This window comes from Prionailurus viverrinus, chromosome A2 (assembly GCF_022837055.1).
Source record: "Prionailurus viverrinus isolate Anna chromosome A2, UM_Priviv_1.0, whole genome shotgun sequence".
NCBI classification, from domain to species: domain Eukaryota; kingdom Metazoa; phylum Chordata; class Mammalia; order Carnivora; family Felidae; genus Prionailurus; species Prionailurus viverrinus.
In genome coordinates, this window is record NC_062562.1 from 110,014,467 (window position 1) to 110,158,645 (window position 144,179).

The following is a 144,179-nucleotide window of genomic DNA, read 5'->3' on the forward strand; positions in this document are numbered from 1 at the left end:
TTGTACTTCAGGCTGTAAGTTTTTTTCCCCTCCTCCACTCTTCATCAGAGTAATCATCAGAAAGGGATCCTCGAGGAACATGAGGACACTCCAGGAGACCCCCTTACCCTTTTCCAATCACTGTTTCCACACATACCTCCCCAAACGCATGACTATCCTGACGTTTATGGTTACCCACTCCTTGCTTTTATTTATAGTTTGCCTCTTGAGCGTTCATCTCTGAATACTGCATTAGAATTGATGTTTTTGAGTTTTATATAAATGGAAGGATGCATTATATATTCTTGTGTTTCTGGTTTCTTTTAACCCAGTGTCTGTAAGACACATCCATATTATGGAGGTAGCTGTATTTTGTTCAGTTTCAGTTTGGGATACGTTTCCATTATGTGAGTGTACCATGATTTCATTATCTATTTCCAGTACTGATGGATATCTGAGTTGTTTCCAGCTTGAATGATTTCCATTGTGCCAGGACCTGCATTATACTATATCAATCTTATTTTAGAACTCACAAACTGTTTATAGGTAAGAGTCAGAAAGATACTTTAAAAAAAATTAAGTACATTTGGTCACCCTTATAAATGTCAGATTTCCTTTCATTTTCTCAAACATAATGACAGCTTATTTTAATAAATTCAGTTGACCCCTATAATTGTACCTTTTCCTATTCATTTTTTACCTATTTTTCTCTGATATATGTGTCTTAATGAAGGCAGTATTATTATTAGCTTTCAGATATAAAAAGTATGTATTTACTGAAGTAGCCATTGGACTAAATAAATGCAATACATACTGATCTACAGTACTCAAAATGGAAAGCCTTAGATTTCCAGAAATTTCTTTCATGTGATGGAACCTTAAAAATATCATCAATTTACTTCCAATTGTACTCTCATTGGTACATCATTAATATAGCACATGAAAAAAAAATGGAAGGGAAGATGTGGAGAAAACAGAGGCAAAGGGTAAGCAGATTATCTCATGCTTCAAGCTGATTGTCCCCCCTCATTACAGGCAGCTGATCAGTGGTCTGGTTGGTTTGTCTGGCTGTCAAGCTGGATTTGCCTGTTAGGCCCTGGAATTCTCTGCAATGCTGTAAAAGCTGAATTTGCTACTACAAATGGTCACAGAAATTTAGAATTGAGATTTTAGTGCCATAGTATATGACAAGATAGTCACATATATGCATATATTTTAGTCCCATTGACATTACATAGAAGGAAATAAGAAGTCGGTAAAAGCAAGAAAAACTTCAAGTTTAATTTGTGGTTGGAAGAAAAACTTTCTCTGAAAATGAATTATCATTTGAAGTCCTTTGGCATTAATGTTGAAACATTCTGCATAGCAAAAGGGAGACAATATTATTGTAGGATGGAGGAATATGTCACATACAATTGCTAAAACCTGGCAAAACATCAAAAAGGATAACAGGGAAAATAGCGGAAGAGAGAGATTTGGAAGGAGAGAAGTAACAATTGATCAGCTGCTTTGTCTTATTCTTGGCCAAGAAATTCCCTTCTTATGCTTCACTGGATCCAAAAGATTACAAATTATCTCAAATGGAAGATTCTACAGTCCTTTCTTTTATTTGTCCAGGAGACAGAAGAATATCAGAGAATAATGGACCAAAAAAAAATGTGGAATAAAAAATGTATTTGTAATTAGAAATCATTTAGCTGGATCAATTTTAGTTAAAACCATTGACAGACATTTTAGGAATTGGCATTTAATTTATTTAATAGTATTTTATTGGTTAAAGTAATATACTGGGGTTTAGCTATAACAAGGTGTACTGTAGTTGAAGTGTTTTAAAATTGCTATACTATTTATGTGGCCATAAAATGTGCATGAACAATTTCATATTCATATTTCTGAGAAGTCTAAAAAGTTTTCTGGTAGAGTAGTTAACAATGTTGTACAAAAGCTTAGGAGTTGTTTTGTTTAAGATTTATTGAAAACAATGAAATCCTTGTATTGAATTATTAAGAGGAAAATGTGGAGGTGCGCTTGGGTGGCTCAGTCTGTTGGGTGTATGGCTTCAGCTCAGGTCATGATCTCACAGTTTGTGAGTGCAAGCCCCACCTCAGGCTCTTGTGCTGACAGCTCAGAGCCTGAAGCCTGCTTTCGATTCTGTGTCTCCCTCTCTCTCTGCCCCTTCCCTGCTCACACTCTGTCTCTCTCTGTCTCAAAAATAAATAAATACTTAAAAAAAAATAAAGAAAAATTAAAAAAAATATATATATTGGCCTTAAACTCGAATGGCAAAAAATAATAAAAAATTAAGGGGCACCTGGGTGGCTCAGTCAATTGAGTGGCTGACTTGATTTCGGCTCAGGTAATGATTTTGGAATCATGGGATGGAGCCCCATGTCAGCCTCTGTGCTGAGCATGGAACTTGCTTAAGATTCTCTGTTGATCTCTTCCTCTGCCCCTCTGCCCTGCTTGTGTGCACACATTCTCTCTTTTTCTCTCTTAAAAAAAAAAAAAAGATTAAAATAAAAAAGTTAAGATAATATCAAGCTAAATCTAAACCATGAAGAATTTAAATTTATTTTTTAATATTAAAATTTTTTTTTAAAACAAATTATTCTCGTTAATTTTTTTTAAATCTGTCTTTTAAATGTTTGTTTTTTTGAGAGAGAGAGAGACAGAGCATGAGCAGGGAAGGGGCAGAGAGAGAGGGAGACACACGATCAGAAGCAGGCTCCGGGCTCCAAGCTATCAGCACAGAGCCTAATGATGAGATCGTGATCTGAGCCAAAGTCTGACACTGAATCCACTGAGCCACCCAGGCACGCCCCTGTTTAAAATTTTTTAAACAGACTCTTTTTTATTTTTAAGTGAACTCTACACTCAACATGGGGCTCAAATTCACAACCCCAAGATCAAGAGTCACATGGTTTCCCAACTGAGGCAGCCAGGCACCCCCATGAAGAGTTTTTAAATGTTCGTTACAGCCTGAAGTGGATTACCCAGATGAAGTTAGAGAATTTCCTTCCCTGATAAAATGATGAGGACTGAAAAATTCAAAGACGGTTTGAAATGTGACTAGGGAAATATTTTTAGGGGAAAATGTAGTTAGACTTATTTTTCAAGAAAATGGACCTCTCAGATCTATTGTGGAGAGCATAATTGAAGCCAGTCCCAATGTCCATCACTGCATTTGTGCTGATGTTTCTAGCCAGTGACTGAGTGTGGCAAGGATACTGAGGCAGCTGCATTGCAGGAGAGTGTGCTAGATTCTTTGCACATCTGACTCAAAGACTCTTTGCTGGCCTTACCAAATCTTCTTAAAACTGCCCTGAAGTCTAACACCTTCCTCTCTCCCTCCTTCTCTCCCTTCTTTCCTTCCCTCTTTACTTTCACAGAAGTCAGACCTCTGTTGCATTCTTTTAGTGCTCACAGCCTTCTGTAGTACCTGGGAAACCTCACAGATGTGTCTTCCAATAAATCTCTTGCATATCTAGTACAGTCTTGGTGTCTGTTTCTCAGAGGATCCGGACTAACGCACAAGAATGCTGTTTCCCTGGCTAAAAAAAAAAAAAAAAAAAAAGAGAGAAAGCAAGCAAGCAAGCAAGAAAAAAAAAAATTAAAACAAAGGAGAGAGGAGTATAGCAATCTCCTAAATTGTTAAAAATTCATTTCACATTCAAGGACCAAGAAATTATATGTAAAACTAATTAATTTAGTTTATCTTTGTTATTTCCATCTAAAACTATTAAAAACAATATGCTTAGGAGACCCAATTTTAATTAATTAATTAACTAATTAATTATTTTAAATACTTATTCATTTTTGAGAGAGAGACAGAGTGAAAGTGGAGGAGGGGCAGAGAGAGAGGGAGACAGAATTCAGAGCAGGCTCCAGGCTCTGAGCTGTCAACACAGAGCCTGACATGGGGCTCAAACTCAGACCACGAGATCATGAGCTGAACCGAAGTCGGATGTTTAACCAACTGAGCCACCTAGGTGCCCCAGAAGACCCAACTTTTAAAGAAAGTAAGTTTCAATTATCCATTTTATTGATTTTATGGCCAAAGACAATTTTATTGTACAAATACAAAACTTCCTCTTCCACTTAATAAAATAGTCTCTTAGCTTAGTCTCCATTGAAACTCTCTGAGAACTATAGTCCAATGTTCTATTCTTTTTCTCACATTAAAAAAAAAAAGGCAGTTTTTTAACAAAGGGGCAATATGGAGGCATTATATGGAAAAAGGACATTACCTATGGCAGATTTTATTTTCCAAAGACACACTGCAGCATTTCCCATATATGTGCTCCTCTGCAATGTGACCTTGCAACCCTCCCATAATAGGTCTGTGTTCCCTCACCTTAATATGGGCAGGCTCATACTTCTGGGGGCATACCAGTAGGTAGAAGTGACCATTCTTGGATCTGTGAGTTGATATCTCTTACTAACTTTGGAAAATTCCTGACCGTTATTCTCTTTATATATGTCTTTTGTCCCATTTTTTTTGTTTTCTCCTTCTGGAACTGCACACACACTATTCGATTTTGTCCTAAAGGTATCAGAGGCTCTGAACCATTTTTTTCATTTTTTTTAATCATTGTGTTTTAGTCTGAGTAATTTCTATTTATCTCTCTTTCAACTGAATTTTCTCTTCTGTTTTATCCAGTTTTCTTAAATCACATTAAAATTTTTTTTCTGATTGTATTTCTCATTTCATGTACATTTTTTCCAATAATCTTGATCTTTCTGCTGAAATTCTCCATATGTTCCTGCATGTTTTCCACTGAATCTTTAACACATTTATCATGTTTAGTTTTCAGGACTTGTCTGAAAATTTGAACATCAGGATCATCTCTGGGCCTGATTCTATGGATCAGGTTTTCTTTTGACCATAAGCCAAATTTTTTTGATTATCCACACCTTTCATAATTTTTGATTGTGTGTCACAGAGTATATATAAAAGAACTGTTGAGAATGTATTAAATGATACAGGCCTTATTCTATCAGGCTGCTATGCTGGGTGCCTACCTCGATAGAAGAAAAAATACAGGTTTAATTAGATTCAGTCAGCATTGGCTTCAAATCTTTTGATCAAGACCTTTTTTCTACAGGAAGGAGGTCTGAATGGAGAACGCTTTGTACTTTGTGCTCAGTCACCAGCTTTCTGAGCCTTGGAAGTTCTCTGTTTTTATAACCTGGCTGCTGCCATTTTGTCTGCTGTGGAGTCATCTTTGTTCTCCAGTCATGTTCTCTGCTTTCAGTCATGTCTTTGTAAGATCTCTCCTTATCCTGCTGTTCTATTTCAGGCATGGAGGATTCTTACAATATATCATAGGGGGATTTTTCTCTTCTACCTCCTTAGCCTTGAGTAGCCAATGCCTTGGATTAGGTCAAGAGTCAGATTGCTCCATAGGGGTCTTTCTCGTCTTGCCCATCCTGATCCAGCTGTTAACCACTTTCTTGTATTTGGGGAAGATCTGTGAACCTTGAGATAGTTGGGGAAGGAGTACTCTTCTCTGACCACAGACTTTGAAACTTGTAACCCCTGTACTAAGTGAAGGTTCATGGGTTAAATCTGGCAAGCAATCATAGACTCACTCTGTAGCTGGAGCCCCCTGGATTATACACTGTCACACCAGTTCACACATGGGCAATAAAACGTGGTTAAAAGATCACCTCATTTCTCTTTGTCCCTCTCTATGCAGTCTTCTTTCTACAGCCAACCCACACAAGATAATGGCAACTGTGAACTTTTCTTCCTAAGACTGTCTTATTACCTCCCAGATTTTCGTTCTTTTAGATGTCTTTAGGTCTTCAATTCTCTGACAGTTTTTGTTGTTGTTGTTGTTGTTTTGTTTTGTTTTAAACTGTGAATTTGTAACATATCTGGCTCATTCTTATTGGGATGGAAATAAGTGGTCTTTTATAAATCCTAAGGAGAAATTCATCATGTTCACTACCTCCCACCCTCCTCCCAATTCGCAGTAGTTCCTCGGTTTTCCCCATCAAAGCCCATAAATCCTATGAGGCAATGCTTCTACCACTACAGCTCTTGCCCGGCTTCTGTAATTGTTCCCTAAATTCCCCTTTAGACTTCAGGAAAATCATAACTACCCATTCTTGCTAGAGCTGAGCTGCTCCATTATTTTTTCTTGGCTTCCTTTAACTTTGTCCACGCTTTAAAAAATAATCTCTTTATTAAACTCTTTTCAATTATGCTATTTGAATGAACTATATCCTTCCTGCTGGACCCCTAACCAATAGGTGGCATTTCGTTGAGATAAAGAAAGAGATTCAGCCCACAGGGCGATAGTAGAAGATATTATGAAGGAGACAAAAAAAGAGTTGCCATGACTGGGGGGAGCAATGAAGTGGTACAATATTGGTGGCCTCCAGGAATGAGAAGTGGATGAACCGATCTCCTCGCTCGGACTTCTTTAGTAAGTTTTTGGCTTTTACAGTGGAAGGCTGAGCAGCATTGTATTGTTTGGGTTGGATGGTCATTTTCTAGAGTGATTTTTTGGAATACTTCGGGGTGTGCAGAAAAGATTAATGTGGAATACAAAAGCAAAAGAATCAATGGAGCCTTCTTGGTGTGGTGGGATTTGGGGAAGTAAGGAGAGCTTAGAAGACAGAGCAGGAAATTCCAAGAACACTAACTATTTCAACTAATTGCAGTGTTCTACTTAACATATGTTTTAGGGCCACCTGGGTGGTTCAGTGGGTTAAGTGTGGGACTCTTGATTTTGGCTCAGGTCATGATCCCAGCATTCCATTTGTGAGTGCTGACAGCATGGGGCCTGCTTTGGATCCTCTCCCTCTCCCTCTGTTCCCCTCTAATAAATAAATAAACTTTAAAAAATCCATATATTTAGCATTTGCTATCACATAATTTACTCACTATGAACCTTTAGGTTCCATATAAATATCTGAACATTTCTTTATAAGAACCTGTTTTGGTAGATGGTACTATGAAACAAACAAGCCTTTACTGGCTTAGCTTAGGTGCCTGGAACACAGTAGGCATTAGAAAACTATTAGTCTTGGGGTGGCTGGGTGGCTCAGTCAATTAAGTATCTGCCTTCAGATCAGGTCGTCTGTGGGTTCCAGCCCTGCCTCAGGCTCTGTGCTGACAGCTCAGAGCCTGGAGCCTGTTTCAGATTCTGTGTCTCCCTCTCTCTGCACCTCCCCTGCTTGTGCTCTCTCTCTCTTTTTTTTTTTTTTTTTTTTAATTTTTTTATTTTTTTTAACGTTTTTGAGACAGAGAGACAGAGCATGAACAGGGGAGGGGCAGAGAGAGAGGGAGACACAGAATCTGAAACAGGCTCCAGGCTCTGAGCTGTCAGCACAGAGCCCGACGCGGGGCTCAAACTCACGGACCATGAGATCATGACCTGAGCCGAAGTCCGACGCTTAACCGACCGAGCCACCCAGGCGCCCCTCTCTCTTTCAAAAATAAATAAACATTAAAAGAAAAAAGCCTATTAGATCTACTAATACTGGCCTACACTTATTGAGCACTTACTTTGTGCCAGGCACTGTGCAAAAAAGTGCTTAACATAATATCTCAATTTATAGGTGAGAAATCTGAGGATACAAGATGCATTTCCGCAGTAGACAGTCAATAAAGTGATAATGGACTGACTTGAGGTGAAGACTGTATCATTTAAATATTTTTCACAATTCTTATTTGGGAAAAAAAGAAAAATTTATTGATATTTAGTATTGAAAGACAAAAGTAATCTCTCCTGATTTTCTCTGGCATGCACGTATTCATAGTTTATCAATATTTGCAAATTCCTGTAGGATAAATTTGACGTGACAGGAGTCACATTTATGGGCCATGTACTGTACCTACTTTCCTAGAGAAGCCGAGAATTCGCTCTCTCCTTTTATTCCTTCCCTTGTTTCCTTCCTTTTATTTTCCCCCACTTCATTCTCTCTTTTAAATCATTCACATTCGTTTATTTATTTCTCCATTTATTCCTGCCTTCCTTCAAACAAGGCCAGGTGCTTAATTTAAAAATCTCGTTCAAAATGGTGCCACGTCATCCACCAGGGCCAAGAACCGAGAGGTGCTGTCATATTTCTCCCTGCCAGCGTGGATCTCCGTCGAGCCCCGCCCTCTTCTCCTCACCTGCTCCCCAGGAAACGACAGGGAGGCCGCTGTCACACGGTCTGGCCTCGAGCTAGGTCCCCTACGGCCTCCACCCCCTCCCCCTCGGCCCCGGGCCGTCTAGCCTCTCCCGGCTGCCGGCAGGCGGAGCGCATTTATTTGCATATTTCTACCTTTGTTCCCTGCCGGCGGCCAATCAGCGCGCGGGGCGAGGCGGGGGTGCTGGGCGGGGCTCGGGCTCAGGCTCCAGCTGCTGCGGCCGCAGGTTCCAGAGCGGGTTCGAGCCGCGGCGGGCGCGCAGCGCACTGCAGCCGCAGCCCAGGCCTCCCACCCCGGCCTCGGCCAGGCCTCAAAGGCAAGGACAAAGAGGCTGTGCCGGAGGCTCCGCCCGAGCCTCGTTTACCTGCGGTTTCGGCAACCACAGGCTCCAAGATGGTTTGCGGGGGCTTCGCGTGTTCCAAGAACTGCCTGTGCGCTCTCAACCTGCTGTACACAGTGAGTACCCTGAACCGGTTCCTCCCCGCCTGCGGGCTTTGCACCTGCTCGGTTGCTCCTTGGTTCCCCTGCCTGACCAGTGACTCTGACTTCATTCCGCACCCTTTCCCGTCTTCCCACGCTCTGCGCGCCCCTGACCTCACCATCACTCCCCACCGGAGACCAGGAGCCGGCTCTTGTCGCAGTCTCTTCCTTTCCCTCATTGTGAAGCCGCCGTCTTTCTGGCTCACTGGCCGCGTTTCTGCCACATTGCTCTACCCCGCCCCCTCACCCACCGCCTTGTTTTTCTGTCGTTTGACCAGACCTTTCCACTTTCCCATCCCTATCCCTTCTGATACTCGCTCCTGGCTTCCAACCCCGTCTGGGGCGGGTTTGGAGGCGGGAGAGCAGCCTCAGGTTTGGGGACAGTTTTGCAAAAATAGCGTGATCTGAAACTGACAAGGCGGCATATGGATGGTGTGCATCTTGGTTAGCTCTCCGTGCTCTTGTGATTTAAATTGAGGTCACCGAGTAGGTTCACAGGATATCCGCAGCTTCCGAAGTTTGTTTCGTGCTTACATAAAGGGATGTCTTTTTTTTTTTTTTTTTTTTTGTCAGTTTGTTCATACTGGATGCTTTTTCCATGTGGTCTCCCGATTTATTAATATCCTAACTCCATTTTAAGCAAAATCCTCCAGTAAATAAGCAAGCCTCCACCCAAGTCATTCCTTTCTCTGCTAATAAGCTTGGGCCTTTTAGTTTTAATGGTGCAGTCTACCTCTGTGATTTTTGAGGTGCAATTCTGGGCGAATGGAGAATGGGAGAGCAGTTGCCGTTTATTGATTGCCTATCACAGCCCAGGTCTTCATTCATGATTTCATTCCTCATTCTGACAGCCATCTGAGGCAAGGGGCATTGTGTAAATCTTAAACATAAGATAACAGACCAAAAAGGGTTTTAATAAGTTGGCAAGTCAGGAATAGAACCTACGCTGTGAGATCCAGATCTTTCCAAAGGCTTCTCTCCCAGGTGGAAGAAACTTCCTCTTCTGTCATCATCCCTCCATCATAGTCTATCTCCCTTCTATAAATACACCTGCTGGTTTGCAGCACCCACCCTGAAAACAAACCCAGTTCTCCTGTATTAGCAGCAAGCTAGGCCATCTGTGCAAGCTTAGGTTACATCCTAGGAATGGAGAGGCTGCCTTGTGGTCACCAACAGGAGAGAGAGGCTGGATTGGTTTACCATTAATGTTCCTTTGTACATGAACATGCTTGCAAAGCTTTGAAGGCGAGACAGTGGAATCAAGTTTGCTTTTCTGGTTAGTTAGTAGGAATTTAATCAACATGGTCACAGATAGTAGACTCGGGAGAAAAATTGTAAAACACCTGGTGATTCAGCTCCTTGTAATTGGAGAACCATGTCAAGTTTCAGACCAAAATTCACCTTTGTCTTGCTTGAAGCATGCTTATCTTATTGACTGTATATTAAGTAAGTGCTGACCAATTCTCCAGGTATTTTCTTTTCTTAGCATGAATGGCCTGCTATTCAAATTCATCATTTTGTGCCCTGACTTTCGCACTCTCCCCATGATTTGGTCACCTGTTCCCCAGACACTTAGTCTTATAATATCTGCTTACACACAGTAGAAAGTCTACTTTGCATGCTTACTTGGCTGTGGGGTCTATATAAACTAATGTGCAATCTATGTATGTATATCTATATCTATATATCTATACACACATATATATGTATAATATATATTATATATACATGTTAAGAGACAAGTTATTTTTAAGTCTAGTTGTTTTCAAGATATGTCACTTTTGTTGTATTTAGTGTGTATCAGGAAAGCAAGGAGAAAGGTGATCTAAAGGAACATTTTAAGATTTTTATATCTATTCCAACTTATTGGCCTTCAGAATGCATTCTATTGATTTTTAATAGTTATGTAGTAAACCTTAGTTAGAAGTCACAAGGCTATATAATAGTTAGCACCCTATTAAATCCTAGACTTTTTAGATAGAACGGGTATTTCTTAAGATGAATTAGCGTCTACTCTTTATGCATTGTGAACAAGCTTAAGTAAGTTCAGCACTTTAAATTGGAGGTGAATGAGACTTACAAGTTGGACCAGGTCTTAAATAGATGCTGACAATAGCCACTACTATTATTTAGATTCCATATCTTCCTTGGAACATTTTAAGATGAGAAATGTGAAGTAGTTAGGATTGAGGATTGAGGTTGAGGGTGGATTGAGGGTGAAGGATTGAGGGTGAAGACTGAGGAGACATTTCCTTCTAAGGTGGAACTAGGTGGACCTTTCATAGGTTCCAATCCCACCAGGGTAACTACCTCTAAAATAGGCGCAAAGTTGCAGGATGAGTCTGAGATCATTCCTGAAAGTGTTAGTAAGATCAGGATTGCATACGGGAGTGGCAGGTGTAAAGGCCATGGCCTGCTTTTTTGTTGAAGCATTTTCTTGAGGAACTTAGGACTCTACAAGGCCAACTGTCCACATGCTCAAGTGGCCTGCTGGTGAGCCTAAATTGAGAGCAGAATTCATGATCAGACCAGAATGCATGTCACTAAAATAGCTTGGAAGGAACTTCCCCTGAACCTGTCTTGGACTTCTGATCACTAGCCAACGGAACAACAGTTGATTTTTGTTGTTATTTATGGTTGGGTCATTTTAAATCAATAGGATCCCTAGCCTTGAATAAGTTTAAGTTAGTGTAGTGAATATAAACTGTTTATAGATATGGTAGGAAGAGGAGAAGCCAAGTTCTCTTCCCTGCATTTTCATGGTGTTATGAGAAAAAGAAAGGCTTGCTTCAGAACTTCGTATTAAAGTAACTGAACATTTCTTCACTCAGTAAATATTTATTTATTTATTTATTTATAACAGGCACTGTTCTTAGCCTGGGAAGACAGCAGTGAACCAAACTGGGCTTTAAAATTAATGTGCTTTGTGAAACCTCGTTTTTTAAAATGTACTTTTTTTCCGTATGACCTCAGGAGCTTTGTTCAGTGAATAAATTTGCCTCGTGTATATCCCGCTGAGAACATTGAGAGGTAATAAACACATACAAAGGCAAATACCAATTCTGTGAAAACAGGATGTAATTGGGAATCGTGAAGTGGGAAAACTAAATGTGATATAAGGGAGGGACTGACATTAGCTGACGTAAAATTTAGGACTAGGAGACATCTTTGTGGATTAGAAAAGTGGGAAGGGAAGAAGCTGTAACAGAGTCAGGGGAAACATAGAAAGAGTGTGAAACTTTTTCATACTGCTTAGGATATAAATGCAAATGAGAGCTACTTTGGGAAAATGGTCTATTTTATTTTTCATGGTTTATTAGAAAATAATTTTGGTTGGAAATGTTCTGACAAATCATGAAAAACAACTTTTTTTAAATTATAAGGGGCGCCTGGGTGGCTTGGTCAGTTGAGCGTCCAACTCGGCTCAAGTCATGATCTCGGGGTTCTTGACTTTGAGGCCCACTTCCGGCTGGGCTTGCTGCTGACAGTGCAGATCTCGCTTCTGTTCCTCTTTCCCCCTGTCTCTACCCCTCCCCCGCTTATGCACTCAAAAATAAATAGTTTAAAAAAATATATAATTATACTTCTGATTTATGGGGAATTTTCAGAATATGAAATAAATGTTATACTAAAATATGTTAACATTTAGAAGATTTATAATTTATCTCCTTGTGCTTCCTAAACAGAGAAGAAGAGGCTTGAAGGAGTTGTGCTAACTTTCAATATATATATAATATATATAAAATACACATGCACATGTATGAATAGTTTTAATTGAGAATGTAAAGAACATAAATAACTAATCTTAAAATGAGAAATGTCATCTCAGGAGTTTGTTTCTTTTTCCATATTCATTCTTTAAATTCTTTCCAAGTTTGTTTTATTGATTTCTTTTATTTTTTGCAATTTTTTTCCCCTATACCTTTGGTTGCTTTGGGAAAAATCTCCATACAGCATCAAAAATTATACTGATTTACATCCATTCTAAGAGCCTGAATTATAATGATTTACCTCTTTCTCTCTCGGAAATTGGATTGTCTTAAAATAGATAAAACATACCATATTTATAGATAAAAAATATATCTATACAGTCTATAGGGAGAAAAAGAATTGGATTCAGGAAGAGAACGTAAGTCTAAATACCAACTCTACAACTTGCTTGCAATTTATCGTTGGGCAAACAGCTCACTTTATTTGAGCTTCAGTTTTTCCATTTATAAACTGGTGATGATATTTTTCACTCTTCCCAATGAGTTTTTAGGATAAAATGGAAAAATGTGGGCAAACGCTTTGGATGTACTACAGAAAGCCAAAAAAAAAAAAAAAAAAAAAAGTTGTTTCAGCCTCAAGTGGAAAAAGTTTATTTTAAATTTCTGAATTACAAACCTGCGTGTGATGATGAAAATATTTTTAGGCTATTGGGGTTTCTAACACTTAAGGGTAGTTAGTGTTGACTCAAGCAGACTCTATGGAGGCATGAGTTCATGGCCTGAAAATAGTAATGTTAATCTTTCAGTTGTAGGGAAAAAATGATGGAAGCACAGTAGGTGTAAATATGGAATGATTAACCTGTGTATTTTTTTTTTTTTTTTAGTCACTCTGGTCATTAGGGTGCTGGAAAACTATAATTTTGTTCAGTCTTAACTCTAAAATAAATGCCACCAGCACTGCAGCCAAAGAAAAACCTATGTATTGCTGTTACTTTCAAATGATGACACTTGTCATTTTTCAAAATAAGGAGCGTCAGTTTTCAAATTATTCCTGTTTCATATTTTAATGTGTGGTTAGGTGTATGTGATTTTTCCCTGTGTTCCTGTTCACACTGCTGAATGAATTTAAAATGGTTACGTGGTTGCTGAATATTTTCTTGCGTTTTGAATTTAAAAATGATTCACTGTTGACAAAACCTGAGATTTTTCACATGATGCTGTTGTGCTGATATTTATAGTCTGCCTTTGTGCCAAATGCGTTTGTAAAATTTCCCAACTTGCGATTTAAAAATGGTAACCCAAATGTGCTATTTATGCCATTTCTCACTTGAAGTGAGGTTATTGACTTTCGTAAAGTTTAACAACATGAGTCAAGAGGCATTGCAAAAAAAGAAACAATTCATTTTGGGAAAAATTGCATTTCAGCCCAAATTCGAAAAGTGAGATTTGAGTATGTCAGTGGCTTGATTTACACACAGTTTTAAGTGGTTTAAAAATGGGCTATTATCACTTCGAACACATTTGGATTACTGGTGAAGGCAGGTTAGGTTTAGATACTCTTCCTTCACCTGAATTTATCCTCCCAATTATTTTATGGCTGTGAAATGAATGACCCAAACCCATTTGTGATAATAGAGGAAAACTCTTAGTGAAATCAACCCAAATTCTTTAACACGCCATTCGAGATCTTTCCCCACCCACCCCTCCTGTCTGCATCCCTTTACATATTCCAGCCACACAGAATTCCCCACACAAAATGCCCTTTGTTGCCTTTCCATCTTTGCTGATCCTCTGCCCTCAACCTATAGTACCTTGCCCTGTCTTTGTAAAGTTACTCGAATAAAGCCTCATTTCTTTTCAAAGGCGTTGTTTCCTTAAATTTTTCCTTGGGTATCTTAATACTTGAGTGCCACTCCAGACTAATTCAGTCAGATCCAGGAGAGAGGGAAGGCATGTGATTGTTTTTTTAAACCTTTTTAAAACTTCCTGCCTAATTCTAAATTACACTGAAGGCTGAGAGTCAGTAATGTAAGATTTTGTTTTACTCTGTCTTTGCCCTTGACCATACCTACTCTCCATATTGTAGATTGCTTTGTGTTTGCTATTTACCCCAGCTAACTATTAACCGTTTGTTGTTGTTGTTGTTGTTGGCAGAGATCATCGCTTTCCCTTTGTTGGATCCTTCAGTGTGTAGCATTTTCTTTTTTTAAAACACAGAGGCTGGCTATACTCTTCAAATACTTCTTGAATCGAATTGAGAGAATTGGCTGCCCCCTTTTCACCAGGAGTAAAACATACCTAATGAAAACTTCATAAAAATGATAATTTGATCAAAATTAAATCTAGAAGACAGCCAAATATTTTAAAATGTGGAAGTTAGCATTGGGTTACAAAATAATATTAAGTAGGCATTACATTTATATATCCAATGTAGAATCTAATGTGTTTCTTGAAATACTCTTTTTTCCTCTACTGTTGGCCAACCTTTCATATACTACTACTCAGGTTTTCCTGTAACGTTTCCCATGAACAAATCCACTTCCTCTAAAATTGGACTGTAAATCATAGTTGGCTAGGGATTTCACATTACTAGTCTAATATACCGTTAGTCTAATATAAATACAAGATGAAACCAAATAATTTTCTTTCCTTTATTCATTCCAATAATAAATACCAACTGAGGATCAAGAGCAGTGAACAAAACAAACCGAAATGTGCTGCCTTTATTGGTCTTTTATTTATGGGACAAAGTTAGATGATAAATAAGTAAATACATTATATATCTTATGAGAAGGTAGGCAAGTGCTGTGGAGAAAAATGGAGTAAGAGGAATGAAGAGTGGTGAGGCAGTGGATAGGTAGGGGAGGATAAGTACATATTTAATATATGGCCAGGATTAGTCTGCTTGGGAAGACAGCACTGGAGTAAAGATTTGAAAGTGATGAAACACAAATAGGAAATAGGAAGTGATGAAAGTGATGAAAGACAAAGAGGAAAAGTGTTTCAGATGGATAGAACTTTGAAAAAGATCCACTAAGAGGAGTATTCCTGGTTTATGTAAGGGACAGAGACAAGTCCATTGTGACTGGGACAGAATGAGCCAGGTGTGGAGTGGTACAGGATGTGAGTTAGAGAAGGTCTGAGGTGAAGATTGTGAAGGGCCTTGAGAACCCTGGAAGGATGAGAGCTTTTATGCAGAATGAAATGGGCAGCCATTGGTAGCTTTGGGCCTGATTTTCATTTAAAAGATTGTCTGGCTACTGAATTGGGAATAGATGATAGAGGGCAACAATGGAAGCAGTGAGATCATATGTAAGGTTACTGCAGTAATTCAGGCGAGAGGTGTACCAGTATAATATCAATGGAACAACATTATTTTCTGATGGTTTGGAATGAGGTGTGAGAGAAAGAGAGGAGTCATGGATTACTCATGATTTATGGCTTAAGCCACTGTCAAGAGGGATCTTCTATTAATAGGAATGGAAAGACTGTGGGTGGAGAAAGCTTTGGGAGGAAAATAAGGGGTTCAATATTAGATATGATTGGCCAATCAGATACCCAAATGGAGATGTCAGGTAGCAGTTAGACTACCAACAGTGCAGTTCAGGGGAGAAAAGTAGCTGGAAGTTTAAATCCTGGGAGCCATCAACATAGAGAATGGTAGTTAGAGATTATATTGGATGACGTCCACAAGTTAGTGAGGTTAGAGGGAGAATAGCAGTTATCTGTGGATTCATCCAGGGGCACTCCTAATAAGAGTTTCAGGAGCCAGGAAAGAAGCCAGAAAAGGTAAGAGGAAAACCTGGTAGAGGTTGGTGTCCTAGAAACCAAGTGCAAATCTTTTTAAGGAGATAGAATTGAACATCTGTGTCAAATGCTGTTAAGTAAGATGAGGACTAAGACTTGATTCTAGAATTGATCAGTGGAATCATTGGAAAGAGCAATTGCCCTCCTCCTTTTCATATGATCAACTTTGTACCTCTCAGCAGTATGGGCAAGGTCCTAATCACTTTTCCTTTCCTGGGTGCCCAACACAGCCTTGACATATAGTTGACATTTAGTTAATTGAATGAAGGAGTCAGTTCAGGGCTCTTGCTTCCATAACTCTATTTCTTGTCTGTCAGAACTGCTCCAGAGAAGGAAGGGGTAGGATACAGTTGGAACTTGGTTGGCAGCCATGAGCGCCGCCTCAAACTGTGATCCTTGGAACATGCTAAGTCAGGATCCCTTACCTTTGATACCTTCTATATCATTTCTTAGCAGATATTATATAATAAGTATATGTTATTTTGTGCCTGGTAAGTATAAAATCTGCTTGGCACCAGGGAGAACATAAGGAAGAAAAATATGTGACAAATGCACTTCAGGCTTCTTTGTGTCATTTGAAGAATGAAAATGACACAAAGAACTGAGGTCTTGGCTTCAACACTAAATGTCTGGGTATTTATCAATATCTAGATTATTTATAGAATCTTCAGATTTCTATCCAGATGTTTGGCATGGTAGAAACACATGCTTGATCATCCATAGCTGAATTGTTCTTCAGTTTTCCACATTAGGCAGAAGTTCAGAGGGAGAATTGAGCGTTCAAGTGTAATTGCTCATTGTGAATGTTGAAGCATGTACAGGGAAGACAGTCTGGGGCCTTTGCTTTCTTTATATGTCTGGGTGGGGGGTACGTTTTGGTGGTATAGTCCCTCTGAACCTTATTACTGTTTTGAATTTCTTATCCTCTGCTACCATCACAACCTCTCTCCTGTTTCAGTGCTGACAAACCATTTTTAAATAATTTAACTGCAGAATCGAATCCAGTTCTTTTCAAATGTTCTATCTTCCTTTTTCATCCTTAAAGCAGTTCACTTACATAGAATTCAGATGCTAAAAAAATGCAGAAGTAACTAGAAATATTTTGGAAACAATTCACATTTTTTCTTTGCATCTCATTTTGAAATGTGGATATTTGATGAAACAATGAAAATCTTTTTTATAGCTTATATAGAGAAAGGATAATCTGGAACATCATTAAGCTAAATTTCTTTTCTCCCAAATACTGTATTGGTTAGGGACTAAGCATTTGCCTGTCCTTAAAACATAATGAGTGCTATCATGAGCTCTTTCTCATTCAGCAGTGTATTTTAAGTACCTCTTCTGTACCAGGCACTTAGCCAGGTGCTAGGAATATCAGAAAAACATGTGCCTTGCTTGTGTGGCACTTAAAGTTATAGAAGGCTCATTGGAAGAATTGGAAGTATGGCTGGAGGTGGGGAATAGTGGCCAATGAATTACCTCCAGTGGTAATTCAGGCTCTGCACATCCTTGGATTTGTTAGCCTGGGATTTGGACTTTATTCTAAGATTAGAGGCAAAAGATAGCTGGCCTGAGAATGGCCTGATATTGCTGGCTTTAAAAAAGGACCAAAGACCACTGTATTAGCAATAGGTAATAGAAACCCAGCTACTGCTGCTTAAAATAGTAAGCTTTGTTATTTTCATGTAGTAAGATGTCCAGAAGCAGGTAGTCCAGAGCAGGGGCACAATTCAAGGATCTTATCAGGCATCAGTCTTCATTGTTTTCCTGCCCTACCAGCCTTGGCATGTAACTTTCTTCCTTTTCACCAAGTTACATCAGCAACTCCAGGCATTATGATTTGTTCCATTCCAGAACAAGAATGATACTGTAAAATGCTTTTCCTTGGAAAGGTGTGTCTTTTTTTGAGACAATTTTATTGAGGTATTATTTGCATATCATGAGCTGCCCATATGTACAGTATAGAGTTGATAAGTTTTGAAATATACCTGTGAACCCATTGCTACATTCAAGACCTTGAACATATCTATTACCCCTCACAGTTTGCTTATCCTCCTTTGTAATCCCTCTCTCCTGCTGCACAACCCCTGCTCCCCATGTGCAAGCAACCACTCACCTGCTCAGTAGTAAAATTTAGGCCGGAGTTAAATTTGGTAATTCTCAAGAGCGTGTTTGCACAAAGAAGATGCTGTGGACATTTTTCTGGATCATTGATTTACCTTCTTGTTTTGTCCTTAGAGTAAAGAGTTTTTGGGAGGGAGGTGTTTTCAGCTAAAAAGGAAGGGCTCATTTTTTTTAAAAGCCTACATTCAAGGTGAATGATTTAGTCTAGGTAGGGAAAGTGGTCTCAATTGTGAAGGCAAAGTCTCTACAAGTATAGAGGTATGAAAAAACTTATGATAAACATTTGCAAGATGAAGCTTGTATTAACCAGAATTCTTGATGGGTTATAGATGAGCTTTAAAGACTACATTGATGAGAGAGCACAAATTCTTGAAATAATACATAGAATTGGGACATCCAGTAGTTGGATTGTCAAGTATGGCTTGACCAAGGGGATCAGAAAAGGTCAGAACTCTCTTGCTCCTTTTATCTACTTCTCAGCTCAGCTTGCTTACATTCTTTTTGAAGATCTTACCATGTGCCAAGATGGCCACTGGCAGAATCAATTTTAATTGTGCTTGTAACTTACTGTGCCAGAGAAACTCTTTTTTTTTTTTTCTTTCAATATCCCTATTGGTTTATGGACCCATCCCATGGACCAGTAACTGTGGACAGGAGGATGAACAACCATGGTTGATGGGCCTATGTTGTGTGTCTCTGCCACCGGTACTGGTCAGATGGAGCCAGTGAAATACTATGATTAAGAGGTTTACAAGGGGTGGGGCACCTGAGTGTCTCAGTCAGTTAAGTGGCCAACTTCGGCTCAGGTCATGATCTCACTGGTTCATGAGTTAAAGCTCCATGTTGGGCTCTGTGCTGCCAGCTTGGAGCCTGGAGCCTCTTTCAGATTCTTTGTCTCCCTCTCTCTGCTCCTCCCCCACTCATACTCTGTCTCTCTCAAAAATGAACAAACATTAAAAAACATTAAAAAAAAAAAAAGGTTTACAAGGGATGAATGTGCTGCCTTATAAAGGAAACATGTGTCCATTACAGAGGTCATTCTTCTTCTGAGCAGTAATTTGGTTCTTCTATTCCTAATTCTAGAATATTCTAGCAGCTCCCTCATTCGAAAAGCTTAGTGTTTTGTTTTAGTACTTCAACACAAACCTAAGCTAGATTATAAAGAACATTATACACAATGTATTTTTTTCCTTGTTCTGTAATGGCATTGCATGTATCCAGAAGTGTACAAGTACATGTTTATTAGTGTTAAACAATTTTACCTGCTGCAGTGATGTTGAAGATAGACTTTTTACTCTTCCCCTCTACTCTGGGCGATGCACTGTGTGCTTTTGTGTGAAAGTAGGCCTATGTGACAACATTTCTAGGTTGGGTAAAAGGAAAATAGAAAGCACAAAATGAACAAGCTACCATTTGGTGGTTAACTAATAGAAAAATCCTGTGAGTAGAAGACTTCTCTGTTCTTTTATACATGGCTGTGCAGTCAGGTCTCATAAGGAGTAAGCTAAAGAGATACTGTACAAACCCGTAACGATCTGGCTACAAGGCAAGAAGTACATCTTATGCAGTATAATACTGTCTTCAGTATTATATTTGAGTGTTAATAATTACCTAAATATAATGTTAGGCACTGTGATATGGAGAAAAAAATGCACCAAGCAGAAAGCTCTGCTTTGTGTCGTTGGGCGTGTGACTTAGCCGTTCTGATTTATCACCTCTAAGGAAGGGGATATGTCACTGGCCAGGTAGCTTTGTGCCTCACTGTTCTGTGAGTTTGTGCTGTCTTGTGAGCCCTCGTTGAGAATTGCTTTCCCTTCTGCTAGCACCCTCCTGTTGCTTCCTTCCTCACAATCCATCCCTGTGTGAACTACTGGTTCTCCCACCACCTCCTCCTTTTAGGACTTGGTTGGGGAAGTAATGCCAGTTGTAGATACTTTTATAATCTTGCTTTGGTGTGGCTTTTCCATTATAGCTCGTCTAATCTGTCTTCTAGAAGCTCTTTTTATGTGATGTACTTTTCTTTGTTTTAAAGAGAAAACAGGAAGGGTTGGTGCTTCCTGCTCATAAAAACATTGCTATTGCGGAGTTAACGGATCCATAATCTGTTTTTATCAGTACTCTGTCTCCCATGCGAAGGAAACTATTTGTTATAGATCTAAATTTACTTTCTATTACAATTGGTCTCATAAGGAAACTTGTTATTATTGAACAAAGGATTCTTGCAGTTTCTTTGTCTACCAAGTTCTGGTGACAAACTTAGGCTTTTTAATTATACAGTTAGAATTAATTTTATTGGAATCAATAATTTTTAGATCACTAGTTTGGAAGACTTCATCCAGTCCTATTCTCTTCAAAATTACAAACCAACCATAACATATAATTACCACTACTCAGAAATAAATTGTTGCATTACTATCTTTAAAGGGCTTCTTTTCAGTAAGTCAAAGAAATGCTTATAAGCAAGTCTAATTAAAGCCATATCATAAACCTTTGGGTGCTATTTCTAAGTAAAAAAATTGTGTATATTGAGGGCTTTGTGTTACAATGTGTTAGAAACACCAGCCACACAGAACAAAACATTTATATTGTTTTCAATTATTTTATTAAAAAAAAAAAAACAACGGGCGCCTGGGTGGCTCAGTCCGTTGAGTGTCCGACTTTGGCTCAGGTCATGATCTCATGGTCTGTGAGTTGGAGGCCTGCGTCGGGCTCTGTGCTGTCAGCTCGGAGCCTGCTTCGGATTCTGTGTTTCCTTCTCTCTCTGCCCCTCCCCTGCTTGTGCTCTGTCTCTCAAAAATAAATAAATGTAAAAAAATAAATAAATAAAACAAACAAACATATTTTGGGGGTTATCAGAAAATTGACTAGCCCAATTAAGTTTATGTTTGGACAAAGTATAGTCATAACTGCAAAGTTTGTTTTGGATTGGACAGTTAAATCTATGGTCTCTTCCATCTTACAGATGAGGATGTATGTGTGTGTGTCAACATGCCTGTGCTTGAGAGCTGGATACAGGAAGGGGAGATAGTGTGGTGTCATTTTCACACATGAGATCATCCAAGTGTGATAGATCTAGAGTGTTGCTTTCTGTTATAAACAAGGGAAGATTCAACAAATTATTGGCTACTGCTTTCAAGTATATACCACCATTGTTTTCAAGCCTTCCTTTTTCCTAAACGGAAGCAAATTACAGGATAGAATGTGGACAGTACTTGCAGGTGCACAGATGAAAATTAATGTGGAATATTTGAGAAATGAATGAGAATATCTTGATTTATGTGGCTGTGTTTGAGGAATAGTGGGAACAAAGGTTTGATGAGGCAAGTTAGAACAATTTACAAAGGAAGGCACAGCAGGAGAATTGAGAATTGGTGCCCTGGTAAGAAAGGGGATGTTAGATTTTCAAGGCTCATTTAAATTAGGAAATATTTCATGTGCACAGAAAATATGGTAGACTCTTGGGAACCCAACAAGCTAATTACACAGATGCCAGTGTTTTGCCACATCTCCCTCTTTTTTAGAAGTTAAGTGTACAGGGGTGCCTGGATGGCTCAGTTGGTTAAGCGTCTGACTTTGGCTCAAGTCATGATCTCTCGGTTTGTGGGTTCGTGCCCTCCTTTGGGCTCTGTGCTGACAGCTCAGAGCCTGGAGACTGCTTAGGATTGTGTGTCTCCTTTCTCTGCCCCTCCCCCACTCTCACTCTGTGTCTCTCTAAAAAAATAAACATCAAAAAAATAAAAAATAAATAAAGAAATTCGGTGTTACAATACAGGTAAAGGATCACTCCATTCCCTTTCCCATTTTTCCCCTCTTGAAAGTAGTCACTATTTTAAAATCAACATCTGTCATTTCCATCCATGTTTATATACTTACGACAATTTTAACTATTAACCACAAAGAACATACGGTGGCTTTTTAGGTGTTTGAAAATTGATGAAGTGGTATGTCTTATCAGTATTTATGTAATGTGTTTCATTTCTTTTCTGTTTGAAACTTATTGATTTAATAGAAATAGATTAAAATCATTTGTATTCTACTGTGTGATCACATTAGAGTTTATGAATGTCATATTCATGGTCTCTGAGGTTGTTTTCAATTTTTTACTGTGACAAACAAGACTGCAGGAAAATCCTGATGTACGATGTCTAGTTGGGGACATGGGTATTTCTCTTGGGTATTAATCTAGAAGCAGAATTGCTGGTTTAGTAAGGGGTACATTTCTTTAATTGTCCTAGGTGCTGCCAGATTGTTGTGTAAAGTGACTACAAAAATTTACACTTTGACTTAAATGAGTGCTAGACTCTCCACATCATTAGTGTCATCAGGCCTAATTTTTGCATGTGAGATGGTATCCTGTTGTTCTAATTTTTGTTTTCCTGATATATAATGTGATTTAACGTCTTCCGCGTGTTAATTGCCTTTTGGATTCTTCTTCGGTGGATTGCCTATCATTGCCTTTGGCTACTTTACAGTGTGCTTTTTGTCCTTTTAAATTGTTTTGCAGGTATTCTTTAATATTTATGTGCTGGAAATATCCTCTAGTCCTAGGCTTATTCCACAGTTGTCTGGTGTTTTTTTTTTTATCATGTAGAAGTTTTAAATTTTCACATCAGGTGTAGTGTGATAGGTAAGAACACAGAATCCACAGCCATACAGCCTCCGGCTTCAGATCCCCTCTTATCCCCAGTTCTGTCCCCTCTTTGCTGTGTAACCTTGGGCAAGTTACTTCACATCTCTGTGCATGACTTTCCTCATCTGGAAAATGGAGGCAACAGTATTACCTACCTCTTAGAGTACTAAGTGCTTTATGTAAAGCACTTAGAATACTTCCTTGCACATAGTAAACATTACATTAGTATAATATTTAATTTTTGGGGCGTTGTGTTTAAGAAGTTTTTCTTTAACCACAAAGTCAAAACAATTTTCTCTATTTTTTCCTAAAACATTAAGTTTTGCCTTTTATATTTAGGGTTTAAATCTATGGTATGAGGTAGGGACTACTGCTATTTTTTGTTTGTTTGTTTTAATGGGCAGGGAATTGTCATAGGGCTATTAATTAAAGACTACTCTTTCCCTACTTATTTGGAATTCTATCTCCTTCCAAGCCCAGACTATTGGCTTATTTAGTTTTGTGTCAACGACTTGATTTTAATTACCAAACTGTTACAGTAAGTTGTGATACTTGTTTGGATTTGTAACTTACTTGTTTTTTTTTAGTTTTATTTATATGTTTAATTTTACTAATTAAAAAAAATAATAAAACATGCCCAAAAGATGTAGAGTCAGGCTCAGGTTTTGCAGAGTGTGGTGAAAGCAACAAAAAAGAGTCTGGGACAGTTCCTTGTAAGCACTGACAAAGTCATTTCCATTTGCCACTAAGAGCATTTCTTATGCATAGTGCTGGTGACAGTGCAGCCGGGCTGAGAAAGAGTACAACAGCTATAGCCTTTCTACTTAAGCTTAAAAATGTTCCTAGCCCTTTGGTGACATTTATTCTTCCACATAAATTAATGGATCATTGTATAAAGTTCTATCCAAAACAAACCTCTTCGAGCTTTGACTAGAAATACATTGAATGTAGGCTAAATTGGAGGTGAATTGATACTTTATTATAGTCAGCGTTCCCACCCGTGAACATGTTATATTTCATTTTAGTTTTTTATGTTCTTCAATTAATTTTATAATTTTCTCCATGAAGGTCTTTAATACTTTTGGTAGATTTATTTCGGTGTACCTGATATTTGCAGGGCTATTACAGATCACCTCCGAAAAAATACATTAAAAATTTGGGGGAATGCATGAGTACACTGTTGATGTTTGTATATTGGTCCTATTTATAGCAACTTTTCTCATCTTACCAATTTTAATGTTTGCAGTCTCTTGGATTTCCCATGTGGATACTCCTATTAATATGGATAACGAGAGCTGTGTTTCCTTCTCATCTGTGTTCAGTGCTCAGGCTTACTCAGTTGTCTAAGATCTCCATTACAATGCTGAATAGAAGGGGTGATAGCACCTTGGTTTTATTCTTGAATTTTGAAGGAAAGTTTCTCAGGTTTTATCATGGAGTATGATTTTTGCCTTGGGTTTTTGATGGCTATTCTTTATCAGTTAAGGAAATTTGGGAGAATTTACTCTTGTTCTCTTTCTTAGAAAATAATTTTGCTGAATGCCTGTTACCTTTTTTTTTTCTTTTTTAATAAAGCTTTATTTATCCTTCTTATAATATGCTTCTCTTCTTCCTACTTTCTTTGACTTTGCTCTGTTTGGCTCTTTTTCCAGTCTCTCTTTTTAAATATGGTTTTGTTTTGTTCATATTGTTTTCATTTCTTCTTTTATCTTTTTAGTCAGTTTAAACATAATAATTTTAGGGGCACCTGGGTGGCTCAGTCAGTTAAGCCCCAACTTTGGCTCAGGTCATGATCTCACAGTCCGTGAGTTCGAGCCCCGCGTCGGGCTCTGTGCTGACAGCTCAGCCTGGAGCCTGCTTCCAATTGTGTGTCTCCCTCTCTCTCTGTCCCTCTCCTGTTCACTCTCTGTCTCTTTCTCTCAAAAATAAATAAACGTTAAAATATTTTAAAAAATAGTAATAATTTTAGTCTCATTTGGTTCGTTCTAGTACCTCAACGTCTTGGGGACTCTAATTCTTCTTTTGCTGTGTCTGTTGTATCTCTCTAGTGGTAGATTTTTTTTTTTTTTCTTATGTGTTTTGTGATTTTTGACAACAAAGTTTTTACTTTTTTCCCTGGGAATGGTGTGAGGGCTAGGACTTGCAGATGTTCCCTGTGAATCATTTTGAATTTGCTTCTGTGAGTTTTCCTTCCCTAAATACCATCACTGCCTGTGATGAGCTTTTATCTGGATTGCTTGGCATGAAGCTTCCTGCACGTCTGGGTAGTGACATTGAGACTCCATACATTTAGACTACAGACTCTAAGCTTGGAGTTTCTCTTTTTTACAAAAAGCTTTTTAAAAGGACTCAAAATTGTTTGCTGTCTTCCTGGATGTGGTAGTACAGTTTCTATAACTGCTTACCCTGAAAATATAACTTATATAGCTTTCTGGAAGACCTCATTATGTTAGCGTCTTTAGTTTCACTTCCCAGTCCTGCCTGGTTTGAAACCCAACTTCCTCCTCTTTAGGGACTCTTCTGATCTAGGAACTCGTTTCTATCCTTCCCATCCAGGAACATCTGCCCACCCCCTACCAGGTGTATGCTTACAGTCTGAGTTTGCATTTTCCCTTCCTTTCTGGCCTGTAGGACTTTCCCATAGTTTTTTAGTGCTCAGCTACATATTTAAACAAAATATTACAATCTTTTTCAATATTTTTTATTGAATTTCAGTCTTTTTAAAGTATTTGTAGTAGGAGAGATTCTATGGTAGCTCGGTTGCCCATTATCCCAGAACCCTCTAAGGTAGGCTGAATATTATCCCTCTGCCCCCAAAGGTGTACATCCTAATCTTTGGATATGGGTTGCTATGTTACCTTACATAGCAAAGGGAACTTTGAAATGTGATTACATTAAACATGTTGAGATGGGGAGATTATTCTGGATTATCTGGGAAAGCCCTGTGTAATCACGAAGGCCCTTATAAGAGGGATGCAGGAGGCCTATCCTCCAAGAAAGAGATACGCTGAAAAAAATAGGTTGTAGTCTGAGAGGTTTGAATATGCTGCACTGCTGGCTTTGAAGGTGGTAGAAGGAGTTACAGGCAATGGAATGCATGTGTCTTCTAGAAGGTGGAAGGGGCAAAGAAGTGAATTTGCCCCAAGAGCTTCCAGAAGGACTGCAGCCCTACTGACAGTGTAATTTAGCTTAGTAAGAGCCATATTGCACTTCTGAGCTCCAGTATTGCAGCAGAATAAATTTGTGTTGTTTTAAGCGACGAAACTGGTACTAATTTGTTAAAGTGACAATAGGGAACTGATATACTTTCTTCAATGTTCTTAAAGGAGGAGTGCTTTGTATTGTTACAGGGATAGACTGACAACTATGTTAGAGACACAGAGAGTAGACTTGGTGAGGAATACTCTTGACAGAGAGCTATATAGAAGGGAGTAGGCTGTTTCTTCCCCTACTTCAAAAAAAAAAAAAACAAAAAAAAAAATCAGAGTAGAGACACCCACTAGAATGTTCTAGATAATGTTTCCAATAATAGCATAATGCCTAGCCTGAGACCTGGAATATTTTATAGATGTGATAAAGTATCCTTCTCTTTTAGTTGTAGACATTACTTTTCAAAAGGCAAAAGATTCTTATTAATGAGCTTGTAAGTTGGTAGCTGAGAGAGCAGAAGACAGTTTTCTCATTTTGCTGAGATGTTGCTGCTGTACATAAAGGATTTGGTGTGCTAGGAGGGTGCTGACAAGGATCCCTGAACACTTTACTCCAGCTGCATGGTAGGATTTCATTAGTGGTAAAATATTAGGCTGGTTTCTGTAATTGTTAAGCGAGTCGTTCCTGCCTTGTCCAGTGCTAGGCGTGTGAATTGTTCCATATTAGTTTCCTAGGGCTTCTTTGATGAATTACCTACCACAGACATGGTGGCTTAAAAACATTAGACATTTATTCCCACAGTTCAGGAGACAGATGCCCAAAGTCAAGGCATCATCAGGGTTGCACTCTCTCTGAGAGCCCTGGGGGAGCATCTCTTCCTTGCCTCTTTCACCTTCAGGTGGCTTGCAGCATTCCTTGACTTGGAGCCACACCACTCTCTGCCTCTGTCACTACGTGGCCAACTCCTCTCTGTGTCTCCCTCAGCGTCTGTCTTCTAAGGATATTTGTGATGACATTTAGGGTCAACCTGATCATCCTGAATAAGCTCCTCCTTTTAACATTTTAAATTTAGTCACATCTTTTGCCACATAAAATAATATTCATTCTTTTGTTCTACAAAATAATATTCACAGTATGGTCATTTTTTGGGCTTACTACCTACTCCTTTACTATTTCTTTGCAGTGTTTGCCCTCCTCTATTTATCTGGATTTTTTCGATTATTGTTATGCCCTCTGACCCATCCTATAAAAATGTCTGATAAAGAGATTGTCCCATTGTAATTTTTTTATTCTCTCCTACACTGACTTCTAGAGCAAGGGCCCGCAAACCACGGCTCATGGGCCACATCCATTCCACTGCATGTTATTGTAGACTGTCAGCTAAGAATGGGTTTATGTTTTCAAATGATTGAAAAAAATTAAAGGAAGAGTAATATTTTAGTGCATACAAAAATTATATGAATTTAAATGTCAGTACCTGTAAATGAAGTGTTACTGGAACACAGACCTGCTCATTCATTTGCTGATGCTTTTGTGTTAACAGTAGCAGAGGTGAATAGTTGTGGCAGAGACTGTGTGATCCACAAGGCCAGATGGTCGCTATCTGGCCCTTTACAGAGAAAATTGGCCCACCTTTGTTCTAGTAGGGCTTGTCCCTGGCCTTTAGCGTATAGTGAGCACTAGTCATTTGTTACTGAGTATTTGACTTGTAAGAATTTCATCAACATAGTAAGGATTTGATATGATTCCCAAAAGGATTTTTTAAAACTAGGGGGTTAGTGGGGCTCAGTCAGTTAAGCGTCCGACTTCGGCTCAGGTCGTGATCTCACAGTCCGTGAGTTCGAGCCCCGCGTCGGGCTCTGTGCTGACAGCTCAGAGCCTGGAGCCTGCTTCGGATTCTGTGTCTCCCTCTCTCTCTGACCCTTCCCTGTTCATGCTCTGTCTCTCTCTGTCTCAAAAATAAATACACATTAAAAAAAAAAATTAAAAAAAACAAACAAACTAGGGCGTTAGAAGAAGTGTATTTATTCTATTATTCATGCTTCTGATCTTTTTGGCTCTAAGATTCAAAGAATTAGAGAGTGATAACCCTTCTTCCAAATTTAATTGAATTAGGAAATAGGCATCATACCTAGGAACTGAAGTTGGGAAGTGTGATGGTTATTTTATGTGTCATGTCCAGGCTATGGTGCCCAAATATTTGACTGAATGCTAGTGTATTGATTTGAAGGCACTTTTTAGATTTAATATTTACACTGAATTGACTTTAAGTAAAGCAGATTACCCCCATTGTGGTGTGCCTCATCCAATCAGTTGGAAACCTTAAGAACAAAACCCGAGATTTCTTTCTTTTCTTTTTCTTCTTCTTCTTCTTCTTCTTTTTTTTTTTTTAATGTTTATTTATTTGAGAGAGACAGAGATGGCATGAGTGGGGTATAGGGCAGAGAGACAGGGAGAGAGAGAGAGAATCCCAAACAAGCTTCATACTGCCAGCACAAGTCTGACGTGGGCTCGAACTTACAAACCCCGCGAGATTATAACTTGAGCCAAAACCAAGACTCAGACACTTAACTGACTGGGCCACCCAGGCGCCCCAAGACTGAGGTTTCTTAAAGAAGACAGATTTCTGCCTCAAGACTGTATCATAGAAAGCCTGCCTGAATTATCAACCTGCTGTCCTTGTCCTACAAATTATGGACATGCTGTCCCCACAACTGCATGAGCCAATTCCTTAAAATACATCTCTATTTCTAAATATATATCCTATTGGTTCTCTTGCTCTGGCTAACCCTGACTGATACAGCAGGTTACTGTGATGTGTTGCAAATGTGGAGCATCTGAAGTGTTGGGTCCCACGATGCAGTGAGGATGCTGAGTGTAGGCAAGGCAAAGGGCTGTCCTTTCATCAACTCCCCTCGTTCCATACCTTGTGCAAGGAAACGTGTTATATTTGGATACCATAGAGTCAGAAATAAGCTCACTGGTGATGGAGTAGAAGATTTTTTCTCAGTCCAAGATAGCCTGAGGTCCTGAGAAGATGGTAAGTGAGGTGATAAAAACAAGACAGAAGCAAACGGGCTTGCTGATAGGAGAACTGGAGAAAATGAGGGAGGGACCAAGCAACTTCCGGATGGCAAAGTTTTTGAGAATTTCTTCCTTCTTCTTCAACCTCTGAAGACAAAAGCTTTTTGTGCATAATAACTGCAGTGGAGAACAACAAGTCCGTGTATCTCCCTAACTTGGTTCTGTCACACTGCACACCGTTTCTTTCCTTCTCAAGTTCTGCTTTATGATAAATGGATAAAAATACAAATAGGTGTCCTATTTGTCAATGTTTGGCAGCTTTGCTTGTGTCTCGACACGTGTAAGAATTTTTAGATACCAGGATATTTAAAATTTGTGTTAATAAACTGTAATTACATATGGAAAATAAAATATTTGAATAAAAATCCATTTGAGTGACTGTTGATTTATATTTCAAAACAAATTTTATTGGGTCTTGAAATGGTGCCAGAAGTATATTTTATGATTTTATGTATTTTGATTCCTCTCAATTGTATTACACTGTCACCTGCTCCAAGAAATGGTTGGCTCTCAATTGAATTGAAGATACTGTCTCCTTCCTGCCCCACAACACCGACCCCATCCCTCCCACATACCTGTTTGAGCTTTATCTTCTATCAGTTCATCATAATCTTTCTAAGGCATGCTCTCTATTTGCTCTTTTAAAGAAGTAATTGTAACTTTGAGTTTTACAGGTAAGTTTCACTTACCTCTTCACTTGATTTTATTTTATGAGTAAATGATTAGAATGTAAAATAATTTCTTCTTGCTCAGAATGCCATTTTACTCAAAATAGTGCAAGTTTCTTACACTGTTTTTGTCCTAAGAGTTTTAATGATCTTTCACTGTCTGAATTCAAATAGAATACATAATGACATCTAAAGAAGTTATTTTCAACAGTTCCTTGAGAAATTTTGGACTGTTCATAAGGTCTGGGTTCTGAGATAGGTTTCAGGGCTATAGACAGGTAAGAAGATGGGGGCCCATTCTCAAGGTCCTCTGAGTCTCCCAGGAAAGACAGGCTTGGCGACAGAATGTGAGTGTGTTGAAGGGAACAGTAGAACCATATTTAAAGAACAGAGTTTATTAGGGATGGGGAAGGTTACAGTGCAACTGGGCTTTGAAGGAAACATAAGTGATTACCATGTGAAGAAATCAACATGTTGGACTGAGATGTATTGGCATTGAGAAGTTCTTCATATGCCATTATTTCAAAAGTGTAGGGAGAAATCATATAGAGCTTAGTAAACCAGATGACCTCTGAGTCTCCGTAATAATTTCATAGATTATTATTAGTTTTTTTAAAGCATGACTGATTTGTTAAAACAACATTATCTACTAAGATTTGGGTGTATTCTAGTATTGAGTAATGAGCAGTCATTTGCAAGATACTGAAAAATGTTCTTGATATTATTATATAAATTGATGTTTTTCTCCCCTGTTTCTCTTTCCTTTTTCCCCTACCCCATCCCTGGCCCTTTTGGTTGTTTTTGCAGTTGGTTAGTCTGTTGCTAATTGGAATCGCCGCATGGGGCATTGGTTTTGGGCTGATTTCCAGCCTCCGGGTGGTCGGCGTCGTCATTGCAGTGGGCATTTTCCTGTTCCTGATTGCCTTGGTGGGGCTGATTGGAGCTGTAAAACACCATCAGGTGTTGCTTTTTTTTGTATCCTTTTTTAAAAGCCGAATTTTTACCCCAATTGAATTTGTTCTTACCTTTATTGATTATTCTTTCGATAACTTACAACAGATTTGGAATTATCATTAGGAAATTAATTGCCAGACAGCAACTCCTAGCATGCCCTATGTGTATTTGTTGTGTAATCACAACAATTTGTTGTGTAATCAACATTAGGAATGTTTCTTAACGGTGAAATTACTGTATGTTCATATGTTTCCATTTTCTCCTTTTCACATCGTGAAGAGTGTATTCTGAGAGTTCAGTATAGTCCTCTTTATGTGTTGCAAATTCAAAGTTACGTTGAACTGATTCAGTGACCTATAGACCCTTTCTAGAAGGTTAATATTTGGTTGAGAATTTCAGTGATTGTTTTTTAGATTTAATAGTAAGAAATCTTATGTATGTTTATCTATACTTATTTCTTGTTTTATGCATGTAAAAATGTTTATTATAATCTAAATGAAGTTCTGGTAGATCAGCTGTTAGTTAAATATTAGTATTTTTTATTACGAACTTATACCTACAGTGTATTAATGAAAATAACAATCGTGTGTCTTCTTTTTGAACTTTCTCTAGGTGCCATTTGTTCTGTTTTCTGATTGAATCCCTTCTAGTACATTCTGATGTTGTCAGTACCTCTATTTTATATTATTTTAAGAGTATCAAGAAATGCCTTAACTTCAATTCTCAGTACATGATTATTCTCTTACTCGTATTTGTTGTTCAGTTTTCTGTATCATGTGCTTGCTTAGCCCTGAACGAGGAGCAACAGGTAAGCAAAGGCATTTATCTCCAGCTTTGTTAGGCCACATAGGGTGTGTAAGAAAAAAGGGGGAGAAATGATTGGAATATAAAGTAACTTCTTGCTCAGAATGGCATTTCACTCCACATACCTAACATCTTTTGTTCCCCATTGCCTGTTCCCGATTGCCTTCGTGGGGCTGATTGGTGCCCTGAGACACCATCAGGTGTTGCTATTTTTTGCATCCTTGAAGTAGAATTTTGCCTTCCCTGGGTAAAAAGTGCTACTACTAAAAGATGTTCACCCAGTCTTTCCCCACCATTATGCAATGAAACACTTGTGATTCCATTCTAACAACTATGCTCTCCAAACTCTAATTGGTAAAAGAATAAGGATCTCTGGGGCAATGGAAAATTTGTCTTGTTTCAGTCTGAGAATTTTTTTAACTAAGTGCTTTTTTAAAAAAATGCATGTAGGGGCGCCTGGGTGGCGCAGTCGGTTAAGCGTCTGACTTCAGCCAGGTCACGATCTCGCGGTCCGTGAGTTCGAGCCCCGCGTCAGGCTCTGGGCTGATGGCTCAGAGCCTGGAGCCTGTTTCCGATTCTGTGTCTCCCTCTCTCTCTGCCCCTCCCCCGCTCATGCTCTGTCTCTCTCTGTCCCAAAAATAAATAAACGTTGAAAAAAAAAATTTTTAAAAATGCATGTGAAAATTGAGACTTTTCTTTCTTGGGATAGACACAGTGCTTTAATTTTTGTTGCAGATTCAGTTCTTGCCCTTTGAAAACTTCTAATGGTCTTCCAAAGAATATTTATTTTAGATACTCTCAGTATTAAAAGTTGCAGTCTCTAGCTTTATACATTTTGTCCAGGGATAACACATTTTAATGCATATACTAATGCATTTTCTAGGGTCAGCTTCTCGAAGTTGGTTGGAACAATACAGCAAGTGCTCGAAATGACATCCAGAGAAATTTAAATTGCTGTGGGTTTCGAACTTATAACCCAAATGACACCTGTCTGGCTGTAAGTACAAAGCATAATGTATTTTTTGGAGATGTATTGCTTACAGATGAATAATGATTACCATGAAAGAAATGGATTTTCTGATGCTCAGTTGTATTTTTAAAATGCTGTACATACACCATGGACATTATTGTATCATTTGTCTGTCCTCAAGTATCTACTGCTGAGAGTGCTAAAGATCCCAGGGCCCTGCCAGACACAGATGTTTCTGGTTCTGCCCCTAATTCATTCCCATTCAACTCTTCCTAAAACAAGTTGTGAAAGAAAAGTAAGAGCCCATCAACCTTCAAGATGCAGAGGAGCCGTACAAATATCTTGGTTTTGAAGCATATCAGGGTAGTGGGAGGAGACCTGTCTATCCTAAATTGTGCTTTTTAACCATTTAAATGTCACGGGGGAAGGATATGTGGATCCTATTTCCTCCCTCCTTCCTTCCCCATTACAACTTCATGCTCCTTCTGTGTGGGAGCTGAGCTAGCAATGCACAAATTAGAGCCATACTGTTGTCCCAGGCCAGACCCCTGTATGAGGTTGGAGTTGGAGCTTAGCTGTCCTAGGAAGTTCACATGTGTTAAAATTTTGGGGAAACTCCTATAACCATCTCTCTGAGCCCTGAACTGGCTTGTCCCTCAATGAAGCCTCTTTCATGGGGTTATTAACTTTCTACTGCTGTGGAACACACGAACAACACCCGTGTATTATCTCAGTTTCCATGGGTCAGAATCGTGAGTGTGGCTTAGTTGGGTCTTCCACTTAGGATCTCCCCTGGGGGAAATCAAGGTGTCGGCCAAGGCTGCAGTCTCATCAGAGGCCTAGGGTCCTCTGGCAAGCTCAGTGGGTTCTTTGGCAGAACTGGGTGTCTGTCTGGTGGTTGTAGGACTTAGGTCCCATTTTCTTGCTCTCACAATATGGCAGCATCAAAGTCAGCTTGATATTTCCATTCTGTTAAGATGATATCTTATGTAACACACACCGCAAACATGGGAGTGACTGTCTATCGTATTCACAAATCCCATCCACAGTCAAGGGGGGTGATTACTCAAGGTGTGTACACTGGGGGTGGGAATCGTACAAGCCATCTAAGAATTTAGGACAGTACTAAATAGCCAAGGCCCAGACTGGGTATAATACTCCAGCCACTCATTTTTATGTGGGTTCAATTTTTATCGGCTTTTTATAACTGTACTTTGAAATAAAAGTCCTCTTTTTTTTTTTTTTTTTTAAATTGATACAGAGCTGTGTCAAAAGCAGCCACCCATGTTCACTGTGTGCTCCAATAATAGGAAAATATGCTGGAGAGGTTTTGAGATTTGTTGGTGGCATTGGCCTCTTCTTCAGCTTCACAGAGGTATGTGCAAATATCTCGCTATCTTTCCACTTTTGTCATAGGGATCCATTTTATATGGAGAGAGAGCATTACATTTTACCTTAGCATGGCCCTTAACTTTTGGAATGTATTGATGAATATTTTCACTGAGACTTAGTATTATAAATGTTTGAACCCTGGCTTGAAATCAGAAGACCTCACAGATCTAGCATGAACTTTAGACAGGGTGAGATGCTTCATCATTAAATCATTTAAAATTTAATGAACTAATAAAATGAATTTGGACTCGTTTATTTCTAGAGTCTCTTCTATTTATAGAGTTGTATGATAAATTATAATTTTAAATTTTGGAATAGGTAAGACATTCGTACTGTTTAAATTTTTTTTTTTTTCAGCGTTTATTTTTATTTTTGGGACAGAGAGAGACAGAGCATGAACGGGGGAGGGGCAGAGAGAGAGGGAGACACAGAATCGGAAACAGGCTCCAGGCTCTGAGCCATCAGCCCAGAGCCTGACGCAGGGCTCGAACTCACGAACCGTGAGATCATGACCTGAGCTGAAGTCGGACGCTCAACCGACTGCGCCACCCAGGCGCCCCTGTACTGTTTAATATATATAGTATATAACACATACACACATATACACATATAAAGATAAGCTTTGAAAAATTGCCTTCCAAACCCATCCTCTGTTGTTCCTAGCCTTCCAAAACCTACAGGTAAACAGTATTATTAATTTCTTATTTATATAACTTGTATTAATATATTTTTCATATTAATACAGTTACAGATAATATATGTGTCTGTAAGCAAAACCACACTCATATTGTTTGATAATTGTAGAGGAATGCTAATTCCTTTTGCATTGTTTTTATTAAATTCTCAATCTCTGTGGACATTTCTTGATAAAGCTGAGTTGGCAATATGTATCAAAATTTTTTTAACTCATACATTATTTTGAGAGAGCGAGCGAGAGAGAGAATTCCCAACAGGCTCAGCACTGTCAATGCAGAGCCTGACATGGGGCTCAGACTCATGAGCCGTGAGATCATGACCTGAGCCAAAATCAAGAATCAGGCACTTAACTGACTGAGCCACCCAGGCACCCCTATAGCACATTATATATGTGCTATATATTATATATTTTATATATAATATATTTACATATATTATATATTTATATGTTATATACATGTATATATGTTATATATTTTATTGTTTTCAGTTTCCTTTTTTTTCTCCTCGTGAGAAGAAAAAATTCACACTTGGCTGTTATTTACAAAGTGGAGATAAAGACCAAGGTTAATATTCATTTTTTAAAAGAAGTCTCCCCTGACATCTCTTCCTATTCTAAGCATTTTTTCTGTTTAACTTTTTCTCAAGAAAGAGCTGTCTAGTGGGTTGGTTGTGACATCGGACAAGAAAATTGATGTATTGTTTGAAAACCTGTGCATTATTTCTTCCTTTCCTTTAATCAGTATGATTTTTTTTTTCCCCATGAAACAACTTAAAAATAGAGATAGAAAAAAATCGGGATGAGCCATCTCCATTACCCCATTATCCAGATTCAACAATTATCAGGATTTTGCTACTTGGTTTCCTTTTTATTTTGGGATTTATTTTGAGAATTTAATTCTTTATTTATTTTTTATTTTTTTTAAATGTTTATTTAAAAACAAACCATGAGATCATGACCTGAGCTGAAATCAAGAGTTGGATGCTTAACCAACTGAGCCACACGGGTGCCCTGAATTTGATTCTTTTGAGCAGCTCCGTTTTCTTCTCATCAGGTTACACTACCTTCAATTATGCCTATTTTAAAAAAAAAATTTTTTTAACGTTTATTTATTTATTTTTTTTGAGACAGAGAGAGGCAGAGTATGAATGGAGGAGGGTCAGAGAGAGAGGGAGACACAGAATCTGAAACAGGCTCTAGGCTCTGAGCTGTCAGCACAGAGAGCCTGATGCGGGGCTTGAACTCACAGACTGCGAGATCATGACCTGAGCCGAAGTCGGACACTTAACCGACTGAGCCACCCAGGCGCTCCACCTATTTTTTTTTCTAAAAACAGACTTTATTTATTATTTTTTTGGAGCAGGTTTTGGTCCATAGCAAAACTGAGAGAAAGGTACAGAGATTCCCATATATCCCTGCCCTTAGAAAGGCATGCATAGTCTCCTCCATTGTCACCATTACTCACCACAGTGGGACATTGTTACAATTGATGAACCCACAATGACACATCATAATCACTCAAAGTCCATAGTTTATGTTAAGGTTTACTTTTGTACATCATATGGTTTGGACAAATGTATAATGACATGTATTATAATGACATCATTATAATATCATACAGAATATTTTTTGCTGTCCTGCCCTGTAGGTCTTCTCTGTTCTGCCTATTCATCCCTCCTTCTACTGTTTGTTTGTTTGTTTGTTTGTTTATCATTTCTGTTAAGAATATAAACTCTTGAGTCTTAGGTATCTAAGAGCTAAGAAGACATTGTTCTTTCATAGACTCTTGCTTTATATTTTATATACCATGTCCTTTGAAACCTGATTAGAGATTTTAAAAATAATTTATCCCACATGATATTTTCTGGATAGTAAATATTTTATAGGTACTCTCACTTTTCAATTTTTTGTTGTATTCAGTATTTCACCGAATCATAGGGATGAGGCTAACTAACCGAACCAATGATTTCCTCTCATAGGTGAAACAGAATGATTTGACTTGAACTATTTATCATGCCTGAAAATAAACTTTAACCCTAAAAAAAACATTTAGAATCTGAAAAAAAAAGTTAAAAAGTTAGCACACGTTCTTTGTAGAAACTGTAGAAAATACAGAACATTATTAAGATGAAAAATTACATGTATTTACTAACTAAAATTACAAATACTAATCTTTATATTTTGGCATATTACCTTTTGTCTTCCTATATTTAACAAATAAACATAAAGCATAATATATAGGCTTATGACACAATTTCTGTGTTGGTGACATGCATTCTAGATGTAGGTTCTAGGATCAGCCGAGTTCATGATCCCTTCTAGTCAAAGTTACCCTTGAAAATCTTCAAATCATTTTAAGCAGCTTTGTAAGCTTAAAATCCATTATCTAACTTTGATCTTTTTGCACTTTGGGTGTGGCCTCCCTTCCAAACTCCCTGGAAATGAGGGATGAGATAGTGGCTCAACAATAAGGCAAAAGAAGAGACTGTCTCATTTTGTCACTTACAGCTGAATTGGAGGAATTAAGTTTTGGTAAAATGTGGCCTCCGATTATGAGGGTCTAATTTTACCCATTTGCTTTGTTTCCCCTAAGAACTGTAACGTACACTATCAGCATATATCCAGGGCTGATAGTCAGAATATTTAAGGGGCGTCTGAGTGGCGCAGTCAGTTTAGCATCCAACTCTTGATTTCTGCTCAAGTCATGATCTCCTGATTTGCGGGATCCAGCCCTGTGTTGGGCTCTGCAATGACAGCAAGGAGTGTGCTTGGGATTCTCTTTTTCTGCCTTTCCGTCTCTCCCTCTCTCTCTCAGAATAAATAAGTAAACATTAAAAAAAAAAATTAAAACCTCAAAAATTCTCACCAAAAGCTCTTCCCGTGTGCAGCATTTCTGAGGCAGAGTGAAGGAAATGATGCTTGGGCGGGTTGGGGGGTGTCCATGGAGTTGCTCTTTGACAACGGGTGTGTAAATATTTCAGCATTGTAACAACCAGCCTGGTTGAAGTGGTAGGTGGAATGTAAGCCTGAGAATGGCCTTCAGCACATCAGATTTCACATACAACCACAAACACTGAGAGCATCACTCCAGGTTTGAACCACGGTTCTAGCACTCATGACCTGTGTGACTATCACTTGGTTATTTAGCCTCTCTTGGCCTCAGTTCCTTTGCTGGTGGAATAAGGATAATGATAGTTCCCCATCAAGTAGGGTGTTCGGGAAGTTGTTTGAATTTGTAAAGTGTGAAGAACAGAGCATGTCACAAAGTACTCTTGGTGTGTTAAATAAATTCCTTTTCTCCCCCTTTCATATGTATTTCAACCCAAACTTTCCACTTCCTTAAAGTAGACTTATTTTTCCTTGATTCACCTCAGCGATCGTAGTTCCATCAGCTCTTACGTGTTGTAACTAATCAGTGCTGGTCGACAATTTTATAACAACACCGGGGTTATTATTGTGGTAAGGGAGAAAATTGTGGAGTGATCATAATTCTCTAGAAGTAGTTTAGAGGGCTCATGAGTAGTAATGAAGTCAAATATACAAAATTTAGGTGAAAAGTTGTTATAGATCTAAAGTGGAAAATATAATTTGAAATTCATTTTGTTCTGTTAAATTTTTATATCTTTTCAGTCTAGGAATTTTTGATTATTTTAAGTAAATCAACTTTGAGAGGGCAGAAACAGAATGAACACATTTCTTAATTAAAAAAAAAATTATGTTGGTTAACGCTTTGGTAAACCTGGTGTAAGAAACAGCACAATAACAACTTAGTACTTTTCTAAAATTACGGATCTTTGTGCCCTTCGGGAGGTAGGAATTGTAACATTTTTTAATGATCTCCATTAGCAAAATTTGTTACTGTGGGGTTTTTGTTACTGCTGAATTTTCCCTCAACTCAGCTTGTTTCTGAATTATCAGAATATGTGATATTTTAGCTATCCAGACAATTCAGTGTTTGTAATAGGTTCCTAGTGCTGCTCTAACAAATAACCACGATTGGAGTTGCTTCAAGCAACACGGGTTTATGATTTTATGCTGCTAGAGGTCAGAAGTGTCAAATGCAGACTCCTTCTGGAGGCTTTCTGGGAGAGCCTGTTTCCTTGCCTTTGGCAGCCACTAGAGCTTCCTACAGTGTGCAGCTTGTGGCCGTGGCCTCCATCTTCGAAGGCGGCACGTGGACTTAGCCTCCATCATCGAAGGCAGCAGTGCAGCATCCTTTCTCTGACTGTCCCCTCTGCATCTGTCATCACATCACCCTTTCTCTGTGACTCTGATTTTTTTTTGTCCTTCTTCCTTCTTATGATTACATCAGCCAGCCCACCCACATAATCTCCCTGTCTCAAGATCTTTAACCCAATCACATCTGCGTAGTCCCTGTTACCATGTAAGGTAACCTATTCTGTCAGGTTCTGGGGATTATGTTGCAGACATCTGTGGAAGGCCATTTTTTGGCCTACCACAGTAGTCATGGTAATTGTTCTTAGGGCCTCTAATTTGGGCTAGTCACTACACTTTAAAAGGAAAAAAGAAACCTCTTCCTCTTTGAACAAATAATGCAAAGCGCTTCAGAGGTCCAGAATTATGTATTGATGCACTGAAGAAATATATACAACTGTTACTTTCTCTTTCTTTTTCTTTTTCTTTTTTTTTTTTTCTTCTATTCCAGATCCTGGGTGTTTGGCTGACCTACAGATACAGGAACCAGAAAGATCCTCGTGCTAATCCTAGTGCATTCCTTTGATGAGAAAACAAGGAACATCTTTCATATTCTGATCTTGTTCACTTTCTCTAACTTAAAGTTCAGCTAATTTGCCTGTTTAAGGAAGCAGTATCTGAAAAGTTACATTATTGACAGTGGAATTATATATTTTTTATTCTTACGTTTCTCTAAATGTTTTCCTTTTCCATTGCTGAAAAAATTAGATACTCGTGGTCTCCTCTGAACCTCAGTGGTACCTGTAATCTACTGTATTCACAGTGTCTGGCACTGTCCACTGTGGCCTTTCTTAGCATTTTTACCTGCAGAAAAACTTTGTATGGCACGATTGTGTTGATCATATTGTAAATCTAAATATACATCTCACTGGAATAATTAATTGTATGTAGCACTGTGCTGTGTAGATAGTTCCTACTGGAAAGAAGAGTTGACATTTATTACAGCCAGAAAGGGTGAAATTCTGTTAGGTTAAATTCAGTAAGGGAAATCCAAATTCCCCCCATTTTTTTTTTTTTTGTCTTTTTAGGAAAGTTGTGTTGTGAAAATTGTTAACATAAAAGTATACTTTAGTTCCAGTAGTCTTTTATGATTACACTAATGTAGCCTAGAAATAGCTATGTCTTTAGGAACGTGTGGTTTAGTTTTTGATTCTTATAGGTAAGTACAAAGGAGAAATGGTCTCATGAATGTTCTGATGTGTAACATTTGCTTCAGGTTTCGAGATGTAATGAGTTTGGGAAATTGAGAAAGCCTAGCTATGTAGCCTTCTTATTCTTTTATAATAATTTGAAGTCCAAAAGACTGCATTTTTAAACAAGTTACTATTAATGCATTGGCCCATGTAGCAAAAAGATATTTGATTATCTTACAAATTGTTAAATACCTTTTTCATGAGTTTTCTCAGTATTGTGACAGCAACTCGTCAAATCCAAGCATATTTGAATGTGAGCTCCCATAATTTGAATTTGAAATAGTATTGTGGTTCTGTAGATTATGTTAAAAAATTAAAGAATGGAAACCTTTCTTTGTGTGTGAATGTTTCAATTAAATTAATGGAAGAATTGCTAAATGAATTCAGTGAAATGGAATTCTTTTCTTTATTGCTTTATTCGCTCTGACCGACAGTCCAGTCCTGCCATTGTAGTGTATAATCTAGCCATGGAAATGAACTCCCAGCATTGATGTCTACTGGTAGTCCTCCCCACATTCTTTCTTGAAATGTTTCAGTGTTTAATATTTTCTCCACAGTGAGAATTCTCCATAGCGTTTTTTTTAAAAAGAGAAGTCATTCGTATTTATTTGTGGAAAATATGTAAGTTCCTTCATGTTATTGACAGTTCATAAGTTCTTGCATTCTATGTGCTATATAGTCTTTTATTGGTAATTGTCACGGTGATGGGTTTTAGGCCAAGAAAGGGGGCAAATGGTCGATATATAGAATTTTAGAGCATTTGGTGGTGGTGTCACCTCTATGACTCTGGAAGACCGGCTGATCTTACAAGAAAACCAAATTGTGCAGTTCCCATGGTACTGTAAGGAAGGAAAAATAGTTTTCCCTTTGTTCTTCCCAGTTCTTGTCTTAGACCATGTGTAAGAAAAGTCAGATCAACAAGGGAAAAACAGGTTTATTAACATGAATATCTTATGTATACGTAGGAAATACCCCCGAAAACTGAGAAACTCCCCATGATAGCCCAAGACATCATCTTAAATACTGTCTTTAGCTAAAGACTAAAGAAAGGGGTGTGTGTTGGGAGGTGGAAATTGGAGGGAAGGATAGTTATAGGGGTTAACAGGAAAAGCACTGTAAACAAAGGCACGTCTTGTAAAATGGGTTTTGGTCAGTGACTTCTACATTGCTACCTTTCTTGTAATTTAGAGTCATTCTCTTCCTGGTGCAGAGAAGGAGACACCTTTACATATAGGGATTTCCTTTATAAATGTAAATTTTCCTTAAAGAAGGATTAACCTCTACTCTCATTGCAGAACTGCTCCTGTGTCCTCTTTTTTTCAAGAATAATCAGCTCAAGGGGTGCCTGGGTGGCTCAGGTGGTTGAGCGTCTGACTTCAGTTCAGGTCATGATCTCATGGTTAGAGGCCTACATTGGGCTATCTGCTCTCTGCAGAGATCCAAAGATCCTCTCTCTCTCTCTCTCTCTCTCTCTCTCTCTCTCTCTGCCCCTCTCCTGCTCATACTCTCTCTCTCAAAAATAAACATTAAAAAAATAATCAGCTCAAAATAATCTTTATGTCAAAGAGTGGCATAGTCTACTCTCCTTCAATGCCACATTGAGCCCTGGGCAACCGTAACATTGTTCCTACTTATCCCATAAGATGAGATTGGAAGTGATGCATGAAGCAAGTGAGATTTTTGAACACTGTCTTTACTTTAAGGCATTTTGTATTTTCCTCGTTTGCTTTGTTAAATTTGGAAGTTCCCTTGAGATTCTGGTATCTCTTGATGTAATACATACTTTTCTTGGTACAAAATGATTATATGTGGAAAGGGCTCTTCATAGCCCTGTTTGTGCTCTAATTGCAGTGACTTTATTTGGGTCAACCCAATTACGAATCAGGGCCTGGGAAGCATGAATCTTTAGGGCTACTAAACTATAGCATTCTAAGAGTGGGTGGTAGCTAATGATTAACCATTCAAGAAATAATACATTCTCAAGTACCAAGAGCAGCCTTGTTAGATTAATCTGGGCCTGCTGTTCCCTTGGGCAGATCTGAAGGTGATGGATTGTCTAGCCTCTTCTGGGAGGTCTCCTGTGGATCTTTGTTTGTGTTCTGCAGGCAGAGATAAAGCTCCCATTGCACACTTTATTATAAACCCACTGGAAAGGCCTCTGAATGGGTCTATCCTGAATCCCAAATGGCCGCTAATGCGGCTACAGAAGTCAGGCTGATCCCAGCATTACAGGAGGGCCACTGCCTACGTGCACAGAGATGTTGCCACAAACACACGGCATCAGAGGAGGGTGAATTTCAGATCAGGGTCAGTCCTTGAGTTATGACAAACGGCTGTCATGCACACTCAAGACTCTAGAGCTCCTCTCTTCTAAACCTAACATTTATTTTAAAAAAAGAAGCTACACTTGTTTTTAAAATTTATGTAAATATGTAAATATGTATGTAAAACATGTATGTAAATATTTATGTAAATATGTAAATAGAAAAAACTATTTACATATTCCATTAAGAGGAATATTTATTTCTTAGAACATTTGCCCTGTCAACCTCGATATGAAGGGTGAAATTTTAGTTAATATTATGCTAATACAAGGGAAAAATGTGAGGCTAAAATTCCTAAAATCAGAGTTCATGTAGCATACATTCATCTCAGATGCTCTGTGATCTAAACAGTGACTTTGGTATGAAAACCAGTTCTGCATGTTCAGCCTAACTAATATGCTACTGAGTACAACCGTGCAAAGAAAAGAAAAGAATCCAGAATAGTGGCTTAAAATCTTAGTTCCCTTACGCCAAAAACCTCCTCCTACCTTTTTTTTTTTTTAATATTTGTTTATCCCTGTTTTAGTTCATGTGTCCTTTTGAAAATGCACTGAGTAAATGTATGAGACGATTTCACCTCATAGCTGGTATTGCACAAATTAGAATCACATTTTTACACCGTATTTTGTGAGAGAAAAACACTTTCAGACATTGTGATTGTACAAATAGGATCATTCACATGTCTATTTTATTATTAGAGTTGACAATAAAGTTAAGTACCGCGTTTTTCAGGTTTCTGGAAGTTCCAGGGGATTTGTGTGGAGTTGCTATGCACTTGTTATGCTTGGGGCTAGCAGTTAATTTTCCACCTGACAATGCCAAATGTAATTAGAGTGCGTGTTATTGGTCAATGCTTTCTGAACAATTTTAAGGGAGCAACCCAGTAATGCCCTTTACCCCACGCCTCCATTCAACCCCAGAGAGAGAGAGAGAGAGAAGAGAACAGAGGTCTTCTTGTTTGTCGTGATCACAACCGGGCAATTGTAGTCACTGAAATACCTCTGGAGATAGTGGGCAAGGGGGAAAATCAGACTCCTGTACCATGTGCCAGGCTACTTCTCATCCGTCTCCTCAGGAAAATCAGCTTTTGGAATTCATTTTCAAATGAGGGCCGGAGGGCGTTGCTTGGAGTTAGAATATATGGCAAACAATGGACTGTGATACTACTCGGAGGGTGAAACCACCTTTGCTTACTTTCAAGTTCTTGCGTTTTACAGTTTAGGAGGTCACAACTTGACGAGTGGCTTTTTCAAAGGTTAGGCTCATTTTACTTGGACTTTGGACTTTGACTCATTGGTGAGTGACTGAAGAAAGTTCTGTTCTTGACACAGAGCATGTTTTAAATTCTCCGCCAGCTCCTGTACTCACCAGTGATTGCTAAATATAAAGACCTTAGAAGCTACTTAGGATTACTGACTGCATGAAACACACAAAAAACCAAAACAGAGCTAAGCAGTCATAGATGATCATTTGAAGCCTGCAGCTCTTAAGCAGGTGAAAATGGTTTAACCAGGCATGTTGAACATCCGTGTAAATGACTCACAGGTGATTTATGTTACCAAATTTTTTCCTAAATTACTTTCTCTTTTTCCACCTAAGCCATGGGGTCGCCAATAAAACTGAGAAAAATTTTTTTTTTTTTAGTGTGGTAAAATACACATAGCATAAAATGTATCATTTTTAACCATTTGTAAGTGTATAATTAAGTGGCAGTAAGTACATTCACATTGTTCTACAACCATCACCATGAGCTCCCCCCCCCATTTTTAAATTTTTTTTTTTTAACGTTTATTTATTTTTGAGACAGAGACAGAGCATGAATGGGGGAGGGTCAGAGAGAGGGAGACACAGAATCCGAAACAAGCTCCAGGCTCTGAGCTGTCAGCACAAGCCCGACGTGGAGCTCGAACTCACGGACCGCAAGATCGTGACCTGAGCCGAAGTCGGCCGCTCAACCGACTGAACCACCCAGGCGCCCCCCCCCCCCCGTTTTTAATCTGGTCCAGTTAGTTAACATACAGTGCAATATTGGTTTCAGGAGTAGCATTTGGTGATTCGTCCCTTACATGCAACACCCAGTGCTCATCACAACAAGTGCCCTCCTTAGTACCCATCACCCATCTAACCCATCCCCCACCTCCCTCCCTCCATCAGCCCTCAGTCTCTTGTGGTTTCCATCTTTTCTCTTTCTCCCCCTCCCATACATTTATCTGTTTTCTGAAATTCCACACCTGAGTGAAATCATATGGTATTTGTCTTTCTCTGATTGACTTATTTTGCTTAACATAATACATTCTAGCTCCATCCACATCATTGCAAATGGCAAGACTTCATTCTTTTTTGATGGCTGAGTAATATTGCATTGTGTATATATATACTTCATCTTCTGTATACATTTATCAGTTGATGGACATTTGGGTTCTCTCTATAGTTTGGCTGTTGCTGATAATTTTGCTATAAACATTGGGGTGCATGTACTCCTTCAAATCTGTTTTTTTTGGTATCCTTTGGGTAAATACCTAATAGTGCAATTGCTGGACTGTAGGGTAGTTCTACTTCTAGTTTTTTGAGGAACCTCCATATTGTTCTCCAGAGTGGCTGCAAACTAGTTTGCATTCTCAACAACAGTGCAAGAGGGTTCTCATTTCTCTGCATCCTCACCAACGCCTGTTGTTTTTCTTCTGTTGTTAATTTTAGCCATTCTGACAGGTGTGAGGTTGAATCTCATCATGGTTTTGATTTGTATTTCCTTGAAGATGAGCCATGCTGAGCATCTTTTCATGTGTCTCTTAGCCATCCGGACGTCTTCTTTGGAAAAGTGTCTATGCACCATGAGCTTTTTCATCTTCCCAAGTTCACAGTGCACACCTGGTAAACAATAACACCTGCCTCATCCATTCCCCTTAGCCTTCAGCCCCTGGTGACTACCATGCTCCTTGCTGTGTTGGTGAATCTGACTATCCAGACACCTCATGTAAGTGGAAACAACGTATTTGTCCTTTTGTGACTGACTTATTTATTCACTTAGCATAGTGTTTTCAAGGTTCATCCATGTTGTAGTATTTGTCACAATTTTTTTTCCTTTTTAAGGCTGCATAGCATTCCATTGTATGTGTTTATCGCATTTTGTTTATCCATCCATCCACCGATGGACATTTGGGTGGCTTCCTCTTCCTGACTATGTGACAAATGCTGCTATGAACATCAGTACACAGATAGCTTTTCCCTGCTTTCAGGAGCTTGGGGGACATACTCAGAAGTGGATTTACTGGATCATATGGTAATTTGGGGTTTAATTTTGTAAGGAACGGCCATATATATATATATATATATATTTTATAGTTGCTGCGCCATTTTATGTTGACACTGTGCTACCAACCTTTTTATTCAGCTGTTTGAAATAATACTCCCTTGACCTACAGCATTCTTCCAATTCTGTGTAGTTAGGTTGTCAACATATGCTTTCGCTTAAATTTATTTGAACACAAAGGAAAGATAGGGAGATGGCAAGAAAGGGTTTGTTAGAACAGGCTTTGCTGATGTTTCCATATGCTTAAAGCAAAAGTTTGTGTGTTTGCATCTTCTCTTTCTAACCTGTGTGTGCACACACTTCCTGCTTTTGCCATTACAGCACATATTCTTAAATTCTTTTTCACTTATCCTTTTGTTTCTTCATAGTGTTTATTTTTATAGACAACATAGTGCCCTGTGAGTTCATAAACTATGTAACCATTATATTTCCAGGTTGCCTTTTTTTAAAAGTATGTTTAAATAATGTTGCCATTGGCATCTTCACAGAACTCTGTTTTTCTTGAATGATTTTGAGAGATCAAATGTATCATAAGGCTAGTTCTTAGCATTTCTTGAGGGTATGTTCAAGGGTGCAGATGTTCTTTGACCTTTTCACTGAATTAGTGCTCTGATGGAGAAAGCTGTCTGCTAGATGCTTTCTCTGAGAGGGTTAAATTGTGCAATATCTAACTAAAATTGAATTCTTAAAGTGTGTATAAGGAGTTCCCCACCAGGGTGGGGAGGGGTTGTCTTCAGTTAGGTGCCCAATCTTCTTGGGATGCCTTTGTACATATTCTTTTACACTAACACATATTCTGTTTTGATACTTCTGTTGACTAAGCTCATGACTATTTTTAGGCACCCAGTGACAAACTACATAATGAGGTGAGGTGATAACTTTGACTGTCTTTGGTCTTCATTGCTCCAGTGAAGTTTGTCTTGTCTTCTCTTTGAACATTTTGTGTGTCCAGAAGTCCTATTTGGTGAATGAATTAAATAGCTTTTCTCTGAAGGACTAAGTTGGGGGAAGAAATAACATTGAACACCCCCAAAAGGATTTATTTTTTTTTAAAAAAAATCATGGCTGACTATGGTAGTATGCAAGATTGTTTTCATACATGTATACTTCAAATTAAAAAAAAGTAACTGTTGTAACAATAACCCTGATCTAATTAATCAGTGTGTCCATCTGTGTTCCTGCATTCTCCAAAGTCTTCTTGGATCTTCTTAAGTCTCAAGGCCTGACACAGAAGGAAAAGCTTGAAGATGTTGCTTTTTCTTTACAATTCAGTCTTCAGCAATTTGAGCGCTTTCTTCATGTTGTCAAGCACTAATGGGGGAAAAGGTTGCCACAGTCAAGATGCCACCAGCAATTGTGTTGATAGATCTAGTAAACCCCTAAACTTGGGTACTTTATTCATTGTCTAAATGGGGTTCTATTTCATGATAGGGTGAAGAGTTGGTAATTTTATTATGAAATTTTTTCCCCAAAAGTATGTGAATGGCTTTTATTTACATTCCAGTTCTCTTCCAATATTTATTACATGCCTTTTCTACAAAGCACTGTGATATTACCTGTGCAGGATACCTGCCTTTAAGGAGTCCAAAGTCTTATTAAGATAGATGCTCTTATCTCGAGAATGTCCAGTGCTTGGAATGTGCTTCCCTGGTCCTCCCGGCACCCACCAGAGGCATTGCCAATGGACCATGATAATCTTTGCTGCTGCCCAGATGCAGCTTCATTGTCTTTCTCAGCGTAATATTTTAGGTCAATGCCGCTCAATAGACATTACTGTGATGATGAAAAATATCCAGTGCCGGTGCACTGAGTACTTAAACTGTGGTTAGTGTGCCAGAGGAATTGAATTTTGAATTTTAATTAATTGAATGTTGAAGTGCTATGTGTAGCTCATGGCTCACATATTGGGCGATATAGTTCTACGCGGCCAATAGTCATTGAGCAGAATTGGTTCTTGGGGTAAAGCCCAACTTTCTTCCCAGAAGGACTAATTACATGTGACAACTAGGTACAGTCTCCCACTGAGGTGCTTTATCTGCACTGTCTTGTCTTTCCATTTTATGGCAAATCCAGGCAAAGTGAGAATCTTTCCAACTACTGGGAGCCGTCTTTCCTTCTGATCTTTAAAATTAAACTTAAACTCAATGTCAACAAACTGGACTACGTTATTTCATTTTCATCTTTTGGAAAAACTACATAAGGCATGCAGATTACCACTATTACTATTGTAATAAAACAATTACTACTGCATTTATTCTTTGGTAGGAGTTATGGGATAGACTGCCTAAGGGAAAGTTGAAAAGCAGGTAATGTGTTCACAGAATCCTCCAAGAGAAAAGGATACCTAATCTAAATAGTCTTTCATTGAGATTTAAAATAAATGAGATCTAGGTGAGTATGATTTGCACAAGGCTAGTTAGGATCAAACTGATTCTCTTCACCAGAGCTCTACTCCTAGAGCAACAGTAATAGATATGTTCACAGGAGGTAACACTTACAGAGCGCTACATCTGAAGGTTCGTAAGCGTAGAGACGATTCGAGTATCTTCCAGTGATGTCAGCTCTAACTGTCAGGGATGGGTCTACAAAGAAAAACCAAACAGGAATGAAGTCTCTGTTTTCAAGTAAGCTCTGCTGTGTGAGGAAGCCTATGTGTTTGTCCGTGGCCCATGCAAGGAACACAGCGTGTGATCTGTCTCACGGAGTTCCATGCCATCCACTCTGCATCCCTGCCAGTGGCTGCAGTCCCCCAACCAGGGCCCGGAGTATTTGACAGCTGTGGAATGCTATTTGTGGGAAAGGTTATGAACCCTGCTGTCCTATCTATAGCAACTCGAAAACAGAATAATACATACTTTCGGGGTGGTGTTTGGTGTTTTGGTGGAAACATTGGCATTCCCTACTAAAGAATTATTTTAAACTTTTGAAATGCTTATGTGGTAATTGCAGTGTGTTACCAAGAGCAACCTAGATAATTAGAAACCCACATCCAATGCTAGATTTCAGAACCCAAGGTTGTTTTTAATCAAGTAAAGAATGCCAACCCGTAAGAGAAGCAAAGTTCAAATAAGCATGTAGTTCCCCTGTTTTGTTTACTTTATTGTTATCTGGATACATTTGAAAAATAAAGACTTAAGAGTCTTCCCTCATGCATACATATGTCCCTATAGGTTTAAGTCCATTTTTTCATGTTTTGTAGTTAACTTGAAGCTTTCAAGTTAACTTTTCACTTAATGAGAAAAAAAGGTATTTTAACAATAAGGTGTATCGAAAAGGGAGATACTAGGGTCTACACACGTCTAGGCACCTTGTCTTGCAAGAGAAGATTGAAGGAGCTTAAGGTACATGTCCTGAAAATCAGATGAAGAGGTCCTGTGAGAACCAGACGCTTGTATGCAGAGTCTGTTGCTGGTACTTAAGTGGGCAATCTTTCATTTCAGAATGTTGGAATGGTACCAACTGACATTAATTACAGAAAGCAGACATCTATTTGTTCAACAAAGACTTAAAACCTATTATACTTCTGCTACGTGCACAGGATACAAACACACGGTCTACTCTTTGTAATAAATTAACATAAGAAAAGCTTTTTAACAACCATTGGCTCACAAGCCATGGCCTGCACCCTGGAACCACTAAGACAGCTTTAAGAAATACCTCCAGCCGCCCCCCCCCCCCCCCCCCCCCCCCCGCCTTCCCCTGCGCAAGATTCTGATTTAATGGGTTTGAGATGTGGCTGGGCAGCTTGAGTTTTAAAATCTTCTAGGTGATTCTAATATGCAGGCAGTGTGGAAACTCCTGAGCTGGAAGAGCAAGCAAGCTGCCTGAGGTGGGTTTTTTGGAAGGCATTGAATGTGGGTTAAAATGCCCTTAGGGATACTATGAAAAGAACTGCACAGAATGTAACTGGGTGACCTATAAAGTCCCGGTTTAAGGGCTCTCAGTTTTCTAAATCCTAACAAAATGGAATCTGTACTATTAGCTCCAGTTCAGCTTTTTTCCTTTATATCCCTCACTTGTTCCTCTCCCCTGTTAATGTGTCTTTAGTGAGTTAGATGGTCCAATAGTGAGTTAGAGCTCAGTGAGTGTCGGCTCTGCCATGGGGTGGATTTATTTATGCAGTGTCCTTAAATCACTCTGACTTGGTTCAAAGCCACTCCCAATTCATTTGTTCAGTCGTTTAACAAATATTTATTGCCAGCCTACCAGAGGGTCATTCTGCAAATAGGAGGGTGAGAAGAAACAGATACAGTACCTGCCCCCAAGAGCTGTGGTCCTGTGGGGGAAAATATATACTAAACAATCACCCACTAAATGCAAACTTATCACTGAGGTAAGTGTGTCTCTTGAGAGGAACATGATGTCACAAGAGCACATAGTGGGGATTGTGCCAGGTCAGTGAATGACAGGGATGACTGGGGAGTTAACTCAGTGATGGGGGAAGTGCATGGGGGAAGCAGGAAGACCTTTCCAGCAGAGAGAACAGCACCTGAAAAGTACCGGTGGCTGGAAAGAGCATGACTCCTCTGCTTTCTTTTATTCCAGTGCATCTTCCTCACTTTCCCCAAAATAATTACCAAAAATGTCAGAATGAAAAATCCAACATATGAATTGGAAGTTTGCCAGATGAAAAATAAGTATTTACAGGCCTGATGTATTCAGGAAAATGGGCAATGCATTTAAAGAGTTAATGGGAATTCATTATACTTCCTTTTCAGATGTATTTGTGACAGGACATGATAAGTTAATGTTAGCAGATGAGAAACAAATGAGGAAATAGGCAGAAGCTTGAATTTTCTAATGAAAATAGGTTGAGAAGTGTAAAGGAATGTCATACCCCTTGTTAGGGCATGACAATGGCAATGGCCATGACTGAACAGCAGATGGGGAGGGGGAGTCGAGAAGAGATACCGCAGCACGTGGGAAATGATCAGTGTGCTTAATCTCATTGTCACTTTTACTTACCAACAAACATGATTCTGGGGACATACTGGCCATCAGGAGAAAGGTGTTTATCAGTTGTTTCATACTAAGATTAAAAGAAAAGACAGCTTTTAGTTGGTCTGTTCTTTAGTTGTTTTCATACTTGTTAATCCAGAAATGTGTCCGTTACAGGGCTAGGCATCTTGAGATACTCTAAGGCACATCTCTTCCACAGAGAGTTTATAATACACATGGGGAGGCAGGTTATACACATGAAATAATAAATAAGATAGAACAGACTGTAATTCAAAACCTGATGTAGAGGACTGAATGATACGATCAAGAGGAAAAACATTCAAGAAGTGAGAATATGGAGGGAGTTATAATGTTTGGGAAGACATGTTGGGTGAGATAGGAAATAGAATAATGAAAGAAACAGAAGTCACATTTAGAGAAATTACAGAAACAAACAGGCTTGTCTTATAGCACTTACCTTTAAGGAATGCACTGTCAATTGAGAGATACAGGTAGGAAAATGAATATTGAGGATCCAGTTGGTGAAGTGTTATGATGGAGGCTGTTCAGGTGAAGTGGGTGACCAGAGCAGGACATTTAGCCCCGTGTGCAAGTTTTACTACGACTTTCTGAAGTGAGTAGGGAGGAGTCTTAAAAAATGAACAGGAGTCGGTTACGTGGAAAATGAGGTCACTGCAGACAGTGGGGAATGACTGCACAAAGGTAGAAGAAAGGCACAGCACTTTCTGGTCTGACTATGTGTTTTGGGAGGATTGAAATATAGGGGATGCATGAGGTATTGGCGAGAGAAGATGCTAGAGAGCTGCTTCTGGGGCTGGCTCTTGAGCAGTCTTTCACACTATGCCAGTGTTTGCATTTGTCCATGAGTAGACAAGAACATCTGGAGAGATTTAGAAGAAGTACCATAACCCCAGTTTGGTTTTTGGAATCATTACCCTGATGGCCATGTGGGACTAGCTGGAACTTATTTTGTAGGCACAGAGCCATTTAGTAATGTTGTAGTCAACTAAGCGGAGAAAAATTGTGACACTAAATAGTAGTCCTCACTCTACAGAGAAATGGCCAATAGCAAGAATATGTAGCAGTTAGACCACAGGGTTTCTTGACTGCTGAAGGTGAGTAGGAGATTGCCATCTGGAGTAACACTTACAGTGAAAGGGAATAATGAAAGAAGAGCTCTTTGAAAATCTTGAACCAAGGTGATAAATTCAGCATTGGACCTGTTGAATTGAAGCTTAACTAATGCAATATCTGGACCACGATTGCATACACAAGTTGGAAATTGTCGCATGTTTGGATGAGATGTGGGGATTACCAGTGTGTGGGCATTGGTTAAAGACAGCTGTAGATGAAGTTGTCCATAGAGAATATAAAATAAGAAAAAGACAAGTATGTCAACTAGAGATTCATCAAGTCACTAATACTGAAAGTTAGAAAGAGGAAAGTGAGCCCGTGGAAGAGCACTGAGGAAGATGAGAATGTTCTTTGTTTTTTTTTGTTTTTTTAATGTTTATTTATTTTTGAGATGGGGGGAGAGAGAGAGAGAGAGAGAGAGAGAGAGAGAACGAGCAGGGGAGGGGCAGAGAGAGACAGAGACACAGAATCTAAAGCAGGCTCCAGGCTCTGAGTTGTCAGCACAGAACCTGACATGGGGCTCGAACCCTTGGACCGTGAGATCATGGCCTGAGCTGAAGTCAGATGCTTAACCAACTGAGCCACCCAGGCGCCCCAAGAATGCTCTTTGAAGAAGCCAACCTATGTCAACTTGGAAAGAAGGGGGAGAGAGAGAGAGAACTTGCAGTAGAAAGAACTTGCAGACAGAAAGCCTGACCAACAGGAGGGGTGTTGATGGTGAAGGAAAGTGGGAATGAGGGGAAGCTATGTTGCATGTGCAGTGATTTCATTTAGACCACCAGGAAACTGTCTCTCCCAGGGAGAGAGGAGACAAGGACTAAGAAGGACTGCAGGCAAAGGGGCACAGGAAGAGACTTGCGAAGACAAAAACCTTCCAATTATTATAGCCACAGAGAAAATCCTGACCACAAGAGCACATTTTTCAGACAAGCTAAAATTATTAATCACTAAATAAAAGCATATGCATGCGAGATAGATTATTAATGAACTATGTTTCTCTCTCTCTCTCTCTCTCTCTCTCTCTCTCTCTCTCTCTCTCTCTCATCTGTGAGAGGAGACATTTGGAACAGACCCCAGTCCGTGCCGTGTGGCTAGAATGCATAGGAAAAGATGGATTGTCGATTTCAAATAATGAGTCATGGAGGAATGTCAGCAATGAAAAAAGTGAACTTACAACTAGATTGAGGAGGACGAACTGCTCTGCCAATTTCTGGATTTCTTTATTTTCAGCAAACACTTTCTTTAAAGCTAGAATACAAAGAAGAATCACTAAGTATCCATCTCATCAGTGGCTGAAAGCATTGCTTTCTATTGTGTTTTAAGTTGAACTGTACTTTTATTATTTTTTTTAATTTAAAACATGGGTATTTATTTGAGACACACACACACACACACACACACACACACACACACAGAAGGGGAGGTGCAGAGAGAGAGAATCCCAAGCAGGCTTCGTGCTGTCAGCGCTGAGCCTGATGGAGGGCTCAAACTCACAAAGTGTGAGATCATGACCTGAGCTGAAATCAAGAGTTAGATGCTTAACTGACTGAACCACTCAGGCGCCCCTGGAGTTACTTTAAAATAGGTTCTTACTACATAAGATGTTATGTTTTATTCAACTATGCTAGGTGCTAAGGATATAAAGATGAATGACCTGAACCTTGGCCCTAAAGCTAAAAGCCTATAAAGGAAATTATATTTAGAAGAACAAATTACCTTGACTGTGTGGGCATTCATCCAAGTGATGAATAATCATTAAGGGTTTGTTGCTGTAAGAGACAAAGAGCGATTGGGTAATTTTTAATGAGTAAGATTTCATGTACAGCTATGTATCACTAGGTGGCGCATTTGCGAGGTTTAGGAGAACTCTGTAACCCTCCTCTTTACCTTGTCTTGGATTTGTATAAAGCTTCTTCGTATGTCTGAGTCCAGATGAGTTGGTCACCCCAACCTAGAACAAAATGAACCAGTATATTTAAAGCTATTATAATTTCAGACTAAAAATGTTGAAAAGCAATGGTGAAGACTGGGATAAATATACAAAGCAGAAACATTGATAAACTTTGATGAATTTAGAAGAAACACATGCAAAAATATGTTTGGCACACAAGTCTCAGCTTCTCAATTAAGTGGCATTGGAAGCCGACCGGAAGCTCTCTCCTACCTCTGGAGAGGGTCTGGGGCAGTTTGGGTGCCGAGTCCTTTGTGTCCTTCTTAGCTCCTGATTTGACTGTGATATCTTTGGCCAGTGTGTAAGAGAGGGCGACAAGGAGCAAGAATGCTGACACTGAGATCTTCTCCATGGCAAATCTGATGTGGAAATAAGCAAAATATCAGTAAAACAAAAGGGAACGAGCAGCTTTAAAACCTTCAGACTGCATCATGGCCATGGGATACAAAGGAATTGAGGCTTAGCTGGTATGAAAAACTACCTTCCACGTAATTTTCCTAAGAATACATAGTGTGAATATCTATTGACTTTTCTACTAACAGGCGTACAGCCATGTGTGTGTGTGTGTGTGTGTGTGTGTGTGTGTGTGTATACTGATGTAGATCTCCATAGAAACCTACAGTATAGAAATAGGTATATAGATATTTTTTAAGAAAATAGATAGATGTATATACTCTTATAGCTAACGGAGTTTACATTTAAGCTTTATATTTTTAAATTTTGAGTACTGGACGGCACCCTAGGGGCTACTCCTCCATTCCCACTACCCATGCCTGATGTTATAGGTGAAGAGTCTGAAATTCAGAGAGTTGAAAGCTTAGGAGGTCTTATGGATCTTTCCATCTTGCAGGGCTGGCTCCCATTTTCCCATCCTGAAACAAGGGCCCTAAACATACACATGTCTCCAGCCTTCTGGAAAAATGGGGGCATTGTCGTTAAAGAGTAAGATCTAAGTAAAATGAATCCTTATTTAAATTAAAACCTGCCAACTTTGTCGCTTCACTGAAAACTTGTACCCACATAACTCCCTAGTGTAACATTTACTCAAATTCCATTTTTAGTTCTGAATTGACTAAAATATGTCGATGCAAGTTCAGTCTACTGAGACAGTTCTTCGACTCTCTCCATGGGCCTGTATCAGTAGGTGACTGTGGGCATGTCTTTCAGTGCACAAAATATTCTATGGGACTCATAATACAGAGAACCAACCCATGGGTATCTCTTTGTTAATTTTTTTTCCCTTCCTGTATTTCACAGTTAATTCTTTGGGAAAGCTTCACTACTACAAAGCAGATGCCTATAAGTAGGAAAGTGAACGGTAAGATGAGATCTATGAGTGAGGGAGGGAGAGAGCTAGCTAGTAAAGAGAGTTGCATTAGCAAGTTGCTGTGGTTATTGATCACATGCAGAATTGGGGATGGGGTTCCAGGAAGGACAAAGACTGAAATTGCTTAAACATATCTCACTAATACTGGTGTAGGTCTGAATAAATTCTGCAGAGGAAACAGGATGGGTTATCAATGGTTAGTATTTTTAAGCTGGGGGTGGGGGGGGTCCTTTCTCATGTTCTGATAGCTTGAGTGGAAATTGTTGTTGAGCGTTAGCTGTTTTCGAAAAAAAAAGCATTGCTAAGTTACTAAACCCAGATGATGGCTTGGATTAAACTGACCAGTTACTATCCAAACCATCACAGGTAGCCACAGATGTCTAACTCAAAAAAGACAAACAAAAAGCAAGGATACGCTTCCTTCATTTTCTACACAGATAGCCAACAATTCCCAGCCTTCTTAGTACAAAGACATCTTTTTAACACTAGAAAAGAAAAAAATAAAACAAAACAGAACTTTGACATGAGAATGATTGTACTTTTTAGATGTTAGTTGGTTCATAACAAATAATTACTTTGTGGCAAATAATTACTTTATCAACAAACATTTGATTTTGTATTTTACTTATAGCAACAGCACCTCTTTATGTTAGAAAAAATAATCACGAACTGGTAGTGAGACGTTTTATCTATTTTGCTCACCGGCCGTTCTTGTTACCTGACTGTCAGGACCCCTTGTAATAGCTGCACAGCTTACCGGCTGGAACTGCTCACATAATACATGCATTTTATGGCAGGGTGACCCATTGAAGGCTAATGTCACTCCTGCTTTATAAATACACCGCTGTGGGCTCACTCCTGACATTCATTCTACTGAGGTTTCATACGAAGTGGACTCTGCCTGCAAATTTCCTGCATAAACCACCTCAAAACAGAACGCCAGGGCACCTGGGTGGCTCAGTCAGTTAAGCCCCTGACTCTTGATTTCAGCTCAGGTCATGATCTTAGGGCCGTGATATCAAGCCCCTTATTGGGCTCTGTGCAGGGCATGGAACCTGCTTAACATTCTCTCTTCCTCTGCCACTGTTCATGCTCCCTCCCCCTCTCTCTCTAAAACAAAAGAAAACAAAAAAAAATCACAATGCTAACCATAGAAAATGATGAGAATTTGGATACAAACACACACTCTATGAAACGGTGGCTGTATGTCCGTCCTCTTATCTTTAGCAAGGAATGAACTTGCAGGAAGTTTCACTGTCCCTGTTCGTAAATGCTTCAGGAAAGCCAGCCCATCTCTTTTCTTGTAGCCCATCCCATGAATTTCAAGATTGAAGGTGCAACAAGAATATCTTTACAACAGAGAAAAAGAACCATTTTTCTGATCTGCTGTAATATTCCCAAGTGTAGTTCCTAGCAGGCAGTCTGAGCTGAGATTTCGTAGTCCTGGGGAACTGTGCTTTAGCCAGTGGGAAAGAAACAGAGCATTAGATGATGAGCAGTGCATAGTGACAGAAGACCGTAGGCCCTGTCCCAGGCTTGAAAGCTCTTAGAGCTCACCCACTCTTAAACCCCTTGTTTCTAAAAGGAGAAAGCATTACCTTGAAATAGCTCAGGAATGCAGCCCTCCACCAGCTCTGGCCAAGGAAAGGCCCTGGTAAGACTTTGATGGAAATTCCCTCCCCACATCTCATTTCATTGCCCTGGGAACTACCTTGCACTTCTTTCTCTATTGATTCCTGTAACTTTACACGGTAATCAGAGCCCCAAACTCACTCTTAGCCAGTGCCCTGCCAACATTATTGTCAGGAGCCTTACCTGGATTTCCCCACCCACTTGTCTGTGTGAGCCAGCTGGCCTCACTGCGGTCAGAACCTCCTAGTGAGCCAGCTCAGCTGAGCCTCTATTTATGCTCCCGAGCACAGCTCAATCCCACCCACTAATCCCGTAAGGACAGGTTGCAAACTCAGAAAGGAACTTTCTTTTTCCCCAGCAATTAGCTCAAGAGTCCCTTGTTTTTAAAAATAGCATCGCGAAGGGTATGCTTTTCAGTGTGCCTGTTTTTAACTGTTTGTGAAAGTCTATTGTTAAAGAGATTTGGAAAGTGGGCAGCGTGCCAAATCCAGGTAAGCTTTAAATGAAGACATTTGATTTGCCTGGAGGCTGATTTGTCTTTACATGATTGGATGGAGTGTGTGGTGTGTAGAATTTTTTTCTCCCCCTTGGGCAGATTGCCTTTTTTGAGTTGAGAACACCCAGGGGTGATTCACAATTCAAACTTCGGCAGTCATTGCACCTGCTACTCTCCATTGTGGGACACATTATTTTCTGCCATACACTTCCTCTTCCTGACGAACAAGATGTACATTCACCATGGCTATGAAAAAATTGCAAATCAAGCATGCATGCACAAAGTATTTGAAAGCTGAGGAAGTCATTGAAAGAAGATACCTAACACTATGAGTTTTTATTAATTACATTGTTGTTGAAAATATTCAACAACTTCCCTCCAAAAAAGTTCAAAAGTGATCCACACATACTCTCATTTAATGGCAAACTTCCCTGCTAGGCATGCAGAAGCCATTTACCTCAGTTTTCAGACCTGGAGCCTCATGTCTGCGACTTCTTTTTTCACTCAAGATTATGTAATGATTCACGAAAGATTTTAAGACTGAACTCAGATTTTATGTAAAACATTTCAATCCTGTGTTTTGTTCATGAAGCTATATGCAATCCTTAAAAGCTCAGAATGGATAAATCTTTAGCAACAGAAAATTAACTAATGGGATACAAGCCCTATGAAAGTAACTTTTTAAAATGAGTTAAGATCATAATGTTTCCAAACACCTTCATGTAGATATATTTTTTTTGATAAAACCAAAATTTCCATGGGAAAAATAGTGATTCCCAAAATGTTGAATTTTCTTTCACTTCTAAATGAGTTTACAGAGAGGGGGCACCTGGATGGCTTAGTCGGTTAAGTGTCTGACTTTGGCTCAGGTCGTGATCTCGTGGTTCATGAGTTCGAGCCCCGCATCGGGTTCTGTGCTGACAGCTTGGAGCCTGGAGCCTGCTTCAGATTCTGTGTCTCCCGTGTCTCCCTCTCTCTCTGCTCTTCTCCCACTCATGCTCTCTCTCTCTCTCTCTCTCTCTCTCAAAAAATGAATAAACATTAAAAAAAATTCGGGGCGCCTGGGTGGCTCAGTCGGTTAAGCGTCCGACTTCGGCTCAGGTCATCATCTCACAGTATGTGAGTTCAAGCCCCACATCAGGCTCTGTGCGGACAGCTCAGAGCCTAGAGCCTGCTTTGGATTCTGTGTCTCCCTCTCTCTCTCTGCCCCTCCCCTGCTCATGCTCTGTCTCTGTCTCTCTCTCAAAATAAAATAAAAACATTAAAAAAAAAACTAATAAATAAATGAGTTTACAGAGATAATTTCTTTTTTTTTTTTGAAAAAAATTTTTTTTTTGAAAAAAAAATTTTTTTTTTCAACGTTTATTTATTTTTGGGACAGAGAGAGACAGAGCATGAACGGGGGAGGGGCAGAGAAAGAGGGAAACACAGAATCGGAAACAGGCTCCAGGCTCTGAGCCATCAGCCCAGAGCCTGACGCGGGGCTCGAACTCACGGACCGCGAGATCGTGACCTGGCTGAAGTCGGACGCTTAACCGACTGCGCCACCCAGGCGCCCCAGCAGAGATAATTTCTTTAGATATTCGAAGACAATTATTTGAGTTGAACTTTATTTAAAAAAAATTTTTTAATGTTTACTTATTTTTGAGAGGGAGAGAGAGACAGAGCAGAGCATGAGCATAGAGGGGCAGAGAGAGGGGGAGACTCAGAATCCAAAGCAGGCCGCAGGCTCTGAGCCCAAGACTGTGAGCTCATGACCTGAGCCCAAGTTGGACCCTCAACCGACTGAGCCGCCCAGGTGCCCTGAGCTGAACTTTAAAACTGAAAAGGCTTTTACATAAACCCTTAGTCTATTCAGATCTTAGAGGATTCAACTCAGCCCCCGTATTGTGCAGATCAAATAGTAAAGATGTTAAAAAAATGAATGACTCTGAAGGTCCCACAACTAGTTTAGGGCATTGTCGGGACCAAAGCCCAGGTGTCATCCAGTGCATCACCTGCTCAGAGTGGACAGTGGGTAGCATTTGGGGTCGCAGGATTTCAGTCTGAATCCTGCATCCTGGTGCATGCTCCCTGGACAATCAGAGCTGGCATTTAACTCCTCTCAAACTTTGGTTCCCTTTCCTATAAAATGGGGGTACTATGATCGTAGATGACTGTTTTGAGTGCTAGATGAGATTTTAATGAATTAAAAAATGAGAAAGTACCTGGTGTATTAGTTTGCTAGATCTGCTGTAACAAATGACCACAGGCTGGGTGGCTGAGACAACAGAACTTATTGTCTCACAGTTCTGGAGATTGGAAGTCTGAGATCAAGGTATATCAGCAAATTGGGTTTCTTCTGAGGCCTCTCCTTGGCTTCTCGATGCCATCTTCTCCCATCTTCACCCAGCCTTCCCTCTGTACTTGTGTCCTAATTTTGTCTTATAAGGACACCAGTCATCTTTAACTTCATTACCTCTTTGAAGACCCTATCTCCAAATATGGGCATATTCTGTGGTACTGATGGTTATGATTTCAACATGTGAATTTTGAGGGGATATTTCAGACCATACACTTGGTGATTAAAGGTATCTCTGGTTTGTTATAATTCATTGTAATAATATCGTACCTATTTTACTATACTCCCGTGCCTGCTGTTTTGTCAATAAATACCCAGTATTTGTCGTAGTGACTAAGATACAGCAGGAAGGAAGTAATTATTCGAACATATCTTACACACATCGTAATGACTGTGGTATCCTTGGCTCACATATCTGTCTTGGTGTGAAGCAATGAGGGTTTTGTAGATGGTACCAGTTTTTCTTATATGTTATTAAATGTCGTTACATTTAATAGCGATGTCCTGTAATCAGTGTTTCAGACTTGCTTGATACTGTAAAAATCTGTTGTTAATAAATAAACATTTTATTAATTTTCTATTTATTTTGAAAGGGAGCGCATGCACACGAGTGAGTGGGGGAGGGACAGAGAGAGAAACGGAGAGAGAGAATCCCAAGCAGGCTCCACGCTGGCAGTGCAGAGCCCAGTGCAGGGCTCGCTCTTAACAACCAGGAGATCATTACCGACACTGAAATCAAGAGTCTGTTGCTTATCTGACCAAGCTACCCAGGTGCCCCTGGAATTCATCCTTAAGAGGAAGTGTCCTGTAGTGGTAAAGAGGGCGAATAGTAGATTCAGACTGGTTTGAGTTCAAATCTACCTTTATGATTATTACATTTTCTACTAACCCCTTCAAATTACTTCAACTTTCTGTACTTCAGTCATCTCATCTGTAAAGTGTGGATAGACAGCAAGACGTGCTTTATATAATCCGTGTAAGATTATGTAAAATAACTGAAGAGAACTGCTTAGAATGGTAAGTAGCACATAGTACGTGTTCAAAAATATTAGTTATTGTTACAGAAGGTATCACTTGCTTCTCTGTATTATAATCATTGAGGCCTTAGTCCGTTAACTCCATTACATAATGTTGAGTGTGTGAACTCTGTGATGGAAGAATCTTTGATTCCTCTTTGATTATAGCCTATCATAGGACTTAAACTTTCAAACCATGTTGTTGGAAAAATGAATTTGTCATCGTAACAACCTCACCAGATATGATTCTTTTAAAAATAAAGAAAATAAATTCAGATGTGTGGAGGTAACTGATCCAATGACATGAAACTGATGAGTAGAGAGATGACTCAAAGCCCTCATAATTGCTGATAATGAATCCAATATTCCTTTCAGTCTACCAAGCTGCCTTCTGATGTTAGGAAGTAAAGAGAGGAAACCATAATCAAATGTTAACCTTCCCAAATGGAATGATGATGAGCTTTGTGTAGAGGAAGATGAAAATAGCTTCATGTCCTCAAGGACTTTGCCTCTGCTGGAGGCTTTTCAAAAATATTCATCTAACCAGCAAACCAGACTGCTGAATAAATAAGCTTTCTCTAAACTCTAGCTTAGAGAAATAGACACATAGCATTAGTGTTTTGACATATAGGATGAGTTGATTGCCATTGCAGTTTAATCTTGACATACGATGGGGGCTTTTGTGTACAAAATTAATTGTTTCCCACGTCTTGGGGTTTAATTGCTATTCAGTTTATTAAAGGTAAAAATTTCAAGCCTAGCTTTTTCCTAAATCTACAGGTTTAAGACTCAATTTCAGTAAATTAAATTTACCAGATTAAATGTAACCTATGGACTTCAATACATTAAATTAAAAGATCATAAATTGGAACCCCCAGGTGGCTCAGTTGGTTAAGCGTCCGACTTTGATTCAGGTCATGATCTCACGGCTCGTGAGTTTGAGCCCCACGTCAGGCTCTGTGCTGACAGCTCAGAGCCTGGAGCCTGCTTTGGATTCTGTGTCTCCCTCTCTGCCTACCCCTCCCCTGCTCATGCTCCGTTTCTCTCTGTCTCAAAAATAAATAAACCTTAAAAAAAGTTTAAAAAAATCACAAATTGATATTTTTATTCCAATAGATTAAATTCAATTAATAATTTATTTACAAACTTTGTTAATGAAATTCCCTCAAATGCTTTTAACTCGAGTTCACAAATTTAATACCTGCATAACTAATTCTTTTAAACTTTACTTGTTTTTATGTTTATTTGTTTATTGTGTATGTGTGAGAGAGAGAGAATCCCAAGCAGATTCTGCGCTCTCGGTGCAGAGCCTGATGTAGGGCTTGATCCCATGAACCTGTGAGATCACAACCTGAGCCAAAATCAAGAGTCAAACGCTCAACTGACTAAGTCACCCAGCACCCCAGTTCTCTTAGACTTTTGAAATGCCCCACAGGGCAGATTTGCAGATGTCATTAGCAAAACCTTTCTAAGCACTTTAGCAATTCTTGTAAATATTGTAAATAGAAATTACTGGATAGTAATTTGAGTACTATGAATCATTTAAATATTGCTCATGAACAGTAAATATCATTTTCAAATTAATAGTCTAATTTTGGTTTATTTTTAATCAGTCACAGGCTAATATTCAGATTCTTTAAAATATTAGCTTTTCTTCTATCTTACCAACACTTAAATAACAAACACATAAAGGTATTCCAATGCTTTCAAAACTTATTCTTCCATTTCACATAGAAGTCTTGATACTATGAATCTGAGTGAGGAACTTCGTCAGTTTTATTCTTACTTCCATTCCTCCTAGGGGTTAGCAAAGAGAGAGCAGATTTACCTCTCACGTGGACAAATGTTTCTGGGACTCAAGTTTGGGACTATGATAGGCATCAAAGGCTGCAACATCGTCACTGACATGTTATATTGAGAGTTGTACAATTAGGTGTGTTTCTCAAGGGCAAGTGTAGAGCAGAAGCATCAGCACCAAGCCTTGGTCATATTCTTCCATTTAGAAGAGTGAGAAAAATGTGCTTGTAAAGCACACAAAAAAGCAGACAGAAAAGTACGAGGACATCCGAGACGTGCCATGCCCTGAATCCAAGTGTAGCAGGACCCCCAAGCCCTAGTCAACAACCAGCGTCAAATGTAGCTGAGACAGTTCAGGGCTGGAGCAGGGTCCCTATGCATGGGCTTATAAGCGTTCGAATGGTTTCCAGAGCTGTCTCTGGAAGAATACTCACACACGGATGATTTTACAGTTATTTCAGAGGGCTCATTTGTACACTGAAACTAATTTCAGGATCCTTTTGCAGGATCCGTACACCCCAGGTTAAAAACTCTTGCTCAAGCATTTGTGTATCTATTAGCCATCATAAGGAGCCCACAGCTTTAGGATTTTGCATTTGTACTTGTTTTATAGCACAGTCTAACATTTCTTCCTGGCTATCAGAAATTTTATACCTGGTACTAAACTGGAAGGAATCCTAATCTCATAGGCATTAAAGTCTCTTGTTTGACCTGAATGAAGGTCCACGTTTGGAAATCCTTTTAGATCATGGTAGAGGTGTGCCTTATTATAGGGCAGAAAAAATAAAAAGCAATTTAAAATGTATCCAGTGTGGGTAAGTGTTTTCCCTATGAACTCTAAAATCTTTTTGAAGATGAGTATTTATAAAGGAAACATTAACATCGTCCTGTTAAATTGAATTGAAAATCAGGAGAATTTGAAGTGAATAACCTCATAAATACTTAGAACCTTCTGTTGAAGTGATATGCTAGTGACGAGTTTGGATAGGCTGGGATCAGGGGTAATTAAAAAAAATACACTAGATGCTGTAACTACTTTAGCTATATATGAATGAAGGTTTCCTAATACATTAAGGAGACGTGTCCTTAGCAGTTGGAGTCTGACCCTAGAGTCAATATTGTTACATGACAAATACACTTCTGAGGGTGGGGACCTGAACAAGCAAAGATGCTGTCTGAAGCTGTCATTCCTCCTTATGCAAGTGACGTTTTTAAAAAGCCTAATCCTACCTTCTGAGATAGTTTTACTATATAGTTTCAGATCCATGAAATTTCTTCTGGTGATTTTTTTACCTTTATTCCTTTAAAAGCTATTATACCATTATTTTCATATCCAAAGTGAATACATCGTCATACAGTCACGAGTAGAGTTTTCTATCTTATTATCTGACCCTCTGTGCACTGACATGACAGGTGTTTTGTAAGGGACAGTGTTAAATGAATACAATATGCAATATGGAAACACAAAAACATTACATGTCAATATCAGCTTGATATATAAAACACATGGTATACTCTATCACATAATACAACACTTCAAAATTAGTGAGGTCTTCTTTAACAAGCAAAAAGCTTATAAATGTTAATATTTTCACCTACAGCAGAAAACACTCTTTACTATTAAAACAAATGGGTTAAAAAAGAAAGTACTATTATACTTATACTTTTCTCACCTTACAGATAGTCGTAAGTAACTTTCTAAAACCTCATTTTTGTGTGTGCCTACAATTGAATATATTTCTTGGAAGATCAAAATAATCCTTCTGTGATTTTAAATTTCCCTTGAGTGTGCTTGTGTGTGTCTTTTATATACCAATTAATTCTGTTATATTGTTTCTCCAAATGGAATAATTGGTTTCAAAATAAGAGTTTGGATAATTGTGAGGTTTTCAAAAAAAAAAAACACTTCTATATTGTTGACTTAAAGAAATATGATCACTAATGGCTTTCACAAATTGATCTTTTTGGGACACTTTGCACTATCCAATTTTTATGTTTTATCCTTAAAGTTAAGCACCAATGAAACAGTAACACGTACTCGTGTTCTCAGTATTCTATTTGCCTGTGTTTTCTGTGTGACTCATTCTGTAATAACTTTATTCTCAAAGTCCTCAGTAATCAGTCAGCCCTGAAAGCAAACAGGGAAGAAACTCGTCACATTTACTTTCTTCCTGATTTCTTTAAGACCTCGTCATCATTTCAAGACTAAGTTTTGTGGTGTTCACCACATTGCATTTTTCTCATCTTTTTTCCAATGTAAATATCACATTTGTTCATTATAGCTTTTTCAACTCTCCACAGTAGGACAAAATGGGTTCTAATTCAGTCAATATTTAGGATTTAAATTTATTTATTTAGTGTTTATTTATTTTTGAGACAGAGAGAAATAGAGCATGAGTGGGAGAGGGGCAGAGAGAGAGGGAGATGTAGAATCCGAAGCAGGCTCCAGGCTCTGAGCTGTCAGCACAGAGCCCGACGCAGGGCTCGAACTCACAAACTGTGAGATCATGACCTGAGCCGAAGTTGGACGCTTAACTGACTGAGCCACCCCAGCACCGCATAGAGAGGGAGACTCTTAAGCAGGCTCCACGCTCAGCAGAGAGCCCAATGCAGGGCTCAATCTCAAGACCCTAGGATCATGATTTGAGCTGACGTGGAGAGTCAGACGTTCAACCAACTGAGCCACCCAGGTAACCTGAAAGGCAGCTATTCTATAAGGAGGTTTTCATTTGGAATCATTCAGGTCATTTTGTTTAAAATACTAGAATTAGTACAAGGATTTTTTTTTTCAAGCACCAAATTATGTATAGGACATTTTTTTTTAAAAAATTCGAACAAATACATGGACATCTTTTGTACAACTTAAAGATTATTCTTATCTGATTCATTTCACTAGCCCTACTCAGACTCATTTTATACCGCTCTTAAATGAAAATCTTCACTTCCTCAAAGTAATTGCAAAAGACTTTTATGTGACATGTCCAAAATTTGTGTCATGTACAGCTCAGATCAGTTTAGAAAACAGGGATTAATGGCTTTCTGAAGATGGACAAAGGAAATAATGCAAAAAAAATCTGTGCAAATGATTGAAATTTCTGAAATAATACATTTTAGTGTATGTCTTAAATTGTTATTGATAGCTATAGCTATGATCTCTGAAGTTTTATTAAGGTGCTAACACAAACACAGTTTTCTCAAAATGTAATTGACTACTGATCCTATGTTGAATATTCTTTTGATTCTTTTTTTTTTAAATATTTATTTATTTTGAGAGAGAGAGAGAGAGCATGCCTGTGCAAGAGCAGGGTGGGGGTCAGAGAGAGAGAGGGAGAGAGAGAATCCCAAGCAGGCTCCATGCCTTTAGTGCAGAGCCATACACGAGGCTCAGACATGGGGCTCAATCTCACGAACCGTGAGGTCATGACATGACCTGCCGAAATCTAGAGCTGGTTGCTTAAGCCACTGAGCCACCCAGGTGCCTCTCTTGACTCTTGGTAGTAAATTGGGTGCCCTGGTTAGACCATTTTCCCCTTGCAGTCCCATTTGTCAATGTTTATCATAGCTTTTCCTGCATAATTTTGCCTGTTAGAGTCATTTAAATAGTTTAGTACTACTGCACTATGGAAAAGTGGATAAAAGGACTTCAAATGATAGCTTTGGGATTACTAAACTAACACATGAATTTTAATGAAGAATTTTTTTCTGCAAAATTACTCTCATAAGTAAAAATAATTTTTTTTATTTCTATTGGTTTTGGGTGTTACTTTTGTAACCATTCCAAACAGTATACATTACTGAATTTTGGCAAAACTGCCTGCCTTTGTTGACTGACTACATGTTCTGAGCTAGATTAAACCAGAGATCTAATATGAAGTAACAGAATATTTATTCTGGCATGTGATCCAAGAAAGGCTAAACTTAAAAAATGAATCCCCAAAGCATATCATGCTGGAAACAATAATACATCCTAGGAAACACTTCAGGTTTCAGTGGAACTGCAGATTGAACTAGCTCATGATGTTTTTAAAATGACAGCGTTCACAGGTAGCTTTGCATACCGTTCTGAGTTTCAGATTCTGTGGCCATTTTCCCTTTTGCAAGGCAGTCTGGAAGAATGTTTCAGGTTAGGTAATAATGCAACACTGATGTATGATGCTCAGAAGAAGGACACTACCAATGCAAAAGTGGTGCCCAGGGCACCACTTTATGCTAGCCTATTGCCAGGTGCTGGGTGAGTATAAAGAGTTTCATATTTTATTTCCAACCACAAGTCAGCATCGAATATATGGCTACAAAAATGCATTGTTTAGTCTGTCTTGTTATCTGAAGTCCAAGAAAAAAAGTAATTCCAGAGTCATACCTGAATGATTAATGCAGAAGAAGAAGAAAAAAGACAGTGCTTTTTCCACCTAACAGCAAGAGCCAGAAGACCCTGGGCCCTCTTTATACCCTCAGCATGTCTCCGCAGCTACATGTGCTGCTCTCAAAGCTCCTCTTCCAAGGTTGCCTGTATATTCACTAGGCAGAGCACTATGTTACAAGAAGTCGTGCAAACCAGAATGGAGTCTTTCCTCTGTTAGTATAATGGCACTGGGGCTCTGAAGAGAATTATCGTGTGTTTTCATTGCTAGAATTGGGGCAGAGTGTTATCCTTTGACATTTTGGAACAGTGTCCTTTTATAGAATTCAAATGAACTCACTTCACGTTTTCCTGGAGAGCACCCGGATGACGTTCCACTTACACTACCCCAGTTCATGGATATGGTATGCTCTGATTATTTTTAAACGACATTTTCTGTCATTTCTAGAAGTTTAATTGGGTTCTTTATCAACCCACCTGTTTATATCGCATTATACCATTATTGTTTCTTTCCTTTAAACATTTCTTTAGTAATTTTAAACCTACTTATTTGAATTGGCAGTGCTAACCAAACCTCTTCTTTGTTAATTGCTCGTTAACTCTTCCTTGGGGAACCAGTTTTTGCAGAGGTCTGTACTCTTTGCTTGTGAACACATTCTTCCACTGGGGTTATTTTTCTGCGGGAGTCCAGTTGCTGGGTTGTAGATACGTTTCTATAGAGAAGTTTCGAATTTGTGTGGCAGGTGCCTGAGTAGTATCTTTGATGAGGACAGTTTTTATATTCTCCTCTAGAAGATTTCAACACAATGGGGATAGGGTGAACTTCATTACCATACCCATGCATATGACAAGCATAGAACTTGGCTTTTTAAGAAGACCATGTTTGCTTTATTTTGACTTTCTTTACTAGGTCTCTGGAAAGACAAGTTGTTTTCCTGTGTTTCTTGGCCACAGGGTGGATTTTCAAGCCCCTTTTCCCCTGTTCTCTTGTTTCAGCAGAGATCGTAGTTTTAGCTCTCTATCTTGGACCGAAATCACTTTTCCTGAACCATTTGGCACTGTCTGGAACGGTCAGTTGGCAATAAGTAGGGTATAAAAGCAACCCAGTCCCCTACAATATCCAGGTCTGAGTTGATCTGTGTTCATGCAAGTGATTACTTTTTACTCTGTATTTGCTCAGCGGAAAAGAGGATCCAGTGGGCCAGCATAGAGTGTTGCCTAAGAAGTGATTATTGCCATGGCGATGAGGGAGTGTCTTTATTTAAGGTTGTGGTGGAGCCAGCCCTAGGCTTTACTTATTGATTGGTGAGAGGAGGCTAAGGAAGGGAAGTAGGTGAGGAAGGGAGCTGGCCACAAGCCTGGGATGAGCCAGGTGGTAACTACAAATGTAGTGCATAGCAGATGGGTACCCGGTGACAGGCCTGATTCAGGCTGGGTAGAATGACAATACTATCTAATTCTTTCTGTAAGGGTAGAAGATGGCCTCTATTTCCTGCTTTTATATATTTATTCTCAAAATAGGAAGTGATAACATTCAGGATATGTGTGCCCTAGTGTAAACATCTAAGAAAGTAAGCTAATGGGATAGAGGATGAGTCAGAATATTTCCTAGGATGTGTGTCTTTATTACAAGAACACACAGTGTTTAATACTAACCATGCTATTTTTTTTGGTTTTTAAAAAAATGTTTTATTTATTTTTGAGATAGAAAGAGACAGAGCATGAGCAGGGGAGGGGCAGAGAGAAAGGGAGACACAGAATCTGAAGCAGGCTCCACGCTCTGAGCTGTCAGCACAGAGCCCAACGCGGGGCTCAAACTCACAGACTGTAAGATCACGACCTGAGCTGAAGTCGGATGCTTAACCGACTGAGCCACCCAAGCGCCCCATACCATTTTCTTAACTTAGCTAATATTCTATCCAGGGCTGTTTGTGTGTACATGTGAGTATACATATATGTATACATATAAATACATATTTATATGTGCGTGTATATATGTATATATCATCTATATTTATATCTACATCTATGTCTATACCAGGTGCCTAAGTATTTTGGTGGTAATGAACCATTATAAAAGTGAAGGAAACTTAATTCAGTCGAAAAATGATTGTTATGTGCTACCTGTTCCAGGTACTTTTATAAGCATAGGGGATTCAGTAGTGATGAAAACAGCAAAATTCTTGCCCTCATTAAATTTACGTTCTTGTGAAGAAAGGCAGGTGATAAATAAAGTAAGTTAGCCAAACCTAGAGTGTGTTAGATGGAGGTAAGTGGGGTAGAGGAAAATGAAGCGAGCGAAGGGACATGGAGAGCTGGTGGTGGATGCCTGTAATTTTAAATCAGGCATTTCGGGAAGACCTCACAGAGTAAAAGGTTAAGGGTGCCAGCCAGGCAGAGGCAAGAGCAAGGGCAAATGTGTGGAGGAAGGAGTGTCTGTGGAGGTGGAGCTAAGTGCTCTAGGAGGGGAGAGTAGGAGACAAAGCCAGAGCTCCACTGAAGGACTGTGGAAATTTCCGGGTGCGGCGGAAGGCACCTCGTCCAATCTCCATGAAACTAAGAACACTGGGCCAAAGTGCTGGGATGTTTGTGTGAGCAAATTCTTTGGATTAAAGGGTGGAGCAGAATTCTGGGTGGTGTTAGAGGGGGCGCACTTTGTTCCCAGGGTTGGCCTTGGCAATGGCAGAGCCCATGAAACTTCCTGCTGAAAGCCAGCTCAATTCCTACTTCGACAGTTTCAGCCTGTGTTGCATCCCTGAAGCATTGCTTCAGAATCCTTGCTCTGCGGTGATCAGTCATCTGACAAGCCTGTCGACGCCTAAGTCCTGGATGATACCTGGTTGTCACCCACTTTGCCTCTATAGGATGCTTGAGGATGAACTTCCTTTAAGACTCAAAGAGAATTCAATTTGATTCCTCGCACATAGAAATTTACTTTTGTATTTAATTGCACGTATGGCATTGTGCTAGGTCCCTCAGGGAGGTACCCAGAGGAGGGAGACATGACACTTGCCCCCAGGGAATTTACTGTATAAGATAGGGATGGAGAGGAAACAGACTTGCATAAACAACTACAAATTCTAATGACAGAATTTCAGGGATGGTTACTGACAGTATGGGAGATATGTTTTGGGAGGGGAAATTTACCGGTAATTTCTATTTTTATTCTTTATTTTTTAAAATTTATTTATTTTGTGAGAGAGAGCACAAGTTGAGCGGGGGAGAGGAACAGGGATCGAGAGGCAGAGAGAGAGAATCCCAGGCAGGCTCCACAATGCCAGTGCAGAGCCTGATGTGGGACTCCCACTCATGAACCATGAGATTGTGATCCAAACTGAAATCAAGAGTTAGATGCTCAACCAACTGAGCCACCCAGGTGCCCCTCGCTGGAGAGTTTTATAACATAAAACCGTGAACAACCATAAAAATTGATTTATGTTGAGCTGTGATCATCAGTGCCCTGCATTAGTCTGGACCATGGCGTGGTCCTTTGGGACAATCTGATGCTGTGTTACCAGCATGGGACACAAAGACAGCACTTGGGTTTGAATCTTGGTTAGTAACTGAGGGATCTTAGGTAAGTTACTAATCTTTTTGTTGTTCACTTTCCCATTGGTAAACTAGGGATAAGATAGTAGCTATGGTACAAAGTGTTTTAGAAGAAAAAATGATATTAATGTAATGGACTAAGAATAACACCTGGAACACACCAAGACCTTTGCAAATGTTACATATTATCCCAAGTAATAGATTTTCTCCTCTTTCCCCTTTTCTAGCCCTTACTTTTCTCTAGTTACACTATCTTTATAACAACATTTATTGCATAAACAACACAAATTATTGCTCCATTAAGAATAATCTGAAGGCTTTCAAGAGAAAAATATATGGAGAGATCCTATGAGCCTTGGGAAAAGAGATCTTAATCCCCCCAACTGTTAAGGATGACAGAAATTTCTAGATAGTTTCTAGAATTTAACTTTTGCGGATGTTACACATATACTGTGTGAGGGGTGGTGTAAAATAAAGACTGAAAATAGCCTTAGGGAAGCAGTGGAGGAATTCTTGTGCAAGGGTTTTCCTTGACAAGAAGGTGGAGTATCTTTTCTTGAGCAGCAGGAAGAAATGTGGGAAAGAGGCAGAGGGAAGTTGATGAAACTCGATGTGATTTGCTTTAGTGTCCTTTGCAAATAAGCGATGATTTTGTCTGCTTAAATGAAGCTGGAAATTGGAGAAGGAAAAGGCTCTTTCATTCATCATAAATAGTAAAACTCCACTTACCCAAAACTGAGGCAACTTGCACACCCTATGTGTTGGGGATGAAGCACGAGTTGTGAATGGGATAAGACATAATAAGAATGGATAAAACAGGTATAAGTCAGTGAGGGCCAAAGTGAGATCAGAGCATGACTTTGAAGTCATGGACAGCCGATGTTTATAACCTTTCTTCAGAAGAACAAATTGTTTTTGGTTTTTTTGGTTTGTTTTTTTTTTTTTTTAATTTTTTTTCAACGTTTTTTATTTATTTTTGGGACAGAGAGAGACAGAGCATGAACGGGGGAGGGTCAGAGAGAGAGGGAGACACAGAACTGGAAACAGGCTCCAGGCTCCGAGCCATCAGCCCAGAGCCCGACGCGGGGCTCGAACTCACGGACCGCAAGATCGTGACCTGGCTGAAGTCGGACGCTTAACCGACTGCGCCACCCAGGCGCCCCGAACAAATTGTTTTTGAATTAGAGAAATCATACAGCAGTGGCTCGGCAGTTCCAATTCAATCTTAGTGGTTTTGCCTGTTTGTTTTTAGTCTAAAGTTTGTCATTGCTTGGATTTTTTTTTCCTCTCTAACCACCCCCCCCCCCAACAATTTCACACTAGTAGGAGATAAGCTGATAGCATATTTCATGGATAATTTAGCAGATAATTTGGATAAGGGGGAAATATATTCGAAGTAGAGAGGGAAAGAAGAATTTCTTTCATATTAAATAACAGTAATATTTTTTATTGTATAGCACTAGATTCATATTCTATCTAAGCTTTTTTTCCTGCTAGGATTAAATCTCATTTGCATAGTCAAATGTACTTTGGGCATACAATTTTTAAAAAGCTAAAAATGTTCAACTTGATGACTTCCTTCTCACTTGACTCATAGAGTGAGGATAACATTGATGGTTACACTTGATCAATTTTGTATGCCTTGGGGCTTCAGCTTCTTCATTTCTAAGAAGAATATGATAGTAATGAACTAATTTGGGTTGCTAAGAGGAAAATAAACAGTAAGATTGTAAAAGGTTGGCTAAATATTAAATGCTATACAAATACCTTTGGTGCTGCTATTCAGGAAGAACTCATGACCTTTAGATAAAGTTTATTAAATTTCCTAGGTAAGAAAATGAATGAACAACAAAGCAGTCATTGCAGCTGGAAATCAGTCCTGTGGTACTTTGCTGATAAGTAGACTGTTTTCCAGTTATACTTTCCTTTTGAGGAAGTACAAACACTTTAGTAACATGATCTTATGAATAGTCCTAGTCTCATGAAACAGGGGGCCGTTTTTACAAAGAAGGAGGCTTGAGCAAAGAATATAAGCGACTTGATAAGGAAAAGCAGTATGTTGGGTGAGAGGGAAAATTTACATCAACATCTGGTTCTGTAGGTAATGAGTCACTCCATAATTCAACCACAGTTGCACCAAGAGCAGCTCCTGGCACCTAGTAGGTGTTCAATAAAGTGTTCATGGCTTGAGTGAATATTGTTTCCAAAATGTCCTGTTGTACAACCAGCAGTCTGTTAAATACTGTGAAATACGCTATGAACAGATTTGTTCACGACCGTGAGTTTCATACATGTTTTAGCACCGTAATCCTGAGGTTATTTTTTTTTTTCTTTTGGCCAAATTTTATTTCTATTTGGCTAAATTTTCTTTTTATTTCTTTTTCCACAAAAAGAATAAGCAGTGGCCCAAGTGGAGTAGAAAACAGTCCCTTTTCTAAATGTTACACATTAACCATTTGCAGAACACTTTTACATTCACTTTCTCTGAAACTCCATGAGGTAGGAAGGGTAGGGATCTGTGCCACTTTTCTGAAGAGGAAACTGAAATCTCGGGGTCACATCGCTGCCCAATGTATTATGACTACTACTTTGCTAGAAATTAGTGTGACTAGAAAGGATGTCTCCTGATTCATATCCCCAGGTTCTTTTTCCTTCCTAAGAAAGATCCTCTGGTAAAAATAAACAAATGAATACATAAATAAAATTTGAAGCTCAGTCCTTCAATAAAAGGATTAAAGTACTAAGAGCCTCTGTTAAGTAGGAATAAATCACCTAGAAGAGGTCTGTTATTAATACTCATGGAATTTTTATGTTATATTAGTTGGAACAGTAGGATTAGGAAGTACTCACTATGTGCCAGTCTCGTTACAGATACTAATTTAATCATCACAATGACTCCACAAGGTAGGTACCACAAATACTCCTTGCTATCAAATTTATTTAGTGCTTGGGTAGCAAAGTTGGGTAACAAGGGATATCATGCCATCCAAATCAATTTGATTCCTGATTTTCAGACAGACGTAGTGGGAATTCAGACAGGAAGGGATTTATTCAAATTTATTCAGTTCCTAAATTTAAATACTAAGGATATCTATTTTATTCTATTTACTCATAAGGAAACTGAGGCCAGGGAAAGTGAAACAATTTGCCACGCAGCTAGTAAATTCTGGATGTTGAACCTAGGACTCGAATCCAAAGTCACGAGACTTCTTATTTACTGTGATATGCTGTCTTTCACTAGGGTACTCGGTGAGTCCCAGTAAGTTTAGGATTTTAAATGCTGAATAGAAAAGCAAAAGAAATCGTTAGAACACGAGATACTAGAATATGGGTTCGCGGTGGGGGGTGAAAAGGGAGACCAGCTTTGTGATGTGGGTATGTAAATTTCGGCCAAATGACATCGGCTTACCTGTACTTTCACTTTAAATCCTGGGAAGCAAAACAAAAAACAAAAACAAAGACCTTGTCTCTAGAATATCTGCTGCTCAGAAGCCCTATTTAGCAATTTAGTTTAATGTTGTTACAAAAGTGATTAACCCAGCTGGAATCAGTGTTTGCTACTCTGGCTTCTTCCTGTGTGTCTGAGGCACATGCTGAATAGGTTCTGCTTCATTCAGCAAGTTGCACAAAAACCAAACATTTTTATTAGTGCTCTGTTTTCTAATGATACTCTGTGGACATTATTGCTAAGAGATGTTGCCTGGGAAAATGGTTTTATAGTCAAATAAACTTCGAAATCACTGCATTCTACAGTGCCCTTGGTGTATTGCACATTAGCATATTAAAGGCATTATGAAGCTCTATGGGAAAGAGGTCTGCTTAACTTTGCTTAACCAAGCATTTTTCCAAATTATTTGATCAAATACAATTTGTGTTTTGTTGTTGTTCTTATTTGCATAATATCTATTAGCATTCAATGGAACAAACTTCAGGAAATCTTGCACGAGTGTAAAAATATGTTTATCAAAATAGATATTTTATAGGGGGCACCTGGGTGGCTCAGTCACTTAAGTGTCTGACTTCAGCTCCGGTCATGATCTCACGGTTTGTGAGTTCGAGCCCCACGTCGGCCTCTGTGCTGACAGCTCAGAGCCTGGAATCTGCTTCGGATTCTGTGTCTCCCTCTCTGTCTGCCACTACTGTACTCGTGCTTTGTCTCTCTCTCTGTCAATATAAATAATCATTAAAAAAATAAAAAAATAGATATTTTAGAGAATCAGACTACTGCTTTGTTGATATGATAATGTGCAACCTTATCCTAGAAAGATATTCCTACAAAGATTTCTTATTCCTAGAAAGATAGAGCTACTTATACATTTGCATGTCAGAATGTGTCTGGGTTCACAAAGTTCTTTCATGTGCATCATCCCATTTGGCTTTTAAAACCATTGTTTGAGAAACTAGGTCAGCTTTCCTTCTCCGACTTGACATAAGGAAGAATATGGCTTGAAAGGGTGGTGTCACTCTAACTCCTCAAACAGCCAGAGCTATGAGGATGGCTGTCATTTTGTTTCAAAAATGTGTTGAATTATTGTTGGGGTACTTGTGATCTCAGTTGTGTTTTTCATCCTGGTGACTGGCCTAACATTGATCCATCAACATCCTTTGCGGTCGTCCCCATTAATTGTCAGTGGGAGACATCTTATATAATATCTGGCTGTTGTGGAAAGAGAAGTTTATGGCCATGAAACTGAAAATAGAAAAAGAAATGTTCTGTAAGAAAACAGTGGTATCGGTGTGTGTTCTATACAGTTGAAATAACTAAACACCACTAAAGCACTAGAGATTTTTATAAAGATTGGTTGTTGTGAAGTTGTGTTAACTTTCGGAAAAAATACTAAACATTGGGTAATAACCTGGAAGCCGATGGGAATTATAAGTATCATATTCTTCAACCAATCAGGGCTAGGGATATATCCCTAAAATATTTTTAATATTACCATGGAATGTGACTTTTGGAAATGACTTTAGAGATCGCTTACTCCAGATTCCTTATTTTACAAATGGGAAAATAGGCCTAGAGGAGTTAGGGGGCCTGCCGAACACTTACTGCTTTAGCACAAGACTGGACAAAGAAAAGCACAAGAAAAGGCCGCTTGCTACAGTGAAAGACAGTGAGGGGAATTTTCAGGGCCAGATCTAGATTGCTTTCGATACGCAAGTATGTCAAAATCCCTCAAGAAAGCCAGACTGAAGAGAAACCCAGTCACTGTATCAGAATCTGTCTATAAGACTCATCCCTTCAAAGGCCCCCTTATGTCTAGAGTAACGCTTGAATACCTGCTATCCTCTAATTTATAGAATTCCCACCCATGATTGATTCCTGAATAAACAGTACTTAGGAAGCTCCTCCTTGTGTGAGAACCTATCCAGGTAATTCGATGACTCTCCCTCTTACTTCATGGTGGCCATAGAGATTTTTCTTTGGTTCTCTCTTCATTGGGTATCCATATATTCAGTCTACTCTTCTGGCTATGTATCTTCTGGGTTGCCTTTTAACGTTGTGATTGTAATTCCTGTCAGCAATTTTTCTCTCTTCTAAACTCAGGATTTCTCCTGGTATCTTCTCTTAATGCTTTGAAATGGCGAAAAAACATTTTTACAATAAAATTCTCATACCGTCACAGTCTGACTGAGTAGAGACAGACAGATACAACTGGGACTTTTGGTTCAGATACTTGTAAATGAGATAATATACTTCCAGGACTTGTTTCAAAGGTTAATAATAATTTGTACAAGATATCTGGTACGTAGCTATTTAAGAGGGGCTCAATAAGTGGAGGGTATTAGGATTATCACTAATATTGGATGCAGGACTCCCTCTCTGCAAAGCTTTCACATCAGTGTAGCTGACAGCTTGTGCCAAAATGCAATATAGTAAAAGCTATACTGTATGTGTATGAGGGAGGGAGGGGGGTACAATTCAGTGCAGTCCGAGTGCCCTTGTTGCATGATCTTGCTTAATCCAAGGCTTTATTAAGTCTCTGGGAAAACAGGCCTCTTGTTCTTCCGATAGTCAGCCCTATGTATTATTTTTCTCAACACACATTATTATTGATATTGAGTCTACGACTGTAGTGGCTATTGGGGGGGGGCCCACTGAGTATAGACCCATGTGTTGAAATTTCTTTTTAATGTTTATTTTTGAGAGAGAGAGAGAAAGAGAGAGAGAGAGGGCGGGGAGCAGAGAGAGAGAGGGAGATACAGAATCTGAAGCAGGCTCCAGGCTCTGAGCTGTCTGCACAGCCCGACGTGGGGCTCGAACTCACGAACTATGAGATCATGACCTGATCGGAGGTGGGACCCTTAACTGACTGAGCCACCCAGACGCCCCTAGACCCATGTGTTATAATCAGCAGTCACAGTAGAAGGAGGTTGAATCTGGGGAATAGCTTTGTATTGATGAAGAACATGACTAAGCCAACAGCAATTTTTTTAAAGTTTATTTATTTTGAGAGAGACAAGACAGTGTGAGTAGAGGATGAGCAGAGAGAGAGGGAGAGAGAGAGAGAGAGAGAGAGAGAGAGAGAGAGAGAGAATCCCCAGCTGGCTCCACACTACCAGTGCAGAGCCTGTTGGGAGGCTCAAACCCATGAAACTGCCAGATCATGACCTGAGCCGAAACCAGAGTTGAACGCTTCACTGACTGAGCCACCCAGGTGCCCCAGCCACCAGCAATTTTTACCCAAATCTTAACAGAATAAGATTCCCCTCGCCCCTGTCTTCATTAGGTTACTTAAACATTTTTAGAATTCCATTTTGAGTTATCTATAGTATTTTTGAGTGTATCTGTGTATATTTTCTAGTTGTAGTAATAGGTTATTCACTTATATATTCATAACAATTTATTGCCATCAACATTTTACCAATTTGAGTGAAGAACAGAAATTTTACTTCCCTTTGAGTCCCTTTATCTTCCTCTTTTAATATAAGAGTCTTACATATTTTTCCTCTACATATCTTGAGCACCAAATGATATCTTATAATTTTTGTTTCAGGCATCAAACATAATTTGGAAAACTCAAGAGAAGAAAGCACATTCATTGCATTTATCCATATTTTTACTCTTTGTTATTCTTCCTTCCTTCTTGAAGTTTCAAGATTCTCTCTTTTAACATTTGTATTGTGTCATGTTTTCTTTTTTTTTAATGTTTGTTTATTTTTGAGAGAGAGAGAGCAAGTGAGCGTGAGTGGGGGGGTGGGGGCAGAGGGAGAGGGGGACAGAGGATTTGAAGCAGGCTCTGCACTGACAGCAGTGAGCCCGAAGTTGGGGCTTGAACTCATGAACCAACCGTGAGATCATGACCTGAGTAGAAGTCAGACACTCAACTGACTGACCCACCCAGGCACCCCTGAAGTGTTTTTTTTAGCCATTCTTTTAGAGTAGGTGCCGGCAAAAAATTCTCAAGTTTTCTTTACTGCAGAATATCTTGATTTCCATTTAATTCCTGAAGAATATTTCATGGGATACAGGATTCTGGGTTTACAGTTTGTTTTTTTTTCTTTCAACATTTGAAAAATGTCCCCTTTCTCTGGTCCTCCATGGTTTCTGATGAGAAATCTGCTGTCATTTTAATCATTATATCCCTGTAAATAAAGGAATGTGTTATTTCTCTGTTTTCATTCACTTTGTCTTTTCTCATTGAAGTTGAGATTTTCTTTGTTCTTGGTATGTTGAGTGTTTTAACTTTTTTTAATGGATTTTGGACATTTTTGATATTATGAGATTCTGGGTCTTATTTAAATCTGATTTATTAGTGACACATCTGATGCCATACTGATGATAGAAGTGGGGAACTATCTCCTTACTGCTCAGTGGTGATGGAAATCCAGATTTTTCATCAACCTCTGTTGACCCAAACTCTGGGGCCGAGTACCTTGTTACTGCTATTAGAGGTGGGACTTCTGACTTCCCACTGGGGATATCCTACAGGGATAACATCCTGCCAGAGAAAGGAAGGGGTGCCTTGTTACTCTTCCCTGCATACCTTTACGGACAACCCAAGGGTGGAGAGATGGCGTAATTAATGCTGGGAAGTGGTGAAAGTCTTCTCTTCCGCTTGGTCTCCTTGACACCATTGCACCTGGGAGGGGTGCCATATTACCACCAAATGGTGGTGGAACTCTTGGCTTTCTGCCTAGCCTTTGCTGACAAGGGTGATGGGGAAGCCTCAAATTTTCCCATAGTGTATGCCTAGAGTAGAATGGTTATTGTCTAAAAGTTTTCTGTCTTGCTGGGTTGTGTCTTTCCTGCTGTTTTGACTAGAAGTGCAGGCTTTTCTTGGAGATTATTTTGCGTGTATTCATTACCTGTTTCAGGTTGCCAACTTCTTCAGTCCCACGTTTAGGATGTCTGAGGCAAGAAGAAAACCCAGGGATCCCAACACAGTGCCATTCCTTGGGTTCTGAGGTGTCTACCTGCCTTGCTTTCTTCTTTCTGCTTTTGAGAGTCTCTATCTCTGTTTTTCTCTCTCTCTTGGTCTCCCCCTGTCTCTCTCTGCCTCTTTCTCCTTTTAAAACATAACATCCATGAATAAGAGGTCTAAGAGAAGGATATACTTTATCGTGTCCCAAACTGGAATTTCAGAGTGAGATTTTTATCCTTACAAAGACTCAAATAACTCAGTCTAAGACAAAAGCTTAGAATTAGGCAGAACTAAGACAAAGAACTGTAACAATGTTGTTCCCATCTATCAGAGTCAATTCTGTGCCAGGAACATACAATTATTTGTTTCTAATTCTTATGATACCATGATAAGGCAATTATTATTCCAATTTTGTAGATGAGGTGAATAGCTTTGTAGAGGTCAGTAATCTGCCTGAGGTCTCCCAACTCATAAATGTTGGAGCCGGGAATCAAGTCCTTGTCTCTGTGATCCTAAAGGCTGAGCTTTTGTTTATATACCAAAATATACAGATGAGGTGGGTATGGAGGCTGAACCTGCAGACAGAAAAGAAACGAGTACCCCAAGTTTCAAACAAGTATGAGGCGATATAAATGTGAAAGTATAAATATTCCCTAAAGGGTTAGGGTTAGGGTTAGGGTGAGTGTGCTGGAGTACATGAACAGGCTGGAAGAAAATATGCCCACTAGTGGCAGAGAATGCAATATTCCCTCTTTTTGTACTTGGATCATTGTAGTAAAGAGCTCTGAATATACGAATATTAGGATGGGATTCCCTTCCATTTGTATGACTCATAATTCTTTGTAGCTCAAAAATGATAACATTGGTAGTATTGTATCCACATTTATTGAATAAACAATCATCATAATCAAACACTTGTTAGGCTCTGAGCTAGGTGCCTTGCTACAGTATTTCTCTCCCCTGCAATAATATGTTGAGTCAGTATTCTTATTATTACAATTTCTTACATGAAGAAGCAGAGGCTTTGATACAAATTAGGTGACCTACCTAAAGTAGGATAGGTAAAAAAAAAAAAAGAGAAAGTAACATAGGTTAAAAATGGCTGAACGAGGATTTGAGTCTAGCACCACTCAAAATATGGGTGCTCGACCACAACCCACACTGCTAAGGAGTGCTGAAGAAGCCAGAGGTATGACCATGACTCAAATAGGGAGGAGAGCATCTCTGTAAATTGTCGTTTATTCGAGCCAAGAATCAGATTATGTGATTAATTAACAGCTGTCAGTCCAGCCACTTAGGAAGGCACTTCAAATTTGACCTTTTAGGGAGGGTTGTGGTTTATTTTGATGCTAAGACCCAAAGACATGTGTCCCAAGTTTATCTTAGTCTGTTAGTTATTTCTAGAAAGCCCTAGAATAGCTTCGTGACATCCCAAGGGATGCCCAAGGGCATCATTTTTACATACCATTATTTCTCTCTGGTCCCTTTTTGTTCTTTTAATCCAAATCTTGGCCATTGGTGAGTCTGAGTTTTTAGGTACAGTAGAAGGAAGAGACAGGTAGCTTTGTATGGACCACTTTCATAATGCAATTGTGTAAATGGTAAGTTCCCCTTTGGAACAGTGCCTTTGTGTTGCCATGAAGTCATACTGCCAATTATCATTAACTCGGACTTTATGATAATGTATATCCGGCTAGTTTGACGTTAAACTTTGATACGCCTTTGGGAAAGGGAGCCTACGCCAACAAAAATGGTATAAACAAGATTTCCAGTGGGAACATTAACCTATTTAAGAAAATGAACTAATTAAAACCTTGAGCAGTTTAACATAAAACCTAGTATTAGTGAAATAAATGTTTCTTACACAGTTTACCTCCTGTATTAAAAACAGACTTTTCTTTTTTATCCATTTGCTAACCATTTAGTAACAGGATCCAGTTATTATCTAAACTTGAAAATAAACTATATTTCTTTTTAACTAGTCTATTTTATGCTGTGTCCTGCAGTAGGAATGAGGCATTTACAAAGGATCCAGGGGTGGGGGTGGGGGTGCCGAAGTGTCCAGATTTTCAACAAATTTAACAGTGTTTGTGAATCTACTGACTGGTGGTATTTGATGGGTGTCTTTGAGGCTCTGAGAGCTGTGAATGAAGGTGGCAAACAAAAACAACAAACGACTACTTGTAGGGAATGGTTTGGAAAGCCTGGCACTGTTTCTAATCCAAGGGGATTTTCCACACCCTTAAGTATATGTAGTTCCTTCTAAAAAACTCTTCCTAAAAATTCTCGGGCTTCTATGATGCTGTGCTTAACATATGAGTGTGGGCTTGGGCTTACTAACCAGTTATCATCACCTTGGGTCCCACTTGTACTTCCAGATCAAAGCTTGAAAAAATGGCTCAAAGTATGTGCAACTCAATGATGGATTTGAATTTTAGACCTTAGGCGCAAATGAATAATGAGGTTCATTTCCCGAACAGCATTTTTCCTATTTCCGAAGGTAAGTTGAAGATGGTAAAGTGTGGTCCTTTGAGTACCTGTAATTTAAAGGAAGGTGAACATTCACCAAGTATCAGGATCTGAAATTTCTTCTCTTTTTAGGGACTAGGTTACAGCAGCCAGAGCATTTACATAAGCCAGGAAGCACTGGATTGATCTCTGGTGGTTTTGTTCAAGTCTATCTGTCCTGAGTCAAATGACCCAGAGGGAAATGGCAGACAGATCTCCCAGTAATCCCTTGCTAGCTGCAGAAATATTTTATCTGCTGGGTTTTTTCTACCCCCTAAATGATGATGTTATGGTAAAATGGTAAAAAACACGTTCTTAATTGGTTATTCTAGATTTTGAAACTAAAGCTTGAAAAAATCATATCTCTGATATAAAAGCTTTTGAATAGGAAAGGATTTAAACTACCAGCAGCTAGCTTTAGGAAATATAGAAAGATACTTAAAAGAGAGAGAGAGAGAGAGAGAGAGAGAGAGGACTTCTTTTGTTTCTTCACTTCACTGTGTGTCTGTGTCTGTGTGTACGTGTGCACATGCAGCATTTAAAATTACTCTTACATGGAGACATCCAAATTTGTGTAATTAATAGCTTGGGTCAATTTGACATTTTGTTATAAAATGGTATTATGTAAGCGCTTACTGTCAGAGACTTCAATAAAGGGCTTCCCCCCCACCCCCCCCGCCCTTAAATAGTCAGAACTGGCTTATTTGTGGAAAGAATGTAGTTTAATACTCTTAATTTGCTTTTCCGTTCTCTACTATGGACCTGTATGTTGTGAGGTGTTTCCATATTTTAATTTAAGAATGAAAAATTTCGCCTACCTTCTTCAGTAAGATGTTGGATAATAGCCAACATTCTAGGAGAGCTTAATGCACTCCTTAGATGAAAAGTATAAGGATTAGATTATTTTTCAAAAGTTAAGTTCTATCATTTGTTTTGTGCTGTGACACATATATTTAAAAAACACCCAAGGGTGTTGGGTGGCTCAGTGGGCCGACTCTTGATTTTGGCTCAGGTCATTATCTAATAGTTCGGTTCATGAGATTGAGCCCCACATGAGGCTCTGACAGCACAAAGCCTGCTTGGGATTCTCTCTCTCTCTCTTTACCCCTCCCCACTTTCTCTCTCTCGCTCTCTCTCTCTCTCTCAAAATAAAATAAACATTAAAAAATAAAGAATAAAATAAAAAACACCCAAGATTCCTTTTTGTTTAAGTAGCACAATAAAATGTCCTAATGGCACTGTCTGGAAATAAAGCTTTCTATATAAAAAAGTTTCACTAGCTCATTAAAATAATTTATTATCTGACAGAAATCTGGAAGGTCATGTTAATTAGACAGTGAGAAAAAATGCAACGTGACTGTGTCTCCAAGGAAGTTTCAGGTTATAGCCTAAGAAGTTAAAGAATAAAGAAAATAAATAAAGGGTCTTTTGAAGATCTGCCATGTCAATACTTTTGAAATATTTTGCTGTCAGTGTCGATTTTTTTAATGGCATATTGAGCTTGAGAAGCATTGATTTGACATTTATATTTATTTTTCTAGCCAATTAGCACAAGTTTGTATTTCTCTTACTCATTTGTTCCCTAATGATTTCTAACATTTACTTATTTTTGAGAGACAGAGAGAGACAGAGCACAAGCGGGGGAGGAGCAGAGAGAGAGGGAGACAGAATCCGAAGCAGGCTCCAGGCTCTGAGCTGTCAGCACAGAGTCTCACGAGGGGCTCGAACTCATGGACCATGAGATCATGACCTGAGCCAAAGTCGGATGCCCAACTGACAGAGCCACCCAGGTACCCCTATTCCATTTTATAATAGGAGATATTTACCTTCTCTTTGTTATTTTGGAGGTTTTCTCCTTTCCCTATACTTGGGGATCCTGTTGACCTTGGTGTTATTCTTTAAAATTTTTTTTTTTAATTTATGTTTATTTCTGAGAAAGAGAGCATGAATTGGGGAGGGACAGAGAGAGAGGGAAACACAGAATCCGAAGCAGGCTCCAGGCTCTGAGCTGTCAGCACAGAGTCTGACAAGGGGCTTGAACTCACGGACCATGAGATCATGACCTGAGCCAAAGTCAGATGCCCAACTGACAGAGCCACCCAGGTACCCCTATTCCATTTTATAATAGGAGACATTTACCTTCTCTTTGTTATTTTGGAGGTTTTCTCCTTTCCCTATACTTGGGGATCCTGTTGACGTTGGTGTTATTCTTTAAATTTTTTTTTTTTTAATTTATGTTTATTTCTGAAAAAGAGACAGAGCATGAGTGGGGGAGGGACAGAGAGAGAGGGAGACACAGAATCAGAAGCAGGCTCCAGGCTCCGAGCTGTCAGCACAGAGCTTGATGCAGGGCTAGAACTCATGAACTGCAGGATGATAATCTGAGCCGAAGTCAGTTGTCTAACCCATTAAGCCACCCAGATGCCGCATGACCCCTAATAATTTCTGAAACTACCTATAAATATTTGTACTTTTTTGTTCAAAAATTAATGTCTTGTCTCCTTAGGTAGTCTCCCCGAAGATGTCTGTTTTCTATCTGTTTCTGTCTTTCTTTGTTGGCTCATGTTCCTCACAAAAATACTCCTTTCAAAGCATGTTGCTTCAAAGACCCATTGAGACCCATTGCTGTTGACTGGGACATTAAATGCCCTCTTCTTTAGAATGTTTTTGGTATGTTAAAAATACAAAGCTTTCTATAATACTTCGATTTTTTTTTTTTTAAAGCAGACTTCATGCCCAGCACAGGTTTGAACTCACAACACTAACATCAAGACATAAACTGAAATCAAAGTGTTGGGCACTTAACCAACTGAGCCACCCTATAGTAGTTTGTACTATAGTACAAAGAACCTTATAGTACTACAGGCACCCCTATAGTACTTTGAATTCTATTTCCCTATTTCCAACTCTGACCAGAAGTGTCTATTTGGTACTTTCAAATATCCTCTACAAGATAAATTAAATCAAAAGCATTGTTTAGTAATGGAAATTGCATAGAATTAGGAATCAGGTAGAAGGGCAAATTGGTTATACCTTCGAGCCTCAGTTTTTTACCTACAAAATGGGAGCAATTATACTAATTTCATAATGTTTCACAGATATGAAAAAGCAAATACTCTAGTAGACCACACTACATAAAAGGCACAAGAAAAGTCATTATTTTTAACTCATACGAATTCTTTAATCTTATTTTTTTTTGAATTTTTTTAAACGTTTGTTCATCTTTGAGAGACAGAGACAGAGCATGAGAGGAGGAGGGGCAGAGAGAGGGAGACACAGAATCCAAAGCAGGCTCCAGGCTCTGAGCTGTCAGCACAGAGCCCGATGCGGGGCTGAAACCCACAAACCGTGAGATCACGACCTGAGCTGAAGTCAGACGCCCAACCGACTGAGCCACCCAGGCGCCCCACGAATTCTTTAATCTTAAACAGAATGCTTATAAGCAGAGTTGTTTTTGCTTGCTTTTCTAGGCACATGCTTGCTCTACTGAATTTCTCTCCTTACTCAGTTTGTGATGGGTCCTGAGTGTCAGTATTTCTGACAACTTTATTTTCTGTTAGCTTTGCTCAATGTAGCTTGAGAAGCAAGTTTGAAAATGTTGTTAGCATCGGCTCTCTTTCCAAGTGTATGAGCCTAATGATCTTTTGACGTTTCTGAGTGGGTTTCTGCGCATGGGCAGTGGGTACTTGACGTTTCAAGAGTAAGTGTCTCTCCCAGATAAGTTTTGGTGCATGACTGCTGAAAGAGGTACTCGTCTTCCGGGTTGTCTTAATGTTGGTCTCTGTCTCTTCCACTTTATCGAACTCTCTCTGGCAGATGGCATTTTCCAAACAGCTTGTGACAATACCTCCCCTTCCACTCGCTCTCTTTCAGTGTGACTATGACATTCCTCCCATTGAAATGTGGGTTCTTTGCTTCTTCTTTGTAAATCTGGTGGTGTTCTGTGACTTTTTGTGACTTCTAAGTCTAGGTCGTGAAAGCAATAAAATCTCTTGGGATGCTTGCTCTAGGAACCCAGCCACCATACTGAGAGGACACCCCAATTAGTGCCTACTGGCAGAGCATGAGGAGAATGCACATGCACATTTTCTGGCTGACAGACCAGCTGAGGTTCCAGTGACAACCAGCAGCAGCTGCCAGACATATGAGTAAAGACACCTGAAGATGATTACGGCCCTCAATGAGTTACCCTTCCCCACCTTCAAGTCTTCCCAGCTGAGGGCCCCAACATCATGGAGCTGTGCTCCGTGTGAAGTCCTGACTGACAGAATCAGGGTGCATAACAAAATAGCTCTTTTAAGAAACCAGGTTTTGAGGTAGTTTGTAAACTAGCAATAGTATCTAGAATGCTTTCCTTTCCCACATGCCTTCCAATGGGCATGCCAATAGAACTTGATGCTATATTACTTATGTATATATATTTTGAATGGATGTAAATTATAATAATAGCTTACATTTACTCAGTGCTTGCTACGTGCTAGGCTCCATTTATCCCAACCACTTTACACATCTTACTTAAGTCTTCAGTAATACTAGGGACGCCTGGGTGGCTCAGTCGGTTGAGTGTTCAACTTCGGCACAGGTCATAATCTCACCGCTTGTGGGTTGGAGCCCCGCATCAGGCTCTATGCAAGCCTGGACCTGCTTTGGATTCTGTGTATCCCTCTCTCTGCCCCTACCCTGCTCATGCTCTGTCTCTCTGTCTCTCTCTCAAAAATAAATAAACGTTAAAAAAATTTTTTTAAAAGTCTTATAATAATACTATAAAAGAACATAATTGAAAGTAATAATATATAATGCAAGGTCAGAGAGAGCTTGATTTACTTTTTGGGTGTATAGATTGAAAATGTTCATTGGCAAATATACCAAAAATATTTCATTCATTTAAAACTACTTCCTTTTAGGGGTGCCTGGGTGCGTCAGTTGGTTAAGCGTCCAACTTCAACTCAGGTCATGATCTCATGGTTCGTGAGTTCAAGCCCTGCATTGGGCTCTGTGCTGACAGCTCAGAGCCTGGAACCTACTTCAGATTCTGTCTCCCTCTCTGTCTGTCCCTCCCCAGCTCACTCTCTGTCTCTCTCTCTCAAAAATAAATAAAAACATTAAAAAAAATAAATAAAACTATTTCCTTTTGAACTTTAAGCAAAACACCAGAAGTTACCTTTTCTTTCATTAACTTAACTAGTTTCTGAGATCCAGAGAAATATGAGTTAGTAATTCTAAGCTTAGAAACCAAGATTAGCACCACATTTTGTCTTTGACAAACATTTCTATTCTAAGATGCACATTTTTTATTGTTTTACCAGCCCTGAAAGGGTCATGCTGTTTATAATTGATCATGTGTTGTAGTTGGATTAGCAACACTTTTAATTGTTTATAGTGTTACATATACAAAAAAAAATCTTTCTTATAATAGAGTGTATCTTACTTAGGTAAAATGCACATATTACATTTTCATTTATATTTTCAACCTATCAGATGCTGGAATCTGGCATATGCTGTTGTTGCAACAATGGCATACATATACAAGAAAATGATAAATAACTCAAGAACCATTTGAAATGGCTGACGCAATGTTAAACTGAATAGTTAAAGACTGTCAAAGATCTAGCAGGCTCTAAAATGAGGCCAGCATTAGCATCCCATTTTTGCCATGTACATACATGTATTTTTACTGAGAGAACTGTCATCACAAACACACTTGGTAATCAATATTAACGGGGTCTCTACTGAATGAGACTTATAGGGATACAGCCAAAACCCAGTGAAATTTACTAGGACAATTGCTTGTGGTATTACCCGTTACTCCCCCCTTCTGCAAATAAAGGCATCTCCTGCATTAAATGTCTCTGGGACCTTGTTGTATCCCGACATTTCTCTTGTAAAATTTACTTTCTTCTAAGTTAATTATCATAAATTTAGATTTTCCCAAAATATCACAGCATATCTGCAAGCTTTTATACCAATTTTTACTTTTGCCATCCTTGTTGCAGTAACTGTGCTAAACATAGCAGATTATTGTTTTCATCTACAGTATCTAATTTTCAAAGATTAATCATACTTCTAAAAGTTTAACTTCGTTACTTTACTACAGTGGATCAGTCTAAATTCTTGCTATTCATAAGAAAATGATCACAATATAGTGCTTTAGATAGTGCTTCTGATCAGGTGGCAAAATGTCTGCCTGTAATCAGGGTTATTGCATCTTCTGTGGCCATTGTAAATAGGTCTCTGACTCCAAAGCTCCAAATGTGTTAGTTTATATTTCTTCCTTTAGTGGAGTTGCTAAAATAACAGAATTTCTTGTCTACTCAAAAAAGCAAGGTTTCAAGATTCATTCTTTTCATGCTTCTCTGAGAGTTTCTTTCTTTTTTTTTTTTGAAGGAGAAAATGGCTAATAACTAATTATTTTAAAATTAAATGAAACCTCTATTTCAATTAATACTATATAAATCACTATAATTAAAAGTAGACAGAACTTTTAAGTCATTATACTGTATGTGATGAAGTCTCTGAGAAATGTAGTGATTTCCAAGACCCCATGGGTAGATAGCTGGCATGTATAATGTCACAGTTTATTAAATAAACCAGAGCAAAAGATGCAGTGTTCTGAATTAAGATCAGAGGAACAAAAGGAATCAGCCACTTGAAGAGGTGCCGGAAGAAGAGTATTTTAGGCAGGAGCAGTGAGTGCAAATTATGTGAGGTCTGAAAGAGCTTCTTGGCATGAGAGGGCAATATGAGGGCCAATGTACCTGGATATGGTGAGTGAGAGGAGACTGGTAACAAGACTGCTGGAGAGAAGGCCCGGAGAAGGGAAATAGATCATTAGTATCTTACAGGTCATGAAATGTGGACATTGTTGGTTGTCTACCTAACTTCCAATTCCCCCTTGTTATGGAGTAAATATCTTTGTCCCCCTAAAATCCATATGTTGAAACCTTAACTTCCAAGTGTTAAGGAGGTGGGGCTTTGTGGAGGTAATTAGGTCATGAGCATGGAGCTCTCATGAGTGGAATTAGTGCCTTTATTTTATTAATTTTTAAAAAAATTATTTAAAAATTTTTTTTTAATGTTTATTTATTTTTGACAGAAAGAGAGACAGAGCATTGAGCAGGGGAGGGGCAGAGAGAGAGGGAGACACAGAGTCCAAATCAGGCTCCAGGCTCTGAGCTGTCAGCACAGAGCCCGACATGGGGCATGAACTCACTGACTGCGAGATCGTGACCTGAGCTGAAGTTGGACGCTCAACTGACTGAGCCACCCAGGAGCCCCTTTTAAAATTTATTTTTGAGAGACAGAATGAGCAGAGGGAGAGAGAGACAGAGGGACACAGAGGGAGACAGAGGGAGACAGAGGGAGAGGGAGACAGAGGATCTGAAGTGGGCTCTGCGCTGACAGCAGCAAGCCTGTTGTGGGGTTCGAACTTACGTACCTTCAGATCATGACCTGAGCTGAAGTCTGAAGGATGCTCGACCAACTGAGCCACCCAGGGGCCCCTGGAATTAATGCCTTTATAACAAGAGACCTGAGAATGCCTTCTCCCTTCCTCCCTTCTTTCTTTCTCTTCTTGCTCCTCTTTCCCCCTCCCTCACTCCCTCCTTCAATACCATGTGAGGATACAAGGAGGAGACAGCTGTTTCCTGGAAGAGGCCTTCACCAAGAATCCAGCCATGCTGTCATTGTGATCTCCGACTTCCAGCCTCCAGAGCTGTGAGATATAAATGAGTGTTGTTGAAGTCATCCCGTCTGTGGTTCTGTCATAGTAGTCTGAGGCAGAGCATCCCGTTTCCATTTTCCTGATTTTCTGGCTCTTGTCTATCTTCATGCATTACCCTTGCACTTCAGTGGGAAGCTAACCCCATCTCTAGCTCTGTGATTGGGTTCTCATTGGCTTAGGCCAATCAGCTTATTCCAATAACTCTGGCCACAGTCATTGTTTCAAGGGTGGGCTTGTGACCCAAGAGACCAAATTGGGGCAAACCACTGGATCCTTGCCTCTTCCTTTTGGACACGAACAAGAAAATCTACTTTCCTGATTGTGTCTTATAGACTCCTTATGAGCTATTACTGGGAGATATTGACCACGGAGGACAGTAGAAGAGCCAGAAAATGGAACCTTGATGACATTTTTGAACTGCTTTACTGTTAGATTTTTAAAATGTGAATCAATAAATTCCCTTTGCTGTTTAAGCCAATATGATTTTTTGCTTTTGTTTTTGTATTTAATTTCAGCATGCACAGTCAATGGTTCACCCGGAAGCCATTAAGTGGCTTGATATAGGGAATGGGTTACCCTTGTTCCATTTTTTAAAAAGGTATTATTTAGATTAAACAGTAAATTAGATTTATTAATTTACAGAAGGAAAAACTAGAGGAAGAAGAATAGTAAGAGGCAACTATAGTAGTCTATGTGAAACATTACAGAGAATAAACCTAGGGGGTGACATTGGGATAGAGGAAAGGCTATACAGAAAGTCATTTCAGCAGTACTATCAACAGGACTTGTTGAAGGGTTGTGGGGGATGAGGAACAAAATAATTCTGGATGACTTCCCCCAGACTCTACCTACTAAGGTTTTGATTGTAATAATTAAGTTGGTGCAATTGACTGAAATGGACAAGCAGCTGAATTGGAGTCTGGGGTGGAAAACAAGAGTTTTAGTTTGGGATATGTTAAAGTTTGAGATAACTGTTTCTTTTGTTTTGTTTTGTCTTGTTTGTTTTCTAATGGGGAGATATCAAACATATAGTTGTATAGGAGTCTGGCATACAGTGGAGCAATCAGGGCTGGAAACCAAATTTGCAAGTCATTAGCTTATCAGTGGTGGATTTTTAAAAAATGCAGTTAGATGAGTTAAATTACCAAGAGATTGTAGATAAAGAATAAAGGAGGGCCTGGTATGGAGTCCTAGTGCTTTCAAAGCTTGGGGTTTGATTAGAGCGCATGGGAGGATATCGGGGAAGATTGGTCAGAAAGGCAAGCGGAAATTCTGCAGTATGGAGAGTTTAAGGAACAAAAAAAAAAAAATATTTCAAGAGAGGCATCCATTCTGTGGATTTCTCCTGAGAGTAGTAGGGAGAGAACTGTCCATTTATTTGGGCATGATGGAAATGTGAGGTAGAAGAAAACTCAATAATCAAAGAATATATATTTCTTATTTATTTAAGAGAGATATATTCTAATATATATGCTTTAAACATAGTATTTCATGGATTATGAATTCTAATTAAGCAGCATGTTTTATGTAAGTAATGATCTTAACTCAAATAACTCCCAGGTCCTATAAGGCTTCATCCAACAAAAGTAATTAAAAATGATCCCTATTTTCACTTGCACTTCTCAAAAAACACGAATGAAGATTCATGTAATAACTCATAGCCCCCAATTTTTTAATTCTCTTTGCTTTGCTCTTCCAATTCTCTCAAAATTGCAGAACAGAGAAAAAGAGAAAGAGCGAGAATGAGAGAGACCCACAGAGAGATGGAGAGAGAGGGAGGAAGAGGGAGAAAATGTGTGTGTGTCTCTCTCTCCTGTTATTTTCACCAAATCTTTCCCAGATACCCATCTTTGACCTTCTCTTTTCTTTTACCTTCCTCCACCTCTCACCATATTGCCTTCTCCCAATGGTTGCTGAGATTTTTGGTCCCAGTAGTAGCCATTTCAGGCCACTCTTGGCTAATTGGAAGATCCAATTACTGCATTTCTCTGGACCTTCGTTCTGAAGGGAAATGCAAGAAGTCTTTGGGAAATTGTATCTCACTCTGATTGTTTTTCTTTGTGGAGAAATTCAGATGAATCGAATTCTCTTCCTTCTTAAATCTAATTTTCCACTCAGGCTGGAGGAGGTTTATGGGTCCAATTATTTTGCTTTTTGGAGGAATATTCATTTAAAGAAATTTTCCCACTGCTACTAATTTTCAAACGTTAAAGTACCACATTTTAGAGGACTTCAAGTTCACGGCATTTGTGAAATTGATTTTCATTCCAATGGCTGACTCTTGCTTTTCTTTTGTGGCTGCTTTGGAGAAGGTTATCTGCTTTCTCTCATGTCATCACCCGTTGGAATCCATCTGTTTCATTCCCCCCTACAGCGGGACAGCTTTTTCAAGTTCAGCTGGGAAGCTAGACTAAATACGAATCTCCACCTTTTCAGTAAGTCATGAAAAACAAAAGCAAAAACAAAACAAAACAAAACAAACCAGGCCCACACGGAAGTAACAAGTGACGAGTGCATACTTGTGTTGTAAAGATATAATGTGAAACTAATATTCTGTTAAATCCATTGAGCACTTCCTTGTGTTCCTTCCTCAGTACATTCACATTTAGGACAAAAAATGACCATGTCATACTGTGCAAAGAAAGGACATAAATTATTAGAGAAAGAAAACTAGATTGGCCACACTCTGGCTCAGTCTGGGAACTTGACTAGTGTCCTTTTATTAGAGCTAAAGTATGCTTATGCTGTATACTACAAAGAGCTCTCCAAATGGGAGAAATCTACTATTTCCCCAATACTCCTCACTACACTTCTGCCTTCCAGCCTTTTTCTTTTATTGGTTAGGGCACAATCTAAACACGAGAGGAAGGAAAGGACTTGTGGCACATTCACGCCCCCTCCTACAATAGTTTGAATGCTGAGGTGTCCTAAAACTTCCGATATTCGTTAGAAACTAAGCCGAGGAATTTTTTTTCTTATTTATTCTGGTCCAGTGCAAATATTTGTCTATTGAGAAATGTATAATACATTAGAATCATAAACCCACCATCTGCTTACAGTGAGTCAACACCCACCTGGAAGGAGACGGATACAGCCTGGTATCCTGTTCCTCCTGCTCCTAAGTGAAGGCAGCTGACGCTAAGGAGCCCTGCTTTGTTTGAGCTGCCCCCTGCTAAGATTTCCTGATAAAATTACATACGGGTGTGTACATTTTCACAACCTGTAAAGATTACTTTCAGGCTCTCTTAGAGAAATCTTTTTTACAGTAATTGGGTCAAACGGAGGCTAAAAGTTACCGTCAGCTTTGGGTATATGGGCGCATGTATGAATTCTTCACATTAATGATCTAATGCAACGAATGAAAGAAAAGAATAAATCACCTCAAGTTTTGCGATGACCACAACAGGTCTGAATGGCCACATCCGCTGAGAGATCTTTACTGGGAGAAAGAATGATAGCAAAAAAGGATGCTCTACTCAAAGTGGTTGGTCTTTTTTTTTTTTTTTTTTTTTAATATTTTTGTAATGTTTATTTATTTTTGAGACAGACAGAGAGCATGAGCAGGGGAGGGGTAGAGAGAGAGGGAGACACAATCCGGAGCAGGCTCCAGGCTGTGAGCTGTCAGCACAGGGTCTGACGCGGGCCTGAACTCAAGAGCCGTGAGATCATGACCTGAGCCGAAGTTGGACGCTAAACCGACGGAGCCACCCAGGCGCCCCAGTGGTTTGTCTTTTTATTTCACCATAAGTTCTCATTTTAACTGACCAAGACATTTAGGGTTATCCTTGAAATGCTTGCTTTTGCTACTTAGCGTAAATGTATAGAATCTGGAAAATGAATTTATAGTGGAGCATCGTTCTTGAAGGAGCTGCCATTGCTTTTTAAAAAAATTTTTTTTTCAACGTTTATTTATTTTTGGGACAGAGAGAGACAGAGCATGAACGGGGGAGGGGCAGAGAGAGAGGGAGACACAGAATCAGAAACAGGCTCCAGGCTCTGAGCCATCAGCCCAGAGCCTGACGTGGGGCTCGAACTCACAGACCGCGAGATCGTGACCTGGCTGAAGTCGGACGCTTAACCGACTGCGCCACCCAGGCACCCCTGCCATTGCTTTTTGAAGCAGCTGTCCAGAAGAAAAAATGCCAGGATTTCAGAATTTCACATCACATAAAGCGTTCCCCTGAAGGGCTTGCCTCTGAGATTGCCCTTCTTTGGGAAGACTTTAATACAAAACAAAGATAGAAAGATGACTAGTCATTAAGTTTTAGAGTTTGAAAAATTTTAAACAAATTACCAAGGAATTTTTATGAAGATTTTAGACTGGTATTAACACGAGTGAAGCAAGAGACAGGAGTGTCTATGATGATTGGGTGGTTTGTACAGGTTATTTGCCAAATAGAAGTACAAAAGCAAATCAAGTTAACCTGCTCTTATGGTACACATCGCTTTACTCTGAATTTTTTCTTAGGAGACCAAAGAGTTACATGACTAATGTAAATAAAATTCTTAAGTGCCCCTTTAGGATTAATGCAATGGGAAGAAGTTACTTCAATATGATAAAAGATAATGTTTTTAGGTAGACAGGTGATTTTAAGATGTAGTTGAAAGCCCACTCTTGTTAGTATTTGGAACCTTTAGCGCTTTGAAATCTCCAGGTTTCCCTTGTTAAACATGGAAGGTCAGGTGGAAGTATTAATCACAAACATCTCGAGAGCCAAAGTTGCTGAAGTAAGGCTTTCCCCAGAGCCGTTCTACAAGGAGGGGCTCTGGATAGTAGTTGATGTTGAAGGCAATATGTAACTCCGGAAGAGGTCTTCAAGAGAAGCGAAGAATGCTACCAAAGGTAACCATCCTCTTTACAATTTTCTTGTGCATATAGTGTATAAAGTAAGAATACTGGGTCATTTAGATCAGGGATTTTATCGGGGGAGTGTGTTGAGGATATTGGAGTCCTGCTCTCCTGTGCCTCCTCTCATGTCCCCTACAATTCTCAGATGGAGCCTCACTGAGTCACCAAAAGCTGGCAGAAACTTGTCCTTGGGGTTGTTGGGGGTGGAATCTCAATGCTGGAAAGGGTGAGTGAGACTGCCTACGATTTTTCTATACAAAGTTAACTGAAAGCATGTGAACTGCCCTTCTTTTATAAAGGACATACTCTGAAGACTTTTGGTTGTGACACGATGTTAGTTTTGATTAAATACTGCATTTTTCACAATCTACAAATCCAAAGCAGAGTAGCATGGCATTTCAGGGTGTTGACTCTGGAGCCAGATGTGCTGGGTTTCACTACTGGCTCCACTAATTACCTGTGTGACTTTTTTTTTTTTTAAACCTACTTATTAAACATCTTCAGGCCCTGGCTAACCCAGAAGTAAAATGAGGATAACAGTATTTGCGATCAATTAAGGAGATGATCCAGGAACAGAGTTCAGCACAGCCCTAGAGTGCAGGAGCGGTTCTGTTCATGTCTGCTTTCATCATAACTGAAAGTACCAAAATAATGGCTCTTTCTCGGGGTGTGACTTGTGCTTTTGGATTAAAACCACAGCATTGGTTTTGGGTCTTTCATCGCACGACTTCATCAATTTTATAAACCGTCTTGAGTACTGAAATAACATTTCACTGGGCAGAAATGTGTTTGGAGGGTAGAATTGGAATCTCATAAACTTACTGTAAATAAACAACTCTTGCATTCTGGCAAGGCTTCTTGGTAAGTGCGTGACGAGAAGTTGTGATGTTTTCTTTGCAGTCTTGGAAATCCCGCAGGTAAGGGAGGGAAAGGCTAGAACCTGAATTGGCTTGCCATTGCTCTTGTAATAAAGTCCCACATATGGGGTGGCTTGAACAACAGAAATTTATTGTCTCTAGCTTTGGAGGCTAGAAGTCAGAGATCAAGGTGTTGGCAAGCCTGGTTGCTTGTGAAAGCTGTGAAGGAGAATCTGTTCCATGCCTCCCTCCTAGCTTCTGATGGTTCGCTGGCAATAGTTGGTGTCTCTTGGCTTCTGTTGTATGGCCAAGACTCTGCCTTCATCTTCACAGAGTTGGCTCTGTGCACATGTTTGTGTCCAGATTTCCCCTTTCTGTAAAAACATCAGTGATACTGATTCAGGGGCCCACCCTACTCCATTATGACCTCCTCTTAATGAATTATTCAGTGACTATTTTTTAATGTTTATTTTTGAGGTAGCTCAAGTGGGGGAGGGGGAGGGAGAGGAGGACAGAGGATCTGAAGCAGGCTCTGTGCTGACGGCAGAAAGCCCAAGGTGGGGTTCAAACCCTTGAGCTGCGAGATCATGACCTGAGCTGAAGTCAGATGCTCAACTGACTGAGCCACTCAGGTCCCCTTTAGCAATTATTTCTAAATGAGGTCACATTCTGGCAAACTGCGGGTTTAGGACTTCAACCTGTGAGTTTTGGGAGGTAAAATTTGACCTGTACCAGTATCCTATCCTGGAATACTATGGTAGAGTTATAAAATTTACAGTAGCCAGTACTCAACAAAAATCAACTTGCTTGATTTCAAAGCTGTGGGCAGCATGTTTGTTTGTTCTTTTACCAAAAAGTGTTGATAAATGGGTGTTTGTCAAGTTAATCACTGCAAACACCAGGGGAGTTACACATTTAATAGCATCCTGTTGTTGATGCTTGCCCAACACTGAGACAATTTATTTTGTGAGTGGGTGTTTGTGTGTGTGTGTGTGTATGCACGATTATGCAGTGGAGGGCAGGGGAAGACAGACTTAGGCTTTGTGCTTTCAAAGTCTTTCCATTTAGAGAGAGAGAGAGAGAGAGAAAGAGAGAAGACCTTGCATGAAAAACAATTTTTAAACACAGCAGAAAGGGCTTATGTGTCCATATTAGGATGTCTACGAATGTACAGACTGTGTAGTTTATATCAATTTATGTGCAGTATGTTCTAAGGAGTAGAACTGTAAAATATGAAGCAAATTGTACTGATTTCCATAATGGTGGAACACAGTCTTGTATCATTCAAGGTTCACGAATTCTGCATCTTGTGTAAGGACAGCTATACTTACAGGTGGGGCCATCCCTTCTCTGCTCACACATCATCCCATTACACCACCGAGTGAGTTAGTGGCCATCACCTGTCTGATCACTAGACTAGGAACTCCCCAGGAGAACAAAATTGCCTTATTTTCACCTAGTCCATCTTTTGGGCAGCAATACAAACACAGTAACTGATGAAACATAGAAATTAAATGTTTGAATAACTGGGAAATCTTAAATACTATAAAAGGAGGGTTTTTTTGAACTCCAATTGTGAAATTGATTTGAAATAGAAAAGAAAGGTCACCATTTTAGGCAAAAGAACAAAACAACAAAGAAAGGGAAAACAGTGGAGAAGGAGCATCTACTTTTTTTTTTTAAACGTTTGTTTTTCAGAGAGAGAGAGGACAAGAGGGGGAGGAGCAGAGAGAGAGGGAGACACAGAATCTGAAGCAGGCTCTAGGCTCTGAGCTGTTAGCACAGAGCCCAATGTGGGGCTCAAAACCGGGAGCTGTGAGATCATGACTTGAGCTGAAGTCGGTCTGAAGTCTGTCTGAAGTTTTAGCTGAAGCTAAAACTCCTGAGCCACCCAGGTGCCCCCTTAGTAGTTTTAAACTGGGGTTGCCAATATTAGCAAATGAAAGTACAGGTCACTGATATAAGTTTGAATTTCACATACACAGTGAATAAATTTTTAGAAGTATGTCCCAAATATTGCATAGACCTACTTGTACTAAACAGTCGTTTATTTCTAATTTATATTTAACAGGATGTCCTTTACAACCGTATTCTAATATCTTTTGGAGTATGTCATGTTTTTACTGTTTTATTTCTTTGAAATGCAAATAAGAGCTCAGCTCATTTATAAACCTGTCTGTACATACAGAATTGTGCACACTATTTCAGGTAGTCAATGTTAGTAATAATTAACATTTAGTGTGTTGAAGAAGGAATGAAGAATATTTTGGAGGTTATAAGGCTAAAAGTAATGGAAATAAAGTTATACATAAATATATGTATTCTAAGCCTAGTCTTTCATTTCAAAGCTAGGGATAACATTAGAAGCAATAGAACCTAAACCACTAATTTTATAAAGGTTAAGAAATGAGATGAGATAGAAACATCAACCAGGATATAGAATTTAATTGTTAAAGTAGGTAGGGTATAGAAGGAAGCTAAATTTGTTATAGGCCACACCAGTAAAACTAATGATCAAATAATTATATGTATATGTATTTGAATATTAATATATTTATACTTATATTCATAATTATGTGTATTAAACTACAAAGAAACATTCATTTTTATGATGAAGAATAATTTATTGCTTAATAACATTTTTGCACCAATTGAAGAAAAGTAAGTGACTATCTGGTTTCATTTTTTAATTTTTAATTTTTAATTTAATTTTTTTTTGTTTTTTTTTCATTAAAAAAAATTTTTTTTAAACGTTTATTTATTTTTGAGACACAGAGAGACAGAGCATGAACAGGGGAGGATCAGAGAGAGAGGGAGACACAGAATCGGAAACAGGCTCCAGGCTCTGAGCCATCAGCCCAGAGCCCGACGCGGGGCTCGAACTCACCGACCGTGAGATCGAGACCTGGCTGAAGTCGGACGCTCAACCTCCTGCGCCACCCAGGCGCCCCTAAAAAAAATTTTTTTTTTTTTTTTTTAATTTTTTTTTTTTTCAACGTTTATTTATTTTTGGGACAGAGAGAGACAGAGCATGAACGGGGGAGGGGCAGAGAGAGAGGGAGACACAGAATCGGAAACAGGCTCCAGGCTCCGAGCCATCAGCCCAGAGCCCGACGCGGGGCTCGAACTCCCGGACCGCGAGATCGTGACCTGGCTGAAGTCGGACGCTTAACCGACTACGCCACCCAGGCGCCCCTAAAAAAAATTTTAAAACAGCAACTAAGTTGTCAACTGATCTCTTTGTGTGTTGCAGACAACCATTCACATTTTTCACCTCTCTACTCTTGTATGCATCAATAGAATCAGCTATATTACTTTAGCTTTCATGTTAAATTTTTAAATCCAAGAATGTCATTTCACTCTGATATCTTAACATTTATTTTTAATAATGTTTTGCAAATAGGACACATGGATATCTAGTACTCATGGTCTTGTAATGCATTTATATCCAAGTAGATTAGTCGATAAAAGTCTACTTCAAAGAACAGAATAGGGATCAAATAAAACCTGAAAAAACTTATGAAACATTGAAACTAGTAAATACCTATATTAGATAAAGGTGTACTTTCATATCAAATTCAAATTATTTAATACAATTCAGCCCTATAGGTTAGGAAAATTTCTGCCCGTGGGAAGCATTCTTTCTTGGGAAAATTACTCCCAGCTGATGATGAGATTTCCATTAGTAATTAGAATTATTCCCAGCTGATCATGAGATTTTTTTTTCCCATAAAAAATTCGAATTTTGGAGGGTGTTATTTAAAGGAATGAAAGACATGGTAGTGATCCTCCTGAAACTTGGTGTGAAGAATTGAGTTGGTGGTTGGATGTTTGACAATTTCAGAATGGATATAATCCTCTCCCGCTAGGCAATTGAAGAAAGTTTTTAATATTCCAAAGGCAGGTACATTTTTCCTAAAATTATCAAAAGTAGGAAATATCCACCCAATAATTAAGATAAATACGTAGTTAAAATTTTAAAACATACTTTAATTTGTTGTAATCAGTTTTTAAGCGTCTACTTCAAAATAAGAAAAGACGTCATGGTTAACTCTGCCATACGCTGCTAAAGGTTCAGATAATAAGCAGAAAGAGAAGCCCTCGTTTGCTTTGGCAACATGTGGATCATTTAGGACGCGTAGTAGCAGGTTTGATACCGTGGAGGGGCAGAGTTAAGATGAGATTACTTGGTGGAGTGAATGAGAGGTGACAAAGAAAGAGCCAGTGTTGACCTCTCCTCTTCGGGTCTGTTTCTACCACAGCCCTCAGCTCATGACACGCTTTCTTTACTACCAACGCAGGCAGAAGTCACACTACTGAATTGTCATGCTCAGATTTTGACATTTGTTCTCAAACATTTACCTTCATAAGAATGTTGCAAACACCTAAAAATATATCTAAATGGTTGTGCTACAAAATCCATACCTTTGCACATTTAATATTAGTCAATTAACCAAAGGTTTTCAGGGCACCTGGGTGGTCCAGTTGGTGGCATCTGACTTCAGCTCAGGTCATGATCTTGGGGTTCGTGACTTGAAGCCCCACATCAGGCTCTGTGCTGACAATGTGGAGCCTGTTTAGGATCCTCTCTCCCCCTCTCTCTGTCCCTCCCCCACTCGTGTACTCACTCTCTCTCTGTCTGTCTCTGTCTCTCTCAAAAAATGAACATCAAAAAAAAACCCACGAAGTGTTCTTCATGACTTTTGACCTTGTAAAAGTAATCCTCTACAACTCTGAATGTTTTAATGCTTTGTTCATGTTTTTTCTATCACTGAAATAGAATATTATCTATTTACTTTTATCAGTAAAAAGAAAGTATCAAATATTACCTTCATCTGAAACTGGCCCATTTACATTAAGAGCTATAAGAACATGGGAACTTACCCACAACATTAAAGAAGGTTATGCTAATGGCATACGTGTAAATTTAGCAATTAGACCATTCAGAGTTGATAATCAATTTTGTTGATGTTAAACAATTTTATCAGAGGGGTTTTGAGGGAGTATCTGTCTTAACAGATCATTTTGTACCATTATTGCTGGATCTGACTGGCATTATTCTGTTACTACATATACTTGATAGTGATAAAAAGATCGAATTACTATTAGTTCGAGGAAATCACATGTGACCTTTGATACCACAAGAATGGACTGGCTCTCTTAAGGTTTAATTCCAACCCGTGCTCTATTCTTTTTGGTGGTCCCAAATTCAAACATCATAAAAAGTATTGGATTTCTCTGTTAAAAAAAAAAAATTAGGAGTTGTCTCAGAAATTCTCCACCACGACCACTAACTCCAGTGATGGTGTTTTGTGAGTGGCCGGTGAGTGGGGCAGTACTGACCCTTCTGTCACAGTCCAGTACTAGCTTGTGGCCCTGTTTAAGATAACTTGTGAAGACTTAGATACTGTGAGTCCTGAGGTTTACATGTATATAATCTATGAGAGTATCTTCCAGTTATATCAGCTCTGATTGTTAAAGAAAGGTCTGCCAAGAAAAAATAAGCCACTGATGCGGTATTTAAAACGTTCCTAAAATTGTTCTTGCCTCTTATTCTAAACAAATGTTAGGCCAGTATATAAGCAAAATCAGTTTTCATGCATGTGAATTCATGACGCGTTAACCTGCATCCTCTTCGATTGTGTCCTGACTCCTTCACTACAATTTGGGAACTAGACTGAAAGTACATTGGGATATTGATTTGATAGCATCAGTTAATGTAACATATATTTGAAATTTGCACATTACAGACACAGTGAATTTTGATTATAGAACTTAAAATAGCTGTTGATGACTGGGTTAGTAATATCTTCTCTCCAAGAAGAAGAGCACTTGAACTAGCATTTAAAAATGTAAAAAAAAAAAAAAAAGCGTGATGCTACTGAGTTCGTAAAACTGATGGAATGAGACATCACATACATAACTACAAACATGATTCTACACACATATTGTCCATCAGGTGATAAATTCTTATCAGCGGTCTCATGCTAGCAGGAGAAGGAAAACATGTTATTGGATTGGATTGTTTTTGACAATTCATTTTGAAAATATTTTATGTGAACAAAATTTTAAGTAGATTGTATATTTTGACCATTGACAATTATAATTGTCATTCTGTATTAACCCACACTTTGTATCTTTTTGGGGGGGTTTAATAATAGCAAAACATTTTTCAAAATTTCCATTGAATTGTGATATTAAGAAAAGATTGTAGAGGTCATGTATCATGATATTCAGCATGATGTTGTTAATCTGAGCCATTTCTTGTGTTTCTTAATTTTGGGCAAACAATTTTTTTAGTGCTGTGGAGAGAAACAAAATGCCAGTTAGTTTTCAGGATAAGGATACTTTCAATATAACAGGAAAATAAAACTAGTATTTTGCACTTGTTTGCATTTAAACTTTGACATAAAATTCTAAGGACATGCAATATCAATACATTGAATAGATTGCTAACAATCATTGTAGTCTTGAGGAGGCTTAGTAAAATGGTCGTATTTTAGCGTTTGCCATTTTTCGGTGGTGGTGGCGGGGGGTTTGGTGAGGGCCTTCTTAACAATTCTTATGAGGTTACTTTTTCCAACTCATGTTGGAAATCCCATAAGATATAAGGAGCTAAAATGATCTTGGGCAGTATCGACAAGCCGCCAAGTGGTGAATAACCATTAGTGCCTTCTTATTGAACCGAGAGTATAGAATTAAGCAATTTGAGTCAAAATGTACAAGGAAGTTAGATTTTAAATTTTTGTACTTCATATAAGACATAAAGTAAAATTTGATTGACACATGATAGCAATGTAGTCTGTTGTAGTGGTACTCAAAACATGGCCCCAGAACTGGGAGTTAACACCACACAGCTCATCAGAAATGCAAGTTCCCTGGCTCCATTCCAGACTCACCCAATCAGGATCTCTGGAGGAAGGATCTAGGGATCTATAGCTTCACAAGCTCACCAGGTCATTCCATTTATTTATTTATTTAATTTATTTTTTTATTTGTTTATTAATGTTTATATTTTTGAGAGAGGGCAAGCAGGGGAAAGGCAGAGAGTGAGCAAGACAGAGGATTCAAAGCGGGATCTACAATGACAGCAGAGAGCCTGATGTGGGGCTCGAACTCATGACCCCTGAGATCATGACCTGAGCCCAAATCCAGAATCAGACACTTAACCAGCTGAGCCATCCAGGCACCCCTCACCAGGCACCCCTCACCCCTATTTTTTTTTAAGTTTATTTTATTTTGAGAGAGAGAGAGAGAGAGAGAGACCTAGAGTCAGAGGCAGGCTCTACACTGTCAGTGCAAAGCCCGATGCAGTGCTTGAATTCTGAACCATGAGATCGTGACCTGAGCTGAAGTCACCATCTTAACTGACTGAGCCACCCAGGCACCCCAGTCATTCTTTAGTACACTGTAGTACAGCTAAAAAAAAATAAGAGTCAAATCTGTCTCCAGAGATGAAAGGATATGAACAAAATAATCATTTTCACTGAACATCTGGTGTAGGATTTCAAGAGTCAGAGTTTTTATTTGGGGTTTTAAAAAAGTTTTTATGGAACAGCTGATGATTTTCACGTTTTCATTCTTGTAACAACTCACAACATAGAAGCAGTCTCAGTAACAGTTATTTCTCTAGACATTTTTGAGTATCCATTTGATTTTAGCCTTCTGAAAAGTTTTTTTTTTTTTAAGTTTATTTATTTGATGGGGAAAGGGCAGAGAGAGAGAGAGAGAGAGATGCTAGGGACAGTAAGGGTAAGATGGTTAGCTGACTGACCCACCCAGGCATCCCTGAAGAATTTTTATGGTAGCTAACAGACTATCCTTCTCTTTAAGGTAACACAAAGATGAGAATTTTAACGATAGTGAATGATAAAGAAAGAATGATTTGCATTTATAAGATGCTTTTTATTTTTTAAAAATTTACATGTATTTTGAGAGTGAGAGAAGAGGCAGAGAGAGAGGGAGAGCGAGAAGACCAAGCAGGGTCTGTTGCTGTCAGCACAGAGCCCAAGGAGGGACTCGAATTCATGAACTGTGAGATCATGACCTGAGCCCAAATCAAGAGTTGGACACTTAATCAACTGAGCCACCCACATGCCCCAAAAATGTTTCTTTATTTCTGATGGCATTCTGGGTACAAAAAGGGACTCTGGAGTATATATATTTTAAGCATAAGTCTTCAAAAATAACAGAAGTAGTCATAAATGACTTGTCATTTAGTAACCCTATTTTTTAAAATTTAGTCTAAATTTTTTTTAGTTTATTTAGTAACCCTAATTTTTTTTAAATTTCTAAATAAGAAACTTTGAATTCTTGATAATTAATTCTGTAACTTGGAGCAAAAATAAGTTTTAGTTAAGAATGAATCTTACAACTTAGTTTTTCAGATTTATGATGTAGATAGGAAGCTAGCATTTGCGGGGGCGCGTGAGTGGCTCAGTCCACTGAGCGTGTGACTTCGGCTCAGGTCATGATCTCACAGTTCTTGAGTTCAGGCCCCACGTTGGGCTCTGTGCTGACAGCTCAGAGCCTGGACCCTGCTTCAGATTCTGTGGCTCTCTCTTTCTACCCCTACCTTGGTCAAACTTTCTCTCTCTCTCTCTCTCTCTCTCTCTCTCTCTCAAAATGAACAATAAAAAAAATTAAAAGAAAAGAAAGCTAGCATTTGCCAACAATTTCAAACTTACTGGTGAAAAGCCTGGAAATCTGATGAATGACATATTATTCCTGCCCCCCCCTTTTTTTTAACCAAGCCTAAGAATATATATTGACGTTTTAGGCAAATAGAGAACTCAGACCTCCCAAACATTCAGTAGTAACCTTTCTACTAGATAATTCTTTCTCAAGTTAAGCTTTGGTAGAAACAAGTGTCTTGAGGCACAGAACAGTGTGATAGCATGGGGCTGTCTGATTCCTGAACTTGAGCTACCATTTCTTCCCATCACCTGCCCCATAGCCGGGAACACGGTGTTGTGTCTTGTGTCTTCTATACAAAGAAAAGGCATTGATGTAACTCTTGGAGAACTAATTTCAGCATCATATTTCTGGGCAATTGGAGTCCAAGAAAAATTTATCAAGACCACGTCCTACTCACTCTTAAGAGTTCAACTGTGAATGGGTTGTTCAGATATTTAAACCTAGGCTCTATTTCATTTCAGGACAAGCAAGAAGTGCTTCTATTTCTGGTAGATATTGAAGTAGAGAAGTCTAAAAAATAGCTTAAAAACATTGTAAGTGGAGAAGCAGATAGTAAATATTTGAGGTTTTACAGGCCCTTATGGTCCCATTTGCAACTACTCACCTCTGCTATTATTGTAAAAAAGCAGCCATGAACAATATGTAACAACATGAGTGCTACTTTGTTATAGTAAAATGATTTGTTACACATGTACACAATGTCACACGTGTAACTTTCATGTGCCACAAAATACTCTTTTCAAAAAAATCTTAGATTTTTAAAAATTGGAATGTAGCTGATGCGCAATGTTACGCTAGTTTCAGTACAACTTAGTGATGTGACAAGTTTACACGTTGCTACTTTCACCATCCGGGTAGCTACATCTATCCCATTACATTGCTACCACAATATCACTGACTATATTCCTTGGGCTCTTTTGATTTAAAAAAAAAATACGGCAAAACTTGTCATTATCAGCTCACAAACTAAATAAAAATAGGTGGCCACTCATCTAACATCTCATGAATTAGCCCAGCAGATTGTGAGAAAGGGCAAAAATTGTTGGTGGCTGAACATCTGAGGGTCTAAAACTAGAGCTTGTCAAGTCTAGTTGCTTATCAGCATCCTTTGGTGAATTATCTGTTAAAATTCTTACGTGAAAAATAGGTTACAAATGCAGATAGTTTAAAATTCAAGTTAAAATGGTGAAAATTCTTCTTCCCATTCCTGCCTTCCAAGCGTAAGCAATGGTAACATTTCTTACAGTTCCTTCCAGAGGTTGTCAGTTCACATAACTGAATGTACATATGGATTTGTATATATATAATAATGGATATGGGTGTGTTAATGTGTTTATGTAAATGGGTAAATTATGAGAAGGAATTGTATATGTTTAATGGGAAGGACGTTAATGTAGTTTTACTTTCTTACAAAAAACAGTCACTCTGTGATCCAGCAATTTTACTTCGGGGCATATATTTGAAAGAAATGAAATTAGGATCTCAAAGAAATACTCGCCCTCCATGTTGATTGTTCTTTGTTTGTTACATTCCTATTTGAAAATGACATGACTCTATAGACTTCTCCTTTTCCCTTCTGTAATGTTGTCCAGTGTTTTAGTCAATTCTCATTTGGAATCTATGCCTCTTCATTTATTGGAACTGGGGGGCACCTGGGTGGCTCAGTTGGTTAAGCGTCTGACTTCAGGTCATGTCATAACCTCACGGTTCATGAGTTTGAGCCCCATGACAGGTTCTCTGCTGTCAGCACAGGGCCTCCTTCAGATCCTCTTACCCCCCCTCTCTCCTCCCCTCCCCTGCTGGTTCTCTGTCCCTCAAAAATAAATAAATACACTTAAAGAGTATTGAAATTGATGGGGTGCCTGGGTGGCTCAGTCGGTTAAGTGTCCGACTTCGGCTCAGGTCACGATCTCGCGGTCTGTGAGTTCGAGCCCCGCATCAGGCTCTGGGCTGATGGCTCAGAGCCTGGAGCCTGCTTCTGATTCTGTGTCTCCCTCTCTCTCTGCCCCTTCCCTGTTCATGCTCTGTCTCTCTCTCTGTCTCAAAAATAAATAAAACGTTAAAAAAAAATTTAAAAAAAAAGAGTATTGAAATTGAGTGTTATTTGGATACTTGATAAATTCTTGGAGTTTTTAAAAATGAAAGTTTCCTATCTCCATACCCATTTAATTGATCTTCAGGGATAAAAATAGTGTCACTTAGTCACTGAGCAGAGAACAGTGATTGGCACATAGCACTGGATACTCAGTAAATACTTGACTGATCGATCTACTTTGAGTATCAGAAAGAAAGCTCTCTGAATTGTTCTGATGATCAGACAGGCTTTTTATAACTGCTGGTCTGAAACTATTTTTCTATTTAAGCTTGCATAATACCTAATTGAATGATGCTGTCTTGTTTACGCAAATTATATTCAAAAGCTTGCTTCTTGGGTGTTAACTAGACTCAATGTGGTGATCTTATTGTGTTATATACAAATTTCAATCATTGCTGCATACACCTGAAAGTAATATAATCTTATGTCAACTATACTTCAATAAAAGCTTGTTGGGTAATTAAGAAATCAATACAAATGTGGATAGAGAGCTTGTCTATAAAAAAATGCCAGTGGCAACTGTTAGTCAAAACAGCTTACTATAGCAGAGCAAATACCTGTATCCCTTTAAAAGTGGACACACTAGTTTTTAGTTGTTGTATGAGAAGATGTCTTACATCATCTACCAAAGATAACTGGGGGTGTTTTACCTTTTTTGAATATGAAAAGACCTTCTTCATATGACTATATCCAAGTGATGCCCTCTCTCCATCCTAAAACAGAATAGAGAACTAAATACATTAACTCAGGACCACGGCAGAGCTCTGAAATGGGCATTGTGATAAGCAGGTGTCTACCTACAGACAGTTAACTAAATTAGCAAGCAACTGTGTGATGGTATAGAGGATACATAATTATAACTAGATAGAAAGAGAGGGTGTCCTTGCTGATGACAGTGCTGAGGTTTTGTGACTTTTTCAAATCTCCAGGCCCATGTCAGTGCTCATTCAGTGCTGTTTTAATTAGTGGTGATTGAGAGAACATCTTTGGACCATGCAGAAGGTCTGACTTTCAGAATGTACAGGAGGAAATAACAGATAATCTTTGCATACTTGGTAAACATGAATGCTTTGGACTATACTGTACAGTGCCATTATATCTTGAGTGACAAGAGATTTTGGCCCTTTCAAAGTCAGAATAGAAAATGTTGAAACAAATTCCTAATTTTACTTTGAGCTCTGACATGGAAATAGTCTGGTGAGGGAATTTCATGGTTGAGAGACGCAATAAACGAATGTGCTTCAGAAGCCTCCAGAAGAATGGAGGAGAGGGAAACAGAACATAATGAGTAGAGAGAGAGAATCCACTAGGCTTTAAAAAAGTGAAACAAGTAGTTGGGAAAGTTATGAGATTAAAGAATAAAATCATTGAGGAGAATGCACAAAACATTAAAAAATATTGCACAGTATATTCAGGAAATGTCTCGAACTACAGATGAGAAACATTGAATTAATTTGAAAATAGAGTTGCAGACTAGTTTGGACCCAACTGTATATTTTAATTGTTGTCAAACTGTGGTTTATGGTTTTGATATCATGGTTGAAAGATGGCCAGGAATTAAGAAGCAGAATTAGGAAGCAAGGCAAACAGGATTGCTTAACTTTGCTGATGGGTTTGTTTTTGTTTCCTTGTTTTTTTGGCAACAACTTTATTAAAATAATCATGCATTATTAATACAGTTCATCCATTGAAAGTATGTGGTTTTTTTTTTGTATATTCACAGAGTTGTGCAACCATCACTGTCATAACTTTAGAACATTTTAGTCACCTTAAAAGGAAACGCTATACTCTTTTTTTTTTAAGTTTATTTATTTTGAAAGAGAGAGAGAGGGAGAGAAAGAGAGGCAGAGAGAGAATCCCAAGCAGGCTTCATGCCAACAGCACAGTGCCTGACAAAGGGCTCCATCCCAGGAACCAGGAGATCATGACCTGAGCTGAAATCAAGTGTCAGATGCCCAACCAACTGAACCATTCAGGGGCCCCAGAAACCCTGTACTCTTAAACTATCACTACATAATCTCTGCATTTCCCCTGGCCCTAAGAAACACCTAACTTACTTTCTTTCTCTATGGATTTTATTTTTCTGGATATTTCATGTAAATGGAATCTCCCAAGATGAAGTCTTTTGTGACAGGCACTTGCAGTTAATAGAATGTTTCCAAGGTTTATTTGTGTTGTGGCTAATATTGATTTAATTCCTTTATATGGCCAAATATTCCATTATATGGATATACCATGTTTTGTTTATTCATTCACCAGTTAATGGACATTTGGCTTCTTTCCTGCTTTTTGGCTTTTATAAATCCTGCTTCTATGAACCTATGTGTACAAGCTTCAGTGTGAATATATGTTTTCATTTTTCTCTTGTGTGTATACCTACAAGGGAATTGCTGGATCAAATGCTAAGTCTACACTGAATCTTTGGAGAAATGAAAAGACCATTTTTCTAAGTGGTTACACTATTTTACACTCTGTTATTAGCAGTGTGACTGGTTCGTTTTACCTGATTTCAAAATCTTAACATTGCAAGACCTCTTCTATTAGTTTAGTGCCCCACCTTAACGAAAATTCCTTGCTACCTGTACAAATCCCAGAAGATTTTCTTCACAGCTTTACTTGAACCTTTGTAGTAACTTCACATCACTTTTTGCATTAGGTAAGCATTACTCTTGAAAGAGCCTATAAGACTGTGCTCCTACTTACTTTCCCTGTCCCATTGCAAATCTTATTCATTGCTGGAACTTCAGCAGTGAAAAGAATTAATTTTCTCTGCTCCCTATTCAGCTTAGTTCCACAAACATTAAAGGAATGTCTGCCATAGGCCTTAGTCCACTTAGCACTGGGCGTACAAATGTAAAACAATATAATGTCTGCTCTCAATTCATTCATGGCCTTGTAGGGAAGCCATATTGTAGTATAATTATATTTATACACTGTATCTCATAATAACAGTAGGCTGAAAGTGGTACAGAGTTTCTGTTCTTTACCATAATTCTGTCTCCAGCTCTGGCTATGCTGATCTGTCTTCTGAGATGTTATTTATTTTCTAGTATGTGTTTCCTGAGTACCTGTTTTATGCTGGGCCGAGTGCTGAGCAGTTCTTTTGATTCAAAAGGAAGTTAGGATTTGGGGGCTCAATATTTTTTTTTCTTGAACCAGTTATTACCTTTTTCCAATTAATCTTCCATTTTCTCCCTAACATACATAACTGTTGTGTGCTGTCCTCTGCACTGAGGGTCTCCATATGCTACTCTGTACACTATCTCAGACTCTGCTTTCTGGGCTTCATTTTGTCAGTTGTTTCCTACATGCTGCTAGATGGTAAAATGCTCAACCAAATGTAAACCAGCTTTTTTTTCTTTTTTAAGTTTATTTATTTTGAGAGCGTGTGTGTGACAGAACATGAGCAGGGAAGGTCAGAGAGAGAGGGAAGAGAGAATCCCAAGCTAAAAGTGCCATTAGCACTGGAGCCTGACAAAAGGCTCAATCCCATGAAGCATGAGATCACGACCTGAGCCAACATCGAGGTGGACACTTAATTGACTGAACCACCCAGTTGCCCCAATTCTTTTTATAAATTAAAGTTTATTTATTTACTTGGAGAGAACAAGAGAGAGAACACGTGTGGGAGAGAATCCCATGCAAGCTCTGTATTGTCTGTGCAAGCCCGATGCGGGACTCAGTTTCAGGAACTGTGAGATCATGACCTGAGCCAAAACCAAGTCAGACAGTTAACTAACTGAGCCACCCAGGTGCCCCCCTCACCCAAACAATTCTTAATGGAGTTTCCAGATGATGTCAGGCATTTTTGAAATAGCATACTCATCAAGTTGTTTAAGATTTATGGCACATTTTTAATGTATTACTCACAAATTTTACCAAAAATTTTAATGGACATTTGAAAGTGAATACGCAGAATACTGGTACCCTCTGTTACCCCATGCTGTTTAACTCTGTCCTGGGGGGTCTTTAAGGGTAACAACTAGTTTAATCTTTGGTACATTAAGGTTACTGAGCTCACAGTTTTAAAACTATTGTGTTCAGATACAGAGATGCCTGGTAAATTATACTTAGGGAAGTATTTCCCTTTTTGAATTTATTTTGCAAAAGTTTATTGCTTTTTTAAGTATGGAGTTTCTGTGGCTGTTAAACTGAAGTAGAATTAACTTGGCTGAACACAGATGGATAATTGGCTTGTGATTAATACAACTGTGAAGTTGTATCAATGAATGAACTTGGAAAGAAAGTCAGTATTTTAGAATTTAAAATTTTTTTTTTTTAACATTTATTTATTTTTGAGACAGAGAGAGACAGAGCATGAATGGGGGGAGGGCCAGAGAGAGAGGGAGACACAGAATCTGAAACAGGCTCCAGGCTCTGAGCTGTCAGCACAGAGCCTGATGCGGGGCTCGAACTCACGGACCGTGAGATCGTGACCTGAGCGAAGTCGGACGCTCAACCGACTGAGCCACCCAGGCGCCCCTAGAATTTAAAATGATGCCATTGTTGTTCTCTCTTGGGTCCATTGATGTTACCATTTCAAGGAGTGGTCAAGTGTTTTATGGTCATACTGCTGATTTTTGAATTGGCTATGTGGAGACAAATGATTCTATTCCTATTTCTGTTACATGGAGATGTAGGAATCAATTTTGAGAATTTTCTTTATATAATATCTCTTTATAGATGAAGATTCATGTGTTTGTTGCCTAGGTCAAGGTAAAACACTAAGTATAAAATAGAAGTGGTTTTTCCTTTTTAAAAAACAAGTGATTTCTAAACATAGAACCAATGAGAAATTTAGATTATGAGGTCGAAAATCACTGCAGCTGTTAACTGGAATCAATATAGCAAATACTTGATGAACTGAAATTCTTAGCAGGTGAATAAAGGATAATTCCCTGCAGACCCTTCTATAAAATCATTCTACAGTATTTTCTTAATAAATACAGGTCAGGGAATTGGAGCAGATTTTCAGGGGTCTTAGTTGGTTTTAGAATATCATTATGACCTGCCAGTCAATAATTATTTTCCAGGACTCTGGTTACCGAAGCTGTAGGCAAACAAATCAATTCTTCCCTATTTTTATCAAAGATGGAACAAACTGTTACTGTCTTTCAATTGTTGTTGATCAGTCCTTTAAAAACATCTGACTTCTGATTTCTGCCTCCCCCCCCCCCACCGGCCCCCGCCATTTGGAGGTAGTACATAACACATTATTCCAGTTAATTTTCTTTTTAAGTAGGCTATGGATAAGAGACTAGGTATCTTCAAACAATCTAAATGACATAGCTGAGAAAATAAAATGAGATCCCAATACCACCTGAGAGTGTCAGGGGAGTTCTCTTTTCCTTACTGAGAGCAAAGGCAAAGTTAGAAGGAAGTGTGATGAGGACAAAGTGGAGGAAGGAAGCTACATGTAACATAAAATCTGGTCCAAAAATTTCTCACAAGAAGCTAGATGATAGCAAATCATTGTTAGAATCTAGTAGGTTACTTCAGGCTGTTATTAAAAGACACTGACTAAAAGTCAGAACAAACCTATGGTGACAGATGGCTCTGTTTATGTCCGTTGACATGGAACAACCAGTTAGAACTTGGATTCACATTTTAGTTAAAAAGTATTTTAAAAATATCATCAGCTCAGTTCGAGTCCACTTGGTGAAAAGCCGCATCCTGGGATTGCTGGGAACAGTACAATGAAATTGAAAGAGAACTGAACCAGGACACCAAAAGTTTGCTTCTGGCTGCAAGGCATGAAACTCAAATAAGATGATGCTTATTAAAGGCCTTGCAACTGTGAAGGGCAATGCAAAGGTGACTCTCGACATGCAAAAATACTCTTTTGACTTTTTTTTTTTGATTCTTCTTGATTGAATAGATTAAAACCTCCTTTTAAATCTATACCAAGATAATAAGAGTAGGCATGAGCAAACATTGCTTAAAATGGAATTCAGAGGACTGTCATTCTTGAGTTCTTTTGTGGTCACTTATCTTTGTAATCCTTCCAACAGTTACTCAGCCTTTGCCTTTTCAACTTAGAATGCTGTTCTTCTTTAAAGTTGTTCTTCTCACTCTAATATCTCCCCTTGCCAGCAGTGGATCCCTTTAGAACTCCTCCAGATTGAACATGGTCGCCACTCCAGATTGGCTCTATTTAAATTACTTCTGTCCCTAATCTGCAGTGGACCCATTTTTTTTTAAGCTGATTTAAGTCATCTTTATACCCAATGTTGGGCTTGAATTCATGACCCCAAGATCAAGAATCACATGCTCCTCCAACTGAGCCAGCCAGGCACCCCTGCATCAGAGCCTGCATTTGAACATGATTTCTTTGTGTTAAAACATTGGAAAACCCTGTTAAATGGTAACCATGGCCCCTGATAAGAATCTCCATTTCGGCTTCTATAACCTATACCATACATTTCAGAATGCCATCTTTACCTTATGGACTGGTCATCTTATACCTTAAAGACAGAAATAAAAGGGTAGATTTAGTAGGGGGTAGGGACACTTGAATCTGGAGCACAAAGTCCAGTGTGAGGAGACCGCAGGCTCTCTGTCAAGTTTAAGTTGCCATGGAGAAAGGGAAGCAGTCATCAAGAGCAGAGTCTTTACCTGGATCCAGGGGACTTCTAGATGGTCTGTGTCAGAGCTGCGGTAGAAGGCTCAAAAAGCCCTGAAATTGTATGCAAATTTCATTGTCCTGGGGAATAAAGCTCCTAATTGCCTTAAGATTCTTCCTAGGGTTTTGTATGCAAAGAAGTGTTAAGAAAAAGTGAATGAGGCGAAAACACTTAAAAAGGGCTCTGATGGTAGAGTTAGAGCAAAGTAGGTGAAATTTATGTCAAATCTGTATTAAATCTCTATCAGAATCGATATATCAGAAGAGAGAAAGAATAATGGCACCATTTTCATATTTTAAAGCTGCCAAATTTAGAGTTGAGTGGGAAACCATCTTTTTTCAAAATTGAAGTTATGCTGTATTATTGTCAAAGACTGTTACACTTTACAAAATTAAAATAGTGGTTTTTCATTTTATGCTGATGAGTTGTAAAACAGAGGTAAAATATGTTCTATGACCAAGCAAATCAATTCATATATTACTATTTTTGGGTTCATAATACCTCACTTGGTAAAAGAGAATGTTTATTCTGTCACTAGTATTTTACTTTTCAAAAGTATTTTAATACAAGCCATTTACTTAAATATTACATCTAAATATCTCTATTTTAAAATAAAACAATTAAAAAACAGGAACAGTTGTTATTTGTAGAATAGTTTTTAAAGGGTCATTTTGGCTAATGTCAGTTTATTATACTATCATTAATGAAAGTAGAGAATAAACATAGGAAGTTAACAGAGGAAATCCAGTTCAGTTAAAGAAGACTACTACAATTTCATTTAACTTTCCTCACCCACAACTGAAGACCTCACTTCGGAATAGTGACACATGGATCATTTAAACATAACTGAGCTTGACCAGAGATTAATTAATCTGGAAATTTTGCTTGCTTACCTGAACTAGCATGTGGTCTTGTTGGAAGTATATTCTGGATATTTCTGGTTAAAAATGGGTGTGCATTTATAGACACACACACACACACACACACACACACACACACACACACCTGATCAACAGCCCCACCTGCATTGAAACAAGATCACAGTCACCTGCAAACTTAGAAAAATAGGCTTGTCTGAAAAACCGGTATTACTTTGCAGTTCTCAGGATTCTTATACCAGAAAGCTTTTTTCTTTTTCTCTAAATTTAGATTGAATGTCGTCGTAAAACGAGTCTAGATACTGTCTTTGAGCTTTTTTCTCTTGTACCTTTTTTCACTTCCCAAGGTAATTTAATGTTTGGCTGGAGTTCAACACCAAAGGTGGGGGAAGGAAGAAAGGAACTTGTATGAATGTAGGTACTGTGTGTTTACCATTGTTCTTGTTCCTGCTGGAAGTTAAGTGAGGCTTGCAGATTAGATAGAAAGCACACAGAAATTCCTCAGGGTTCCTCTGTTTACAGGAAAATAATTAACAGAGCATAGATCTTTTTTTTTTTTCCTGAGAGAAAGAGAAATAAAAATGCTGTTTTAAAATTTAACACTTCGCTAATCTTATAAATTGATGACCTTACTATGCCAAAAATAGGAAAACAGGCAATTGGATGAGTTTGTTGATATTTATCTAATAGTTAGATTTAAAAAAAAATACAGTACATGATTGTGGTAAAACATTTTTTAAAGTACAGTGCTGGGTCAAAATAAAAAGTAAAATCCTGTTCCTCATTCACCAGCCCTGCCTTTGTCTGTTCAGCCCACCTCCAAAATACACCTCTGACCGAGTTCTACTTCCTTGAGTTAATTACTATTAAAGTGCAGGACAGGTTCACCACATCTGACCTACCTGTTTTGTTTTGTTTTGTTTTGTTTTATACAGCTCAGGAATGAAGAATGATTTTTACATGTTTAAATAGTGAGGGAAAAATGATATTTTTTGACATGTAGAACTCAGATGAAGTTCAAATTTTAGTGTCTGTAAATAGAGATTGCTGGATGGAGTGCAGCTGTGTTCAATTCCTTATGTATTGTCTATGGTGACTTTGGAATTCTAACAGCAAAGTTGACTACTCTGACAGGGAGTGTCAAAGATAAAATATTTACTATATGTTCTTTAACAGAAAAAGTTTGGTGACCCCTAATCCAGGGTGGTGTTCCATGAGTTTTCCTCTCCATCTCCCTTTTTTCTTGTTTCTCTGTTTTTGTCTAATTACTCAATATATTAACAAATACACTGTTAAAGAGTGGCAGAATTGTTAAAGAGTGGGCATGAGTTTATCTTCCAACGTTAAAGTGTGCTTCTAGTATTTTAACTTTAGACCTAGTGATGGTTTGATTTACCATGTTAACAGAAACATTTTTCCTATACTGCATCTCTTGAAAGAAAGAATACTGGTTTTGTCCTACGAACATGGATATGAGGTTTTTCATTTTATATAGTAAATTTATAGTTTTCCTAATTGAACCTTCCTTGTGGTCCTAAGAGAAACCCTATGTAGCCAGGTTGTATTTTTCTTTAACTATACCATTGGTTTACGTATTTCTTCAATTGTGCTTTCTTCCTTACATGGGTTTCTCCGAGGTAATCTTCCTTGGAACATGCTTTTTAAATAGAATCCTTCTTTCCATACTTTGGGTGTTGTCAAATAGATGAACATAAGGGAAGGGAAGCAAAAATAATAAAAACACAGGGAGAGGGACAAAACATAAGAGACTCAAATATAGAGAACAGAGGGTTACTGGAAGGGTTGTGGGAGGGGGGATGGGCTAAATGGCTAAGGGGCATTAAGGAACCTACTCCTGAAATCATTGTTGCACTATATGCTAACTAACTTGGATGTAAATTCAAAAAAATAAATAAACTATAAAAAAAAATAGAATCCTGCTGAAGATGAAGCAACTTGACATACAATTTTAATTTTATTTTACCTTTTTAAAAAATTTTATTTTTAAAAGTTGATTTATTTATTTTGAGAGCATGTGAGTACCTGTGAGGGGAAGAGAGGGGGAGCCCCTGGCAGGCTTCCACTTGTCAGCGCTGAGCCCAAAGACTCCATGACTTGAGGGAGCTCCGTCTGACTATGAGATCATGACCTGAGCCGTTCAGGCACCCCTACAATTTTAATTTTAAATCCAGCATTCATGAATCAAAGAAACAGATGGGCAGTGATCCCTAAATATTTTTCTCACCGAGAGTTGGAATGCTTTTACCTTGTTCTTGATGGCTAGTGATTTATGGAAAAATCTCAAAATACTCTGACATCGCTATTAAACTCCTCACATGTTATCTATCATAATAGATACGGAGATGGTGGTACTACCTAAGAGGTAACAAAATCAGGTCCCGTGTTATCTAAGCTGATTAATGGCTTTGGTTCTCACCCAGTAGTGTGATCATATACTATGTGCCCTAAACAAGGACGACACTGGGAATAAAAGGAAGTGATAAAAGCCATTGGAATTGTATAATTTAAAATAATAATTTAAAATGTTTGTTGGCCCAAATTGGTTTTTTTTTTTTTCAACGTTTTTTTTATTTTTGGGACAGAGAGAGACAGAGCATGAACGGGGGAGGGGCAGAGAGAGAGGGAGACACAGAATCGGAAACAGGCTCCAGGCTCTGAGCCATCAGCCCAGAGCCTGATGCGGGGCTCGAACTCACGGACCGCGAGATCGTGACCTGGCCGAAGTCGGACGCTCAACCGACTGCGCCACCCAGGCGCCCCCCAAATTGGTTTTATTGCATAACACATCACAAACTGTTCAGTTAATGATGATTTGCTAAAGTAAAATTACTTAAAATATATTCATGTACATTATACCAAAATTTTTAAAAATATTCTTTGTATATATGAACATTAACCAGTTTTTTTTTTTTTTAAGTAGGCTCTACACCCTGAATGGGGTTTGAACTGATAACCCTGAGACGAAGAGTCACATACTTCCCTGACTGATCCAGCCAGGCACACCTACGTTAATTGGATTCTTAACAGTATTTGTCTCTTAACACCAGGTACCTGGTAGTTTTCTGAAGATTTCTTTTTCTGATATCATCAGAAATTATTTTTCAATGTGGTCTTTTTTCTCATATAAATGACGGCAATTACCTTCAGTTTTCCTTGTGGTTAATACAGTTAGAATTATCATAAGTTTTATGTGGCACTTCTCTGTAGACTCCTTTCTTTCTTTCTTTCTTTCTTTCTTTCTTTCTTTCTTTCTTTCTTAGTTTAATGTATCGTAATAGCAAACTTACAGGAACAGCACAGAAGACAGACAGCATTAAAAACCTGTGCTTGCACGTAGGACAACTCATTTAGAAAAGTATAGTGAATGGATGGAATCTACTGGATGATAAAAATGCTGCAGACACTATTTAGTTGCCGCCAAAAAGAAATTTACTTGTTTAAAAAAAAAAATCCAAATGCTGGCATTGTCCAGAAAAATTTAACAGGTTTATTTATAATTGTTACAAATTTAAACTGCTGAAATGTGTTCACTGAAACATTTTGACTTGCCTGAATGCTTGATGTCCCCGCATTTATATTAAAAATGCACACACGAATGAAAATGGAAAAACTGCCAATACTTGATATCTCTTCCCTATTTTTCCGTTTGCAATCCATTTTTTTTTTAAAGAATGAGATGTTTTCCATCAGTGTGGATGTTTAAGCACATTCGCCACGTATGCGGCATGCTGGCTGGATGTCTTTTGGCATAATTGTTACTTACATGTTTGGCATAGATAGCACACGGGTTGGTATCTTCAAAGAGGCTCACCAGGTAGGCCTCCCTTGCATCCTGAAAAGCCACGCTCTGGAAGCGCAGATCTGTTTTGCAGTCCTGAGCAATTTCTCGCCCCAGACGTTGGAAAGGAAGTTTGCAGATGAGAAGTTCGGGTGCTTCTGACTGATTTTGCGGAGTGCCACAAGACGGGGCTTGTAATGATGAGGTTTCTTCACCCTTCCAGTAGAGGGCGCACTCTTGCCAGCGGCTTTTGTAGCCAGTTGCTTCCTCGGTGCTTTACCACCGGTCGATTTGCAGGCAGTCTAGAGCCATGGTACAGAAACCTCCTTACTGACGCCCCCGTTCTTCTTTGCTGGAGCTCTGCGAGCTACAGTCGGTAGGCGGCGGCTGCCAGGAAAATTCGACTCTATTATTTTTAATTAAGAAAATACTCTTTCCATAGGTGCTTGGTTACCTGGTAAGTTTGAGAAATTTTATTTTAGTGGAGGATAATCTTTTGAATCTTAGAATCATAGTTAGTCTTACTAAGAAATGATCTCAAATACTTCATTTCAGTTAGAGTCACTTCTTCAAAAGCAAATTTTATCCTATGAAACATGCAGTATAAATGGTTTCTTTTTATAATTATTAAAAATGTTATATTAAATTTCCAAGCTATTGTAGGTTTTTCAATTTCTTTCCATTGGGGAACAAAATATAAATTTATCCAAGTAAATAAATATTTTTAAAAAATCAAGATAGTACCACTTAGGGTTCATTCTTTCCAGGGCAATAACCACATTTTTATAAAATTATTTGGTCACATAAATTGAATGTAGGGTTAGAATTACCTATCCATTTATAATGTGTGTATGTATTTGCATGCCTGTGTCCATCTGGCTGTTTGAGTTTGTCAGTCTTGAAGTGAGAGAAAATAAACAGTATGAAAGATGAACAGTGGAACATAGGTCTGCCTCTTACATATTGCAGGGCACGGGTCTCTTTCTTAGAGGCAGTAGTTACTACCAACTTCTCAGGCTTTCTTCCAGAAATACGTTCTCTATATTCAAGAATGTCCCAATTTATCATTCACTATCATCTCTGTATATACCTACCTATGATAATTTTTTACTTTTTATTTTTAAAATTTTAATTCCAGTATGGTTAACATACAGTGTTAGTTTCAGATGTACAATGTAGCGATTCTATAATTCTATACGTTACTGAATGTTCATCATGATGAATGTACTCTTTAATTCCCATCACCTTTTTGGCCCATCCGTCCACCTACCTCCCCTCTGATAACCATCAGTCTGCTCTCCACAGACTCTAAATAGTTTGCTTTTTGGTTTGTCTCTTTGTTTTTCCTTTGTTCATTGGTTTTGTTTCTTAAATTCCATACATGAGTAAAATCATATGATATTGTTTTTTCTCTGACTTGTCTCCCTTAGCATTATACCCTCTAGATTTATCCACGTTGTGGCAAATGAGAAGATTTCTTTCTTTCTTATGGTTGAGTAACATTCCAGTGTGTGTGTGTGTGTGTGTGTGTGTGTGTGTGTGTGTGTGTGTATACATTTGTGTCTTGATTTTGGATACTAACCCTTGATGAGGTATGTCATTGCAAATATCTTCTCTCATTCAGTAGATTATATTCTAGTTTTATTGATTGTTTCCTTTGCTGTGCAGAAATGTTTTGTTTTGATATCATCCTAATAGTTGTTGCTTTTGTTTCCCTGGCCTCAGGAGACATACCTAGAAGGATGTTGCTATGGCCAGTGTCAGAGAAGTTACTGCCTTTGCTCTCCTCTAGGATTTTTATGGTCTCAGGTCTCAGGTTTAGGTCCTTAATCCATTTTGAGTTTATTTTTTTATAGGATGGAAGAAAGTGCTCCAGTTTGTTCTTTTGCATGTAGCTCTCCAGTTCTCCCCACACTGTTTGTTAAAGAGACAGTTTTTTTTTCCCATTGCATGTTATTTCCTTTGTTGTCAAAGGTTAATTGACCACATAATTTTAGGTTTATTTCTGGACTTGCTATTCTCTGCCATCGATCTCCATGTCTATTTTTGTGCCTTTTGATTACTACAGCTTTGAAACCTGGAATTAGGATACCTCTAGTTGCATTCTTTTGATAGGGATTGCATTAACTCTCTAGATTGCTTTGGGTAGTATGGATATTTTAACAATATTTATTCTTCGAATCCATGAACATGAACATCTTGCCGTTTGTGTCATCTTCAGTTTCTTTCATCAGTGTTTGATAGTTTTCAGAGTACAGGTCTTAAACCTCCTTAGTTAAGTTTATTTCTGGGGCGGCTGGGTGGCTCAGTCGGTTGAGCGGCCAACTTCGGCTCAGGTCGTGATCTCGCGGTCCGTGAGTTCGAGCCCCACGTCGGGCTCTGTGCTGACAGCTCGGAGCCTGGAGCCTGTTTCGGATTCTGTGTCTCCCTCTCTCTGACCCTCCCCCGTTCATGCTCTGTCTCTCTCTGTCTCAAAAATAAATAAACGTTGAAAAAAAAGTTTATTTCTAAGTATTTTATTATACTTGGTGTAATTATAAATGGTATTGTTACCTTAATTTCTCTTCTATCTCCTTATTAGTGAATAGAAATGCCATGGATTTCTATATACTGATTTTGTATTCTGCGTCCTTACTGAATCAATTTATCAGTTCTAGTAGTGTTTTTGGTGACCTTTCAGGTTTATATAAAATTGCCTATTAAATTTTTATATTAACACAAATGATGCCGTTCTGTCAATACCTCTGAACATACCATTTTCATTTACTAATAATATTGTACCATATCAGAATAGGTACTTATGCAACTATTCACTAAATGAAAGAGAAAGAATGACCTGGAGAGAATATTTATCCATCTCTATTTTCTAAATCCTGTAGAGCAAATAATTTAAAAACTAGTGTTTTCTGGAAAAAAAAACAGACTCTTTGGTTTAAAGGAGTAGATATCTCCAGAATTCGTTAGTGAGCAGTGTTATTTTATATCAAACATTTTAAATGCATAGGGTTTTCATAAGCTGCTCATGTTCAGCATCTGCAACCTATGGATTCTTGTTATGTCAAGAATGATTACATTTTCCGGTACAAAATAATATCCCTCTCATTTCCTTTAAGCCTCTCAAGTTTCTAAGTCTTGAGGATACTACAACTAAACACTTGGTAAACAATTGTTTTTTGTTTTTTTGTTTTCAACAATATGGATAAAAAAGAGACTTATTCCTTGGTACTTGCCCTGTGGGCCCTGTAGTCACAGCATTTTTCCTCCCATACAGGAGAGGAAGAGAGGAGTAAGCAGTGGGTCTGGGGAGCAAATAGGGACAGGGCTCCTGGATGATGTGTGGGACAGCTGGCTCCACTGAATAACTGGAGAGAGTGTGGATTAGTAAAGTAAATAAAGTAAGATGACTTGGTAGAGGTGTATCAAGCCAGATATTAAACCTTAGGAGTGTCCTCTGTTTCTTAAGCTGGCATCTTGGGCCAGATTTATACAGTGAGTGTCTTTGTGGCTTCCCACTCTATGAAGATTCAAAGTTTGATTGCACTTCATGAAAACTCCAGCAGAATTTAAATTTACTCCCACCTACCATGTCATGACTAAGCCTATGTGCAGGACTTACTGCAAATCTCCTGGATGGGGGTTCCTTTCAGTTTTGCCTTGAAGGCACACCTTGATAATAGGCATATCAATCCTCTCTCACTCTGGTCTTGAGTGTACTTGAATTTTCAGCTTGGCTAACTGCACCTTTTTGTAGTTCCCAAGAAGGAATGATTTTTTTTTTTCCTCCTCTTTCCAAGGAGAGTTTGGAAGAATGTGGACTTCAGTTGCCATCTTGATTTGAAAAATGTCATTTACCTCACTTTAAATTGAGCCTAAAATGGGTTCAGTGACTTGGCCAGGCTCACATTAGGTGGCTCAAACTTATATCTTTTCAACCCAAATTTTATGTTTTCCCCATTAAGGGAGACATGACACATAGTGCTTAAGAGTGGAGGCCCTAGTGAAGAATAGACAGGTTCTAACATCTGGAAGAATGGGCCCATTTATGGGCTATTTTGGGGACCTCAGTCTCCAGGGCTGATTGGAGAGGGAGCAAAAACCTGCAAGGGGAATTTCCCCTTTTACTGTCTTCTTTACAATGGGACCACTGATTTTAATTATGTATTTGATCATGCTTCATCTAACATTCTCATCATTGCCTTAACAATTGTCATAAAAACTGATGACTTAAAGAACTCATTTGAGAAATAATGATCATGGAGCCGTATATCCTCTGTGCCCACCTTCCCATTGTCCTGCTCCAGACCCAGAATGTCTAGGTTCAAATACCTCATTTGTAGCCACTGCAACCCAAGTTAAATCATTAATATAAGTAGCGAAGATGATAACGTTCATCTTACAGACTTGTAAGAATGAGTAAGAATGAATGAGTGAGGACCTGAAAAGTGACAGAAGGGGAACTCTGCCTTCCCAGACATGTTGTTCTACTGTGGACCAGGCTCCTATAATTGTTACTGGAGATGACATAGAAAGTACCAATGTCAAGTTGGTCTCTTTTTGGGAGAGATGATAAATGCATATAAAAAAAATGTTGGATGAATTCCCAATATTAGTTTCCTTACTTATTACTATAACTGTTCTTCACATGGGCCCACTAAGTCCAGAAACTAAGTAAGAAAACTCTATCAATAAAATTAGTGGATGTGAATTTTCAAAAATTCACATATGTTTAGGGATTTTCCAAAATTGTATAAAAAAAAAGATGATTCACAGGTTTCAAGTACTAATTCCACTTCTATTTTAAGCAAATTTAATTGTGTCTTCATCATGTTTTCATGGCTCACCAAGTTACTTTAGTGAATGCTGTCTGCTGAGAAGGTAAGATTATAACCTGACCAGTCCAGGTAGTTGGGAAACTACAAAGGCTGAGCTGAATATATTCTCTGGTTCTGACATTAGGTGTCACTACAATCAAGGGAAAGCAGAGCAAGCAAAGGAGTAGCAAAGTGGAATTGTAATTTGGAGGGAGAAAGATACACATTTAAATTGTGGTGTGAAGTATCTGGAGAAGAACCTATGACTTCAAGGTTTGCATATTCACATTGTCATTGAAAGGAAAGAACATCCTAATAGATGTAAAAGCATCCATTTTCCTAAAACTCGTAAGAAATACTTGTTGACTACTTTGCATATCTTGCTATTTCTTCCCCTAACTGATGGTAAAACTGACAGAGGCTGCCAGGAATTTTCAAACAAGATAATTTTAATTTGTTATGAATGAGATTTTCATAGACCAGCTCACCTTAAAAGTCTAATTCTTAAAATTACTCAAAGGAAGATTTTAAGTTTAAGCTTTTTAATTTTTTAAATTAAGTTTAAGCTTTTTATCCATAACTTATTGGATATTTCAAAAGACGTTTTGCTTGATAAAGATGTTATCAACCGTTGACCTTAAAGATTGAAATTAAGATTCAATGACCTTAAATTAAAAATTTATGTCCTACTTGGAAGGTTTTTTTTTCTTCCACGTCACTGCCATTTGTGTGCTAAGTGTATCGTTATCAGATACATTCACATTTGTTTAAGGAAAATATTTGTAAACAGTTGGAGAGAATGGAGCCCATCTAATGTTTCCCTTAATTGTTAGGCAACACGGTCAACTGAAAAGTCTGAAAAGTTCATACTCCTAAGAGATGTATTAAATTAATTTTCCCATGTGTATGCATTGGCAAACACTGTTGGAATAGATTCAGAGTATTAATGACTCTAATGTCGTATGTATTGATGAGTCAAATGGATGCTAACTCAAGTGATGTCTGAGGGTTCTAGGGGGAAAAAGAGTGTTCCATTTGTATGTGGGGTAGGGCTGATGATGAGCATTTCATGAAGCAGCTATTTATGAATCAAACTTATGAAGTAATTGAACATAGTAACAACTGGAATGGCAGTATTGGATTGAGTATCAGCTTCGTGTGTATATAACTCAACTTACCAAGGGTCCACAGGATCTCTGGTTTAGACTCCCAAAACAAGTACCAAAGTTCAGTCTTGCTTCCCTGTTGATAATGGTCTCTACTGACAGATTTTGAATGGGAGTGGTTTTAGTGATGGGGAGTTTGGACCTGGGGAAAAAGTGGGAAAGATCCGGAGGGAAGATTGTTCTGTGCATTTCTGTAACTCTTTCTTCCTCAAGCTGTGATGGAGGCCTGGACTCACCCCCTCTCAAGGTTCTTTTGGGCATTATGAGCTTAATGGTTTACTGAAGATTTAGAAAGATGAGTATCTGACACAAGTACATTACTTTGGTGATGCTGGGGAGTATATTGATGATGGAGATACAAGTGGGCTTCTCAGTGTTAGAGATAAACACAATTTAAGGTGTCTTGAACACTGCTTTCTTTGTCCCACTTGATAATATACCAGCTTGCATTATATGAAAACTGTTGAAATTATTTGATCAGAGAAAGAAGACCAGACGGTATGGTCTAGAGAGCAGGCTGCTGTCATGTGCAAGGTGTTTCTGCATCATTTGCAATGGCTAGATTGTGATCCTGTAGTAATTGTCCAACTCTTATTTGATATTTTATTGATGGTTTGGATTTTGTTGGTTTTCTTCTCTGAAAAGAAATGGATGTATGACATATCTCAGACTAGTGATTTTAGTATTGTTTTGAATCTGCTGTAATTATTGAAACTGTTCTTGTGCATCTCAGTATTATCTTGATGATTCACAACCAAACTTACAACTAAGTTATCCAGGTTATATTAATCTTTACATTAGCATGCCTTAGAATTGCTAATTTTTTATAACTGGAAAGAATGAAATATCTAAATATGTCTCAATCTGCTTCTGCCAAGCTGTTTCAATAATTATGTTCACAGCCAAAAGTATGGATGTGTCATAAAATGTTAAAACTATGAACATATACTTAGTTACTATTGCTTCAAGAATTAATGATTATCTTCAAAATTAGGGACCTTGTCTACCAACATGAGGAAGCCACTGATGTCACAATATGCTGTATTTTACACTATACAAAAATTAATTTCTTTTAATTCCACAGTTTAGTGTTCTTTACCCACATTTACTTAGTTTGTTTCTTTAAATTTCACTGATAGCTGCATACTTTTTGTTCCAATTCCTTGACAGTTTTATTTTTTATGATTGATACCATCATACATTTATGGATTTCATGGTATCAGTTAGTTGTACTCTTCTCAAAATGTGAAATTACCTTGATGCTATGGTAGTTTTAAGTATGATACCCACAAATGAGTTTAGAGGTCGGAGTATGAAAAGTGTCACAGACCAAACTGAGGAGCTCCTATTACATGGCTTATTGGATCAACACACAGAGAGAAGCAAGGGGAAAGAGATGTTATAATTAACATGACTTACATGGAATGCAAATGGAGAGGAAGGCCACATGCTTAAATCTTGTGCTATATATAAAATCTGTACTTCCTGCCCCTTTCTGCTAGATAGCTCGTCCATGCTAATAGTGGGTTTATGATAATGGAATTTGGAGATGGGCAAGGGGATCAGTAGAAGAAAGGTACCTGAGTCAACTTGTCCTATTGAAGAGAAATAGGACAAAACATCGGACCGGTAGCTCTAAACAAAGAGCAATGGCTTTTATTTGTCTGGGGTAGAAAACGTGGGGAGCCAGTATGAGTGTCATCCATAGGTGACTGATTTAAGCATGACATTAACGAAGGAGGCATGTTGGAACCTAGGAAATTTGCAAGAATTTTGGCACCTTAGTTGAGACTTGAATTCACGTAATTGTATGCAAATTATTTTAAGTTACACTTCAATTACTTTTTTTGTCTCCAAAATATCTTTATTATTTTTTTTCTCATTGACAATTCAATCAAGGGTAGTACATTACATTTAAGTATATGCCTGTAACCTTCTTTAATCTACAATAATAACCTCATGCCTCTTTAAATGACATTACAAGATATTCTCCAGTAAAGCCACCAAGGCATTCTTATTTCTTTGTGTGAAGGTTTTTCATTACAGATTCAATTTCTTTAAGGCAAATATTCAGATTTTCGATTTCCTCTTTTGGACATTTTATCATTTTTGTCATCTTAGTCTTTTGAATCTGTCAGAAACTCTTCTTGTTCTGTTTTCTATCCAGCTTCTTCTTAGTGGAAGGGACATTCACCTCTAGGAGAAAGTGACCCAAATTCCAGGAGCACATTTTCTGAGTTTATTTGTCCCATCCCCCACCCATCTCCCTCCATTGACACTCAGTTTGTTCTCTGTCTTAAGAGACTCTTATTATTTGTTTCCACCCTCTCTCTTTTTTCCCCTTCCTGTATGTTCATCTGTTTTGTTTCCTAAATTCCACATATGAGTGAAATCATATGGTATTTGTCTTTCTCTGATTCACTTTGTTTAGCCTAATACCCTCTAGCTCCATCCCCATCATTGCAAATGGGAAGATTTCATTCTTTTTGATGCCCAAATAATACTCCTATATATATTTCCCACATCTGTATCCATTCATCAGTCGATGGACACTTGGTCTTTTTCCATAGTTCAGCTATCATTGATAATGTTGCTATAATAACACTATTATAAATATTGGGTGCATGTACCCTTTCGAATCTGTATTTTTGTATCCTTTGGGTAAATACCTAGTAGTCCAGTTGGATCATAGGATGGTTCTATTTTTTATTTCTTGGGGAACTACCATATTGTTCTCTGGAATGGCTGTACCAGTTTACATTCCCATCAACAATGTAAGAGAGTTCTCCACTTTCTCCACATCCTTACTAACATCTGTTGTTTCCTGTGTTGTTAATTTTAGCCACTCTAAAAGGTGTGAGGTGATAACTCACTGTAGTTTTGATTTGTATTTCCCTGATGATAAGTGATGTTGAGCATCTTGTCTTGGGTTTATTGGCCATCTGGATGTGTTCTTTGGTAAAATGTCAATTAATGTCTTCTGCCCATTTCTTAACTGGGTTATTTGGTTTTGGGTGTTGAGTTTGATTAAGTTCTTCATAGATTTTTGGACACTAACCCTTTATCAGATACATTGTTAACAAATATGTTCTCCCATTCCATAGGCTGCCTTCTACTTTTGTTGATTGCTTCCTTCGCTTTTTATCTTGATGAGATGAAAGTCCCAGGAGTGGACATTTGCTTTTGTTTCCCTTGTCTTTGGTGACATGTCTAGTATGAAGTTGTTCTGGCCGAGGTCAAAGAGGCTGACACCTGTATTCCCCTCTAAGATTTTGATGGTTTCCTGTCTGACATTTAGGTATTTCTTCGATCTTGAATTTATTTTTGTGTATGGCATAGGAAAATGAAGTTGAAGATTAGTTGGCCATATAATAGTGGGTCCATTTCTGGGTTTTCTCTTCTGTTCCATCGATCTATGTGTCTGTGCTTGTGCCAGTACCATACTATCTTGGTGACTGCAGATTTGTAAAATAACTTGAAGTCCAGAATTGTGATGCCTCCTACTTTGCTTTTCTTTTTTCAGGATTTCTTTGACTATTTGGTGTATTTTATGGTTCTGTACAAATTTTAGGATTATTTGTTTAGCTTTGTGAAAAATGCTGGTGGTATTTTGATAGGGACTGCATTAAATATGTAGATTGCTTTGGGTAGTATAGACATTTAAACAATGTTCTTCCAGTGCACGGACGTGGAAGGCTTTTCCCTTTCTTTGTGTCTTCTTCAATTTCTTTCACAAGTGTCCCGTGGTGTTCAGAGTACAGATCATTCACTTGTTTGGTTACGTTTATTCCTAGGTATCTTAGGATTTTTGGTGCAATTGTAAATGGAATCAATTCCTTGATTTTTCTGCTGCTTCATTTTGGTGTATAGAAATACAACAAATTTCTGTATATTGATTTTTATATCCTGCAACTTTGTTGAATTCATGTATTAGTTCTAGCAATCTTATGGTGGGGTCTTGTGGATTTTTTACATAGATAATCATGTCGTCTGCAAATAGTGAAAGTTTGACTTCATCCTTGCTGATTTCCATGGCTTTTACTTCTTTTTGCTGACTATTGACTTCCAGTACTGTGTTAAACTCTGTCTTGTTCCTGACTGTAGAGGAAAGGCTCTCAGTTTTTCCCTACTGAGGATTATATTAGCTGTGGGTCTTTCATATATGGCTTTTATCATGTTGATGTATATTCTACCTATACTTACTTTGTTGAGGGTTTTTATCAGGAATGGATGCTATATTTTGTCAAAGGTTTTTTTCTGCATCTATTGACATGATCATATAGTTCTTTTTTTAAAAAAAATTAATTTTAGAGAGAGAGAGGGAGGGGAGAGGGGCAGAGGGAGAGAATTACTAGAAGGCTCCATGATCAACATGGAACGGGATGTGGGTCTTGATCCCACAACTTTGGGATTGTGAGCTGAGCCAAAATCAAGAGTAAGACACTCAACTGACTGAGCCACCCGGGTGCCCCAGGATCATAGGGTTCTTCTCCTTTATTTTGTTAATGTGTTGTGTATCATTGATTTATTTGTATATGCAGAGTGGTTTTTTTTTCCTTTTTTGATAAACACAGTATAGTACTGTAAATGTATTTTCTTTTCCTTTATGATTTTCTTAATATTTTCTCCAGCTTAATTTATCAAAACCATATAGTATATAATACAAATAACACACAAAATATGTGTTATCCAACTATGTTATAGGTAAGGGTTCTTGTCAACAGTAGGCTATTAGTAATTAAGTTTTGGGGGTATCAAAAATTAAATGCAGATTTTTGATTGTGCACAGGGTTGGTGCCTCTAACCCCTACTTTATTCAAAGATCAACTGTGTACTTATGTAACCATCTGCACAGTTAAGATATAGAATATTTCCATCAGCCTCCATCCTCCAAAATTCCCTTAGGCCATTTCCCACACCTGGTCCAAGAGACCACTAGTCAACTTTGTTACTATAGATTAGTTGTGTCTTAAAACATTTTTTTAAAAAATATTTGTTTTTGAAACAGAGAGAGACAGAGCATGAGCAGGGAAGGGGAAGAGAGAGAGGGAGACACAGAATCCAAAGCAAGCGCTGAGCTGTGAGCACAGAGCCCGATGGGGGGCTTGAACCCACATACCGTGAGATCATGAACTGAGCTGAAGTCGGACACTTAACCAACTGAGCCACCCCTAATTTTGTCTTTTTAAAGAAACATACATATGATGTAGTCTTTTGTGTTTAGCTTCTTTTGCTAACCACAATGTTTTTGAGATTCATCCATTTTGTTGCTTCTATTGGTAAACCATTCTTAATGATTGCTGAATATTATTCCATTGTGTTGCTATACGTCCATGTATTTAGCTATTCATCTATTGTTCAAAATTACGGTTGTTGGTAGCTTTGGGTTATTATGAATAAAGCTGCTGTTAGCATCCAAGTGCCAGGCTTTTGTGGATATGTTATGTCTTTTGGACAAACAACTGTTTCAGGGTCATGGGGTAAGTGTGTATTTAGTGTAATAAGAAACTACCAAACTATGGTCTAAAATTACACTAATTTCTATTGACATGACTTGTTCCACACAGTTGTCAACACCTACTATTGTGAATCTTTAATTTTAGACATTCAAAGGATGTTTAGTGATACCTCCTTATAGTTTTATTTTTATTTTTCTAATCACAAATTACTTAGAGCATTTTTTCATGTACTTGTCATGTGTATATCTTCCTTGGTAAAAACTGTATTAATGTATTTTCCTTACTTTTTAAAAATGAGGTTGTTACTAAGTTGTTAGGAGTAGTTACATATGGTGAATACAACTTTTTTTTTTTTAAATGGAGAATAATTGTCTTCCAGTGTGTAGCTTGTTTTCTAATTTTCCTAGGTCTTTTTTGTTTTGTTATCAAAAAAAATTTTTTTAATGTTTATTTTTGAGAGAGGACAGAGTTTGAGGGGGTAAGAGGAAGAGAGAGAAGGAGACAGAATCTGAAGCAGACTCCAGGCTCTGAGCCTTCAGCACAGAGCCCGATGCAGGGCTCAAACCCACAAACTGTGAGATCATGACCTGAGATGAAGTCAGACGCTTAACCAACTGAGCCACCCAGGCACCCCTAATTTTCCTAGGTCTTACTATGAACAGACATTTTAAAAATTCCCTTTTCTAACTTTGTGTGTGTCTGTTCTAAGAAATCTTTACTTACTCCAGTATTGCAAAATATTCTTTCCTATATTCTAGAAACTGTATTGTTTTAGCTTGTAGGTTTAGGCCCGTAATCTACTTTATTTTGGTGTATGTTCCCCGTGCACTTGAGAAGATGAATATTTTGTTATTCCTTGGCAGAGTATTCTATAAGTATAAATTCGATCAAAGTGGTTGATAATGTTGTTTGTATTTTCTATATGTTCTTTCTGTTTTCCATAAAATTAATAATTTTCTGTCCTCGTATCTATTACTTATTGCAAGAGAAAGTTGAAATACCTCATAATCACGAATTTATCTCTTTTGAGTCTGTCCCTTTTTTTTGCCTCATGGGTATGAAACTCCATATATATGTGTATATATGTAGTATATGTGTATACATACATATACATACACATATAATTTAGGATAGTTGCATCTTTATGACAAATTGGCCTTTTGCCGTTATGAATTCTCTCTCTTCATCTATCCTCCAGTCTACTATTTCTGCCCTTATCCTGCAGTCTCTTATTTCTGATATTAATATAACACCTCTTTCCTGGGATTTATGTTTGTATAGCATATGTTATTTCTATCTTTATACTATAAACTTCAAATATTTATAGTTTAAGTGAGTTTCTTGGATAGAGGAAACAGTTGTTTACTCTTCTAATCTAGACTGATTACCTGTTTTAATTGGGCTATTTAGACAACTTTCATTTAATGTGTTTATTGATATAGCTGGGTTTAAATCAATCATTTTATTGTTTGTTATCCATTTGATCCATCTGTTACTGGTTTCTTTTTTTGCTTTTTCCTTCCCAACTAAGGATTTTTCTTTATTGTTGGTTTATTAACTCTGTTTTTTATATTAGTTTTTAGTTAGTTCTGTTCAAGTGTTGACAACATTTATCTAATGTATCACAGCCTACCGTCATATATTATACCACTTCCTGTGGAATGTAAGAGCCTTACATCAGTTTACTACCATTGCTTCTTCTAACTTTTGTTTTATTGTGGCCATGTGTTTTATTTCCACATATGTCTTAGTCACATAATACATTGCTATAATTTCCACGTCTTGTTGTTAAATCTTGTAACAGCTACTCCTTTCTGGAAAGAAGTGAAATCTCTGTGTCTTATGAATATTTAATGTTTACTAAGCTCTCCATTTCTCCTTATCCACAAGTAATGCTCTTGTTTTTTTCCATCCTCCTAAATCTTGGTAAAAACACACATGTGCTACTTGCTTATTCCATTTGTTCTATCTGTTTCACAGATTTCTTCCTATACTGGATACAGCTTACATGTTTTTCCATCACATTTGTTTTCTTCTCTTCAGCGATGCTATATGTTTTGCACATAAGTTTTTCTAGTATGTATTAAGGATTGTGATGACAACTATTATAGCGTGATCTGTTCATTCACAGATGTAAGCAAGTGGCTTTGTTCTTAGATATAAGGAAAGAAGATCTTTGAAACATTTTAGTTGATTAAATCCATGGCATGCTCATGGTACATTGATTTTTGGCTAAGCATAACTGCCAGGATTTTTTCCTATAAGGGTTATTCAGGTTATTTCAAAGGTAAATTCATAAAATTGTTCTCGGTTTATCAATTCTTTTTTCTGCTCTCAGTGACTTTCTTTTTTTTTTTTTTTTTTTTTAATTTTTCGTTTTCAACGTTTATTTATTTTTGGGACAGAGAGAGACAGAGCATGAACGGGGGAGGGGCAGAGAGAGAGGGAGACACAGAATCGGAAGCAGGCTCCAGGCTCTGAGCCATCAGCCCAGAGCCTGACGCGGGGCTCGAACTCACGGACCGCGAGATCGTGACCTGGCTGAAGTCGGACACTTAACCGACTGCGCCACCCAGGCGCCCCTCTCAGTGACTTTCTAATGCTGGCTGACATTTAAGAAAAATAATTATCTGGCACCTGGATGGCTCAGTCAGTTAAGTGGCTGACTCCTGATTTCAGGTCAGGTCATGATCTCACAGTTCATGAGATTGAGCCCTGTGTCAGGCTTGTGCTGAGTGTGGAGGCTGCTTGGGATTCTCTCTCTCCCTCACTTGCACTGTCTCTGTTTCTCTCAAAATAAATAAATTATGGGCTATTGTACTAAATATGTAGGGATTTCTCTGTGAAGTTTAAAGAGGTTCTAAGTTTTTGTTTCCTCAAGGTACACTGTTTGGTCACCACCCTCCTGATGTTTACATGAAGCGGACATGGTAAAAGGGCCCACCGTATTTCTTCCTTGGAAAAGTCTTATCAAGGAAGACCATGAGAACTGGCTTAGCTCTCCCCAACTTAGTGCATTTTTCCTTGGATTTTTTTTTTTTTTAACTCTTGATACAGTGGCATAATGATAAGGGCCAAGATAAGGATGTGAGTCTGGACACTAAGAAGCCATTGGTTAAGACTTATCTAGGCTTATAAAGCACCAACACATTTGCACACCTCACTAGAGCTAGCTTTTTTAGAGGAGACCATGACTTCAATGCCTTGCAGTAATAAACATATACATTGTTAGGCGTATCTACTTTGTGAATTTTCTTTACAAACCAGTGCAGATGGTAATGGGTAGATCAAAGTTTTAGCATTCCAAAAATCTCTTTTTCATAGCTTTTTTCCCCCATGGAGTCATGGGTAAATTGTGGTGTAGTATGACAGATTGCTATTAGTACGGGCAAGATCCACATACTTGAGAAGCAAAGTCCCTCATAGAGGTTAAAACTCCAGCATTGGAGGCAGCTTCTCTGGTTAATACCATAACCTACAAGTGTTTTAATTACTGGGTAGAATTTGTGAAATCTGGGCTGATGGAAATATTAATTCTGAACTCTTAGGTCAAACTCCCATGTGGAAAAGCAAGATTGGCATTGGAGAACATTTTGATTCCTGATTCTTCTTAGTGGAAAGATGATGCTAGTTAAATATTTGGGGGAGAAGACAGAAAAGGCTCATCTCAAAAAAGATAGCATTTAATTATGTAGGTTTTGGGTTTTAAATTAATGGTGCCACGATTGGTGGGTTATACAGTATTTGCTAACCTGGAGTGTTCTGTTTCAGGTTTAGCTTCAGTTTCCTTTATATCAATGTGATTGATAAGCACCTGCCAACATCTAGGACCCAAGAGGCAGTCAAAGAAAGAATAATTTTCTAATTCCTCCACCCTTCTCCATGGGCTGTCAAGTTAATTCTGATTTCTTTCTTAGATATTTCTTATTTCTGTAATTGGGTATAGGAGTACAGGTGAACAGAGAAAAAAATAGAACCGACCTGTGGTGATCTGAGTGGTTTGATTATGTGATATTCAAGGATTCCATTTCTGATCAGGGGCCTTTAGTAGACATTTATGAAGACCTGCTCATGGTTGTCCTTTCAGGGACTCCAGAATGTAGGCCAGCCACTTAGGGATAATGAGGCTGGTCAGTAAAGAGTTAAGAAGTGTGAGGGCATTTATACCAGCCATGTTTATACTACTTTGAGTAGAGGTAGAAGAAAAACTTGACAGATAGTAAACCTAAAGTTAAAAATTAAAAGTGGTTCCGTGGAAAAAAGAAAAGGAAGGAGGAGAAAGATACTTAGACTGAACCCACAGTATTTGCACAGTACAAGAAGCAAGTTAAAATATCTTTTACAACCAACTAAAGGCTTTAGGGAAACACTGGACTATCAGAAGAAAAGCTCAACCTTTCTGTTGAAGAAAAAGGAAGCTCATTAAGGTTGAGTTATGTCCCTGAGTGAAGTGGCGAGTACTCAAAATCAGAATTGAAGGGTTAAGCAAAGGCGAATCTTTGAGAGGGAACATATGATAAAGGTCAGTCTGGTTCTCATGGCCCATAACAAAAGAGGCTTGAGAGGGACAGTGTGGAGCCTACTGGGTTATCATAACTCTCTCTCTCTCTCTCTCTCTTTGAAGAGTATCTGGTAAAACAGGGTAATCTGCTTACAAGTGATTGACACTAGATTCCTGAATTGAATCCACTGTTAACTGAATATTGAAGTAGTTGAAATGCAAGAGTAAAAGCATAACTAGAAAATGAGGAAATATTTTTAAATATCTGGAGTGGTGACTAAATACTGAGAAGGAAGTTTGGGAACTGGGATCAGTGGTATCACCATTGCTAATTCTGACTTGAAGAGAAAACTATATTTTGGATGCCAAATTATGAAAGATGGCAATGAAATTGTTTTTCTTGGATAGGTAAATGTAAAATCAGAGCGGCCCTGTTTACCTCTTGATAGGAGATTTCTCTTAAGTCCAAATTCATTCGAGTTTACAGATTGGGAGATTATGGAAAACTAGGAATTAGTGCTAAACTGACCAAAAATAAAACCATGGTCTTTTTGTCCTTCTATTTTCTCTGTGTTTTATAATTTCTCTCATATAACACAGTCTGCCATTGTGTATGGTTGACTCAATACTCTACTTTCACGTCAGTTTTGGTAATTAGACTGCACAAGAACTACCACTCCTCCAACCCCTACCTCTGCAGACACTGCTCCATAACTTTAGCCTTTACTGGTGTAAGATGTTGGGAAGAACCCTCTAGCTCTGAGCAGTGTCTTTATCAAGGGAGCTGGGGCACTTAGTTCTGCTCAACTACTCCCCAATGTTCATTGATTTTTGCTGTTTACATTAGCATCTCAAAGATTCTATGATCGCCAGAAGATACTGCTGAGGTACACTTCTCAAAATCCCTATTTTAAGATTCTGATTATTAAGTGTCTAAGTTATTGGGGAAAGAGATGTGTGAACAATCCTGTAAACTAGAGCAGAGTTTAAACTGTGTTAACTTTGGTGAATGTTATTATTTGAGCTGAAATTAAGACATTTGCTTTACTACTCCCGTGATGTCATGAAGTAAATAAAAATAACGAAACCAAAACCAGGGTGATTTCAGTCTTAACTATGTCACTCCAGCAGTTTCCAGGAAGTCATGGCTATTTACTATGAGGGATTGTAGAACTGGTTAAAACATTTCCAAAAGCATCATCAGAAAGTGTTAAAATATGTGTTGTAACATACACCATATGCTCCAGGTACACAGTGGTCCAGAACCTGGTCTGCAACTCTGTAACCCTAGTATCTCATGAATATAAACTATTTGGATGAGGTCTCTGGGGTGATGATGAAACAAAGAGAGTTGTGCTGAACTCGGTGAGAACTCGACAGCCAGGTACATCTTGCATCCAGTAAAGCTGCCTGGATGGAAGCAACAACATACTGGGAGACAAGTTTGAACATTTAAGTGTCAAGGAAGGGGTTGCAAGTGACCACCCAACATGGTTGCATCTGCCTTTGGGGTGCCTGGGTGGCTCACTGGTTAAGCATCCGACTTCAGCTCAGGTCATGATCTCAGAGTTTGTGGGTTTGAGCCTTGCTTCAGCTTCTGTGCTGACAGCTCAGAGCCTGGAGCCTGCTTTGGATTCTGTGTCTCCCTCTCTCTCTGTCCTTCTCCTGCTCATGCTCATGCTCTCTCTCTCTCAAAACTAAAATAACATTTAAAAAAAAATGAGAGAGAGAGAGAGAGAGAGAGAGAGAGAGAGAGAGAGACTTCCTTAGTAAGAGGAATTTTAGGGAAGAAGTCACCAGTGATGAGCTACTCTGAGGAGCTTATAAAAGTGTCCCTCCAGAAAGAGCCCCAAATTTCTTCATAGAGTGTGGGATGCCAGCTTAAAATAGTACCATTTCAGGTAAATGATTTCCCATCCATTTTATTCTTAATTGTTTCTCATCGTGTACCTAGTCCTCTGCCCCCATTGCCCATGCTCACCCCTCCCCATCCTCAGGAGGGAGAAGAGAATAGCTAAGGAATAGGGAAGAAGACAAAAAGGAGATATGGGCAAGTGGAAGGAGTAAAAAACAATCCAGCTGTGCCCATCCCTCCACCACCTTTGCCAGAAGCTAGCCTAAGCCAGGGAAAGGAAGAGGTTTTGGTGGTTAATCAAAGGAATTTTGATTCATATTATGGACTGAAAATTTAATTTTGTAATTAGTTTACAATTTCCAGTGTGTACAGAAATAGAGAACTGTGCATTACCTAAGAGTGAGCAAAAAGGCACCGGACCTGCTGTGGATCAGGAATTATCCTCACGAAATACATTTTGAAGTGTGATAAGAAGCCAAAATGAAGTGTTTTGAATACAACTAGAGTCATGCATGGTCAGCATACCACAAATGGTGTGGAGAAAAAAAACTGAGGGGCTGTGGTGTTAGGGGTGCAGAGGACACTGTGAGGAATGAATAAGTTAGAAGCTGTGCTTTTGTTGGCTGGGGCCTTTTGGGGTTGCCTTTGTCCTTATGTCCCTCCCTTTTGATTTGTGTGATCTGTCATGCATAGAAGGCCTCGCTGTCCTGGGAAAGCCTGTGGAAGAATTCTCTCATCCTGGATACCAATTGGCTCCTGGGAAGGTAAATATGAAGGCCAACATTCAGGTGTAGCTTCTGGTAAAGGGAGTCATGGATTTTTTTTGTGTTATGCCTGAGAAAGAAGAGAAATGACAAGATCCAGTCTAGCTCACTAGGATCCATTCCTTGAGGCCTGAAAAGAAAACCTTAATTTATTAAAACAGTGTTCATGACTCTGGAATGTCCTTTCTTCTGAAGGGTATGGCCTGAAATGACTGAATCGAAATACGAAGTGCTGTGTAACGTTGGTCCCCAATTTATCTTTACTTCAGAGATGACTTAACAATTTTTTTAGACTGATTTGTCTATTAGAAAAATCTGGAATGCTTACTCCTGTACTTACTTGCTTTTTCCTCAGCTTTTGCATCCTGTATCTAACTTTTTATTTAGAATGGTGTCATAACTATCAGACAAACCACAGATTATTCCCCTGAGCAGTTCAGGAAATTATCTGATCATGAAAATGTCACATTTTAAATGTGTCAACAGCATACTTCTTTCTCCTTTCTTTGCTTCTTGACAAAAGATCTCAGTAATTTAGATGCTTTTTGTTCACACATAAATGAAGTTTATATAGTTTTTGTGTTTCAGGTTGCCTTTTATTACAAACGTTGTTCAAAGGCCTTGTCCCAGCAAATGGACTCAATGGGATATCACTTTTCATTCTTAATTTTCTCAAAACAGAAATAAGGTCAAACTTGTTTTAAGCTTTGGATGAATTCCAGAAAAAAGCAGTGAAATCCAATTAGCTTTCTTAATGATGTGAATTAGGGTCATCTGCGTGTTAGGTAATCTTAAACCACCCATCTCTGCATTCTTCTGTTAAGCCTGTCTTTGAAAGGTCTTTTCCACAATGCTGGGAATACTAGAGCACAATGTGTACTGTGGGGTAATGTGGGTGACATGGGCTTTGGGGGGCCAGATGTCATTTTGAAACCAGATTCTCCTTTTAAGATGGAAATAATACCCTTTGAGTTTGTTACTGTAGGGAAGGAAAAATTCTCCCTCTACCCTTCAAGGTCTTCCAGCTGGACTAGGAATTAAATTTACATGAGACCAGTGAACAGAAGAAAAACAACAACAACAACAAAGTTTTACGTGGGCAAGGAGGTCCAGTAATGAAATGGAGATCTCGGGAAATGACCAAGGCAGACAAGTTTTATGCTAAACAAAGAGACAATACATCTGTGAGAAGTTGACAAGACTTAGCTTTGAGCCCTTCCATCAATAAGTAATGATGAACAGAATTTGGGCTGGGGTTGTTTATATAGACCTCTTGGCCCTGAATTTCCTTTGTCTGGTGATAAGAATGTCTGTACCTCCTGATCCAGGGAGAGTACCATTCACATGGGAGATTTATTTCCTGCTCTCAGGGGGACAGAGGAGGGTCTGGGTGTCATTTTTGCACAGGGTATGTCCTGAGTAACTTGTAATTAAAATAATCAGTACGCCAAAGGGGTGCATTTTGAGACAGACTGCCCTTGGCCCCTACATTATGATTAAGTAAGATGCTTATGTGAACTCAGTTAAGTGCCTACTCCATAATAATACCCTGTCCATAATAGTTAACATTATTAATGATAAAGATAATGTTTTAAAGGTCTTTTCTATGTTTTAATTGAATTAAATATCTTAGGATTTCAGAAATTCGTAGGTAGCCAACTAATGCCAAGGGTAGTGAGCTTTATTATAAGTAAGGTATGAATACAAAAATTAATGAGTTATTTCAAATTTCTTGTAGAAGAAACAGATTAAAGAAAGTGGCCATTGTTAGGTTTTTGATTTCAGTGGTAAGTTGACAGCGCCATCTGCTGATTGGAAAAGCAACTTTGGGAATATGTTGAAAGACCAGAAATTCAATTTGGTCTCTTTTCTGTATTTTTTTTTTTCCCAGCCAAGGGAAGCCAACCTTTCATTTCCTCACTTGGGAAATGTAATTTTATTGAAGAGCTTGGTGACACAGAATATTCTCTTCAAGTATCTGTCACTGTTCTTCAAGGAAATGATTGCCTAATGTTGTTACCTTCTTTAACCTTTACCTTCTTAATCCATTTAGTGACTGACTCTTATCAAGGAATTAAAGAGAAACAGAATTTGGCACCTAGAAATAAGGGTTTTTGACATAAGGGTTATTTTACGCTAGTTATTTTGAAGAAACTGCAGACCAGGGAGAAGCTTGAAAACTTTTCTAAGTGAATTTATATCTATAAAAGAAATCTCCATTTGTAAGGGTGTCTGCCTCTCTGTACTGGGAAAACAAGGATGACTCCTAATCTCTAGGAAATCTTACTGAACTGAAATCTGCATAACAACCTTCTTCTGGTTTACTGTCCTTTTCCTCATAACCCTCCATAACTGGCCTCCCTACCGCTTTGTATCTTTTTTTGTCTTTAGCTGAAGACAGGAGGTATACGTGTTATTAAATTTCTGTTTTTCTCGTATTAATCTGTCTTTAGTTACAGGGGTTGGGGGGGGTCTCAGCCAAGAACCTAGATGGTATAGGGAAAATTACTTTTCCTTCTCTTATTGGATTTTTTTTTAAATGTTAACATGATATGATCTATTGAAATTGTGAAATATAACATCTTCATGAACCTAAATTTCAGGTAGGTTTTCTTGCTCACTTAGAGGCTCATCCAGGATCAGATTAATGTGGATAGATGCTAGTGATTGGCATTTTGCTCCTTTTTACAAAATGAGCTATGCGTTCACAAATAAGTAGGCTGCCTACAGAGGCCAGTGTTAAAAGACTCCTGGGTCTGACTGACAAATCGTGCAGAGATGTCTGTGTTACATATCCTAGACTGGACCCTTGATCCCAAAAAGATAACCCGAGTCCCAGGGTCATTTGGAGCAAGAGCATGATTTGGAGTGTCTTCTAGCATAACCATAAATTGAAATCTATAGATTCTTATCTATAAAAGGTGGCAAATAAACGAACATACCACACGACATACCTTTCTAGTTGTGTTTATTGGGGTAAAATTTGTAGCTGGGGTATAGGGGTGCAAGAGCATCTGGCTCTGGGGGTCCAAAACAAACCAAGTGCAGGCACTAACCCCTGACAAAATCTATAGGCAGAGAGAGCAGTGATGGTGAAACCAGAAAGGTATTTCAGTGAGGCCCAAACTAGCATCTCACGGACTGTCCCTGAGGTGCCAAAAAGACTTTTAGGTTTATATAAGGAAAATGTGAAACAGAGGTTGAGGGTATGAGCAGGTGAGCCATGAAGGTTAAGTTGAGTTGTCTTGGAGTCAGTCATGAGGGGACTTGGTGGCTCCAGGCAGTCTTTACTCCTTGAGGCAGTAGTTTTTATTCTTACCAGAGCATACTTGGCCCTCAGAGTCTTTTTCCTGAGTTAAGAGATATGCTGGAAAGAAGAACTTAATCAATTAGAAAGTTTGAGGTCAAAATGGAGGTAGTTGAAATCCTCTTTCAAAAAAATTTTTTTTTAAACGTTTATTTATTTTTGGGACAGAGAGAGACAGAGCATGAACGGGGGAGCGGCAGAGAGAGAGGGAGACACAGAATCGTAAACAGGCTCCAGGCTCTGAGCCATCAGCCCAGAGCCCGATGCGGGGCTCGAACTCACGAACCGCGAGATCGTGACCTGGCTGAAGTCGGACGCTTAACCGACTGCGCCACCCAGGCGCCCCAAAATCCTCTTTCAAAATCACTTAACATGAATTTATCATTTTAACCATTTTAAAGTGCACAGTTCTTTAAAGCATACATTCACAATGTAGTGCACCCATTCCCACTATATATTTCCAGAACATTTCATCACCTCCATTGAGCAGTTATTCCCATCGTTCTACAACCCCTGGCAATCACTAACCTTTTGGTCTACATGGGTTTGCGTACTATGGATATTTCATGCAAACGGAATCATAGAATATCTGGCCTTTCTTGTCTGGCATATCTCACTTAGCATAGTGTTTTCTAGGTTCATCCATGCTGTGACATGTGTCATTCCTTTTTATGGCAAATAATGTTCCATTTTATCTATTTACCAAAATTGGTTTATTTATTCATCAGCATTTTTTTGCTGTTTCTGCCTTTTGGCTATTGTGAATAATACTACTTATTTTTTAGATTATTTTACGTGTATGTCTATGAGTGGAACTGCCGAGTCATGGGTAATACTTTTTAACCCGGTGAGGAGCCACTGCACTGTTTCTTGCGGTGATTACACCCTTTTATATTCGACTAGCAATGGAGGAGGGTTCCAATTTCACATTTTTACTGGTGCATTTTTGAATATAGCTGTCCTAATGGGGGTGAGGTGGCATTTCGTTACATTTTTGGTTTGCATTTCTCTGATGACTAATGACAGGGAACATCTTTTCAAGTGCTTGTTGGCCATTTGTGTGTCTTCCTTGGACAAATGTGAGGTCCTTTGACCTTAATGAACTTTGAAAAGCATCAGACTAGGGCAGAGAGAATCATGAGTAGGCTCTTGAAAATTCTAAAGGACTGAACCTCCTCAGTTCACCTCAGGTAGGTTGTGGTTCTTGTTAGGCTACATGAGGAAACCAGCATAAGAACCAATCTCAACAGCAATCCAGGTCTTAGGAAGTATTGGAATGCAGGTTACCACTGGTTATCCATTCAGTACTTAATGACATTCAACACTTGGGGGCCATTGTGGGAGTGTGACAACCGGATCTCCAAAATTTGGTGTCTACTTGCCCCCTTTCCTGCTCACTCTGTCCACTTTGTCCCTGGCTTTTCTATCTTTTTTTTTTTTTTTTTTTTAATCTGTTTTGACACTCCTGTGGTTTTTCTTTTTTTGTACTATTAGAGCCTTCTTCGTGTCTTGCAGTCAAAACTTTCTGGGAGAGGATCTGATTCCTTTGGTTGGTTGTGTTCCATGATGCAGCATTCGCCAGGCAACCTGCTCACAAAAGGCTTCTTTGTAGCTTCGGCCCCCATTAGTGCAATTATAGGTTCTACTGTCAGAGATAGCCAGATAGCTTATACCCAAGGAACTCACTGAACATTGTTCAAAATATAGCTGAAGGTGAGGCAAACATAGAGGTTTTTTCATGGATTGTTAACTGTAATAGTTGACACTTTGCATACATGTACAGGTGGATCTGTTTTAGTTTTCTTGTGGCTCTGTAACAAATGGTCACATGCTTAACGGCTTAAATGGCTTACAACAACACAAATGTCTTGTCTTACTGTTCGGGAGGCCAGAAGTCTAATGTGAGTCTTAAGAGTTAAAATCAAGGTTTTAGAAGGACTGATTGCTCCTAGGGCCCCAGGGGAGATTTTTTTGTTCTTGGGTTCTTCCTGCTTCTAGAGGTTGCATATTCATTGGCTTGTGGCTACAAGATCTCTGCTTCCATTATCACCTTGCCTTTTCCTTTACCTGACCTGTCTGTGTTCTTCTTGCAAGGACCCTTAGGATAGCAATATCCTCGCACGGATAACCGAACACAATCTCCTTTTCACAAAATCCTTGACTAAATAACACCTTCAGAGTCCTATTGCCTTACAAGGTAATGTACACAGATTTTGGGAGTTAGGTGGATGCCTTTTGGGGGAGTTACATTCTGTCTATCATGGAATCATAATGAAGAAAAACTACACAGTTTAGACCAAGGGGGTTTGGTCTTTAAAACATTAAATGGAACAATTCAGGAGAGTAATATAATTCTAAGTTTCTAGTGTTTCTCTTAGTGTTTCATTTACCAGACTGTGGTGTGCAAATAATGTTGTTGCCTTAATGTTAACATTTTGGAAATGAGCCACGAAAGGTCAAACACAAAGTATTGCTTGGCACAATTAATAAAATGGATTACTTACAGGAATTAAGCAGTTCTAAAAAGTAATTAGGCCACCCCAGGGGTTCTTTATAGCTCACGGACTCATTAATATTTAACAAATCACCCTGCAGGAGGCACAGAGTCTTACTGTAGATCTTTCTGAAAGAGCTGAGTAGTCCAGGGTCTCAGAAGTTACCTTCCTAGGGGCAACTGGCTGTCTAAGTGGTCAGAGGATCTGGCTCTTCGTCCTGGAATTGTGAGTTCAAGCCCATGTGGGGTGGGGATCCTACTTAAAAAACAAAATGTTACCTTCCCACTGAGGTATAGTTTCTCAAGGAAATCATTGCCCACATGATCCCCCCCCCCCCCACATAGGTGAAGCTTTAAGCCATGAAGAGATGGGGTCAAATTATATAAGGAGTACATGGATAAATATTCAACTAGTTAGACCTTTTCTAGAGCCAACTTATCTTGGAGAAATGGCCTGGAGTGTTACCTATACAAGAGAGATTAAAACACTTCTTTTTGTTGGTTTGTTTAAAATATTTACCAAGGGAGTAGGCAGGATATGTGTTTTATCTGAAATAGCTTATGACTTGAAAATATTTTTCTAGTGAAGAACTATTTTTTGTTTGTGTTTATATATCACCTCACCTTTACTCCCTAGAACTACAGGACTTGAAGTCCAATGCACTTGTTTTTTAGCACACTCACACACATGCTTTCCTTTCATATGGCTCACATTTGTCCTCTGCACACTTTTACCTGCCTAACCCCACACGTGTGCATGCAGAACTTTGGCCCTCTGTTCCAGGAAGCGAAATAGTTGGGGCCTTGGTTTGGTCTCTAAAGCCCTGTCTTTTGCAAGCAAATGGAAGCTGGGGTGCTTGGCCTGCCAGTAAACTGAGCATGACTTGTACGATCAGCATTTTTTCCTGCTACTTCAGCTAGGATCCATTTCTCCAAGCAATGCAATTCACCTTCTGAGACACCCTCAATCCCTCCTTCACTTGACCCCAAACTTGTCTTGGCAAGTTTTTCACAAAATAAAGTATGGTAGTACAGGTCTCTCCCAAAGACTTCCCAAAGAAGTCTTTTAATACCTATCTATCTGCTATCCTTTCTGAGGTCTCATAGAGCCTTAGAATGTAAGTTCAAGGTGTGGGATTTCTTCAACTCTTAAAGACTTTTGGATGATAATTGTGGGTTCTAATAGACCCGTCCCAGGAATGGGAGCTCCACTTGAATCCCATTGTTTTTCCTTATCCAAGTACAGTTTATAAAAGAGGTGATGGCAATGTGAGGGAAGTTGCTGAAAACTCTAGTGGAAATAGGCCTAGAAGGATGCCTCCAATGACTGGCTTTCTGGATGTTTATCCAAAAGCTTCACTCTTCACATAGTTTGGGATCCAATCTTCAGCTTTGAAGTGTCAGAAATTTGACATCATCCTTGGAGCTGAATTTGAGGAGACCCATAAACAAAGCTCATGAAAGACTAATAGGCAAAACCAGAATGCCTGTGTGTGACTTTGCCGTGGGAAAAAAATAGTTTCAAGTAAGGCAGGTTAAGGGAAAGGCCTTTAGAATCAGACCGGTGGTGGCTTTGCGTGCATTAACAGCTTGGCTAGGCCTTAATTTAGTCAAATGGGGATAAGCATAGTACCTAGATAACAAGGTCATGTGCAGAATGATTGTAAGAATCTATGCCAGGCATTTGGTGGGCATAAATGGGGTCACTGTTATCATGTTCATTATTCACACCATTTTACAATTGAGTACACTGAGATTGAGAGTATTGGTTAACTCCCAAGTGGCAGACTCAAACTGGAACCAGGTTTGCTGACCGTGTTTCTGAAAGAGCTATGCAGTCTTGGGTTTTGGCATTGAGCTTCAGACAGAGGGTCTTTTCTTTGTCCAGAACTGCTTATCATTACCCTACTTTGCCTTACACAAAGTGCAAAGCTAACTTCCAAACCTGACTATTCATCAGAGGGGAAGACATGGTGCTGAAATTTCCATCTCTTCTGAATCCTTTCACTACTAAGTGTAAAAGGTTCTGGAAAGCTGGCTTTTTATAGACCAAATATATTTCTCAGGTCAGTATTTGTGAAAAAAACCCGAAGTAGCAATTGAAGTCTAAATTCACTGATAAGGTTTCACTCGTCCCTACTTCCCCCTACTTTATTTTCTCCTAACTCATTGCCTCTCACAGACATTTTTTTTTTTTTTATTGAGGGTATGACTTTTGTGCATTTTAAGCCTTTTTTGTGCTAACAATTATGTATAAATAAAAGCTGTAATGTACATAATCTTTTCTGGGCGCACTTTTTCTTTAGAAAATTTTCATCTAACTGTATTTCTGCATTTCTTCAGGGTCTCTACTCACTTCATCCTTCACTCTCCTGGTAGGTGACTGCCAGAATGTACAGGTAGCAGTAGAAAATAGTAGGAAGGAAACTGTGCACATTCTCAAGATTGCCTTCTACCCTCAGCTCCAGCTCTGCCTGACCTTGAGCAAATCCTTTCCCCTCCCCTTTTGATGTCAGTTTTTTTCACTTGTTAATTATGAATGCAGTCTGCTCTACCCATCTTGCAGCATTCCTGGGAGAAATAAATGAAACACTACAAGTTTTGAAAAGTCTAAGGTCATTGCAAATTATTTCTGACTGAAGCAACCCTAGCATGGATCTAGACCACAGCTCACAGCCATTACTAAATCATTTCTTTCTCTGAGAGAATCACAGTCTTCTGAACTCAAAGTGGGGAAAGGCAATGCTTTTTGTGAGGCTCAAATGAAGGAGACACAAAGATCTGAAAGCATTCTGTAAACTACAGAATACCACATGAATGCCAAGGTGGCATCAGAGAATTGTGCCACTTCCTTGCTCGGTGTCCTCTGGCAAATTGGGAACCTTCAGGCCTTTCCATTTCTACTGGTGCCTGCTGGGACTTTTAATCACCATTGGTTTAAAATCAGTTAATACTCCTGTATGTGTGTGTGTTGCTTAGCAATGTTTCATACTCGTAAATACTATGCAGGTGTGTTAAGATGTGTGTTCATCAACCATAATGACATTTGTTTTTTGATTTGTTTTTTGGATGACATTTGTTATGAATTGCTTCATGGAATCTTTCCTATTGTAAGTTTATTTGGAGAGAGAGTGAGTGTGAGCAGGGGAGGGGCAGAGAGAGAGAGAGAGAGAGAGAGAGAGAGAGAGAGAGAATCTCAAATAGACTTAGCACCCCCAGCAAAGAGCC

The 144,179-nt window shown here is 38.7% G+C and overlaps 2 protein-coding genes and 2 pseudogenes across 4 annotated transcripts; 1 reads left to right on the forward strand and 3 right to left on the reverse strand.

Moving 5' to 3' along the window:
- The first annotated feature begins 8,324 nt into the window (after positions 1 to 8,324).
- On the forward strand, positions 8,325 to 40,388 carry TSPAN13 (tetraspanin 13). The gene is made up of 6 exons (XM_047849321.1): positions 8,325 to 8,584; positions 30,589 to 30,756; positions 31,463 to 31,543; positions 32,423 to 32,536; positions 33,771 to 33,884; positions 39,265 to 40,388. The coding sequence occupies exons 1-6, from the start codon at positions 8,522 to 8,524 to the stop codon at positions 39,337 to 39,339; spliced, it is 615 nt and encodes a 204-aa protein (XP_047705277.1). The 5' UTR covers positions 8,325 to 8,521; the 3' UTR covers positions 39,340 to 40,388.
- Positions 40,389 to 46,715: 6,327 nt separating this feature from the next.
- AGR2 (anterior gradient 2, protein disulphide isomerase family member) lies at positions 46,716 to 58,682 on the reverse strand. 3 transcript variants are annotated; one of them, XM_047849322.1, is made up of 8 exons: positions 58,639 to 58,682; positions 53,898 to 54,043; positions 53,621 to 53,684; positions 53,450 to 53,502; positions 52,908 to 52,981; positions 50,606 to 50,669; positions 48,139 to 48,222; positions 46,716 to 46,951 (listed from the first exon to the last, which is right to left on the reverse strand). In XM_047849322.1, exons 2-8 carry the CDS (start codon positions 54,034 to 54,036, stop codon positions 46,902 to 46,904), a joined length of 528 nt encoding a protein of 175 aa, XP_047705278.1. In that variant the 5' UTR covers positions 54,037 to 54,043; positions 58,639 to 58,682; the 3' UTR covers positions 46,716 to 46,901. The 3 variants fall into 3 exon arrangements, with proteins under 3 accessions (XP_047705278.1, XP_047705279.1, XP_047705280.1); XM_047849323.1 differs by lacking the exon at positions 58,639 to 58,682 and adding an exon at positions 56,827 to 56,882; XM_047849324.1 differs by lacking the exon at positions 58,639 to 58,682 and adding an exon at positions 56,198 to 56,311.
- A 40,450-nt stretch (positions 58,683 to 99,132) lies between these two features.
- On the reverse strand, positions 99,133 to 107,044 carry LOC125148805 (anterior gradient protein 3-like; annotated as a pseudogene).
- Positions 107,045 to 116,515: 9,471 nt separating this feature from the next.
- Positions 116,516 to 122,832, reverse strand: LOC125153705 (histone H3.3-like; annotated as a pseudogene).
- Positions 122,833 to 144,179: the final 21,347 nt, after the last annotated feature.

What these genes read in the sequence shown, in the direction of transcription:
- TSPAN13 (XM_047849321.1), top strand. Translation starts at nt 8,522, where the DNA reads ATGGTTTGCGGGGGCTTCGCGTGTTCCAAGAACTGCCTGTGCGCTCTC. An exon ending in CCCTGAACGAGGAGCAACAG is followed by an intron (nt 31,544 to 32,422) that starts GTAAGCAAAGGC and finishes TGCATTTTCTAG; the next exon opens with GGTCAGCTTCTCGAAGTTGG. An exon ending in TCTTCTTCAGCTTCACAGAG is followed by an intron (nt 33,885 to 39,264) that starts GTATGTGCAAAT and finishes CTTCTATTCCAG; the next exon opens with ATCCTGGGTGTTTGGCTGAC.
- AGR2 (XM_047849322.1), bottom strand. Translation starts at nt 54,036, where the DNA reads ATGGAGAAGATCTCAGTGTCAGCATTCTTGCTCCTTGTCGCCCTCTCT. An exon ending in TTATACAAATCCAAGACAAG is followed by an intron (nt 53,503 to 53,620) that starts GTAAAGAGGAGG and finishes TGTCTCTTACAG; the next exon opens with CAACAAACCCTTAATGATTA. An exon ending in TGAATGCCCACACAGTCAAG is followed by an intron (nt 52,982 to 53,449) that starts GTAATTTGTTCT and finishes TTTGTATTCTAG; the next exon opens with CTTTAAAGAAAGTGTTTGCT.